This window comes from Dendrobates tinctorius, unplaced genomic scaffold, assembly GCF_039654945.1.
Source record: "Dendrobates tinctorius isolate UK_male_01 unplaced genomic scaffold, ASM3965494v1 ptg000046l, whole genome shotgun sequence".
NCBI lineage: Eukaryota > Metazoa > Chordata > Amphibia > Anura > Dendrobatidae > Dendrobates > Dendrobates tinctorius.
This window is the reverse complement of record NW_027361714.1, coordinates 46040572-46184750: the sequence shown is the minus strand read 5'-3', so window position 1 is coordinate 46184750 and position 144179 is coordinate 46040572. Positions and strand designations below refer to the sequence as shown.

The window sequence follows — 144179 nt, the reverse complement described above, 5'->3', positions numbered from 1 at the left end:
GAATTTGATTCGGTGAAATCTCGCACAACTGAACACATGGATACCTTTAGGAAGGAAACAGAAAAACGGAAGAGACAGAAATTTATTCGTGACACCCAGGACTATTTGCGACACATTGGGATTTTTCCTATCTTTACGTTACGAATACTCTTCAATTAACATAATCTGTCTGATGAAGGTCAATAAAGACCAAAACGTTACATTTTCTTTGGATTATGAAACTGAAATAAAATAACTTTGATCAGCAATATTGAGTGCCGGATAATCTATTTATATTGATATAAGGGAGTGGTAACCCTTTATCCAGGCACCACCTACAATATAAAGGAATGATGTGTCAGTTTCAATTGCAAACTACTAACACTGACCTACAAAGCCTTCCACAACCTTTCCCCTCCCTATATCTCTGAACTAATCTCCCAATATCTTCCCTCACGTAATCTTCGATCCTCCCAAGACCTCCTACTCTCCTCCACACTTATTTGTTCCTCATACAACCACCTCCAAGATTCCTCCCGAATATCCCCTATCCTCTGGAATGCCATGCCTCAACACGTCCGATTATTCAATACCCTCGGATCCTTCAAACGGAACCTGAAAACCCATCTTTTCAGGAAAGCTTACAGCCTGCAATGACCATTCTGCCGCCTCAACACCGCCTGAGCTGCCGCCTCATGACCACAAGAGCTGCTGCACCCCCGACCTTCGGTCTCTTCCCCACTATCCCGTAGAATATAAGTCCGCAAGGACAGGGACCCCTCCCCTCTGTACCAGTCTGTCATTGTAAATTTGTTTACTGTTAACTATATCTATAACTTTGTATGTAACCCCCTTCTCATGTACAGCACCATGGAATTAATGGCGCTATATAAATAAATAATAATTAACTGCACATCACCCTGCAGCAGAGCTCCCAACCATCCAGATTCAGCAGGACTGTCTCAATTTGAGGGCTGACATCAGAGATTTTGATCTGTTACCTTTCTCCTCTCCATCATCTTCTTCACTTTGTAGCTCCTCCTCCAGGGGTGGGACTGCTCTCTACATAAATTAAATCATTTTATTCACCCTCCTGTGTACAGGGATTCCCAGGACTCAAACACACATTGCTATGTTTGCAAGTTGTCACTCTATCTAGGAGCCACAACTCACAATGATGAAGATAGGGAATTTGGTAATCTTGACCTGTATGGCAGACAGTGAACACTAGGGTGACCGGATCTCATATGGGGGGGAAAAAATGTCAGAATTTTGTCCGTCTGGACCCCACAAAACGATTCCCCTTTCCAGATATTGAGATAGCCAAAATTTGAGCTCGATCAAACGACGTTAACCCGTGCCGCTCGTCGCTCAAAGTTTGAAAAAATCCAAATTGAGGTATTTTAAGATTTAGGTATTTTGCATAGTCTGTTAGACTATAAAGAATGTGACAACAACATTGCAGAAATAGCCCTGACCAAATTTTCGAACCATTTGTGGTATTTGAATGCAGAGTTGGTGGGATTATCGTTTTTTGATCCCACCATTACAGACAATGAAAAGTTGTTAATGGCTAATAAATTGCTCAGTAGCACAGATGAACCATCAGAGCACGCTAACCTACATGAGTTGATAATTTTACATAGTTATCTAATCTATTCTAGAGCTTTTGTTAAAGTAGTTTTTGAAACGTCAGAATATAATGCTCGGCATTTGCTTACAACTTGCAGGACATATTGCTTTTGTTCTTCATCTTTTGTCAGAAGGTCGTTAAAGTCGGTTACTTCCTACCTCTTTTAATTTTTCTTTCCTAACTCTTGGATTTACAACCCTAGCGTGCTCTGATGGTTCATCTGTGCTACTGAGCAATTTATTAGCCATTAACAACTTTTCATTGTCTGTAATGGTGGGATCAAAAAACGATAATCCCACCAACTCTGCATTCAAATACCACAAATGGTTCGAAAATTTGGTCAGGGCTATTTCTGCAATGTTGTTGTCACATTCTTTATAGTCTAACAGACTATGCAAAATACCTAAATCTTAAAATACCTCAATTTGGATTTTTTCAAACTTTGAGCGACAAGCGGCACGGGTTAGCGTCATTTGATCGAGCTCAAATTTTGGCTATCTCAATATCTGGAAAGGGGAATCGTTTTGTGGGGTCCAGACGGACAAAATTCCGACATCGATTTTTTGCGGTCACCCTAGAGAACACAGAAGCAAATCACATGTCCATAGAAATACATTGTATATTTAACAATGTATTTCTATGGTTCCTGTATACTGAGGTGAAGAAAAAAATTTTTTTGTTACTTTAAAAGTAGTAAAAATAATTTAAAAAATGTATATTGTTTTCTCCAAGTCTTTCCAGATCTAAAGCCCACAACCCTAACATTACAGGAAAGTGCATAAGCTACTGAGCCACAAGCTCTGATGACATCATGGGGAGAATTCTGTGTACTTGATCTGTATTGCAGACTGACTCAACAGGTAGATTGTACTGATAGAAATACACTGCTATGTACAATGTATGTGTTTGTATTCCAGTGAGAAAATCAGATTTTTTCATCATATAAAATTACTAAAAAATAATAGAAAAAACTTGATAATCAAAAAATGTCATTTTAATGTGTTTTTTTTAAACAATAAACATCACAAATTAGCAAATAATACAGACATATTTGGTGTCCCTGTAATAGTAACGACCTGGTCAACACAGCAATCAGATTATTTACGGGGATTGGTAAATGACATAAAAAATAGCCTGATTGATATGTTTTCTCTATTAAACCAATAAAAAATGTACGGTAATAAAACTGTAATGCTGATGTCGTGTTCACATGTAGCATAAATGCTGAGTACTTTCTGCTGCTTTTTTGACCGCACCACACAACACAATAACAATCTTCTCTGATTATTGTGTGTTTGCTGCATTTCTTTTATGCATTTTCTCATTTATTTAATGCAATTTTGGGGCAGATATGAAGCAAAGTTTTTAATTTTTTTTAATAGTACAGAAAAGCTTTGATTCTGAGTTTAAAAATGCAACAGCATTTTTTTACATGCCTATAAAGAAAAAATGTTCCAAAACCACAGAGTTTGGCAGCTTTTTCAGACGACAGGGGGAGGAGATTTCATGGAATCATGTCCTCTTTGCTTGGAAATTTAGACCTCATTCACATGTACTTTAGAGTAAATGCTGCATATTTTCTGCACAAAAATTCAGCTATGTTTAACTGCCAATCAGAGTGGATGTACTGTATATACTCGTGTATAAGCTGAGATTTTCAGCCCATTTTTGGGGGCTGAAAGTCCCCCTCTCGGCTTATACGAGAATCATATGGTGGGGGAGGGGGGTCGGGGGTGTCAGGCCATACTTTCCCACCCTGGCGTGGTCTCTGCAGCCCCCTGCTTCTCCCGGTCTCAGGCTCCTTCCTTCAGCGGTCACGTGGTACCTCTCATTAAAATCATGAATTTGCACATATTTATGACTTTAATGAGCGGTACCATGTGACCGCTGAAGGAAGGGAGACCGGGAGAAGCAGGGGGGCTGCAGAGACCGTGCCAGGAGGGGGTAAGTATATGCAATATTCACTTGTCCCCGCTCCATCGCTGTGCGCTGCTCTGTCCTCCGCGTCCTCTGTCTGTGATGTTCAGGTCAGAGGGCGCGGTGACGTAGTTAGTGTGCGCCGCGCCCTCTGCCTGAACGTCACTGACAGAGGACCCGGCAGACACAGCGACGCGCAGCTATGGAGCGGGGATCGGTAAACATCGTCAGTGCCGGGGTCCTGAGCCAGTGGTGACACCGGCACCTGTCCCCACCTGCTCAGGACACCAGCATCGGGCCCCAAGCGACGAGAGGTGAGTATGTCATTTTTTATTAGCAGCGGCAGCAGCAGCATATGGGGCATAATCTATGGAAAATCTTATGGGGGCATAAACTATGGAGCAGCATATGGGGGCATAATCTATGGAGCAGCATATGGGGGCATAATCTATGGAGCAGCATATGGGGACATAAAGTATGGAGAATCTTATGGGGGCATAATTATTGAGCAGCTTTTTGGGTCATAATTATGGAGCAGCATATGAGGGCATAAACTGGAGCAGCATATGGGGGCATAATCTATGGAGCATTTTATGGGGAATAATTATGGCGCGGAATATGGGGGCATAAACTATGGAGCACCTTATGGGGGCATAACCTATGGAGAATCTTATGGGGCAGCAAATGGGGCATAATCTATGGAGCATCTTATGGGGCAGCATATGGGGGCATAATCTATGGGGCATTTTATGGGGCATAATCTATGGAGCATCTTATGGGGCAGCATATGGGGCATAATCTATGGAATATCTTATGGGGCCATAGCCTTTATGGGACAGCATATGGGGCATATTATTCTATGGAGCATCTTATGGGGCAGCATATGGGGCCTATTCTATGGAGCATTTTATGGGGTATAATCTATGGAGCATCTTATGGGACAGCATATGGGGCATAATCTATGGACCATCTTATGGGGCATAATCTATGGAACATCTTATGGGGCCATAACCTTTATGGAGCAGCATATGGGGCATATTATTCTATGGAGCATCTTATGGGGCCATTATTAACCTTATTAACCTTTGTGCAGCATTATTTGGGTTGCATTTTCTGTGGAGCATCTTATGGGGCCATCATGAACTGTATGGAGCATTATATGGGGCTCCTGATTCAATATGGATATTCAAAAACATTTAACCTACTGATGTCTCAATTAATTTTACTTTTATTGGTATCTATTTTTATTTTTGAAATGTACCAGTAGCTGCTGCTGCATTTTCCATCCTAGGCTTATACGCGAGTCAATAAGTTTTCCCAGTTTTTTGTGGCAAATTTAGGGGGGTCGGCTTATACACGGGTCAACTTATACACGAGTATATACGGTAATTTCATGAAAACTGCACCCCCTTTGATCTAAAGACGAGACTGATCTGATGCAATTTTGGTGCTTTTTTTCTTGTCTTGTAAGTGGAGCCTAAAAAAACGCATGTACTGAAGTTACGTTTTTAAGCACCAAAATCAAAGCTTTTCTGTACTATAAAAAACACATTAAAAATGTGGCTTCACATCAGCTCCAGAAACGCATCAAATACGGTGTAGAAGATTGTTATTGTGTAGTTTGGTGCGGACACCTGCAGAAAACAAAAGCAAAGTATTTCAGTAACATGAATACAGCAAAAGCCGGATATCATGTGGTGAAACTACATAAAGATGAGAAAGTTCTGGCGGCGTTGAGTGAATGAATGAATGAAGAAAAATTAAATCCACAGGTCCCAACTAGCTATGAGCAGGACGCACTGATGAGGTCCTGCCAGCCCAGGCTAATTAAAAGCTGCACCGGGGACGCCGAAAGGTTAGAGATTCACCACCTCTCATCACGCAGCCAGGTACCACTGACCCGCATGGTAGACCAGAGTCCCGTATATAGATCCGTTCGTCTCTTGTCCCAACTGCCCTGGATACAGCAGACAGTCCAGGATTTGGGTCTACGTCCTGCAGTCTTGGGCGTATGCTGAATTTTCCTCAGTACCACCGCCTTACTGACATCTCCTCCTGCCAAGGTAGAAACAAATGGTAAATAGGCATGGATTGGGGTGTGGCCATGGGTGTGGCCAACATTTGCAGCAGAGCGCTACGCTACATTTTCTGCGACCTGTAACATTTTTATTTCCATTGTTTTTCGGTTTGAGGCTTTTTGTTTAAGCGTTAAGAACAAACGTGCTTATTTGGGGCTCATACTGTACAGTAAGATGTTTTGATTGCTTTTTATTGCATTTCTTTAGGGATTTGAAGTGTCAGAAAAAAACACAATTCTGGCATTTTGATTATTTTTCTATTTATGGCATTTCCCAAATAGAAAAATTCAGTTTATATTTTGACATGCTGGTCTTTTACGGGTTAATAGAAAAAATCCCAGGAACATTTTGAGTAGATAAATATCAGGCCATCATAGACCATAAATGCATCTATGAAAATAGAAGCCACTCCTCATGAAGCCTAAACCAAAAAGCGGAGAACAAGCTGGAGTTTTTTAAACTTAAAAGATTCACTTTATTCATACAGAAAACATTAAATCCCCCATACGGGTTAAAAAAGAACAAGCAAGTGTTAAGTAGCACCGAAGGGCTAACATCTAGGCAGACGGGTGTTTGAATTGGGTGAATCAGAGGGAAGGTCTACACAAAGCTATCCATGTATGCCATTGTGGTTGTCAAACCTCCTCCATAAATAAACTCCACCATACTTTAGTAATGTCATCAGTACAAAAGAAAATTCTTACCCATGCTGCTAAAGCCATCCCCAGTACACATGCAAGCACAAATAGGTCCTCAACACGCGTTTCGCTTGGTGATACCTCGCTTTCTTACGGGAAAATGATAAAAATATGTTCACTGCAGGACCTTTTGAACATATGACCATGTCACATTATCAAGAGCCTGCAAATAGGATTGGACTCTTGGTGCATGCGCAAATCGCCAACCACGCCCACCCATCGCCATCAGCACATATATCAGGTAGTGAAGGCATCTGAAGCTGAGACTCCCGGAGTTGCTTGACTCAGTGCAAAGATGATCTTTTACAGGAGAGGTAATGCCATATATATAATTTTTTGAATGAACATATATGTATTTGTTCCTGGGAAAGCTGTGCACTTGAGATAGCTAGTCCCAGGGATAGATACTAAGATCTTCAAATGCTGAGGAGGCGTTGGGGGCAGAGGCAGTTAATCAGCGCTGCTCTGCTCACCAGGGCTGCCACTAGGAATTTCGGGGCCCCATACTGGCAACATTTTCGGTTACCCTTCAGACGCCACCCAGGCTCCACACCAGCTCCGCCTCCAACCCTCAAACCTTCCACAGTCCCAACACCCGCTCATAGAAAAACTCCACATCTGCACCACGTCCTCACCTCACACATTATCAGTTCCCATCTAACACCAGATCATATACATAGCCAGCAGCTTTTGTTTTGGTGAAAAGATTTTTTAAGCCGCCACCACGACAAGAAAACTCTTTTGGCCAGGCCCTGCCCTACTCTACTCTACTCTACTCTACTTTAACCTAATAAATTAATCTACCGTATTAAAATATACAATACTCTTTTTAGGCATATTTTTATTTAAGGAAATGTGTATATACTGTCAATGCACAGGTAACACACTGACTCACCGGTGAAGTCTCTAGTTGAAGTCTTTCATCTTCATTCAGCGCAGACTGCCATTACTTCTTCCAGCCAGGACCTGTCTCTGCAGAAAATAACGCAATTATCTAGAGTACATTCACCAATTTTTCCCCAATTCTACACTATGACAGATGAAGGGAAAAAAAGCGACAGTTTCGCCCTGCACAGTAACAGGACCTCTCTCTCACTGACAACTGTATCCTCAAAAATAAAATACATCACAGCAGTAATAATATCCCTTAATCAGCCCTACAGTAATAATGTCCCACATCCTGCTCCCATATGTACCCCATTCTGGGCCCCACATATCTCATTTCTGGCCACACGTGTTCTCCAATTCTGCCCACACGTGTTCTCCCATTCTGCCCCCATGTCTCTACATTCTGCCACTGTGTCTCTCCATTCTGCTCCCGTGTCTTTCTATTCTGCTCCATGTTTCTCCATTTTGCCCCTGTGTCTCTCCATATTGCCCCCGTGTTTCTCCATGCTGCCCCCATGTCTCTCCATACTGCCCCTATTGCTCACCATAATGCCCCAGTGTCTCTCCATTCTGCCTCTATAGTGCTGCTTTACAAAAAAACAATGTTTCTCCTTACCTGGCCAAAGTCCAGCGGCGTCCTTTCCCTGATTCTTCTGGCATGGATGTGCCGGCGTATGGCAGTGACATTATATGACGGCAACGTGAGCGCTGACGTCAGTTGCTGGCCTGTTATTGGCTGGTGGCTGTTAACTGTTGCTGTGCTGGAAGCCCTTCCTGCATGGAGGTATAAATTTTAACTAAACGTGTGTCAAAGGACGAACGTTCAGTCACATAACAGACAGAATCCTGCCCCTGGGGCCCGGTGAGCAGAAGAGAGAGGCCTGCTCTGGGCTCTGTCTGCTCACCGGCCCCATACACCAGTAAGGACAGTAATTCCCTGATGGCGGCCCTGCTGCTCACCAGCCTTTACAGCAATCCGAGCGTAGCAGTCATATCACTGTGGCTGCAGAGCTCAGCATACAATAATTACACAATTCAGCAGTCAGTAACACACATGATAGGTAGGATTAGATACACGGCTCAGCAGATTGTATTACACATGATTGCATTAGATACATTACCCTGCTATCACGGGTTTACTGCGACAGAGGAGCTAGAAGACCACAGCATCTGATTTTCCTTCTCCTGCACTGGTTAGAAGCACTTCACCTCCATATTAAATGGTGAAGGTTTCTTTTATCAGTGGTTAATCTGCGCATTTGAGAGCTCTTGAAACCTTTCTGTTACGGTTCTGCAGCACAGGGTTAAAGTAGAAGGGGGAAAACTGACCCTGCACTACGACTAGGCTGATACCCTACGATGAAGTGGGCGACCCATTCCTATGAATAGACCCACCGACGATCCTAGGTTAGTCTCAAGTGAAGACCTATAGAAAGGGGGAAGGGGGTCCATGAAAGATCTAAGGACTGGGTACAAAAACGGGTCACCTCCTAATGGAAAACAAAGAGAAGGCTCCAGAAACAAACTGAAAACAGAACCTAAGACTAGCAGAACCAGAGGTCCCAGCACTGCACTAATTAAAAACACAGCAGGCAAAGCAAAGCTCCAAGCCTGAACTAAAGCAGATTAACACTGCTGTCCAGCAAGGAGTGGGAGACAGATGCAGGTTTTATAAAGTGTGATACAATCACCTGACCCACGACAAACCCAGCACCAGAGGAAAAAGACCGGGAGCCAGAACACTACAAGAAAATGGCTGATAGTCACAAACTAAACAGATTCTAACACTTTCTTGCATTAAGGCTCTCAGCTGTTCACTGTTAGCCACTCCCCTCTCCTATATATTCTGGGTCCTGGCAAGCACTCTTTGCCAGAGCTAGCTTCATGTTGCATGGTTAGGAGATGTTGGTTTGTGGTTGTTTGAGAAGGTATTTGGTGGATTCATCTGAGACTGTTTCAAGGTTTTGGGTGTGTACTAATCCCCTTATTCTCCTACTTTGGTTTTTCCCCATCCTCCACAACCCGGTGTATAGCTCTGTTGTTTGTGTATGATTGGTATTTTCTTTTATCCCTGCTTGTATTACTTTGTTAGTCTGGTTGTTGTATTACGGTACACTACTACTCCTCTCTTCACTGTGTGGAGGAGAGTACAGACTGGGCGGATTCAGGAGCTAAGGCAATGTACGTGGCCCCAGCGTCTTCACCATGAGAAGTAATGCAGAGAACAGGGCAAGCTAGGGCGCCCCTAGAGTTAGGGTCAGGGAAGGAGCCCCTGGTCCAGGGATACCTGACAACAGAATTGTGACACCTGCAGACTACAGTATATCACAAAAGTGAGTACAACCGTCACATGTTTGTAAATAACTCAGGAGTTAAGGCAAGGGTGGTGGCCTCGGCATCTTCACCTTTGAAAGTATCCCAGTGAATAGGGCAAGCTAGGGCACATCCTATTGTCATGAACAGGGAAGAAGCTTCTGGTTCCGGGTCACCTGACAGCCGAGTCGTGACAGTCTGCTTGTCTTCAGGAAACTGTGCGCTTTCTTGTGCACCATCTTTAGAAGAGGCCTCCTTCTGGGACAACAGTGATGCAGACCAATTTGATGCAGTGTGTGCATATTGTCTGAGCACTGACAGACTGACACCCCACCCCTCTAACCTCTGCAGCAATGCTGGCAGCACTCATACATCTATTTTGAAAAGACAACCTCTGGATATGACACTGAACACATGCACTCAACTTCTTCCATGGCGAGGTCTGTTCCGAGTGGAACCAGTCTTGTTTAACTGCTGTATGGTCTTGCCTACCATGCCGCAGGTCTGTTTCAGGGTACTGGCAATCTTCTTATAGCCTAGGTCAGTGGTGGCTAACCTATGGCACGTGTGCCAGAGGGGGAACGCAAAGCCCTCCTGGTGGGCATGTGCGCCATCTCCTCAGGACTAATGCCGCCACTACTCTTCTCAGCTCGGGTCACAGGAAGCAGGAGCCAGCGGCTGCGGCTAAAGCCTGTGCCCATTGCTAAAGAGAAATGAATTTTCACTGCCTTGGCAGTGAATATTCATTTCTCTTAGAGCGCGCACAATGTCAGCAGCAGTTGCAGGCTTCCAGCAGCTGCCGGGCTATCACGGGTGCCAGCTCATTAAGGTAATGAATTGGAAAAAAAACCTAAAGCAATGGATTGAAATACCAGACAAGGGATATTCCAATAAAATTATCTTTATTTTATAAGAATGGCAAAACAGTAGTACTGCATAGAGAACATGTGCACGTTTTTAAGATTATAAGATAATGTATAAAAAAAAGTATAAAAGTGGTATATATAAATCCAATATTATGTGTGGCGGACCAAAGGAGAAAATATCTACCGTTTATGATCGCAAAGAAAGCCCCAAAGAAGAGGGGGTGAAATATATACAGTGGGGCAAAAAAGTATTTAGTCAGTCAGCAATAGTGCAAGTTCCACCACTTAAAAAGATGAGAGGCGTCTGTAATTTACATCATAGGTAGACCTCAACTATGGGAGACAAACTGAGAAAAAAAAATCCAGAAAATCACATTGTCTGTTTTTTTTTCATTTTATTTGCATATTATGGTGGAAAATAAGTATTTGGTCAGAAACAAGCAATCAAGATTTCTGGCTCTCACAGACCTGTAACTTCTTCTTTAAGAGTCTCCTCTTTCCTCCACTCATTACCTGTAGTAATGGCACCTGTTTAAACTTGTTATCAGTATAAAAAGACACCTGTGCACACCCTCAAACAGTCTGACTCCAAACTCCACTATGGTGAAGACCAAAGAGCTGTCAAAGGACACCAGAAACAAAATTGTAGCCCTGCACCAGGCTGGGAAGACGGAATCTGCAATAGCCAACCAGCTTGGAGTGAAGAAATCAACTGTGGGAGCAATAATTAGAAAATGGAAGACATACAAGACCACTGATAATCTCCCTCGATCTGGTGCTCCACGCAAAATCCTACCCCGTGGGGTCAGAATGATCACAAGAACGGTGAGCAAAAATCCCAGAACCACGCGGGGGGACCTAGTGAATGAACTGCAGAGAGCTGGGACCAATGTAACAAGGCCTACCATAAGTAACACACTACGCCACCATGGACTCAGATCCTGCAGTGCCAGACGTGTCCCACTGCTTAAGCCTGTACATGTCCGGGCCCGTCTGAAGTTTGCTAGAGAGCATTTGGATGATCCAGAGGAGTTTTGGGAGAATGTCCTATGGTCTGATGAAACCAAACTGGAACTGTTTGGTAGAAACACAACTTGTCGTGTTTGGAGGAAAAAGAATACTGAGTTGCATCCATCAAACACCATACCTACTGTAAAGCATGGTGGTGGAAACATCATGCTTTGGGGCTGTTTCTCTGCAAAGGGGCCAGGACGACTGATCCGGGTACATGAAAGAATGAATGGGGCCATTTATCGTGAGATTTTGAGTGCAAACCTCCTTCCATCAGCAAGGGCATTGAAGATGAAACGTGGCTGGGTCTTTCAACATGACAATGATCCAAAGCACACCGCCAGGGCAACGAAGGAGTGGCTTCGTAAGAAGCATTTCAAGGTCCTGGAGTGGCCTAGCCAGTCTCCAGATCTCAACCCTATAGAAAACCTTTGGAGGGAGTTGAAAGTCCGTGTTGCCAAGCGAAAAGCCAAAAACATCACTGCTCTAGAGGAGATCTGCATGGAGGAATGGGCCAACATACCAACAACAGTGTGTGGCAACCTTGTGAAGACTTACAGAAAACGTTTGACCTCTGTCATTGCCAACAAAGGATATATCACAAAGTATTGAGATGAAATTTTGTTTCTGACCAAATACTTATTTTCCACCATAATATGCAAATAAAATGAAAAAAAAACAGACAATGTGATTTTCTGGATTTTTTTTTCTCAGTTTGTCTCCCATAGTTGAGGTCTACCTATGATGTAAATTACAGACGCCTCTCATCTTTTTAAGTGGTGGAACTTGCACTATTTCTGACTGACTAAATACTTTTTTTCCCCACTGTATATGACAGCCACAAGCAAAATGTGAATCATATCATCTGGAAAAAATAGATATATCAAAAATAGTAAGAAAGGAGACTGCCAATAAAAGTCATAAAAAAAGTGAGGAAACATCACGCCCCAGAAAGGTGACGATAAAAGTGTAAAGTGCCAAAACAATTAAAACCAATGCTGCACATAAAGTGCTTTGAGTGCAAAAAGTGACAATGCAAATCAAGAAAAGGGGCAATATACCTTTAGGGTCCGCCAGGTCCTAATGACGCACACACCCAGACGTGCGTTTTGGAAATAAATTCCTTCGTCAGAGAGGTGAATATTCATTACCTTAATGAGCAAGGACACATGATCGCTCGGCCGCAGATGCTGCTGCCACAGGAACAAGATGCTGCGAGGATGCGCAAGGAAGGTAAGTAGGATGTTTTTTTTTATGCTTTTCTCATGGGGCCATACATACAAGGATAGGGATGAGGAACCATGCATACCAGGACAAGGATGAGGAGCCATCCAGACAAGGATAGGGATGAAGGACCATGCATACAAGGATGGGATAAGGAGCCATGCATACAAGGAAGGGGATAAGGAGCCATGCATACAAGGAAGAGGATAAGGAGCCCTGTATACAAGGATGGGGATAAGGAGCCATGCATACAAGAATAGGGATAAGGATTCATGCATTCAAGGATGGGGATTAACAAGCCATGCAGACAAGGATGGAGATAAGGAGCCATGCATAAAAGGATATTGATGAGTAACCATGCATACCAGAATAGAGATTAAGGGACAATGCATACCAGGCTTATAATAGAGTCCATAAGTTTTCCCAGTTTTTCATGGCAAAATTAGGGGCTTCGGCTTATGCTCGGGTCGGCTTATACACGAGTATATACAGTATTTATTTTTTGTGAGGCCATCATACTGTATGCTGCACTATGTGGGGCCATTATACAGTGTGGAGCATCACATGGGGCAATTATACAGTATGGAGCATCACGTGGGGCCGTTATACAGTATGGAGCATCATGTGGGCCATTAGACAGTATGGAGCATCGTGTGGGACCATTATACAGTATGGAGCATCGTGTGAGGCCATTATACAGTATGGAGCTCGGGGCGGCTTATACATGACTATAATGTATACAGTATTTTTTTATGTTAGGCCATTATACTGTATGTTGCACTATGTGGGCACATTACACAGTATGAAACACTATGTGGGGCCATTATAATGTAATGAACATTATGTGCTCAACATACAGGCCATTAACACCCAGAAACTTCTGAAGAACTTGCAGTCTTCATTGGCCCCTATCTCCTCCCTTTCATGTCCTGATTCTGCATTGAAGCATTACAATGAAACACTTCAAAGTGCCCTGGATGAATTTGCACCCCCTATAAATAGAACACCACAACGCAGACGGCGACAACCCTGGCACACGGTGCAAACACGTTTCCTGCAGCGGTGCTCCAGGTGCGCCGAACGTCTGTGGAGAAAATCCAATCTACACAAAGATTTCATCCATTTTAAGTTTATGCTTAGAACATACAACACTGCCCTTCACCTCTCCAAACAAACCTATTTCAACACCCTCATCATCTCACTGTCCAATAACCCGAAACGTCTCTTTGACACTTTTCATTCTCTACTCAATCCAAGAGTACAGGCCCCAACCACGGAGCTCCGAGCTGACGATCTGGCCAATTACTTCAAAGAAAAAATTGACCAGATCCGACAGGAAATTATCTCCAAATCCCCTCATACCATGCACTGTCCTCCCTCCCCCACTGCATCTAACTCACTCTCTGATTTTGAACCAGTCACAGAAGAAGAAGTAAGCAGGCTCCTTGCATCTTCTCGCCCAACTACTTGCACCAGTGACCCATTTCCGTCACATCTCCTCCAGTCCCTTTCCCCTGCTGTCACCCCTCACCTAACTAAAATATTTAACCTCTCTCTCTCTTCTGGTATTTTTCCCTCCTCATTTAAGCATGCCATCATACATCCACTACTTAAAAAACCATCCCTCGACCAAAACTGTGCCGCTAACTATAGACCTGTCTCTAATCTTCCCTTCATCTCTAAACTCCTGGAACGCCTGGTCCACTCCCGTCTTATCCGCTATCTCTCAGAAAACTCTGTTCTCGACCCTCTCCAATCCGGTTTCCGCTCTTTACACTCCACTGAAACTGCCCTCACTAAAGTCTCTAATGATCTGCTAACAGCTAAATCAAATGGTCATTACTCTATGCTAATTCTCTTGGATCTCTCTGCAGCATTCGACACTGTGGATCATCAGCTCCTCCTCACTATGCTCCATTCCATTGGCCTCAAGGACACCGTTCTCTCCTGGTTCTCCTCCTATCTCTCCGACCGCTCCTTTACTGTTTCTTTTGCCGGTTCCTCCTCCTCTCACCTTCCCCTTACTGTTGGGGTTCCTCAAGGATCGGTTCTAGGCCCCCTCCTCTTCTCCTTGTACACTGCCCCTATTGGTCAAACAATCAGTAGATTTGGTTTCCAGTACCATCTCTATGCTGATGACACCCAATTATACGCTTCTTCTCCTGACATCACGCCAGCCTTTCTAGAAAACACTGGCGATTGTCTAAATGCTGTGTCTAATATCATGTCCTCACTATATCTGAAACTGAACCTGTCAAAGACTGAACTCCTAGTGTTTCCTCCCGCTACTAATGTACCTACACCCGACATTGCCATTTCCGTCTGTGGTTCCACTATTACTCCCCAGCAACATGCCCGCTGTCTTGGGGTCATACTTGATTCCGAGCTTTCCTTTGCCCCCCACATTCGATCACTGGCTCGCTCTTGTCATCTGCACCTCAAAAACATTTCTAGAATTCGACCTTTTCTTACTTTTGACTCTGCAAAAACTCTTACTGTTTCTCTTATTCATTCTCGTCTCGACTATTGTAACTCTCTTCTAATCGGTCTCCCTCTTACAAAACTCTCCCCTCTCCAATCTGTCTTGAATGCTGCAGCCAGGATCATATTCCTCACCAATCGTTACACCGATGCCTCTACCTTGTGCCAGTCATTACACTGGCTACCCATCCACTCCAGAATTCAGTATAAACTTATTACCCTCACCCACAAAGCCCTCCATGGCTCAGCACCACCCTACATCTCCTCCCTTGTTTCAGTATACCACCCTACCCGCGCCCTTCGTTCTGCTGATGACCTGAGGTTAGTATCCTCAATAGTCAGAACCTCCCACTCCCGTCTCCAAGACTTTACACGTGCCGCGCCAATTCTTTGGAATGCACTTCCCAGGTCAATACGATTAGTCTCCAATCCCCACAATTTTAAGCGTGTCCTGAAAACGCATTTATTCAGACTGGCCTATCGCCTCAACACATTAACCTAACCTATCCCTGTGTGGCAGAGCCAAAAGTTTTACCATAACCAGGTTCCCAGCATCATGTTCCCACATGCTTTATGCATCCATTAGCCCTCTGTGTCTGTACTGTTACACACTTAACATTATGGCTGGTCCATACAATCAGAGCAACTGTTACCACCCACCTTTCGTGTCTACCTCTTTCCTCATAGACTGTAAGCTTGCGAGCAGGGCCCTCACTCCTCTTGGTATTTGTTATAATCTACTGTATGTGATTGTTATGCTGTAATGTCTATTGTCTGTACAAATCCCCTCTGAAATGTAAAGTGCTGCGGAATATGTCGGCGCTATAAAAATAAAATTTATTATTATTATTATTATTATGTGAGACCATTATACTGTATGGAGCACTATGTGGGGCCATTTTATAGTATGGAGCATCATGTGGGGCCATTATACTACATGGAGCAATATGTAGGGCCCATTACACTTTATGCAGGACTATGTGGTGGCCATTTCACTGTATGGATGACTATGTGGAGCCATTATACTTTATGGAGATCGATGTGGAGCCACTGTACTGTATGGAGGACTTTATGTGCCCGTTATACTGTATGGAGGGCTGTGTGGTGATTACAGTTGGAGAATCATATTGTGATGGGATCACCATTCTTTGTTGAGGGAACTGAGGGAGGAGGGTACAGTAGGGTCATCATACTGTGCGTATGGAGTTCACTGTGGGAGTATCATACTGTGTTTGGGAGCACTTTTGTTTGCATCATAATTTACTATCTGTTTTATTCAAGGTTTTTTTATCCTTTGTCATTGCATATTTAAATTAGGCTATTGGGCCATATGCTTTTTACTGCTGTTATATAACATATTATATTATTCCACTATAATTCCAAAAGCTAATCATTTTATTTGATAAGCAAAAACTTCCTATATTGTAGACTTTTTTTTAACAAATATCAAGGTTGGCCTGCAACTTTCTGAAAGATTTTAACTTTGGCCCTCTGTGTATTTGAGCTTGATATCCCTGTCTTAAAGGGTTTGCTCTCATCATGATAAAGGATTACAATTGCAAAAAAGTTGTAAAAACAGCCAACTTTGCAATTTTGATTAAAAATCCTCTCCATTCTCAAGAACAGACCTTCACTACAATTGGTGCCTAGTATCTTAGGCTTGGAGTGCAGCGCTTACAAGATCTTTGATATTGACTATAGAGCGCTAATGTACGAGTTGTCTTTCTAATCTAAAACCTCAGTATTCAGGGCACTTTGCGAAAAATAAGTGGGTTTTGGGTTGCAGTTTGGGCACTCTGTCTCTAAAAGGTTCGCCATCACTGGCCTAGGTCATTTTTATGTAGAGGAACAATTCTTTTTTCAGATCCTCAGAGAGTTCTTTGCCAAGAGGTGCCATGTTGAACTTCCAGTGACTAGTATGAGGGAGTGAGAGGGATAACACCAACTCTAAAGGGGGTTTTACACATAGCGATATCGCTAGCGATATCGCTATAACGTCACCGATTTTGTGATGTTATAGCGATATCGCTAGCGATATCGCTATGTGTGATACTTACCTCCGACCGGCTCCCCCGCTGTCCATCGCTGATCGCACGAGAATGTCCGGCTCCATTTCTCGTCGTCAGCTTCCTGCTGTGATGACGAGCGACGCGTGGAGGCGGGCGGGAGGACGGCAGGATCGCTGTGTGTGAAAGGTGAGTATCGTCCGCTGTATCGCTGCTGCATCGCTGTGAGGTCTGCCTGTGTGACAGCTCACTAGCGATCATTTAGCGATGCACCAGCGATCCTGACCGGGTCGGATCGCTGGTCGGATCGCTGGTGTATCGCTAAATGTAAACGGCCCTTAACACATCTGCTCCCAATTCACACCTGAGACCTTATAATACTAATGAATCACATGACACCGGGAAGCAGGACTGGTTTTAGGCAAAGTGGCGCCCTGGGCAAAAGTTTAAAGTGGGGCCCCAAATGTTCACATATTGCACCATCACAAAGAAACATTTCGGTTGAATGTGCTGAGTTCAGGCTGTTAAACGAGTGTGAATAACAATATTGAAGTCGTTCAAGGCTTGTTCCCGAGTTTCTTTACTCCGGCTGAGGAACAATGATGGGGACAGATAATGGTCAGTGCTCATAGCAAGTGAGCAATTCTGCTACATACAGGTGATCTGATCATCGCCTGTATGTAGCAGAGCCAATTGGATTATGGCAGCTTCCATGGAGACTATTGAAGCATGCCAAAAAGTAAAAAAATAAAAAAGTTTTTAAAGATTTAAAAAAAAAAAATACAAGTTCAAATCACCCCCCCATTCAAAATAAAGCAATAAAAAAATCTAAAGTACACATATTTGGTATCAATTAATTAATCCAATTGATAAACAGCGTAATGAGAAAAAAAGCCAAAACGGCAGAATTACGCTTTTTTGGTCACCGCAACATTGCATTAAAATGCAATAACAGGCAATCAAAAGATCGTATCTGCACCAAAATGGTATCATTAAAAATGTCAGCTCAGTACGCAAAAAATAAGCCCTCACCCAGCCTGAGATCACGAAAAATGGAGATGCTACGGGTACTGGAAAATAGCGCAATTTTTTTTAACAGACTTTGGAATTTTTTTTCACCACTTAAATAAAAAAGAATCTAGACATGTTTGGTGTCTATGAACTCGTAATGACCTGGAGAATCATAATGGAAGGTCAGTTTTAGCATTTAGTGAACATGGTAAAAAAAACAACTGTAGGATTGCACTTTTTTTGCAATTTCACCACACTTGAAATTCTTTTTCCATTTACCAGTATGCAATATGTTAAAACCAATGGTGTCGTTCAAAAGTACAACTCGTTCTGTAAAAAACAAGCCATCACATGGCCATTTTCACCAAAAAATAAAAAAGTTATGGCTCTGGGAAGAAGGGGAGCAAAATACGAAAACGGAAAAACGGAAAACGGCCAAGGGGTTAAAGGTGACAGAGGGAAATTGTATCTCAGAGCAAAGCACACAAATTTGTATTATTTAATTTTTTAAGTATCGAAAAAATTGCTAATTTGTGAAAAAAGATTTGGAATTATGATATTCAAACTGGTGTAGTATTTTCTTTATTCATTTTTTACTTCCTAGGAGGTGTCATTTTTATTTCCTTGTGTGCAATGTGTCACGGCATGACACTAACACAGAACATAGGAGATACAGGCCATAGCCATTGGCTATGACTAAGAACATTTTTGTTTGAAATGTGTAATCCCCTGGATTTACAATTTTAACAGTATGTTTCTAAAAGCATTAGAAGAAAGATGAAGTTTTAACGTCTTTTCAACAATCTGATTTGGATGTTTGTTGCTAGAACTTTTTTGTTTGTTTAAGGCTAGTTTCACACTAGCGTTTTTGAGCGCAGCGACGGCCTGCGCACGGCCGCCGCTAAGCCCTGCCCCCTGCCGCGCCTCCGCCGGGAGCTCCGCCTACCGGCGCATGACGCTGCATGCGCCCTGCGTCCCCTATCTTTATCACTGGGGGCGCAGGCTGTGCGCAGTATGCGTTTGGCGGCGCATGCGCCTTTTTGACGGTGCGCCGGCGCAACCAAACTGCAGCAGGTTGCGTTTGGCGCAGGTCGGCGCACCGTCAAAAGGACGCATGCGCCGCCAAACGCATACTGCGCACAGCCTGCGCCCCCAGTGATAAAGATAGGGGACGCAGGGCGCATGCAGCTACCGGCGGAGGCGCAACAGGGGGCGGGGCTTAGCGGCGGCCGTGCGCAGGCCGTCGCTGCGCTCAAAAACGCTAGTGTGAAACTAGCCTAACACAGACGCTTTTTCCGAGCACCATCCTGGAGTCCACGCCCAAAGCCACGGGAATTCATCTAATGGTGAGCTGAATACCTTTTTTTTTCTTCTATATTGATATATCCAAAAGCAGTGTCTGCCCCGTTATGAAGTCACAAGGTATCTAGAAGAGCACACCATAAGAAAAACATCTGATGACACACTCCTTTAGTCACCAGCAAATCACAAGCTGCAGTGATGCTGTAACTTCAAAACAAAGCAACTTCAGTAGCTGCCGAAGATCTCTCGACTGAGCTGAGAGCGGAGTACTGTTTATAACTTCTAATCAATTCTTACGTGAAAAAAATACAAATTAAATTATTTTTTAGCCCATAAATAAGTGTAGGAATGAGTACTAGAAGCCTACTAACTAGTGATGAGCGAACGCGCTTGGATAAAGTGTTATCTGAGCATGTTCAGGTGCTAACAGTGTCTTCGGCGTGTTCGGATACTATGTTCTTGTCCCTGTGGCTGTATGTCTCGCGGCTGATAGACAGCCGTAACACATGCAGGGATTGCATGTTTCACAATAAACTGCATTAATTTTGTTTGCCCTGTTCACACTGCATTGCTGCGGAGCTTTTTTGTGATAGGGCCAGAAACATCACAGACTAAGGACCTGATTCATCAAAGCTTTTCTGCTGAAATTCTGAAAAGTTGCAAAAATTCTGCGACTTTTTGCATCTTCAAACAGCTCTACAAGATGGGTGGAGATGGTGTGTGACAACCTACACTTATCAAATTCATGATGACAGGTGTTCCTTATGCCACAAATCTAACTCTACCAGCTCCCTCATCAAGATCGGCATGAAAGCAAGTCTTCATTAATCAGGGCTAAGTTTCTATTCCCGTCTAAAAAGTTGGACATTTTCAGAACCCCCACCACCCATACAAACAGGAGTTTGTTTGAAACATATTTGGTATTGCCACAGCCATAAAAGTCCGAACTATGAAAATATACCGTTAACATCATAATGAATTAAAAGCAGAAACCGTACCTCCACAAAAATTGAAAGCGATGAAAATATCTTATGTACCCCAAAATTTTAGTAAAATACAGTTCACTACTTAAAAAAACAAGCCCTCACACAATAGTAGAAGCCAAAAGTTATAGATCTCAGAAAGTGGCAATATTTATTTTTTACAAACTTTCAAAATTTGAAAAAAATTAAAACAAAACAAAAACCATGAAGTTTAGTAACGCCGTATTTGTTCTACCCGGAGAACCATGTTGCCAAATTATTAATTTTCAGAACACCATTGATTCCATGGTGCTGTACATGAGGAGACATTGCATACAAAACACAAATATAAAATACAGAACTAACAATGAAAGACAGGTACAGAAAGCAGAGGGCACTGCCCTTCAGCCTAACCATCTACAGAGCTGTAGAAATAAAGTCCAAAAACATTGCATTTTGTTTTTTCAACATTTTACCTCACTTGGATTTTTCTAAATTTTTCTTCTAATAACAGAACAGTGCTAAAAAAAATTGTCATTCAAAAGTACAACTTGTCCCGCAAGAAACAAGAAATCATACAATTAAATTGGAGCTAACATAAAAAGGTTAAGATTCTTGGAGGAAAGAAAGAGAGGGAATGAAAGAACAAGAGGAAAAAAATAAAAGGTGAAAAAAGAAAAGACAGAAAAGAGAGCGAAAAGTGGGAGAAAAAAGAGGGAGAGGGAAAAGAGGGCAAGAAAAGAAGGATTTTGGTACTCTGCATAAAATCTCTTTCTTGGAGCCTTCATTGGGGGACACAGGTAACCATGAGGAGTATGCTGTATTGCTAGGAGGCTGACACTAGACAAAAAAAATAAAATAGCTCCTCCTCAGCAGTATACACCCACTGACAGGCACAAAGCACCTCAGTGCTAAAGTAGTAGGAGAAGCAACCAAAAACTCAGCTTATGCACCAACGCAACAACAAAGGCACTTAGGCCCAAAAACGGTACAAACAGTTAGGGAGCGTGCTGTGTCCCCCAATGAAGGCTCCAAGAAAGAGATTTTATGGTGAGTACCAAAAATCCCTATTTCTTTATTGCTTCATTGGGGGACACAGGTAACTATGGGACATCCCAAAGCAGTCCCAAGGCTGGGAACAGAAAGAATGTAAGGAAAACGGACTTAGGTCGGTCGGTGCATAACCGCCACCTGCAGCACCTTCCTACCCAGGCCTGCATCAGACGAAGCATGGGTATGAACCATGAAAAACCTCGCAAAGGTGTGCAAAGAGGACCAGGTCGCGGCCTTGCAAATCTGTAAGGCCAACGCCTGGTGACAAATAGCCCAGGAGGCCCCCACGGCCCGGGTGGAGTGAGCCCTCACTCCCAAAGGAGGCTGTTTGTTCTGAACGCGGTATGCCTCCAAAATTTACAAACGAATCCAATGAGCAATAGTGGACTTAGAGGCTGGGAGCCCCTTACGACGACCTTCAGAGATGACAAATAGGGAATTGGATTGACAAAAGGAAGCAGTCCTTGAAAGGTAGACTCGAATAGCTCTGACCAAATCCAGCTTGTGGAGGGACTTCTCCAGGGGATGGACCGGAGAGGGACATAGAGCAGGAAGGACAATGTCTTCATTGATGTGAAATGAAGAGACCACCTTAGGTCAGAAAGAAGGAACGGATCTGAGGACCACCTTGTCCTGATGTAAAATCAGGAACGAGAACGACAGGATAATGCCGCTAACTCGAAAACCCTCCTGATGGACGTAAAGGCGACTAAGAAGAAAACTTTCCATGACAGCAGAGAAAATGAAATATCTTGAATGGGCTCAAAGGGGGCACACTGGAGGGTGCCAAGAATGAGATTAAGATCCCATGGGTCTATTGGAGGACGATAAGGAGGTGCCAGGTGGGAGACACCTTGAAGAAAGGTCTTTACCTGGGAAGGGGAAGCCAGATCTCTCTGGAAAAGAATTGACAGAGCAGAAACCTGTCCCTTAAGAGTACTGAGCGATAGACCCGAGTCAAGACCCGCTTGAAGAAAACCAAGGATGGAAGGAATGGAAAAGGACATAGGAAACAAATTGTTCTCCTCACACCACCGGAAGAAGGCCTTCCAATATTTGTGGTAGATACGCGAGTATGCTGGTTTTCTCGCCCTAATCATGGTCTGAATGACCAGGTGGGAAAAAACAGCCTCCCTCAGGACTGCGGCCTCAACGGCCATGCCGTTAAACTCAGAGACTTAGAACTCTGGTAGAAGAGGGGGCCTTGTGAGAGATCTGGACGATCTGAAAGCCTCCAGGGAGCGTCCATTAGGATGTTCACCAGCTCTGCATACCTGGCCTGTCTTGGACAATCCGGAGCTATCAGGATTACGGGGATCCCTTCTGCCTTTATCTTTTTCATGACCCTCAGAATCAAATGGAGAGGCAGAAAAAGATAAGGTAGTTGGAATTGATACCACGGGATTACCAAAACATAGCAACCGATAGTCCCGGGAACCTTGTGGTTCATGCGAGATGCCATCAGGTCGACATCTGGGGTGCCCCATCGCTTGTAAATCTGGCTGAAGACAGCGGGGCTGAGAGACTACTCACCTGATGCGAGACCATGACGGCTCAGAAAATCGGCAGTCAAATTTTCCACCCCCAGAATGTGAACTGCTGATATGGCAGGGAGGTGACGTTCCGCCCATCGCAGAATCCTTGTCACCTCTGTCATAACCTGCTTTCTGCGAGTCCCGCCTTGATGGCTTATATAAGTCACTGCCGTGCCATTGTCCAATTGAATGCAGACCGGCTTGCTTGCGAGGAGGGACTGCCAGTGGAGAAGGGCAAGAGAGATCGACCTGATCTACCAAAGATTGATAGGGAGAGCTGCTTCCTGAGCGTTTCAGCGACCCTGCGCTGTGTGATGAAGGAAGACCGCTTCCCAACCAAGGAGACTGGTGTTGGTGGTGATAACCTGCCACCAGAGAGGGAGGAAGGACCTCGCGCAGGACTAAGGCAGGTAGCGTTCACCAGATTAGGGATTGCCTCACCTTGAGAGGCAGAAGGATGGGTCAGTCCAGGGTGACGGTTCTCTTGTCCCAAGCAGACAAGAGTGCCAGCTGAAGAGGACAGGTGTGGAACTGGGTAAAAGGCATGGCTTCCATGGAGGCAATCATCTTCCCCAGAACTCTCAGGCAAGACCGCAATGGGAGAGGAGCTGGTTGCTTTAGAGAGCGGATTCCCTGGCAGAGAGATGAAAACTTCTACTTTGGAAGGAAGACACAGGCTTGGACCGTGTCGAACCTCATACCCAGAAACATCAGGTACTGAGCTGGGGTTAAGGGGGACTTCTCTCTGTTGACTATCCAGTCGAGATGGACCAGAGTGTCCAGACTGATCTGAAGACTCTACTCGCAGTCTCTGCAGGATGGCCCCTTGATCAGTAGATCATCCAAGTAAGGAATTATGAGAATTCCCTTGGAGCAAAGGATGGCCGTGACTGCTGCCATGACCTTCGTGAACACTCTGGGGCAGAGGCCAGGCCGAAAGGAAGAGCCGTGAACTGACAAATGATCCTCCTGGATTGCGAACTGAAGGAATCTCTGATGCTGGACACAAACAGGAATGTGAAGATAAGCATCCTGAATGTCTACAGAACAAAGAAATTCTCTGTAATGGTCAACGTGTGACTGGACACACCGCCTCCAGCAGGGCGAATTTATATGACACACGCGACCCTGGATACACCGCCTCCAGTAGGGCGAATTTAAATAATAAGACGTGCAGCCGGATACATCGCCTCCAGCAGGCGAATTTCAGAAATACACATGAAACTGGATACACCGCCTCCAGCAGGGCAAATTTAAATAATAAGGGGAAACACCAGGGAAACAATTACAATGGTGGGCCCTGCGATAGGGAACGGGGACGTGGAGACCTCCTGCACTCCTGAGTCAGTGTCTCTACACTCCTACCGATCCCTAGGCCGGTTCCGCACCGGGCGCCGCTCAGGATACCTTTAAACCCTAGCTCGCCCTGCACCTACCCCTTTCTAGTGAAATGGCCGGTGCAGAGACTAATCCCACCACTGCACTGAAACACACATAAAGGAAAGGCACAAACAGGGAAACACCACTTAGCTTTGCTCTGTTGCTCTTGCTCCCAGCAACAGAGTCCACCACCAGAATGCAGTTTTCCTCCTGAAAAGCTGCCACCAAGCTCTGTCAAAGCTGCAAGGAAATCCCCTCTGACTCCATCCACACCAGGACTCTGACTGTGCTGCAAGGAACTCTCTCTAGCTCCTTTCTCCACCAAGTATGGTTGGAAATGAACACTATCACCAACACCAGTGAGAGCACATGGCACACCTTTATAGTTAAGCCAGAGGAATCACACCTGTTAGTGATTCCCGTGTAATAACGCTAACCACCACCGGGGGCAAGCTAGAACAAAAAACACCACTGTGTAATAATCCTAATGGCCACCGGGGGGCAAAACAAACTTAAGCACAGCTTAAGGAAAAAAAAAGGTTACATGTGCTTTTAACTGTCATCATCCAACCTGGATCATGTCATTCTCCCGTTCCATGGAGGCGATCACTGAGCGTAGGGACTCCATCCGAACGTGGCAGTTCAACTGTCTGAGGTCCAAAATCGGATGGAGCGATCTGTCTTTCTTCGGGACTACGTAAAGATCGGAGTAGAACCCTGAAAACCGTTTGTTCCAGGGAACTGGTACGATTACTCCTGTGCGTAGAAGGGAGGAGATGGCCTGAAGAGCTCCTGGGGCCTGAGACGAGAGTCTTGACGGGCGAGACAGAAAGAAACGTCTTCCTGGGGGGGAAGAAAAATCAATTTTGTAACTGGACATAACTATCTCTCTGACCCAGGTATAAATTGCATCACACAATTTTATTAAACAATTCAACACGGACATGGAATAGCACAGACTCCATAAAAACATTTAAAAACATATACACATAGAAAAACCAGTCATGTCATGAAATAATGACGTGATAACCCACCCACATCAAAAAATCACACAAAAATTGAGCAAATGAACACATAGAATATCTAATGAAACATGGTACATGAATAGAGCAGATCCAAACAGAATCTAAATTGCACGATAAAAGATATCTATGAGGGATAGAGACTATTCACAGCACCATAAAATAGTAAACTAAATCCATATGGGACTATGAAATTAACATATGTGCGCCCCTGGTATAATTAATGAAAACATGCAAGCCGCATGTTACCAAGGACATGCAGTCAATAGATGATGTGAATGCAAAAAGCCCATATGGGACAAAGGAGCTAGTGGCTGAGCACCCCTGATAAGGTTAATGAATGCATACAAACCACGAATTGCTAAAAAAAAGCAGACAAGAAGATCAATTGAACCAAAATTCCATGAATATGCTGATGCATGAGAAAGGATTAAAGTGCTTGGTGCCTCTGCGGGATAAGATGGTGGGAGGGGCAAACCCCACGCGTATCGACACAAACAAGTGGCTTTCTTAAGGGAGGGATAGATCAATTGATCTTCTTGTCTGCTTTTTTTGGCAATTCGTGGTTTGTATGCATTCATTAACCTTATCAGGGGTGCTCAGCCACTAGCTCCTTTGTCCCATATGGGCTTTTTGCATTCACATCATCTATTGACTGCATGTCCTTGGTAACATGCGGCTTGCATGTTTTCATTAATTATACCAGGGGCGCACATGTTAATTTCATAGTCCCATATGGATTTAGTTTACTATTTTATGGTGCTGTGAATAGTCTCTATCACTCATAGATATCTTTTATTGTGCAATTTAGATTCCGTTTGGATCTGCTCTATTCATGTACCATGTCTCGATTAGATACTCTATGTGTTCATTTGCTCAATTTTTGTGGGATTTTTTGATGTGGGTGGGTTATCACGTCATTATTTCATGACATGACTGGTTTTTCTATGTGTATATGTTTTTAAATGTTTTTATGGAATCTGTGCTATTCCATGTCCGTGCTGAATTGCTTAATAAAATTGCGTGATACAATTTATACATGTGGTGTTCCCATTTGCATAGGCAAGTCGCTTTTCCTCTTACTGTTCCATGTCACAATTTTGACTTGCTTTTGGTGAACCCCTCACATTTGATCACATTTGATTCTATTTAGCGGTGCCCTCCAGTTTCTGCTTCTTTGTATCTCTCTGACCCAGGCGTCATCGACCACCGACAACCATGCGTCCCTGAAGAGAAGAAGCTGGCCTTCCACCCTGGAGATATTCCTGGGTAGGGGCGGCCTGTCACTTAGAAGACAGCCTGTGAGAGCGGGACCCAGAGGGCTTAGTGGAGCGACCCTTTGGCCTCCAGTGAGGTGCAGGTTTGAAGGATGGTTTCTTCCTTTCCCCTGGGGCGGAAGAGCAGTCCTGCTGAAAGTCTGTGAAGATGTGATGGGTCGAAAGGAACGAAAAGGCAGGTGCCTTTCCTAATGAAAGGATGTTTACGCCTGGACTGAGGAAGAGAGGTAATTCTCCCCTCTGGTAGCATCCGAAAATATCTGATCCAGTTTGGACCTGAAAAGCCTAGAACTCTGAAAGGCCAGGTTAGTGAGAGACTTTTTTGAGGGTGGATCTGCATTCCGCGCCTTCAACCAGAGGATGCGGCATATAGCAATGATGTTTGCTGTATGCCCTGGTGGAACAACGGCTCCATCCAAAGAGTCAGTCAGAAGATATTTTCTGGAGTGGGCAATCTGGTCTGCCAAATCTGTCTTCTAGTCTGGAGGAGCTACCGCTAGGATGCCCTGGCGAAACATTTTTGCCCAGAGATGGACTTTGCCACCAAGGTGGAAGCAAACCTGGGGCAGAGACAGGCGCCAGTGTCCTCAAGAGACGCACCATCAGGCAGAGACCGAACTTTCTTGGAAGACAAGCGAGAAACCCGCGGGTCTACATTAGGGTACTCTGCCCATTTACCAAGAAGGTCTGGGCTAAAGAGGTAAAGGATGTCTAGCTGCTTCCTTCCTGGAAAGCGCTTTTCGGGATGTTCCCAATGTTTAGCCATAGTCACTTCAATTCTCTGTGATTGAGAAAAATCTGGGAAGGACGGTTTACCTGTTTCAAGAAAACAGCCTGCTCCTGAGCTGGGACCTCGTCCTCTTTTAGGTTAAGAGTTTGGGTAATAGCCAAAATGAGGCTATCTACCATATCGTGCATTTTTGAGGCCTGGTCCGAATCAGACTCAGCCTGGGAATCAACATCGGACCCAAAAGCCGCCTCCAAATAGGGTGAATGGAGAGAGGAGGGCATCCTGGATGATGCAGAGGGGCCCGGGCAACTGCGTGAGGAGCCAGAAAGAGCCCACTTCCAAGGCTTTATACCCGGTCTGTCCCTGCGAAGGTCGTGGTCAGGTGCGTGTGAATCACCGTGAGAGGCGTTCGGAGTACTAATGGTGACAGATAGATGTGGAAGACGTTCTTGGACCTGTACCAGGGACTGCGATACTGTAGTTATGTCAGAGACTGACTGTGACATGGCAACAGCCCACTCCGGAGGGAGGGGTGTGCTCTCATCCCAGGCATTAGAGTGCTCCTGTGGGGCAGACATGGTGGAAGGGCTGCAGGACGGACAGAAAGGGGAAGGCTGACCTGAAGTCCACTTTCTTTTGCAGCGCGAGCAGGCTGGGCTTAGATGGAGGAAAAGAAGCCCCTGCAGAGTTTGGTATAAGTCGAGCCTTGGTGATACTGCTGAAAAGGGCTATATAGTGGGACAGAGGCAAGGAAAGAGGGAGAGGGCAAAACCTATTCGATGCCAGCGATGGACAGCAGATGACAGTGCCGCAGATAGAGGCTGCGAGTTCTGATGCCAAATGCGCAGGAGAAGGCAGAAAAGGGCAGTTTCTCAGACAGGACATGCGATCTGCTGAGGCACAAGCACGCTGTGGAGCGGTAGGCATGGCTAAGGTGCCGAGTACCCCACAGCCCTGGGAGGGCGACCCATTTTGGCGTCACAAACAGGATTAACGGAGCCTGGTGTCCCCGGGTCCTGTGTGCCAGAGACTGTGTTGTGTGCCACAGACTGTCGGCGCCATCGCCGCCATTACCCCGCGGCTTGGCGCGTGCGGGAAACGAAAGGGGCGGGCCGTCGTGAGCGGAGCCAGCCGAAAAGCACAGAAAAAGTAAAGTGCTGCACGGGAAGAGGCCAGCGCGCGGGAAGTGAGAAGCGGAGGCCTGCAGTCCCGGCGTTCCCCGATCATCCAGCCTGCAGAGCGGCAGCCGGTAAGCCAGCGCAGCCCAGGGCCTGGCCAAACGTTAACTGGGGGGGAAGAGAATGTCTGAAGCAAGAGCAGATGCAGCGGCAGACGCCACTGCAAACCCCACAGCGCCACAAGCTGCAGGGCCCAGCGCAGCTGCGGCTCCCATAGCGCGGCTGCATCCAGCAGCCAGCGCTGCCTCAACAAGAATCAGCGCCCACCGCAGCAGTCCCCATAATGCCGCTGTCCATGCCCTATATAGCGGGAGCGGCCTGGCTACCGCAGGATTCAGGGGAGTCACATACCCTGAGTGAATTTAAAGAGATACTGTGCAGTTTGTTTGAGGTGTATCCTCTGTCTGAAAACCAAAAAGTGAACATCCTTATTGGGCAGCTAACTGGTGCAGCGCAAAGAGAAGTAAAAGCCTGGCAGGACACTGATAAAGAGACTGTTAAAAAGATTCTGGCCAAGCTAAAAAGCACCTTTGACACTTGAACTGCAGCTAAAATAAAGATGAGATTCTTTGGGTGTAAGCAGAGAGAGCAGGACAGTATACAGGACTATGCTCTTAACCTGCAGGAGGCGCTGCGAGCCATCAAGCAGATTGATCCAGACAGTGTGAAAGATGGAGACAGACTGTTAAAGGAGCAATTTATTGAGGGACTCCTATCCAGTACCCACAGAGCACAGCTGCGCATCATAGCCCTACAAAACCCTGACCTAGACTTTGCAGACTTCAAAGACAGGGCTATTCGGGTGCTGCATGAACCAAATGTCAGCCGTCCAGCGCCCCCTAGGCGCCCAGCGATCACATACCACCAAGAAGCAGCATCTTTGCCTCTCAGCCCTGTGGAGGGAGAGACAACGATCGCTATGACCTGGACGGACGTCCCATCTGTCGTCGCTGCTGCAAGGCAGGCCACATTGCAAGGTTCTGTTATTTAAACGAGCAACCCCTGGGGCAGAGGGCCAACCCCCAGGAGCAGGACCACAAGGCCCAAGCAACTGGCGAGCCAAGTATGTTGGAGGGCGACCGGTCCTCCCAGTGGTGATTGATGGCATCCCCATGGACGCTTTGCTGGACACTGGCTCTCAGGTGACAACTATGCCATATATCCTTTACAAGCGGTACTGGGCTGACTCTGAACTTACTCGCGGCCCAAGTGATGAACTGACAGTAGTTGCCAGCAATGGTCAGTCTTTGCCGCAAGTAGGATGTAAAGAGATTACTATTAAAGTGGGGCGAGTAGAGTTAAAATCTCAAGGTCTGATAGTTTTAGACATTGATCGACGAGAATGTAATCCAATGATGACCTTAGGTACTAATGTGATTGAAAATTGTCTTGCCGAGGTTATTGTTTTGTTGCAACAGGTGGCTGAGACTGCTGGTTCCAGTGAACGTCGAGTCCTGCAGAAGGAGATCAAGGCCCTGATGCAAAGACAGCAGGTAGAACTCTCTGGCAGAGAAATTGGCAGCGTCAGAGTGAGTGATTCTTTCCCCATTGCGATACCCCCCAGATGTGAAATGTTGATTTGGTGTCGGGCAGCCATAGGCCTCAGAGGAAAAGATTACCAAGCATTGGTAGAGCCAGTGTACTCTGATAGCCGGCCCACTGTCCTGACAGCCAGAGGGGTAGTTGATGTCCGCAAAGGGAGAGTACCTGTACGCCTCTTGAATTGTGGGGAGGAAGAGGCCATAATACCTCGGTATGCCACAGTTGCTAAGCTGCTGTCAGTAACAACGCAATACAAGCAGCAGAGCCCTTGGTCTCATCCCACCAGGTGGAGCACAATGGCTCTGTAAAGCAACTGGAGTGGTGTCAGCAGCTGCAGGTGGGACCTGACTCCACCCCTTCATACCAAAAGAATAGGGTATACCGAGTGACTCAGGAGTATGAGTGGGTATTCAGTTAATACCCTCTAGACTTTGGGAAGGCAAAAGGGGTTCAACACCATATCCCCACTGGAGATCATCCACCCATTAAAGAAAGGTACCGGCCTATACCCCCAACACAATATCAATGTGCCAAAAGTATGTTGCGGGAAATGAAGGAGGCTGTGGTGATCAGAGACAGTTGTAGCCCCTGGGCAGCCCCAATAGTCTTTGTGAAAAAGAAAGATGGTACCATGAGAATGTGTGTTGATTACCGAAAAATTAACAGCATTACACATAAGGATGCCTACCGATTACCCAGAATTGAAGAGTCATTAGCCGCACTTAAAACTGCTAACTATTTTTCCACCTTAGATCTCACTAGTGGGTATTGGCAGATTTCCGTGGCAGAGGTAGACAAGGAGAAAACAGCGTTTACCACACCAATGGGTCTCTGCGAGTTCAACTACATGCCATTCGGGCTCTGCACCGCCCCGGGATATTTCAACGGCTAATGGAGTGCTGTCTTGGACACAAGAACTTCGAGACAGTTCTGTTATAGCTTGATGATGTCATTGTTTTCTCCAAGACTTATGAAAACCATCTGAAGCACCTGGCTGAGGTGTTTGAAGCTCTGCTCAACTTTGGCCTGAAAGTGAAGCCTTCCAAATGCCACCTCCTGAAGCCCAAGGTACAGTACCTCGGTCATGTAGTGAGTGCAGAAGGTGTGGCACCGGATCCAGACAAAGTCACTGTCATCCGGGACTGGCAGAAGCCCAGCAACCTCCATGAGGTACGTCAATTCCTCGGGTTGGTAGGCTACTACCGAAGGTTCATCAAAGGCTTCACTGAGATAGCCACGCCTATGCAAAATCTTCTGGTGGGCCAGCCCAAGAAAGCCAGGAAGAAGAGTCCTACATTTGAATGGAATGAGGAACTGGAGAGGTCCTTCACTCAACTGAAATTGGCTCTCACAGGAGATGAAGTTCTGGCCTACCCAGATTATGACCAACCATTTGTTCTGTATACTGATGCCAGCAACGAGGGACTGGGAGCAGTACTGTCACAGGTACAGAATGGCAAAGAGTGATCTCCTACGCCAGCAGGAAGCTTCATCCCACTGAAAGGAACCCTGACAAATACAGTTCCTTCAAGCTGGAGTTCCTCGCCATGGTCTGGGCTGTGACTGAACGATTCAAGCATTACCTTGCTTCAGCCAAGTTTACCATCTTCACGGACAACAACCCGTCGACTCACTTGGAAACTGCAAAACTAGGTGCACTGGAGCAGCGATGGATGGCCCGGCTGTCTAACTAGGAATTTACCATCAAGTATTGAGCGGGGCACAAGAATGCCAATGCTGATGCGCTGTCCAGAATGCCTAATCTGCCAGATGCAGGAGAAGACCCTGAGGCACTCGAAGAAATAGAGTTACATGCCTTCCACCGGCCAATTGCGGCCCAACGTGCCCAAGGAGTGAGAAACAGACGGTCTGTCGAGAAAGAGGCAACCCTAAATCCATTACCTCATCATGACTGGGCAGAAACACAAGATAGCGACCCCGCAGTCCGTCTGGTAAAGGAGCTACTGTCACAAGCTGACTCATGCCCAGGTCCAGATGCTCCTGAAGAAACCCAGCAGTTGTGGAAGGAAAGAGGCAGGCTGTTCCTCTATGAGGGAAAGCTGTGCCGGAGGAGTATCAATGCCCGCACTCATGAGTTGGTCTGGCAAGTGGTAGTCCCAAAGAGGGAGGCATCAATGGTCTTGGAAGCATACCACAATGGAGCTGGACACTTCGGATGGAAGAAGTTGGAGGCCTTGCTCCGGGAGAGATTCTACTGAGCTGGTATGAGGAAAGCCATTGAAAATTGGTGCCGAGAGTGTGGACAATGCAACCTGCGCAGAAAGGACTGTAACAGCCAACGAGCTCCTTTGCAGCCAATAATAACCAAACAACCACTTGAGTTGGTAGCCCTGGACCATGTGAAGCTGGTTCCAAGCTGTTCAGGCTACATTTATTCTCTTACCATCGTTGACCACTACTCGAGATTCCTGGTAGTCATGCCTGTCAAGCAGCCAGGACAGCAGCCAGAGCATTCCAACAGCACTTTTGTCGACCACACTGATATCCCAAGCGAGTGCTTACAGATCAAGGTCCAGCCTTTGAGGCAGAAGTGTTCCAGGAATTCTGTAACTTGTATGGTTGCAAGAAGATCAGGACAATACCGTACCATCCACAGACCAATGGCATGTGTGAAAAGATGAATCAGGTGGTGATTGATCTACTGAAGACCTTGCCTGTGGAAGAGAGGAATCTGTGGCCAAAGAAGTTGCCAGATCTGGTAGATCTCTACAATCACATTCCTGTGAATTCCACCAACTGCACTCCAGCCTACCTAATGAGAGCGAGGCCTGGCAAGCTGCCTATTGATTTGGATATGGGAGTCCTTACACCTGAAGTGACATCACCAGATGCTGACTGGGATACAGAGCGGCAGCAGCAGTACTGTAGAGTACAAGAGTGCGTAGAAAAGAGTCTAGCTCAAGCGAGACAAAAACAGGAAAAGAACTACAATCAACATGCACCTCCAGTTCCCTTGTCACCAGGAGAACAAGTCCTAAAGAGGAAAAGAAGGATGCATAAATTGGATGACCAATGGGAAGCTGAACCCTACACCGTCCTATCATCAAACTTTGACAACACCAAAGTGTGCCTTATCAGTAAGGATGGAGGAAAAAACTCATCAGCAGTATCGAGGGATCATCTGAAATTGTGCCCTGACCAACTAAAGGACAGAATGGAAGAGCAAAACAACTTTCAGCCCATAGAGGAAGAAGAACAAAAGGTCAGCACTGTACTCGGAGAATTCCCTGCAAATTAGACTAGAGCGAATCAAGCCATAGTGGTGACAGTTATGACCTTTCCCCAACTGGTAGTGCAAGAAGAAGTGACTCAAGACCACCCTGAAAACCAGCAAGTACAGGTAGCGGATGCCACACCAGCAGTGGAACAAGAGAATTCTCACCCTGCCAGTGGTGAATCTGTCATGCCCACAGTGAGCCAAAGTGGTCCTAGGAAATCTAGTATCCCTATGCTACGCAGAACCAACAGTAATGTAGCCAGTACAACACACACTACACCAGTAGTAGTTAGCACAAGGCATTCAATAAGGTCCCCAACACCAGTGCTACGTAGGTCTGTCCGTAGTACCCAAGGTATTCCACCCTTAAGGTTACGCATATAGATAAGTTTTGTAATTGTTAATCTGTAACTATGCAACGTTTCAAGTTTTGTGCCTACTGAGACTCTGTAAGACTTTTTGGATATTTTATTTTGTTTCAATGGACAGCTGGACCACAGGACTATGTGTGGTCAAAACTCTACTTGTAAATAGTTCACCAACTTGCTCAGGAATTGCACCATGGACATTGACGCATGGACTAATCGTCATCAGGACTATTTTTGAGCTTTGGTTTTTGTATTTTTCATTTTTTTTTAAATCTTGTTATATTTATAATTGTTTATATGTTTACATGTTTTTTCTTCAGTCTGGGAGTACTGAATTGCACTAGGGGGGAATGTGGCGCCCCCAGGAGTATGGTCGCCACAGTGGCATTGCCTTCCTCCTAGGGAGTGTGATGTAATGCTTGGAAGCAATAAAGGGTCTCTCTGGCAGTTAACCACAACACACAACACAGTTCCATTCCAGGTCAGCAGAGGGAGCTCTGAACCAAAACTGGGAAGGAGCTACTCTCTGGGGGCCAGGAAGGGAAAATGAGGAATTGGTGTGAGGAGGGCAACGTGTGTGGACATGAGGAGAAGAGCTGGGAGACTGAGCAGAGAGTTCAGGCTCATTCCCAGCTATAGCGCATGATCTGGAGCCCGGTCTCCAAGGCTGTACGGACACTGATGGTCCTGCAACAGAAACCGGAGGAATAGGAAGCTGTAAATGCTCTATTCCCACATAAGATTTGGAGGCACAACAGCGACGTGTGAGCCAGAAGAGAAAGGCTGCAGCTGTCTGCCATACGAGGGAGTTATAGAGAGAATAAGCAGGTGGAACTTCAGTGTAACACAGTACTGCAAGTACCCAAAACTAAGCGCTAGGAAGGAGACTACACAACCCATCTGCCTAGAGAGATTCCTAAGTTGCTTCCAGGCTAGCCAGCTCCTGTGCCATCTGTAATCTGAACCCTCGACTGCATTTGCCAAGCAAAGTAAAGGTAAAGAAACTGCACCCTGTTGTGTTCTTGCCGTCTTCCTGCAACCCCGTCAGCACTGCTACATCTCGGTGCCAGACACTACACCCTCTTCCTCAACACCTATCCTCACTGCCCTGGGTCTACAGCCCTACCTGTGGAGGGCCACAACATCACTGCTGCATCACACCATCTGTTCCAGAGGGTCTGTCTGCAGCGTCGGATTAACATCTTCATTGCCGAACACCACAGGTGGCGTCACAAATCATCCACTCATAAACTTTATTCCATCACTTAATCCCTTTTACATGGGCGCCCAGGGCCGCGGACCGGGTCACCGCTGCTGTGACATTCCCCTCTGAGAGACCAGCCCGGTCCCGAGTACCCCACAGCCCTGGGGGGGGGGCGACCCATAAGAGAGAGAGAAAAGAGAGGGACTGAGAAAAGAGAGAAAAAAGAGAGGGAGCGAGAAAAGACAAAGATAAGAGGGAGAAAAGAGAGGGAAACGACAATACAGAAAAGATAGGGAGAAAAGAGGGACAGAGAAAAGAAAAACGAGAATACAGAAAAGAGAGGGAGAAAAGAGGGCCAGAGAATACAGAAAAGAGAGGGAGAAAAGAGGGACAGAGAATACAGAAAAGAGAGGGACTGAGAAAAGAGGGACAGAGAATACAGAAAAGAGAGGGACTGAGAAAAGAGGGACAGAGAATACAGAAAAGAGAGGGACTGAGAAAAGAGGGACAGAGAATACAGAAAAGAGAGGGACTGAGAAAAGAGGGAGAGAATACAGAAAAGAGAGGGACTGAGAAAAGAGGGACAGAGAATACAGAAAAGAGAGGGACTGAGAAAAGAGGGACAGAGAATACAGAAAAGAGAGGGACTGAGAAAAGAGGGACAGAGAATACAGAAAAGAGAGGGACTGAGAAAAGAGGGAGAGAATACAGAAAAGAGAGGGACTGAGAAAAGAGGGACAGAGAATGCAGAAAAGAGAGGGACTGAGAAAAGAGGGACAGAGAATACAGAAAAGAGAGGGACTGAGAAAAGAGGGACAGAGAATACAGAAAAGAGAGGGACTAAGAGGGACAGAGAATACAGAAAAGAGAGGGACTGAGAAAAGAGGGAGAGAATACAGAAAAGAGAGGGACTGAGAAAAGAGGGACAGAGAATACAGAAAAGAGAGGGACTGAGAAAAGAGGGACAGAGAATACAGAAAAGAGAGGGACTGAGAAAAGAGGGACAGAGAATACAGAAAAGAGAGGGACTGAGAAAAGAGGGACAGAGAATACAGAAAAGAGAGGGACTGAGAAAAGAGGGAGAGAATACAGAAAAGAGAGGGACTGAGAAAAGAGGGACAGAGAATACAGAAAAGAGAGGGACTGAGTTAAGAGGGACAGAGAATACAGAAAAGAGAGGGACTGAGAAAAGAGGGACAGAGAATACAGAAAAGAGAGGGACTGAGAAAAGAGGGAGAGAATACAGAAAAGAGAGGGACTGAGAAAAAAGGGACAGAGAATACAGAAAAGAGAGGGACTGAGAATACAGAAAAGAGAGGGACTGAGAAAAGAGGGACAGAGAATACAGAAAAGAGAGGGACTGAGAAAAGAGGGAGAGAATACAGAAAAGAGAGGGACTGAGAAAAGAGGGACAGAGAATACAGAAAAGAGAGGGACTGAGAAAAGAGGGACAGAGAATACAGAAAAGAGAGGGACTGAGAAAAGAGGGACAGAGAATACAGAAAAGAGAGGGACTGAGAAAAGAGGGACAGAGAATACAGAAAAGAGAGGGACTGAGAAAAGAGGGAGAGAATACAGAAAAGAGAGGGACTGAGAAAAAAGGGACAGAGAATACAGAAAAGAGAGGGACTGAGAAAAGAGGGACAGAGAATACAGAAAAGAGAGGGACTGAGTTAAGAGGGACAGAGAATACAGAAAAGAGAGGGACTGAGAAAAGAGGGACAGAGAATACAGAAAAGAGAGGGACTGAGAAAAGAGGGACAGAGAATACAGAAAAGAGAGGGACTGAGAAAAGAGGGACAGAGAATACAGAAAAGAGAGGGACTGAGAAAAGAGGGACAGAGAATACAGAAAAGAGAGGGACTGAGAAAAGAGGGACAGAGAATACAGAAAAGAGAGGGACTGAGAAAAGAGGGACAGAGAATACAGAAAAGAGAGGGACTGAGAAAAGAGGGACAGAGAATGCAGAAAAGAGAGGGACTGAGAAAAGAGGGACAGAGAATACAGAAAAGAGAGGGACTGAGAAAAGAGGGACAGAGAATACAGAAAAGAGAGGGACTGAGAAAAGAGGTACAGAGAATACAGAAAAGAGAGGGACTGAGAAAAGAGGGAGAGAATACAGAAAAGAGAGGGACTGAGAAAAGAGGGACAGAGAATGCAGAAAAGAGAGGGACTGAGAATACAGAAAAGAGAGGGACTGAGAAAAGAGGGACAGAGAATACAGAAAAGAGAGGGACTGAGAAAAGAGGGACAGAGAATACAGAAAAGAGAGGGACTGAGAAAAGAGGGAGAGAATACAGAAAAGAGAGGGACTGAGAAAAGAGGGACAGAGAATACAGAAGAGAGGGACTGAGAAAAGAGGGACAGAGAATACAGAAAAGAGAGGGACTGAGAAAAGAGGGACAGAGAATACAGAAAAGAGAGGGACTGAGAAAAGAGGGACAGAGAATACAGAAAAGAGAGGGACTGAGAAAAGAGGGAGAGAATACAGAAAAGAGAGGGACTGAGAAAAGAGGGACAGAGAATACAGAAAAGAGAGGGACTGAGTTAAGAGGGACAGAGAATACAGAAAAGAGAGGGACTGAGAAAAGAGGGACAGAGAATACAGAAAAGAGAGGGACTGAGAAAAGAGGGAGAGAATACAGAAAAGAGAGGGACTGAGAAAAAAGGGACAGAGAATACAGAAAAGAGAGGGACTGAGAAAAGAGGGACAGAGAATACAGAAAAGAGAGGGACTGAGAAAAGAGGGACAGAGAATACAGAAAAGAGAGGGACTGAGAAAAGAGGGAGAGAATACAGAAAAGAGAGGGACTGAGAAAAGAGGGACAGAGAATACAGAAAAGAGAGGGACTGAGAAAAGAGGGACAGAGAATACAGAAAAGAGAGGGACTGAGAAAAGAGGGACAGAGAATACAGAAAAGAGAGGGACTGAGAAAAGAGGGACAGAGAATACAGAAAAGAGAGGGACTGAGAAAAGAGGGACAGAGAATGCAGAAAAGAGAGGGACTGAGAAAAGAGGGACAGAGAATACAGAAAAGAGAGGGACTGAGAAAAGAGGGACAGAGAATACAGAAAAGAGAGGGACTGAGAAAAGAGGGACAGAGAATACAGAAAAGAGAGGGACTGAGAAAAGAGGGACAGAGAATACAGAAAAGAGAGGGACTGAGAAAAGAGGGACAGAGAATACAGAAAAGAGAGGGACTGAGAAAAGAGGGACAGAGAATACAGAAAAGAGAGGGACTGAGAAAAGAGGGACAGAGAATACAGAAAAGAGAGGGACTGAGAAAAGAGGGACAGAGAATACAGAAAAGAGAGGGACTGAGAAAAGAGGGACAGAGAATACAGAAAAGAGAGGGACTGAGAAAAGAGGGACAGAGAATACAGAAAAGAGAGGGACTGAGAAAAGAGGGACAGAGAATACAGAAAAGAGAGGGACTGAGAAAAGAGGGACAGAGAATACAGAAAAGAGAGGGACTGAGAAAAGAGGGACAGAGAATGCAGAAAAGAGAGGGACTGAGAAAAGAGGGACAGAGAATACAGAAAAGAGAGGGACTGAGAAGAGGGACAGAGAATACAGAAAAGAGAGGGACTGAGAAAAGAGGGACAGAGAATACAGAAAAGAGAGGGACTGAGAAAAGAGGGACAGAGAATACAGAAAAGAGAGGGACTGAGAAAAGAGGGACAGAGAATACAGAAAAGAGAGGGACTGAGAAAAGAGGGAGAGAATACAGAAAAGAGAGGGACTGAGAAAAGAGGGACAGAGAATACAGAAAAGAGAGGGACTGAGTTAAGAGGGACAGAGAATACAGAAAAGAGAGGGACTGAGAAAAGAGGGACAGAGAATACAGAAAAGAGAGGGACTGAGAAAAGAGGGACAGAGAATACAGAAAAGAGAGGGACTGAGAAAAGAGGGACAGAGAACACAGAAAAGAGAGGGACTGAGAAAAGAGGGACAGAGAATACAGAAAAGAGAGGGACTGAGAAAAGAGGGACAGAGAATACAGAAAAGAGAGGGACTGAGAAAAGAGGGACAGAGAATGCAGAAAAGAGAGGGACTGAGAAAAGAGGGACAGAGAATACAGAAAAGAGAGGGACTGAGAAAAGAGGGACAGAGAATACAGAAAAGAGAGGGACTGAGAAAAGAGGGACAGAGAATACAGAAAAGAGAGGGACTGAGAAAAGAGGTAGAGAATACAGAAAAGAGAGGGACTGAGAAAAGAGGGACAGAGAATGCAGAAAAGAGAGGGACTGAGAAAAGAGGGACAGAGAATACAGAAAAGAGAGGGACTGAGAAAAGAGGGACAGAGAATACAGAAAAGAGAGGGACTGAGAAAAGAGGGACAGAGAATACAGAAAAGAGAGGGACTGAGAAAAGAGGGACAGAGAATACAGAAAAGAGAGGGACTGAGAAAAGAGGGACAGAGAATACAGAAAAGAGAGGGACTGAGAAAAGAGGGAGAGAAAACAGAAAAGAGAGGGACTGAGAAAAGAGGGACAGAGAATACAGAAAAGAGAGGGACTGAGAAAAGAGGGACAGAGAATACAGAAAAGAGAGGGACTGAGAAAAGAGGGACAGAGAATACAGAAAAGAGAGGGACTGAGAAAAAAGGGACAGAGAATACAGAAAAGAGAGGGACTGAGAAAAGAGGGAGAGAATACAGAAAAGAGAGGGACTGAGAAAAGAGGGACAGAGAATACAGAAAAGAGAGGGACTGAGAAAAGAGGGACAGAGAATACAGAAAAGAGAGGGACTGAGAAAAGAGGGACAGAGAATACAGAAAAGAGAGGGACTGAGAAAAGAGGGACAGAGAATACAGAAAAGAGAGGGACTGAGAAAAGAGGGACAGAGAATACAGAAAAGAGAGGGACTGAGAAAAGAGGGACAGAGAATACAGAAAAGAGAGGGACTGAGAAAAGAGGGACAGAGAATACAGAAAAGAGACAGAGAAGAGAGAGAAAACGGAAGCAGAACCAAAAGACACATGGAGAGAGGAAAAGGGGAAAGAGAAAGGCCGAAATGGAGAACCCCCAAAACTCCGAACATAACTAGCAACATCCGAATACATAACTAAACCATCCCAGCAGTGACGTGTACAACACGTGACTTCCAGCCACTGTAGCACGTGGTTAGTTACGCTAGTAGCGCTGCGCTGTATTCACTCTCCATGTTGTGGGTTGGCCTACGGCTCGTTGTACGTCGTGAACGCAGTGACGTCACCAGTTTCCAGCTTCCGGTGCTGACACTTCCTGTCCTTCCGGACGTGTACGTCACACGGAGGAGGAATGGTGAATAACAGAGAGCGTATGTCTGTGTGAGCTGCGGCTGTTCTGTCAGGTGCGTTACACTGTGTGCACCGTGCCGTATAGCGGAGAAGTCGCTTACTGTGTGTATGGCAGCATGGCGCACGCTCCCGCCGGCAGCTGTGTACAGGACCCATGAGCCTGCACCATGCTGTGGCGACCCCCGTGCACCGTACAGTATAGCAGCAGGCCTGTCAGTGTTGGGCTTGTGCTGGCTGTTTCCATACATTAGCTTCTATGGGTTAACTACATGTGGCACTCTAGTTGTTGGGAAACTACAATTCCCAGCATGCCCTCATGGCTGCTGGAGAGCATGCTGGGAGCTGTAGTTTCGTTTACATAGGACTGCTGCTATTTTTAACACGTTTCAGAAATTTGATGACTGACACATTCAGCGCTTTTTAAAGGGATGAAATGAGACCCCTGAACCTCCTGGGGGGAAACAGGTGACAAAACTAGCAATGTTGTATCCAGGGTAAGCCACAGTAATAGTGGGCAGGTTTCTAAACGTCCGCTATCCCCCTGTCTTCGGGATGGGGTTATCCGGTGACTGCTGCAGCCAATCATCGACTGTATAGTTCCCCTAACATACCCATCTGAGGAGGCCATGACGGAGGAGCGCTGGGCCAAGGAGGTGAGGGGCTCGGCTTTGGGGCTTTTCTTAGTTTTTCTTCAGCTTGCCTGTATGAGGGCTTTTGCTTTTTGTGGCATGAGGCGGTAGTTTTATGCTACGGGTCGGTATGATTACAGTGATAACTAGTTTATAACTTATTTTTATGTTTTCACTACTTTGGCGCAAGAAAATTATTTGTTTTAAAAAAAAACCTCATTTTTTTCATCATGTTGTGAGCGCCATATCTCTTTAACTCTTTTATATCTGTAGCTCTATGAGGGATTTTTTTTTTTTTTTTTTTTTTTTACATAGCAGGTAGTGATGAGCGGACATCGTGTTATCCGAGCATGCTCGGGTGCTATCCGAGTGTCTTCGCTGTGCCCGAATACTATGTTCATGTCTGCGCACCTGCATGTCTTGCTGCTGATCGACAGCCACAACACATAGAGGGATTGTGTGTGTTAGGTAATACCTGCACGTGTTGTGGCTGTCGATCAGCAGCGAGACATGCAGGTGCGCAGACATGAACATAGTATTCGGGCACGCCGAAGACACTCAGCACTCGAGCATGGCAGATAACACCTAATCCAAGTATGTTCGCTCATCTGGAGTACAGGTGTAGGATGTATAAGATCTTTTGATCATGTTTCATTTGCACTTTTAAGCTGCAGGATAAAGAAAATGGCAATTTTGAAGTTTTTTCTTTTTGCAAGCTTCTGATTTTTTTTCACCACTTAAATGCAAAAAATGCCGCGCAAATTTAGAATTGCCAAAAATAACGATGTAAGAATTGCCTCTTTAACCTTTTCATCGCACTTGGAGTTGTTTTTCCTATTTTTTATACTGTAGAAGATGTCACCTTTTGTGTCCAGTTGTTGACTACCATGATCACATTGTGGTGGTCAAAATTTGAAGGAAGTCTGTCAGTAGAGAGTGACTGTTCACACCAAGTACAGGCGCTCGGTGCACCGTTGGTGGGCTTTATGCTCTGCGCCCAAAGCGATGCCAGGTCCTGATCCTGTGTGGATACCCTTACAAGGAGACATGTCTCACAGGTTTCTCTGGGGGTATACATTACCCTGTGAGCACCACCCCCTTGTAAAGATGATAAAAATTAGCACTAAATAAAGTCCATATCTCTGGAACCATGTGGTGGGTTAAAAGAGAAAAAAAAGAATACTTTTGGGAGCAGTGGGAATAAAATAAGGATAAAGGTCCATTTTTGACCTGATGACAGGTCCACTTTAAATAAAAAAAAAAAAAAAAATGGAATAAATTGAAGCATGCCAAATCCTGGATCACATCCTCTTTAGAAGTGATTGTTTCTTCTATGGGCGAATGTAGTGTGATATATGGCATACTGTTCTGACCAGTGTAGTCCTATAATGGATATGTTTGTGTTTATGACTTTTCATGGGTTTGACATGTCATTTGCAAAAGTCAACAATAAAGTCTTTATTATAACTCGAGTTTTTTTTTTATTAATTATGAACCTTTTATCTAATTATCAGGTCTCTCCACTTCGTAAAATCTCTGTTTATTAAAAGGGTTCTGCCAACCCCTCTGCAGTCACCTGTAATTCTATGGTGAGAACTGTACAGTAGGGGTTATTTTTTTTTTTTTTTTTTTGGTGTGTGCGTGCAGAGCCCCTGCATGGAACATAAAGTATTACACTGCTCTTTTTCAATTCAGTGAACTGTCTATAATGCAGGAAAAGTATTCTATGTGACTGCCCCCCACTTTTCCCTTTTTCATTAGCTCCAAGTTCCTTAATGAAAAAACTGGTACCCAAGTAAGTTTTCCCAGTTTTTTGTGGCAAAATTAGGGGGGTCGGCTTATACTCGGGTCGGCTTATACTCGAGTATATACGGTAGTATGTTTTCAAATCCAGTAGTGGGATCATTTGACACCAATTTGGTTATCGGACACTAATCAGTTTGCTGTATGTGTTCCTTTTCAGTTTTCAGCTAACTTTAAGTTTAGAAAATGGGCCGATCAAACTCTAGGTCCCATTCTTCAAGATCACGATCTCCATCATCTTCGAGATCAAGGTCACACTCAAGGAAGAAACGATATAGGTAAGCAGTTGAGCAATACCGTCGGAAGGACTAGTAACACAAACCAACACTGTGTCTAATTCATGCTACTCTTGGGCTGGGAAGCATGAATCTCTTGTCAGGGTCTCTTTCCACACAGTTTCTCTTCTAAGCACGCTCGTACGACACTTGGCTAGTATTCCATATATTTTTCCTGAATCCATTATTTAACTGTAGGAAACTGCTGTACACTGTGCTTTCCTATACAGAGGGCAAAGACAAAAAACATATACCATACACTTCAAGTTTTTATTTTATATAGGATAGAAGCTCAGGCATTCATTCAGATTGTGACTTCTGTCCTGGGCGTAACATTGGTCACAAACACAGTATGTGCTTTGCCTTAGTTTCAGGAGCAACTATAGGAGATAATATATAGAGACAATAGCTGTTTATTGTAGGTTTTACATAAAATGCATATTACAGACTGTGGAAGGGAGAAGGCTGCAAATTGTGCTATTAATATATAAAAACAATTCTAAAGCATGTTTTACATGGTAACTTTGATTGTCAAGCAACTCTCCACAAGTTGACACTTTCCTCACGTGTAGAAGCTGCACTTTCATGAAAGTGAGAAGATGCTTCTGATTCCCTTGTTCCCCATTCACTTCTTTTGCTATGCAACAGTATTTAATATTTAATCTGCATGATTTCGTGGATGGGATAATCCCATTTTAGACATTTGTTATATCCACTGGCCCAGCATCCATGAATGGGGGCTTCTCTCTGAACTCTATCCTGCTGAATAAAGGGGGCCCCTGACTGCCATATCCAGGTAGATTATTAAATATGAGGGATGGCTACACATGTTCATTGCTCTCTCCACTCACTTCTATGGGAGAAAGTGTGCACATCTGTTCCCCAGCCTGATTCAAACAAATGGAGAGAACCTGCAAAAGCATGGCCAAATCTTCAATCATTGTACAAATCTAGAATCATAGAATCGTAGAGTTGGAAGGGACCTCCTGGGCCATCTGGTCCAACCCCCTGCTCAAAGCAGGAATGTTTTCGAATAGTTTCATAAGAAGTCTTATATACTTGTCTAAAGAAAGTAAAAAAGTAGAGTATGATTCTATGTAGGTATTGTTTGTCTAATGCCTGTCCCTGCCATTGTGTTAGATATGAGACATGAATGTACTATACAGTTTTGTCTTTATTTTATATGCTGTCATTTCATGCATTCTGTAGCTGTTTCTTCTAATAAAACACTATTTAGATATTGCCTATAATTTGTGCAAGTAACCAATCTAGTTGGACAGTAAAATATTAAAATTTATATAAATATTTTTATATATCAGAACCAAGGTCTACTTGGGCATACCAAGCAATGATGTCACTTTCAGTGACTTTTCATGAAAACGGTAATTGAATTAATATATAATTTTAGTTCTGAAGACTTTGGTCTTTTTTAAAGCTGCATAATATTGAGAACTGTAGATGTATCTTTGCTTTTTTTTGCCTGCTAACACTGAAAGCACAAGTGACTTAAAATGTTTTAAACATATTTTAATTTTAAGTTCCAGATCTAGATCAAGAACATACTCTCGATCTCGCAGTAGAGAACGGGTGTACAATAGAGATTTCCGCAGAGATTATAGAAATAATAGAGGAATGAGGCGCCCCTACGGCTTCAGGGGAAGAGCAAGAGGCTACTACCAAGGTGGAGGTGGTAGGTACCATCGTGGTGGGTATCGGCCAATGTGGAACCGTAGGTACTCTCGAAGTCCTCGCCGTGGACGGTCTCGCTCTAGGAGTCCAAAGAGGCGCTCTGCATCATCTCAAAGATCCAGAAGCCGATCACCAAGATCCTACAAGTCTTCTCAGTCACAGAGATCTTCTTCATCCCGTTCTTCATCGCGCTACAGCAAATCTCCTGAGAGAAAATCTCGAGCTTCCCGTGAGAAGACTAAGCAAAAAACTGAAGATGCTGGAAAATCAAAAAGTCCCTCAAACGAAAAATCTGGTGACGAGCACAAAGATGCTTTTGACCCTTCTGAGCCTTTAGATGAACTTGGAAAAGAACTGGATTTGCATGGCGAAAGCTGGGCAGGGCTTTCTGCCTATGATAACAGTCCAAGATCCCCTTGTAGTCCTTCTCCTGTAGCCTCTCCACCCAGTGAAAGCTCTTCACAATCTGATGGCCCTATTCTTAGTGTGGTTCACTCTGGTAAAGACACTATGTCTCAAAATTCACATTCCGTTGCCCATAGCCCAGAACGGTCTGGGTCTGGTTCTGGTGGTAATGGTTCAACTAGGTATAGTCCTTCACAAAATAGCCCAATTCATATCCCCATTCAGAAGAGTCCAGCAAAGACTGTGGTGTCTCAGAACACATCTCATGATGAAGGCCGCCCTCACTATGCTGCTTTCTCTGAGACTGCAGAGCAAGAGACTCCTAAGGGTTCAAAGTTTCCTAAAAGGTAAGGACGTTGGCTCCCAATTTTGATCAATACCAAAAAGCTCATCACAGTATTAAACTGTCAGATAAAATTGTCATAACTTGTCATATAGTAACAGTATTCCTTGAACTATTTACAGTCTGTTAATGGTATTTTATTACATAGTGCCTTATATGCAGCATTGTTCGCTACATATTGGAATTTCTTGTTATTTTTGTCATTTATAGCACCCTGTCTTTATTACATAGCATGCTCTTTTGTTATTTATAAACTGAAATGACTGCTGGCGGAACATGGTAAAGCTTGTTTTCTGATGTAGCAGCTGATAGAACAGCATCTGACAAAGAGACCAGTCTATCAGTAATCATTTTTATTACTGACAGGAGAGGACTCGATGTAGTGAATAGTGTGCTGTGAATAACGAAAATTCACTATGTACGGGACAGTGCTATAGATAACAAGACATTATACTGTGCAATAATGGGACAGCATTGTAAATTCCACAGGATGCTACGTAATAAGGAACTGCCCCATGCATAACTGAAGCAGATTATATGTAATAAGGGAGGTCCTTTCCTGGGATAATGTCTTCCAGCTTGGTCGCCTCCTTGGTATAGTAACCCCCATCCTGGTCTCTTTCCAGATATAATGTCCCCTTTTTTGTATAACATGCTCCATCCTGGTCCGTCTCCTGGTATAATGTGCCCCGTCCTGGGCCGTCTCCTGGTATAATGTGCCCCGTCCTGGGCCGTTTAGTGGTGTACTAAAATACTACTCTCCTTGTCCCAATTCCCATACCATGTGGGGTCCTATTCTACAGCTGGCACAGGAGCATTGTGCCTACAGTTGCGGGCACTACAACGTCAGCTGCTGGCCTCTGGCCAGTTGCGTATATTGCAGAGCAGGCGTGTCTGATGGTGCACATCCAGCTGAAATAGTCACTGGTGCCAGCGGCCCCCCTTCACCTTGGGGCCCCAATGGGGCTGCATCGTTGGTATGTTCGCCTCTGGCTTACATTATTAATCCAAATTATTATGCTCTCTTCTAAGCTATGTAATCCCATGTGAAGTGCTTTTTTTTTCTTATTTAAATTGGCTTACTGTAGAATTGATGCTAATTTCATCCAATCTGCAATTTGCATTTATAACATCCATTAATTTTACTCTTCCAGATATACGGATGAAGAGCACAGGCTATTTCCAATTGAAAAGGTTAATAATAAAGAGAAAGAAAGCCAGAAGGAAAAGACCCTGGATAAGACTAAAAAGGAAACGGGGAGAAATTGGGACGATCGTGATATGTTAGATTATCTTTTGGAAAAAGAGTCTAAGTCTCAGTTTTTGTCAGTTTCAGAAAGCGAAGACCAAGAGGAGGCGGAGGATTATAGGCAGTTTAGAAAGTCCGTGTTAGCAGATCAAGGCAAAGGTTTTTCTTCATCTCAGTGGAATGCTGAGGAAGAAGGGACAAAGTACAAGTCCAAAGTTGTAGTGAAGGGTAGTAAGGAAGGTGAAAAGATCAAGGAGGGTAAAGGGCATAAAGGGACCACCAAAGAGCGACATAAAGGTGATGATAAAGCTGGTGAAAGGTCATCTAGTAAAAAGGAACGGAAGTCACCTGATCCAGTCCTGCTTGATAAGATGAAAGACCCCTTCAGTTGCCATATCCCTTTACACCCAACTGAGGAGGCAAAAGAAAAAGTAGTGTTCAGGGAGGAAAGTCCACTTAGGATCACAATGAGAGCCACCGATTCTCATCATCCTGAGGTCAAACTTCGGATACCTGCTGTTCCTCTCGATGATGTCAGGTAAGGAGATGGTATTACAGAAGATATAAGTAATAGATTCATGTAATCTGATCTAAATATTATTTTCTATTATCATAAAGGCCATCGACACTGGCTAATGATCGTATTCTAGCCAGTACTCTTGTCCATTCAGTCAAGAGACAGAAAGACTTCCGATCCATCTTTGACCACATGAAGGTTTCCTTCTCCAACAAAACCTCTCCTGAGTCTTTTACCTACCATGTGGTGTCTTTAGTGCAGTTTGTCAAAGGTAAGCAATGACTGTGATCTGAAAATTTGTGTCGATGTTCCTGCTGTTTAAAGATGCATTTGTCCAGTACCTCATAGACTTCATGTGTCCCATGTGAATGCACTCTCTTTAATAACTGAGAACGATTATGATCATTCAGATCATCAGTTCCTGTGTGTTTTCCACGTAACACTTTTATAAGCACCATCTAGGCATCATCGTGAACTTTTTTTCTCTACGTTTTCTGCATTATTTCAAATATATTACAATTATTCTTCGACAGTTGGATTGCTTTAAAGCCCACCATACACATAAGATGGCTGTCTACCAAGTAATGCTTTGGGTGAGGACTCCTGTGTTCTCTTGACTCTAGGAGAACAAAAGGATTCACAGTCCAAATCAGACATGCCAGATTATATAACGGTCTGTCCATCCGTCCCCAAAGTTAAGCCAAATATTAGCATAGCAATAGGTCAGGGAACTGATCATCCAATTTCAGATTTTTTTTTGCAATATTTAGGCTCAAAAGTATATAAACTTTATTAAACATAGAAGAAAATACAGTCAAGAAATGTACATCTTACAGTATCATATTAAATGATAAAAAGTAGTATGGACAGGCCACGATCAGCATAGGCTTGAAGTATTACGGACAATTAAATATCAAGGGACTGAAACATACTGTACATTAATATGGTTGAAGACATCTCAGTATGTGATATAGGTGGGTTCTAGATAGAGTACAATGACTATGGAGACATGAACTACAATTCAGTGTTTAAGGGTGACATTTTATTTGATTGTTGGCAGAGTGGGAGGAGAACATCCATGGAGTCCATGTTTTCTCATTGTACCCCTGTGTCAGCCATAATTACTGAAAGAATTTCACTTAACATTATGTAATTAACATGTGAGCTGGCATGAGAAAGAAAACATGGGGATCACCACTTAGACAGATACATTTGGGCCTAGAGAAGAATAAATAGGCATAGAATTATATGCTCCATTAGTCTCATGAACAAGTTTATTTCCAAAGAAACAAACTGCTGGAATTTATAAGAGAATTGGAGCATATGATCTGGGAGATGACATTAATTGCTTCATCCCAGAATGTAGACACTTTTCAATAAGACCTACACATGTGGATCCTCAAAAACGTGAAGATGAGGGCGCAGGGGACAAAGTATTTATTCAGTTAGGAAGAAGTACATTCCATGGAGAATTCTTAGGGATGTCTCAACCAAAGACACCTGCCAACCTTCCTTGTTAAGCACAGCACATTTGCCATTTTCTGGCAGTAGATTGAATTGGATGTCCTCCTCCCATTTGAACAAAAATTATAGTTTGATATTTGAGGATGGTTTATTTTAGCTATATTAGTTGTGCTATTCTGAATATTTATATCTGGACAAGGTAAGTTTCTGTGGACTCATGACACTGTAGTGTTACGGTCATAGCTGCAGGATGAATACTCTTGCTGCACTGTACTGTTGAATAAGACCATGGTCCAGAATTGACTTTTTTTTTTTTTTGTGGAAGATGTTATTGCATATAGTTGTAATGAGTTGCCTACTTTGGTCCAGCCTATACCCACTTTAGTATGTTTAGCCCAACACATGTACGAGTTTAGAGATGACCACCTAGAACTTTACCACTTGACTAATCTTGCATGGTGTACATAAATCATGGAGGGCATTGGTTGAAGAGAACCTGTCTGCACGATTTTTTAATGTAAAGTAAATACATGGCTATATTGGCGCGGTAAGGCTATGTGCCCACGCTAGAGTTTTTAAACGCTCAGGAAACTGATCCCCTTCCCAGAAAACGCGCGTCTTTTTTCCACTCGAATCTTGCGCGTTTTGTGCAAAAAAGCCGTGCGTTTTTGATGCGTTTTTTGACACGCGTTTTCTGGGAACATTGGGGAAGGCTAAAAACGCTCAGCAATGCGGAAATTAATGAGCATGCTGCGTTTTTAGCCGCTAAGCGATTCCTGAGCGGTTAAAAACGCATGCATTGGCACAAAAAGCCAAAAAAGCATGCAAATTAATGTGATGCTTCTTTTAAGCGTTTCTGCAGCATCTGAGCCGGCACAAACGCTGCGGAAACGCTTAAAAAACCGCAACGTGGGCACACAGCCTAGCACAGATTAAATTGATACTTTTGGTGAAGAAATCCGTTTTGTTCTCCTTTAACCCCTTCCTGACATTTGACGTAACTGTACATTTCCACAAAAAGACGTACAGTTATGTCATGACAATCATGTGGGTACTTAAGCTATGCCTGCACGACTGCTGCCAGGAGCTTGGCTTAAGTAATAGCTGAGCTCCAGAGGTCACAGCCAGAGGCACTGCCGTGGTTGTTTATCCCCCTAAATGCCGCATTCAATAACAATCATAGCATTTAGAAGGCTAGGAGAGGGAGCTCCCTCTCACACATGATCGGCACTCCCGTGATGTAATTGCTGGCTTCCGATGGTAGTCATAGCAACCAGAGGTCAAATAATGACCTCCGTGTCTGCTAGCTTCGGTGGCTTGTTAAACCAGGAGCATAGTTTAAAATGGTGTTCTGTCAGAACTCTAATGCATTGCGGTACATGTGTATTGCAATGCATTACAACAGTGATCAAAGTAGTAAAAATAACTTAAGTAAAAATTAGTGTGTGTGTATATGTGTGTATATATATATATATATATATATATATATATATATATATATATATATATATATATATATATATTTTCCAAAGAAAAAAGGTCGCACTCTGCGAGATAATAGTGAAGATTTATTGACACATAATTACATGTCACGTCGGGGATGTGATAACAAGAGTGTCAAATGGCTGACAACGGCCGTTTCGCGCTACTCGAGCGCTTCCACGGACTATTATCTCGCAGAGTGCGACCTTTTTTCTTTGGAAACCACAAGTGATTTGTTATGAGGTCAAGCACCCGGGAATCCTCCATGTGAGCTCACCGCCTGCTGCAAGCCACGGATCCTAGCACGGTAACAGCGGTGCCGCCCGCTTCTTCTTTTATATATATATATATATATATATATATATATATATATATATATATATATATATATATATATATATATATATATAATATACAGTCATATGTTAAAGTTTGGGCACCACTATTAATGTTAACCATTTTTCTTTATAACAATTTTGGTTTTTGCAACAGCTATTTCAGTTTCATATATCTAATTACTGATGGACTCAGTTATATTTCTGGATTCAAATGAGGTTTATTGTACTAACAGAAAATGTGCAATTTGCATTTAAACAAAATTTGACCTGTGCAAAAACCAAAATTGTTATAAAGAAAAAAGGTTAACATTAATAGGGGTGCTCAAACTTTAACATATGACTGTATATATATATATATATATATATATATATATATATATATATATATATGTGTGTGTATACAGTACAGACCAAAATTTTGGACACACCTCATTCAAAGAGTTTTCTTTATTTTCATGACTATGAAAATTGTAGGTTCACTCTGAAGGCATCAAAACTATAAATTTGTGGAATTATATAATTAACAAAAAGTGTGAAACAACTGAAAATATGTCTTATATTCTAGGTTCTTCAAAGTAGCCACCTTTTGCTTTGATTACTGCTTTGCACACTCTTGGCATTCTCTTGATGAGCTTCAAGAGGTAGTCACCGGAAATGGTCTTCCATCAGTCTTGAAGGAGTTCCCAGAGATGCTTAGCACTTGTTGGCCCTTTTGCCTTCACTTTGCGGTCCAGCTCACCCCAAACCATCTCGATTGGGTTCAGGTCTAGTGACTGTGGAGGCCAGGTCATCTGGCGTAGCACCCTATCACTCTCTTTCTTGGTCAAATAGCCCTTACACAGCCTGGAGGTGTGTTTGGGGTCATTGTCCTGTTGAAAAATAAATGATGGTCCAACTAATCGCAAACCGGATGGAATAGCATGCCGCTGCAAGATGCTGTGGTAGCCTTGCTGGTTCAGTATGCCTTCAGTTTTGAATAAATCCCCAACAGTGTCACTAGCAAAGCACCCCCCACAACATCACACCACCTCCTCCATGCTTCACAGTGTGAACCCGGCATGTTATGTCAATCCGTTCACCTTTTGTGCGTCGCACAAAGACACGGTGGTTGGAACCAAAGAGCTCAAATTTGAACTCATCAGACCAAAGCACAGATTTCCACTGGTCTAATGTCCATTCCTTGTGTTCTCTAGCCCAAACAAGTCTCTTCTGCTTGTTGCCTGTCCTTAGCAGTGGTTTCCTAGCAGCTATTTTACCATGAAGGCCTGCTGCACAAAGTCTCCTCTTAACAGTTGTTGTAGAGATGTGTCTGCTGCTAGAACTCTGTGTGGCATTGACCTGGTCTCTAATCTGAGCTTCTGTTAACCTGCGATTTCTGAGGCTGGTGACTGGGATGAACTTATCCTCTGCAGCAGAGGTGACTTTTGCTCTTCCTTTCCTGGGGCGGTCCTCATGTGAGCCAGTTTCTTTGTAGTGCTTGATGGTTTTTGCCGCTGCACTTGGGGACACTTTCAAAGTTTTCCCAATTTTTCGGACTGACTGACCTTCATTTCTTAAAGTAACGATGGCCACTCGTTTTTCTTTACTAAGCTGCTTTTTTCTTGCCATAATACAAATTCTAACAGTCTATTCAGTAGGACTATCAGCTGTGTATCCACCAGACTTCTGCACAACACAACTGATGGTCCCAACCCCATTTATAAGGTAAGAAACCTGACAGGGCACACTTGTGAAGTGAAAACCATTTCCGTTGACTACCTCTTGAAGCTCATCAAGAGAATGCCAAGAGTGTGCAAAGCAGTAATCAAAGCAAAAGGTGGCTACTTTGAAGAACCTAGAATATAAGACATATTTTCAGTTGTTTCACACTTTTTTGTTAATTATATAATTCCACATGTGTAAATTCATAGTTTTGATGCCTTCAGAGTGAATCTACGATTTTCATAGTCATAAAAGTAAAGAAAACTCTTTGAATGAGAAGGTGTGTCCAAACTTTTGGTCTGTACTTATATAATCTCTCCTGTATATACCTGTATGTCATCTTTTCCTGTATATACTTGCATGTCATCTCGCCTGTATGTAGTATATGCCTGTATGTCATCTCCTCCTGTATATACAGGGTGGGCCATTTATATGGATACACCTAAATAAAATGGGAATGGTTGGTGATATCAACTTCCTGTTTGTGGCACATTAGTATATGGGAGGGGGAAACTTTTCATGATGGCTGGTGGCCATTTTGAAGTCAGCCATTTTGGATCCAACTTAATTTTTTCCAATGGGAAGAGGGTCATGTGACACATCAAACTTATTGATAATTTCACAAGAAAAACATTGCTGTTTGGTTTTAACGTAACTTTATTCTTTATTGAGTTATTTACAAGTTTATGACCACTTATAAAATGTGTTCAAAGTGCTGCCCGTAGTGTTGGATTGTCAATGCTAACCTTCTTTTCCCACTGTTGACAAACTGATAGCAACACCGCAGAAGAAATGCTAGTCTAAGGGGGTAAGATTCCTTGTAGGAATGTTCGGACCTGACACCCATAATGTGGTGGTGCACCATCTTGCTGGAAAAACTCAGGGATCGTCAGTGCATAAAGAGGGCAACACATCATCATGTAGCAGTTTCAGATATCCAGTGGCATTGAGGTTTCCATGAAGAATGGCCCCACTATCTCTTTTTTCCCCATATACCACACCATACCATCAATTATGGGTGTCAGGTCCAAGCATTCCTACATGAACAGGTTCCTGGAAAGTGGATTGGTCGTCGTGGGCCAGTTGAATGGCTACCATGGCTCCCGATCTGACCCCCTTTTATATTTGGGGTCATCTGAAGGCAAATGTCTATGCTGTGAAGATACGAGATGTGCAGCATCTGAAACCACGGATGTTGGAAGACTGTGCTAGCATTTCTTCTGCAGTGTTGCTATCAGTGTGTCAAGAGTGGGAGAAAAGGGTTGACCACACTATGAATGGTATAAAAAATAGAAAAACTATTTCTAAATTGCAATTTTTTGCTAATTCTGCCTTACAAAAATTGGAATAGAGTGATTTAAAATATTGTGTGAAAAATTGTACTAATAAAAACTCCCAACTCATCCAACCTAAAACAAGCCCTCACAAGTCTCTATTGGCACAAAAATAACAATTATAGCTCTCAAAATATGGTCATGCAAATAATAATTTTTTTTTTTTTTTTTTTTTTTCAAAAATGTGTTTTTAGTGTCTTATAATAGCAAAATCTAAAAAAAATTATATACAGTGGGTACGGAAAGTATTCAGACCCCTTTACATTTTTCACTCTGTTTCATTGCAGCCATTTGGTAAATTCAAAATGTTAATTTTTTTTTTCTCATTAATGTACACTCTGCACCCCATCTTGACTGAAAAAAACAGAAATGTAGAAATTTTTGCAAATTTATTAAAAAAGAAAAACTAAAACATTACATGGTCTTAAGTATTCAGACTAGAGTTGAGCGACTTTGGTCGGATCGGGTTTCGTGAAACCCGAATGAAACAAAATAAGTTTCAGATGAAACTCGTCCGACTAGAGCAAAACAAAGTCGGAGTTTCGTCCGAAACCCGACCCCAATGCAAGTCAATGGGAAATAAAAGTCGGACGAAACTCCGACTTTTTTTGCTCTAGTCGGACGAGTTTCATCTGAAACTTATTTTGTTTCATTCGGGTTTCACGAAACCCGATCCGACCAAAGTCGCTCAACTCTAATTCAGACCCTTTGCTCAGTATTGAGTAGAAGCACCTTTTTGAGTTAGTACAGCCATGAGTCTTCTTGGGAATGATGCAACAAGTTTTTCACGCCTGCATTTAGGGATCCTCGGCCATTCTTCCTTGCAGATCCTCTCCAGTTCCGTCAGGTTGGATGGTGAACATTGGTGGACAGCCATTTTCAGGTCTCTCCAGAGATGCTCAATTGGGTTTAGGTCAGGGCTCAAACTGGGCCAGTCAAGAATGGTCACAGAGTTGTTCTGAAGCCACTCCTTTGTTATTTTAGCTGTGTGCTTAGGGTCATTGTCTTGTTGGAAGATGAACATTCATTCGGTCAATTTCTGAGGTCCAAAGCACTCTGGAAGAGGTTTTCATCCAGGATATCTCTGTACTTGGCCGCATTCATGTTTCCTTCAATTGCAACCGGTCTTCCTGTCCCATAGCATGATGCTGACACCACCAGTTTTCACTGTTGGGATTGTATTGGGCAGGTGATGAGCAGTGCCTGTTTTTTTCCACACATACTGCTTAGAATTATCGCCAAAAAGTTCTATCTTCGTCTCATCAGATCAGAGAATCTTATTTCTCATAGTCTGGGAGTCCTTCATGTGTTTTCTTTTTTTATAGCAAACTCTTTGCAGGCTTTCATATGTCTGGCACTGAGGAGAGGCTTGCGTCGGACCACTCTGCCATAAAGGCCTGACTGGTGGAGGGCTGCAGTGATAGTTGACTTTGTGGAACTTGCTCTCATCTCCCTATTGCATCTGTGGATCTCAGCCACAGTGATCTTGAGGTTCTTCTTTACCTCTCTCACCAAGACTCTTCTCCCACGATTGCTCCGTTTGGCTGGATGGCCAGGTCTAGGAAGACTTCTGGTGATCCCAAACTTCTTCCATTTAAGGATTATGGAGGCCACTGTGCTCTTAGGAACCTTGAGTATTGCAGAAGTTATTTTGTAACCTTGGCCAGATGTGTGCCTTGCCACAATTCTGTCTTTGAGCTCCTGAGCCAGTTCCTTTGACCTCATGATTCTCATTTGGCCTGACATGCACTGTGAGCTGTGAGGTCTTGTATAGACAGATGTGTGCCTTTACAAATCAAGTCCTATCAGTTTAATTAAACACAGCTGGACTCCAATGAAGGAGTAGAACCATCTCAAGGATCACAAGGAAATGGACAGCATGTGACTTAAATATGAGTATCTGAGCTTAGGGTCTGAATAATTATGACCATGTGATATTTCAGTTTTTCTTTTTTAATAAATATGCAAAAATTTCTACATTTCTGATTTTTTTTTTTCATTCAAGATGGGGTGCTGAGTGTACATTAATGATAAAAAATGAACTTTTTTGAATTTAACAAATGGCTGCAATGAAACAGTGAAAAATTTAAATGGGTTTGAATACTTTCCGTACTCGCTGTATATCTGGAATCGCTGAAAATCGTAGTGACTCAACGAATAAATCGGTCTTTTTTTTTTTTTTTTTTTTTTTTAAGTGAAACCTTATTTTTATTGAAATTTTCAGAAAATACATTAACATACCAGACTGTAGAGGAAAATCAGATGCTCGTAATCAGACTGTGCAGATAATACCGACTTTTGTGAATTAAGCTGTCTTAATATAAAAAACAAAAATTAAAATTAAATTTAAACTTTCATCAACTATTTGAATATGTGAATTAGCTGACATTGAGCTTTATTGAACGCCATCATGAAAAGACTGTTATTCTATAATAAAAAATCAGTCATCAGTTCAACTGTGTAGGCACATCAGGGGCTCTGCAAGCGCGACGTGGCGTCCATTATCTGTTGCAGCGAATTTTGTGCTCCAAAACTAAAACAGTGCTCCTTTCCAGCTATGGCATTCACCCAAACAGTAATTTTCCACCACATATGGTTGTCCAGTTTCTCCTGTTACCCTTATGAAAATATAAAATTTGGGGCAAAAGCAACATTTTTCTGGGGAAAAATTTTAAATGTTTTTGTTCCACTCTGCTTTAATTCCTGTGAAGCACTTGTGGGTTAATAAATTTCTGCAGCGTCCAACCCACAGCGTCCAGATGTTACAGATAGTTGATGGGATTTCAAGAAATCTGTCCGCTATGCGTCCACAGATGCATCTTTCCAGACCGCAGCATGTCTATCTTGGGGAGACGCAAGTCTTCGCAACATAAATTTCACCCATAAAATGTATTGGACACTGAATCCTCACGGTTCAGTGAACACATGCGGCTTCACATGCGTTCAGAAGCCAGCAGCACTCTGGACCCAGCTGCCAATTCCTAATCTTGTGCACATATCCTCAGAGTTGCAGTTTTTAAAACGGTGTCACTTTTGGGTATTTTCTGTCACATAGTCTCTCAAAGTCACGTCAAGTGTGATATAGTCCCTAAGGAAAAAAAAGATGGTGTAAATTTTTGAAAAAATGCAAAATTGCTGATAAACTTTCAGACCTTTTAACTTCCTAAAGTTTAATAAATGATGCTGATGTAAAGTAGACATTTGGTAAATGTGATTAATAATTACTTTTAGTGGTATGACCATCTGTTTTAAGGGCATTAGAATAAAAAAGAAATGACTTTTTGTGTCACAAAAAAACAATCTCAGAATCACTGGGATATGTTTAAACATTTCAGAGTTATTACCACATAAAGTGCCACTGGTCACAGAGGTGAATACGGGCCTGGGGTTGAAGGGTTACTCAGCATTTGAAGTTTTGTGCTAATTAGATTTCGATGCACAAGGGCCAAACTGTGCACTGGGTTTTTTTCATCCGTGTCTGTGATTCCTCACACCCTCCGCCTACCCATGATCTTTGAATGACAGGTCACTACTGAGATTTCAGATGATGCAGATTGTTCATAGACCAGAGACAGTTTGAGGGTCAGGGAATCATAGCCATGGAGAAAGACCCAGTGCATAGTCCAGTTGAGCACCGAAATCTAATCAGCAGAAAAATTCAAATGGTGATTAAAGAAGAAAAACAAAGCAGATTTCTTCATCAAAAGTACCAATTTAATTTGTCTTTCAGCGCCATTACTGTCATGTCTTTACATTACATTGCAAATTCACCCTAACAGGTTTTCGGCAAATGGTAAGCAACTTTTGTTAGGTGTAGACAAATGGCACTCTGATATGCTGGGTTCTGTAAACTTGCAGTTCAGTGCCATGTGCTCTACATCCCTCCAGTCCATAGAGTACTTAGAAGCACAAATGGGTTGGCTAAAGAAGGTTGGTTGTCTCAAAATGTCAATTACTTTTTCCAATGGGTCATTTGCCCATCTGCTTTGGTTTTGTGATGTATGTCCTTGTGCACCACCCATGACCTTGAGCTGGTACTGGCCAGTGTTGATTTCTTTTTCATTATGACTAGGTCCTGGAAAAATTTTTGAAACCCATGTAACACAATAAAATATACTGTTGCTGGGACAAAAATCTGAATTGCTAGATCCCAAAATTCTTGGGTTTGCCGGAATTAAGCTTGAGGCTCTACCTTGTAGTGCCCCGTTCCAGGTGTTTTGCTTGATTTTGAGACTTGTTCTGGATGCTGGGCGGTAAGTGGACATAGCTGTATATTGATTTATTTAACAGGATGATGTTTCATATTGCATTAACTATGATTTTTGCTGACTTCCCATTCATTCTATGATGTCACATCTGATATCTGTATTATTGAGATGAGTGATGTCATCACGTTCACTTTGCATGCTGCAAAACGATTCATTCCTAATAGCTAGTCCATTTACATGCATTTTTACTGATCGATTGCATGAAGAAATAGTATGTGGTCATCATGTTGACACCAAGATGAATGTTTTACCAATGGAGCATATGGTTGCATTTTATAAACTATGCCATTTATCGGGGACAATAGCTGCACAGGAAGTACTGTATGACCTATCTTCCTTTCCTATCCCATTTTTGTATGTTAAAAATTCTAATAAAGATTGTTTGAAAAAGGAAGTACTGTATGTTTATGTTGAATAGACCTGTTTATATGGAAGGAAGATATGTATATGTGCGTGTGTATAATATTATATGGTATATAGTCATACCTTATGTCTATAAGAGATCATAGTTTAGCAACTCCCCCTGCGGAATCTGCTTTCCAAGCCATCTTACTGTATTGATTCTTTCCTTCCATTCCTCAAGATGATCCATCAGTTTTCAGCTTTCTTTAATAATTCTCCAAAGCAGGGATCCATGTTTCTATATACCGTATTTTTCGGACTATAAGACACATTGGACCATAAGACCTAGGTGTCAATTCTGTACTCTGTATCCTTTATCCTGATAAATATGGTCCCCTCATCCCTATGCTAATATGCATGGCTCCCTCATCCCTATCCTGGTATGCATGGCTCCCTCATCCCTATTCTGGTATGCATGGCTTCCGCTTCCCTATCCTGGTATGCATGGCTTCCGCTTCCCTATCCTGGTATGCATGGCTCCCTCATCCCTATCATGGTATACATGGCTCCCTCATCCCTATCATGGTATGCATGGCTCCCTCATCCCTATCATGGTATGCATGGCTCCCTCATCCCTATCATGGTATGCATGGCTCCCTCATCCCTATCATGGTATGCATGGCTCCCTCATCCCTATCATGGTATGCATGGCTCCCTCATCCCTATCATGGTATGCATGGCTCCCTCATCCCTATCATGGTTTGCATGGCTCCCTCATCCCTATCCTGTTGTTCATGGCCCCCTTATCCCCATCCTGGTATGCATGGCTCTCATCCCCATCCTGGTGTGCATGCCTCCTCATCCCTAGCCTGGTATGCACGGCCCCCTTATCTCTAGCCTGCTATGCATGACCCCCTCATGCCTAGCCTGGTAGGAATGGTCCCCTTCATCCTTATCCTGGCAGAAATGATCGCCCTCATCCCTATACTGGTATGCAGGGTCCCAGTCTAGTCCTAGTTTGCATGGCCCATCCCTATCCTGGTATGCATGGCTCCTCATCCCTATCCTGTTATGCAGGCTCCCCATATCGTCCTAGTATGCAGTGCCCCATCCTTAGCTTGGTATGATTGGCTCCCATCCAAGTCCTGGTATGCATGGCCTCAGCCTTATTCTGGTATGATAGGACGTCACCCCAGTGTCACCTGGAGCCTTCCTGCAGCTGCCGGCAGTCACGTGTGCCATGGGAGTGGAGAGAGGTGAATATTCATTTCTCTTTTAAGTAGCAGCACATGTGACTGCCTGCAGCTGCACGAGGGCTCCAGCTCACTGATCTGCGTGCAAACAGTGCCAGCGTGCAGAGTATTCCGGCAGCTGCCCTTCGGCTTGCAAGCAGCGCATAACATCCCTGCCATGCGCTGCTTACAAGCATAAAGCAGTTGCTGGCAATGAGTAGGACACTGCGAGGGAGCATCGGGAAGGTAAATATAATTTTTTTTTTTTCTGATGGGGCCATGCATACCTGGATGGTGGTGGGGGCCAATCATACCAGGATGCCCAAGAGAAATGAATATTCATTGCCCTCCATGCCAATGCACGTGGAATGCAGTGAATATTCATTTCTCTTTAGCAGCGGGCACATGAGTTAGCCTCACCAGCCGGCTCCTGCCTCTCTGACCCGCTGCTCCGCCGAAACAGATTCTCCACCACAGCCAGAGCCGGTACATCTGGACTGTAAGACGCAACTCCCATTGTCTTCCACATTTTTGGAGGAAAAAAATGCGTCTTAGTGCAAAATATACGGTAAATCCTTTATATAAAAAACTTACAATCTAGTCCAGATAACATCCTATCATAGTTGAATAAGAGCAGTATGTTTTGTTTTCATTTGTTGAACTTATGAACTGTTAGCTTGTTTTAGAATAATTAGTTTGGTCACTTTTTCTTTAGTTTAACGAATTGACATCATTTTGTGGCACTTATTAATATACAGATATTATAGGATTTCCATCTGAAGCTTATTACAACATTTCCCATGGGCAGTACTACATTTCTGTCTGTAAAATGGTTGTAGGTGGAGGAGCATGTGACCAGACATGTCAGTCGGCCTCCTCCAATTGTAAAACACCTCTCACAATGGAGAGATAGGTGAATGCAGCCAAGATCATATTCCTCACCAATGGTTACGCAGATGCCTCTACCTTGTGCCAGTCATTACACTGGTTACCCATCCACTCCAGAATCCAGTACAAACTTATTACCCTCACAAAGCACTCCATGGCTCAGCACCACCCTACATCTCCTCCCTCGTCTCAGCGTACCACCCTACCCGTGCCCTCTCTTCTGCTAATGACCTTAGGTTAACATCCTCAATAATCAGAACCTCTCACTCCCTTCTCCAAGACTTTTCACGTGCTGCGCCAATTCTTTGGAATGCACTACCCAGGTTACGATTAATCTCCAATCCCCACAGTTTTAAGTGTGCCCTAAAAACACATTTGTTCAGACTGGCCTATCGCCTCAACGCATTAACCTAAGTATCCCTGTGTGGTTCATTCATAATATTTTACCATAAAGAGGTTCCTCTCATCATGTTCTCATATGCTTTATGCACTTCATAGCCCTCTGTGTATGTACTGTTACATACTTAGGCTGATAACCGGTTCATGCGGCATCACAGGAACACCCCATTCTTACCACTGTGGCCGGTCCGAACAACGAATGCAATTGTTACCATCCACCTTTCGTGTCTCCGCTTTTTCCTTATAGAAATTGTAAGCTTGCGAGCAGGGCCCTCATTCCTCTTGGTATCTGTTTTGATCTGTGTTTATTGTTATGCTGTAATGTCTTTTGTTATGCTGTAATGTCTTTTGTCTGTACAAGTCCCCTCTAAAATGTAAAGTGCTGCGGAATATGTTGGATCTATAGAAATAAAACAATTATTAATGCTGATTGACAGGTCTGGTCACATGTCTTTTCACAATTAGCCATGTTTTGGACAGGAGTGCTCTGCAGTCTGGATGGCTGTACTTACTAAGTGCAGGAGGAGATCCTGTAATACTTACTAAAATATAAGTGTTGCAAAATTGTATCCGCAACACATTTGTTAAAATAAAGTGGAAGAACTCTTTTAAGAACCCTTAGAGAAAGTACTTAACTTTAAAGCTGCCCATACACATTAGATTAAAAGGCTGGTCCAGTGAAATGGAGTTATCACATGTCCAAGTCAATGGAGGTGCAACCACCGAGTCTTGAATTGGTTGCAATAATGGAACACTTGTTTCCCGCTAAGGCTAAGTGCACACGTACCGGAACTCTCGCGGAAATTACCGCGAGAATTCCGGAATTCCAGTCTGCGGGAAAATCGCATTTTAAATTCCCGCGATTTTCCCGCGGAAAAACTAGCATTTTGCAAGCGTATTTAGCTTGCAAAATGCTAGCGTTTTCCAAGCGATCTGGAGCATCGCTTGGATAACTGATTGACAGGTTGGTCACACTCGTCAAACATAGTGTTTGATGAGTGTGACCAACTTTTTACTACTGAGGCCGCCTATGCAGCATCAGTAGTAAAAGATAGAATGTAAAAAAAAAAAAAAAATGGTGTTATTCTTACCCTCCGACGTCCCGTGCATCCGTTCCCAGTAATCCTTTGCGAAAATGCCCGCGATGACGTCCGTTCTCGCGGGATCGCGATGTCTCGCGGTAATTCGCGATGACCGCGAGAACGGACGTCATCGCGGGCATTTTCGCAAAGCACTACTGGGAACGAGAGCGTGGAGAGAGGCGGGAAGGCTGCGCGGGATGTCGGAGGGTGAGAATAACAATATTTTTTATTTTTAAATTCTTTTTTTTACAGGGATATGGTACCCAAAGCCCGGAGGACAGTCTCCTCTCCTCCGGACCGTGGGTACCATCCGCAATTGTTCTGCTTACTTTCCGCATGGTGTGCACAGCCACATGCGGGAAGTAAGCGGAACAATGCATTCCTATGGGTGCGGGATCGCCGCGATTCCGCAAATTAATGAGCATGCTGCGTTTTATACCGCGAAGCGATTCCGCCGCGGTAAAAACCGCAGCATTAGCACAGCATTGCGGAATCCCATAGGAATGCATGGGATGCTTATTTTTCGCGTTTTCGCGTTAAAATCGCGCGGTTAAATCCGCCGCGGAAACGCGAAAAAAACGCCACGTGTGAACTCAGCCTAAGTGCACACGTACCGGAACTCTCGCGGAAATTACCCCGAGAATTCCGGAATTCCAGTCCGCGGGAAAATCGCATTTTAAATTCCCGCGATTTTCCCGCGGAAAAACTAGCATTTTGCAAGCATATTTAGCTTGCAAAATGCTAGCGTTCTCCAAGCGATCTGTAGCATCGCTTGGAGAACTGATTGACAGGTTGGTCACACTCGTCAAACAGTGTTTGACAAGTGTGACCAACTTTTTTACTACTGAGGCTGCCTATGCGGCATCAGTAGTAAAAGATAGAATGAAAAAAAAAATAAAAAATACTGTTATTCTTACCTTCCGACGTCCCGCGCAGGCGTTCCCAGTAATCCTTTGCGAAAATGCCCGCGATGACGTCCGTTCTCGCGGTAATTCGCGATGACGTCGCGCGACTTCGAGATCCCGCGAGATCGGACGCCATCGCGGGCATTTTCGCAAAGGATTACTGAGAACGGGAGCGTGGAGAGAAGCGGGAAGGCTGCGGGGGACGCCGGAAGGTAAGAATAACAATATTTTTTATTTTAAATTCTATTTTTTACAGGGATATGGTACCCAAAGCCCGGAGGACAGTCTCTTCTCCTCCGGACCGTGGGTACCATCCGCAATTGTTCTGCTTACTTTCCGCATGGTGTGCACAGCCACATGCGGGAAGGAAGCGGAACAATGCATTATTCCTATGGGTGCGGGATCGCCGCGATTCCGCAAAATAATGAGCATGCTGCGTTTTTTACCGCGAAGCGATTCCGCCGCGGTAAAAACCGCAGCATTAGCACAGCATTGCGGAATCCCATAGGAATGCATGGGATGCTTATTTTTCGCGTTTTCGCGTCAAAATCGCGCGGTTAAAACTGCCGCGGAAACGCTAAAAAAAGCCACGTGTGAACTCAGCCTTAAAATGGAATAGCAGTGCGCCTGCTCAACATCTGTACTATTCATCCTGTATGTGACTGTCAAGCGCTGTGCTCAGCTTTTCCGGCTGTCCATATTTAAAACGAATAGAGCAGCGGTCAAGGTTGTGCATTGCTTCTCCATTCTAAAAGGGACAAAAGTTGATTATTCTGGCACTCAGTGGGGTCTCAGCAGTCAGATCCCCAATAAATGTTATCACCATGTTCTGTTGATGGGTACTAGCTGCTATTTCAATAGACAATGCTTTTAATATTGGCTAGTACCTAATATGTACAGTAGGTGGTCCTCCTGATTTGCACTGTAAGGGGCATAAGAAGATGGATGTTAACATGCCTTATGCATTGGCTCACAAATGTTTTAATAATCTGAATTATTCTAGACATGTACATTTGATTAAGATGATTGTAAATATGTAAGGAAAGGTTGCCAGAAACCGCTGTCCTGTGTGTAAGGCTGTGTGCCCATGGTGCATTTTTGAAGTGTTTTCGCCGCGTTTTTGCCGCTGCGGAAACGCTTAAACGCAATGTCATGCAATCCTATGGGATTCCGCAGTTGCTGTGTCCATGCTGCGAATTTTTTCGCTGCAGAATTGCATAGCGGTAAAATCCGCAGCATGTCCATTAATTCTGCGGATGCCGCCAAAGGATTGCATTGAAACACTTACTTTTACGCATGTGGCTATGCCCACCTTGCGTAAAGTGAGCGCTTCAGGTGCGGATGGTACCCAGGGTCTGGAGGAGAGGAAACTCTCTTCCATGCCCTGCGTACCATATTCCTGTAAAAAAAAATAGAATTAAAAATGGGGATATACTCACCCTCTGTCGGCTCCCGGAGTCTTCCTGCCCCTCAGCGACGCTGTCAGCAACTTCCGTTCCCAAGGATACATTGAGCGAATGACCTCTGATGACGTAGCGGTCTCGCGAGACCGCTACATCATCAGAGGTTATTCGTGCAATGCATCCCTGGGAGCGGAAGTTGCTGCCAGCGCTGATGAGGACTGGGATCGCCGCTGAGGAGATCGGGGGCCACCAGGAGGTGAGTATATCCTTATTTTTTTATATTATTTTTATCATTCTATCTTTTACTATTATTGCTGCCTAGGCCACATCAATAGTAAAAAGTTGGTCACACTTGTCAAGCACTATGCTTGACAAGTGTGACCGACCTGTCAATCACTTTTCCAAGCGATGCTTCAAATCGCTTGGAAAAGCGCTAGCATTCTGCAAGCTAAAAACGTTTGTGTTTTGCGGGAAAACGCAAACGAATTCCGCATGCGTTTTACCCCCCGGCGGGGAGTTGCGGAAATGCTGCGGACAATTCAGAAGCATTTCTGCAACATGGGCACATAGCCTTAGACTTCTGTAGCCTTACTTAGTTGGTGCTACTGGTGCATGTGTAAGCTACTGTATGCATATAGCGAGATGAGTGATACGATGAGTGATACTATTCCGTGGTGGCACAGATAACTTTGTTGTAGGTTAGTGTCCAGTTGTTCACATTCTTGATGTAATTCATTTTTTGAATGTTTGGTTGATTTCTAATTTTGCCTACAGTTACATTTTGCAAGCTTTATTTAAGTGTATAAACTATTTAAATATGGAAAGTTTAATTTTTTTATATTGTAATAAAACCTATAAAGGGAGCCTGTCGGCTGATTCATGCTGCCTTAACCACGAGCAGCAGGAATTTGAGCTACCCTGCACAATTGAAGCTGGATATGCTTTCCTCTGAAATGCTTTGACGTTTGAAGATCTCTCCGGGGAACATAGGGAGACACATGGATGTCCGTCATAGCCCCTGGTTGGATTCTATCTGCACTGCTCTAGTTGATGGACAGATATCTCCCGTGAGTGCACATTGAAAGTGACCTGTGAATCACCTGGAGCAGTGCTGGCAAGAGTCAGCTGGGGGCAGCGCTGAGCCTAGTGTCATCCTTCCTTGTTTCATTTGCCAAGATCTCAATCTGAGCATGGGCCGCCCCCGGCGTCCATTTTCCCGGAGGCCACCGCATCTCTGGAAAAGATCTCGTTGCCTAGATCTCAATCTGAGCATGTGCCGCCTCCAGTGGCCATTTTCACAGATGCCACCGCATCACAGCAATGGATTTGTGGAGCCTCTGGGCTTTCACAAAATGCCAGCGGAGCCCTCCACACCACAGAGCACCACCGCCGGACCTGGTGCACCAGCCGCACCATCCTAGGAAAGGGAGTGTGATCATCGCCTGGCAGTGTCGGCCCGGGATCGCAGCAGAATTCTCCGACTCCTGCTGCCATCACACTATTTGTAAGTATATTCCTACTATAAGACGCACCCCCATTTTCCCCAAAAATTTTTTGGGAAAAAGTGCATCTTATAGTCCGAATAACATGGCTGTAATTAGGAACTCAGGCCTGGTAGATGCTAACTGGTTTGGGCAGTGTGCATATTCTTACAGGTTCCCTTTAAATAAAAAATGATCTACTAAACAACATCACAGATTAGTATGATATTACTGTATACAGCTCTGGCAAAAATTAAGAGACCACTTCCAAATGTTCAGTTTGTCTGATTTTTCTCTCTATAGGTATATTTTTGAGTGAAATGTAAATTGTTCTTCAGACAACATATCTCCGAATTTTCAAGCAATAAATTGTTTTTTTTTTCTGAAAAGGAGAAATGGTCAAAATTTAAAACAAAAAATAAAAACCAGTGCTTTCAGACATCAAATAATGCAAAGAAAACAAGTTCATAATAATTTAGAAACCACAATACTAATGTTTTAACTCAGGAATAGTTCTGAAATCAATATTTTGTGGAATTACCATGATTTTTAATCACAGCTTTCATGTGTCTTGACATGCTTTCCACCAGTCTCGCACTCTGCTTCTGGCTCAAAGATGTAAGCAGTTCTTCTTTGTTTGATGGGTGGTGACTATCCATCATCCTCTTGATTACATTCCAGAGGTTTTCAATGGGGTTCAGGTCTGGAGAATGGCCTGCCCATGAGAGGGTTTTGATTTGGTGGTCTTTTTTTTTTTTTTTTTTTTTTTTTTTTTTTTTTTTTTTTAAATCTTCCTTTTTTTTTTTTTTTTTGCCAGAGTTGTATTTAAATTAGTTGCATTCTTCTCTTCTAAAGCTACTTTCACATCTGCGCTTGGGCATCCCATATGTTTCACTCACTATTCACAGAAAAAATAGAACAACATGTAGCATATTTTCTCTGTTGAAACATAATCGTCCCTAGTAGTATACAACGGAGTTTTTTTTTTCAGCATTTTTATGCAAATAAGCTTGTTTTACAATACAAGCAAAAGCTATGAGATTTCAGAAATCTCTCAGAAATTGTTTTTTTCATGTCTGAATTTGAGCGCTGCATTGTTCTTGAAATCTGCAGCATGTCAATTTTTTCACCCATGGAAAGCAATGATAAAGTGCCTATAATTACTACAAAGATGTTTTGCTGTGTTTTTTTTTTTCTGCTTCAGTTTTTCGTGAATAAAGCTTTATTTATTAAACATGTACAGTAGACAAATTAAATGTGTAATCTGCAGACAAAAAAAACTCAATAAAACCTCAGTTTTTTACTGCCAAAACAGCAGGTTTTGTCTAGTCGGCATGTGACTGCAGGTATGCAGATTGCAAACGTGTCACCTGACTGCCTACTTGCATGAAGCAATATAGCGGAATCGTGACTGTGTGAGAACTGCATACTGTCACCATTCAGCAGTCTGTGACTGTAAATTGTTCTTCTTCAACTGGAAATCCACTTTAAGTGTCAGACTACATTCTGTGCTTCTCATCCTACACTCGCATTTAGGTGTGCCAAACAATAAGGAATGTTTAATACTATTTGCAAATTTATTTCATTGTTTGTTTTTATTTCATTTCCATTTTTGTTAGGTGCTCTGAAACAATTAAAAAAAAAAAATCATTGTAAAAATCATTGTAATCGTGGACCTAGCTTTTGATATGGCTTATAGACATTGTCCAGTGAAAACAATGTATTACCTATACACAGGATAGAAGATGACTTGCTTATTGGTGAGAATCTGATTGCGGGGATCTACACTGCTCGGTGTAACTGGGAATTTTTATTCCCAGCGGAGAACTTTTGTCCGTGAATGCTCAACAGTTGCTCCATTCATTCTTATGGAACTGCCGAGAAAAGCTGGGTGCAGTGCTTGCCAAATGGGTAGTTAATGGAGTTGTGGTTGAGCATGTGCAGTGCCGCTCCATTCTAATGAGAATAAAAGTGCCCCGTTCTGCCAATTGGTGCAGTTCCCAGCAGCCGGACCTCCACAGTCAGTAAATTTTCACTTGTCCTGTGGATATGTGGTAACTTGTTTTGAAGGGATAACATCTTTAAAGGAATGAACAAAAATAATTAAAAGAAATGTGACAATAAAAATAAAAAAGGCTACATTAACTTTTAATTGGCAAATCATGCTTGTCTTGATTAGAGAGGTAATCATTATTGTATGTTAAGATGGCTGCTGTTTGTTACATAGAAGAATGGTTAGAGGACAGGTGAGCATGTGCAGTGGGAAAATATGATTCTAGTGCATATTCTGATCTGATGCTGGAGTTACCAGGATTCTGAGGTAAGAAGAAGCTGCTCACACTGCTGTCCACCCTCTGTATGTGATATTGGAGATCACAAGGGTGCTGAGGTAAGAAGAGGCTGCTCACACTGCTGTCCACCTACTGTATGTGATGTTATACTGGAGATAACAGATTACTGAGGTAAGATGATGCTCACACTGCTGTCTATCTTGCCAGCTGATCTAATACTGGAGATAGTGGTGGTGCTGAGGTGAGAAGAGGCTGCTTACACTGCTGTCCTCCCTGTGTATGTTCTCTGTTCAGCAGGTCTGCCTGATCTAATACTGGAGATAACAAGGGTGCTGAGGTAAGAAGAGACTGCTCACACCCTGTGTATGTGATCCTATACTGGAGATAACAGGGGTGATGAGATAAGGACACTGATGTCCATCTGCGTTTCTGAATGCTGAGCAACTGCTGTGATCTGGAGATAGCTTAATAGCACCTGATAAAGCTTATCTCCAGGTCACAGTATGAAAGCTCCCTACTGCACATGCACCTGTTCTGTTAACGTTCTAGGACAGGTTTCTGTCAGAGTAAGAAAAAAACGAACATCTATTTTAATTCTATAGTAATTACCTTACTAGAAATAAAAACTAATGTAATTTGCTAATTAAAGGTGTGTAGGAATTTATAGTGATGTTCTTTTATATATTTTGTATTCCTACAGGACTCCTTTAAGGGGAACCTGTCACATCCAGAAATGCTATTTAGCTGCAGATATAAGGTTAATCATGCCTGGCAGGCGTACTGGAGCACATATATATTCTCACTACACCTGCCCGCTTTTAGTCATTGGGACGGTGCAGAGAGCTGTTAGTCACTGCTCACTATACTCTGAGCGCACTGTTCTCACTCTGTGGGACATTGACAACCAGCTGGGCGCAAATGCCATACAAATACGCTGCAGAGCAGACATTAAATCAGTGTGCCGGTGAGTGAATTCAACACCTTCATTGGGTAGAGAGATGTGGCTGTAACAGCCCCTGCACTGCCCTGATGACTTGAAGTGAGCGGCTGAAGGGAGAATACAACTTCATTTTCTCCCTGAAGTCGCTGCTGCTGTAAGTCAGCTAAACAGGATTTAAATGCCATTTTCCCTTACGTCCCTCCGGACAGCACCATGGAGGACGTCCTTCCTTGCCCTATAGTGGGACAGGATCAGAGAGAGGTTAAAAGGCACCTCCCACCTCCACCCTCCAGTGTTTTTCCTGTCCCGGCAGGGGACGGTTGTATGAGAGGTTGCTCTTAGAGCGAAGATAGCCTGTGGACATTTATTGCTTTCCATTCCCCTGGCAGGTGGTCTGTGGCTGATTCCTCTCTGGGAGAGGTCCCTCAGCCGTCATTCGTTGTACCAGACGGGATTGGGGGTCTCAGCCCTCTCTTCCCCGCTGTCAAGTGGACCGTGGCTGACACCTCTTAGAGAAGTTCCTCAGCCAGCCTGCATGATGGGCTCAGGGGGATCGTGCGGTGCGTCCAATCCTTCCCCCTGCCAAGGGGCCCAGGGCCGACACTTCCCGGTGGGGAGTCCCTCTGCCCCAGAGACCAGTCGAGCGGACGTGCTCCTGGGTTGAGCCGCTCCTCCCGGTGGGAGGCTCTCGGCTCGGACGCCGGCCGGCAAAACATGGTTAATTCCGGAAAGCATGCGGTGGAGAAGGCCGCCGCGCCTCCGGCAACGTCAGCATAAGGTCGGCGTGCGTTCCACGGCAGAACGCGGAAGTGCAGAACGAGACAGGCAACAGCCTAGTTTCTTGGATCTCGTGGGGAAATCACTGGCAGTAATACAACATTCCTGACCGAACGCCAATTCCCTCCATGGTAGGCTCTCGGCGTTACCAGCTCCCCCTGTCTTTCTAGCAGGTGTGGAGCCAGCACAGGTGAGTGCACGCTGGAATGTTGTGTTCAGAGCCTGGCCTCTGGGTTAATACTAGCCTCATGCCTTGGTGCCAAAGCTGGGCCTAGAGCCTCATGTGCTGAGATATGCTCCACATATAAGCAGCTAGGCCTTGGACCTCTAGGCTATAGTAAGGCCATTTGTCCAAGCCACATCTCATAATGGGACCTCAGTTAGTTGCAGACCAGGTCTGCACAGAGCCTTATGGCTGGACACATGGTGGAATGCAACACAGGGTCTCCAGGGAGTCTGCTCTCCACCTGAGTCTCATTAATTAGCTCCTTCAGGTGGAGCTGGTCTGACAATTGAGATATACTATTCAGAGCGAAGGTTTATCCGGATCTCTGATTGCTCTCTTGGAGGTAGCTGGGGACCTGGCCTCTTGTTTGGCACCTTCAAGCAGGGCCGTAATCTGTGCATCATATTACATCATGGGGGCATCGTTTTGTCTCTGTGCATCGTATCGCCGCTGAACATCGTATCGCTGTGCACGACATACGGCCGCTGTGCACGACATACGGCCGCTGTGCACGACATACGGCCGCTGTGCACGACATACGGCCGCTGTGCACGACATACGGCCGCTGTGCACGACATACGGCCGCTGTGCACGACATACGGCCGCTGTGCACGACATACGGCCGCTGTGCACGACATACGGCCGCTGTGCACGACATGCTGCTGCCGTGCACGATATGTTGCCGCCGTGCACCATACGACCGCCGTGCGCCATACTGCCTCTGTGCATCATTGTGCCTCATATTGCATCACTGTGCATCAAATTGCATCACTGTGCATCATATTGTATCATTGTGCATCATATTGCATCACTGTGCATCAAATTGCATCACTGTGCATCAAATTGCATCACTGTGCATCATATTGTATCACTGTGCATCATATTGCATCACTGTGCATCAAATTGCATCACTGTGCATCAAATTGCATCACTGTGCATCATATTGCATCACTGTGCATCAAATTGCATCACTGTGCATCATATTGCATCACTGTGCATCATATTGCATCACTGTGCATCATATTGTATCATTGTGCATCAAATTGTATCATTGTGCATCATATTGTATCACTGTGCATCATATTGTATCATTGTGCATCATATTGCATCACTGTGCATCAAATTGCATCACTGTGCATCATATTGTATCATTGTGCATCATATTGCATCACTGTGCATCAAATTGCATCACTGTGCATCATATTGTATCATTGTGCATCATATTGCATCACCGTGCATCAAATTGCATCACTGTGCATCATATTGCATCACTGTGCATCATATTGCATCACTGTGCATCATATTGCATCACTGTGCATCATATTGTATCATTGTGCATCATATTGTATCATTGTGCATCATATTGTATCATTGTGCATCAAATTGTATCACTGTGCATCAAATTGCATCACTGTGCATCATATTGCATCACTGCATCATATTGCATCACTGTGCATCATATTGTATCATTGTGCATCATATTGTATCATTGTGCATCATATTGTATCATTGTGCATCATATTGTATCATTGTGCATCATATTGTATCATTGTGCATCATATTGTATCATTGTGCATCATATTGTATCATTGTGCATCATATTGTATCATTGTGCATCAAATTGCATCATTGTGCATCAAATTGCATCATTGTGCATCAAATTGCATCATTGTGCATCATATTGCATCACTGTGCATCATATTGCATCACTGTGCATCATATTGCATCACTGTGCATCATATTGCATCACTGTGCATCATATTGCATCACTGTGCATCATATTGCATCACTGTGCATCATATTGTATCACTGTGCATCAAATTGCATCACTGTGCATCAAATTGCATCACTGTGCATCAAATTGCATCACTGTGCATCATATTGTATCATTGTGCATCATATTGTATCATTGTGCATCATATTGTATCATTGTGCATCATATTGTATCATTGTGCATCATATTGCATCATTGCGCTTCAGGTTGCATCATTGTGCTTCATAGTACCTCTGTGCATCATATGGCGTCATAGTACTTTGGTACATCATACGTCATCATATGGCTTCATAGTGCCCTTTGTACATCATGTGGCTTCATAGTTCCCTTGTGCATCAGACTGCATCAGGGGGCTGCATAGTGCCTCTGTTCACCATGCGACATCATGGGACCTCTGTGCAGCGTATTCCACTATGTGGCTTCATAGTGCCTTTGTGCTGCAACATAGAGCTCTATAGTGTCTGTGCGTCATACTGCATCATATAGCTTCATAGTCCCTGGGTGCATCATATTGCATCATAAGCCTTCACAGTGGCTCTATGCATCATATTGCTTCATAGCGCTTCTGTACAGCATAAGGCTTTTGTGCATCATATGGCGTCATAAGGCTTTGGTACCCCTGCGCCTCAGGGGGTCGTTTATGGGTCCTAATACCTCTGTGCTTCATAATACCTCGGGTGCTGTGGCTTTGGGCCTCTGGCTTAGACCTTCTGTCCTAGGCATTTTTGTGGGCCACACCTTGTATGGTTGTCTCAGGCCCCAACTCTGGTCTTTGTGTTTCGGGCCTAGACCCAGTTTCGGTTGCTTCATTCTTGGCAGCTGGACTTAGCCAGACGAACAGTTATGCTTGAATTGGCCTAGTAACTTAGCATTTCTTCTATTTGGAACAGAACTCTAAAGCGAGTTACTGTCTTGAGGGCTAAAGGCAGGTCCCTCTCATAGTCAACTTTTAAAGCGAGACATACGTCTTTGGGGTTCATCCTTTAAGTGGACATAGCCTGGGTGCAGAAAATCCCATAAGGTGGGAGGAAACAATTCTTCCCGACTCCACATAGAGCAGTCGGACTGGTTTCCTTGATAGAGACCCGTTAGGCAGATTCTTGTCCTATAAATCAGTTCTATTATGTTTACCAGGGGTGGCATCACTACTTTTTGTACCTGGTGGCGGTTCAGCAGCCCTGCATCAGGTGGCAGAGGATCCCATACTCGCTGCTCTAACGGGAGTCAGGGCTCCTAAGGTAAAGAAGCGGTATCCATGACTCTGGCAGTCGAGAACCCATAGCCCATCTGCCTCGCAGTAGTCAATCCCCTCTGCGATGGGAGGAAACCTACTTCCCTCTAGTTAAAGAGTGTGGTTCCTCGCACCATAGCAGTCAGGGGTATAAATATCTCTAAGAAGATTGCCTTTTAGGATATAACATATGAATAAGTTTACACATTTACAGTGTCTGGGCTAATGACTTGTATAGAAGCACACACTTACTCTCCTCAGTTCCAAAGTCCAGACTCCCGTGTCTAACATCAGTAAAACAGGCGTGAGGATCCACATTTCCCTTTCAATGCTTCTAACGAAAAGCCAATGTTGGTAAGTGGCAGGAGAGGTTACCTGCCAGATGGAGTATTTCCTTAGTCTTAAATAATAGCCAACCCTTTCTTGAGGTTTAGACATGTAAAGGATTCAGAATACACAGGACCTCCTGGATGAGTAGGGTACATACGTCCCAATACTCCGCTATTTTCCATGTACTGTTATTGCTCTGATCGGCCAGCGGAGCAGGGTCTCTGGCCTGCAGGTTTCCTTGTAGTATGGTAAGGTGGTCTCTAGCCAAGATTTAAGCCGGGCCCAGGAGGACCGACGAAGGAACTATCCTGTGTTATAAGCAAATACAGCGAATAAACGGTCTGTACAGTCCTCTTTGTATTATGGCTGTGGTTATCACCATACCTTTTGCTGGACAATAAGGTTTTAATCCTATTTCTGTGACTGCGGTGTTCATAAGTATCTATCACAATAACTGTAATTCACTGCGGTTCATTAGTGGTATTGGGGTGCAACAGGTTGTTCCACTGCAAATCTTGTAGCCACATTCATACTGAAATTGGCCATTATAGACATATATCAGACACTCACTGCGGTGATTACCTTTGTAGATCCCTTTCGATATCTATATTTCTTCTCATCTTATAGATAATGTCTGGATCTAGCCTGGTTCTTACCTAGAACTTTGATCTGGGGGCTTCTGTACCCACCCTGAGACCTTTGCTTTGGTATTCTCCATGGTGCTGTCCGGAGGGACGTAAGGGAAAAAGGGAATTAGACCTACCGGTAATTCTGTTTCCTGTAGTCCCTCAGGACAGCACCCTTAGTTCCCTCCCTTATGTTTGTCTTTAGGCTTGCATGGAATCGATCGGCAGATTGTTAATCCATCAGGTCATCGTGGCTCGAGATGGGGATGGAGCCGCTAAAGGGTCTTACGGACGCGTTTGTAAGGGCGTGTTTAGACCATTTCCATCCATCCTCGGTGGTACTTTGAAAAAACACTGGAGGGTGGAGGTGGGAGGTGCCTTTTAACCTCTCTCTGATCCTGTCCCACTATAGGGCAAGGAAGGACGTCCTCCATGGTGCTGTCCTGAGGGACTACAGGAAACAGAATTACCGGTAGGTCTAATTCCCTTTTTCCTGCAGATTGCCCATATATTTGCAGATAAATAGCATTTCTGGGTGTGACAGGTTCCTTTAAGGATTCGTTTGTTTGCTGATTTGTATATCATTAAATAGAAATGTTATTATGGATGCTTACACTTAATAATCGACCATAACATTGTCAATTTGGAATTCGCTGTCATTGGAAATTGTGAATGTGGAGGTTAATAACGACTGAACAATGAAGGACTGATGTATATCCCATAGAAGAGATGTATTATCTTTTATGTAATATCTTTTTTCCTCTTTTCTGTCTTCTAATAGGATTCAACCTATTAATATATGTTGACATTCTACAAGTCCCACTTTAAGATCTGTGGCTTTCTGTTTAAAGGGAGTTAAACTAATGAGGCAGTTTTTCTCCTCTACAACCAACAGAGCATTATTTCAAGGGTGACGGAAAGACCCTCACTGAGAGATTTGCAGGGTATCAGACAGTCGCTGATGAGCATGCCAGCCGTCCAAAGAGCCCAGAAATACACAGGTCAGGGGTACTATTATACTGTCATCATGCATGCTATCTGTCCATATTAAATAATGCAGTATTCTTTTGTTTATAACTAACATAAATTCCATTGGGTTGCTTTCTCTTTGTGATGGTTATCTTTTTGGGTTAGTATGCCAATGGCCATGTATCTTTCTGGTCTTATGAAGTTCCACATTATACTATATTTCAGTTCTATGCTGGAAACAAATGTTGGATTACCATGTATAGGTTAACTTCAAATATATTGCAGTATATTATTTGTGATTTTTGATAAGTGTTTTGTCAGTGTAAATCTAGTTCTCACAGTCTGAAAAAAAAAAAAAAAAGTATAGTTGTGGCCAAAAGTATTGACACCCCTGCAATTCTGTCAGATTACTCACTTTCTTCCTGAAAATGATTGCAAACACAAATTCTTTGGTATTATCTTCATTTAATTTGTCTTAAATGAAATAACACAAAGAATTGTCCTAAAGCCAAATTGGATATAATTCCACACCAAACATAAAAAAGAGAGTGGACAAAAGTATTGGCACTGTTCCAAAAATCATGTGATGCTTCTCTAATTTGTGTAATTAACAGCACCTGTAACTTACCTGTGGCACCTAACAGGTGTTGGCAATAACTAAATCACACTTGCGGCCAGTTGACATGGATTAAAGTTGACTCAACCTCTGTCCTGTGTCCTTGTGTGTACCACATTGAGCATGGAGAAAAGAAAGAAGACCAAAGAGCTGTCTGAGGACTTGAGAAACCAAATTGTGAGAAAGCATGAGCAATCTCAAGGCTACAAGTCCATCTCCAAAGACCTGAATGTTCCTGTGTCTACCGTGCGCAGTGTCATCAAGAAGTTTAAAGCCCATGGCACTGTGGCTAACCTCCCTAGATGTGGACGTAAAAGAAAAATTGACAAGAGATTTCAACGCAAGATTGTGCGGATGTTGGATAAAGAACCTCGACTAACATCCAAACATGTTCAAGCTGCCCTGCAGTCCGAGGGTACAACAGTGTCAACCCGTACTATCCGTCGGCGTCTGAATGTAAAGGGACTGTATGGTAGGAGACCCAGGAAGACCCCACTTCTTACCTCGAGACATAAAAAAGCCAGGCTGGAGTTTGCCAAAACTTACCTGAAAAAGCCTAAAACGTGTTGGAAGAATGTTCTCTGGTCAGATGAGACAAAAGTAGAGCTTTTTGGGCAAAGGCATCAACATAGAGTTTACAGGAGAAAAAAGAGGCATTCAAAGTAGAGAACACGGTCCCTACAGTCAAACATGGCGGAGGTTCCCTGATGTTTTGGGGTTGCTTTGCTGCCTCTGGCACTGGACTGCTTGACCGTGTGCATGGCATTATGAAGTCAGAAGACTACCAACAAATTTTGCAGCATAATGTAGGGTCCAGTGTGAGAAAGCTGGGTCTCCCTCAGAGGTCATGGGTCTTCCAGCAGGATAATGACCCAAAACACACTTCAAAAAGCACTAGAAAATGGTTTGAGAGAAAGCACTGGAGACTTCTAAGGTGGCCAGCAATGAGTCCAGACCTGAATCCCATAGAACACCTGTGGAGCGATCTAAAAATGGCAGTTTGGAGAAGGCACCCTTCAAATATCAGGGACCTGGAGCAGTTTGCCAAAGAAGAATGGTCTAAAATTCCAGCAGAGCATTGTAAGAAACTCATTGATGGTTACCGGAAGTGGTTGGTCGTAATTATTTTGGCTAAAGGTTGTGCAACCAAGAATTAGGCTGAGGGTGCCAATACTTTTGTCTAGCCCATTTTTGGAGTTTTGTGTGAAATGATCAATGTTTTGCTTTTTGCTTCATTCTTTTGTGGTTTTTTCATTTAAGACAAATTAAATGAAGATAATAATACCAAAGAATTTGTGTTTACAATCATTTTCAGGAAGAATCTGAGTATTATCTGACAGAATTGCAGGGGTGTCAATACTTTTGGCCACAACTGTATGGATGTGTAAAATATATATCTATATCTGTGGTTTTCCAATTACATTGAGAGCTACAATATTGTAACACTGTACACTGCTAAATTGAATGTATGGTGCTCCAAATATCAGAATTTAAACATTGTGGACTCCAGGCCAATAATTTGTTGCCTAGCTAAATCACATATGGCATTGCCTAGACTGGATACAGTGGTAGAACAGCACTAGCTACTGATGGATTTCCTGTTTGCCCACATAAACTAGATTTGTATTTCATTCACTGCAAACTAATTTCTTAAAACAAACAAAAAAAATGAATAAAAAAAGTGTGAAAAAGTGAACATAATGTGTTATCCAGGCATGCTCTGATATGTTCTAGATCTCGTGGCTGCATGTTTTGCGGCTGTTAGACTTTCACAGCACATGGGATTGCCTGTGGGGATTTTCCTTAAATATTTGGTTTTATTCCTGTGAAGCACTTGAAGGGTTAATAAACTTCTTGAATGTGGGTTTGAGCACTTTAAGGGCAATTCAAACAAACCATTATTCAATAACCTCAAAGAAGCTACAAAGACAAAATAAAAGAATGTTAGGTGAAGTATTGGGAATCGCTCCCCAAAGTGGTGAAAAAACAAGTTGTAGAATGAAGCATTAAATACTAGGATTCAAATATTCAAGTATTTTTTGGACCATAAAACGCACGAGACCATAAGACGCACCCCAAATTTTCAGAAGGAAAACAAGGAAAAGAAATTGTGTCAAATGAGGGCCTGTCTTTCTGTCTGAATTCAGCTTACCCGGGGGGGAATCAGTAGCACTGGTGGAGCGTGGTCACAGGAGATGTTCAGTGGTCCGGCGATATAAATCCCATCCCAGGCAGGTGCGGTGGCTTCCGGGAAATCCCATTCCAGGTTGGGGCGGCAGTTGAGCTCGTGGCTCCGCCGGCATCTTGTGAAAGCCCAGAGGACCTGCGTATCCATTGCTGCGATGCGGTGGCCTCTGGGAAAATGGCCACCGGGGGCGTTGCCGAGATCTCAATCTGAGCATGCGGCCATTTCCCCGGAGGCCACTGCTTTGCAGCGGGCTTTCACAAAATGCCGGCGGAGCCCCCCGCACCACAGAGCACCACCACCGCATCTGCTGCACCAGACACACCAGCCTGGGAAGGGAGTGTGATCATCGCCCAGCTGCGTTGGACCGGGACCACCGCAGAATCGCCCGACTCCTGCTGCCGCCACGGTATTTGTAAGTATATTCCGACTATAAGACGAACCTCCATTTCCCCCAAAAAAAATTTTGGGAAAAAGTGTGTCTTATAGTCAAAAAAAAAAATACAGTAAGTGCTGATGAGGAGGAGAGGTCTTCCAGTGAAGAGCTTTCAAACACCTTGTCGCTGTAAGGATGTTTAGCATCAGTCTGGCTGAATTCTTCCCAATCCCTTTAGGTGAAACATTTAGCAGATATGTTTCTGGATAAAGACCCACCTCCAAATAGAGAACCCTGCTTATATCAAGACTCTCACTTCATCCCAAAATCCCGTTATCCCAGAACAAGACCTGAAGATATGATACGGAGTGCCCACCTCAGAGCCACAGCGCCAGTACAAGTTTGAGGGTTGAGCATTCAATCTGTGGAGGAGATCAGGGGTGTGATACCAGAACATCAATTTTTTGTACTGGTTTTCTTTATGAAGAGTGCAAATGGAAGATTTGGCCGCTTTTTCCCAAATGATCTTAGAACTCTGGGGTCATAACCCCCTCCCCAGGATAGACTCCCATCTGCTCATATAGGAATGCTTTAGCTGTAGGCCCTCCTGTGAATAATTTAGAATCCTATAAATTTCCGAGATTAATCCTTCGGTCGATGGCTCCCATTTGCAAATCCTCTCAAAATCAGTTGGCAGAGACACCTTTGGCAGACCCTAAAGCAAAGAAGCAAGATGCTTAATCTGCAGATACTGAAAAAACTGTTAGAATTGTCAAATTTGGACTTCATAATATCAAACAAAAGAAGCTCCATTGTGTCTTCATGTACTAGGTCTGCAAATCTGAATAATTCTGCATATATCCACGGGTGAACCATTATGGAATCCATACTATTTGGTATCAGAGGTTGATATATGAAAGAAAGCCTTGGCGAATTAGATGTGGCCAGACTGAACTTCATACATGAAAGCCAGACCTCCCTCATTATCTGCATATAGGGCCCAACAAAGATATTAGAATTTCAGTTGGCTTAAATGTCCATAGTAATGAATTTGGATGTATTGGGGCTATCCATAGTTTTTCTAGTTCTGTCCTTTTATTGTAAGCCCATAATGAAGCCCATGAGGTAATCCTACGTAAATGAGCTGCCCAGTAATATTTAATAATGTCAGGAATGGAGAAGCCCCCTTGTGATTCATGAGACAAGGACATGCTTGGAGATCTGATGACTCTTACCATTCCAAATGAACCTCATTATGGCTGCCTGTAAGGACTTAAGTTCACCCATGGGGACCTTGACCGGTAGAGTTTCAAAGTAATGGAGCAACTTGGGAATGAGAGACATTTTAATTGAGGTTATACGGCCTATTAATGAGCGCAAGAGTGGCATCCTCCTATCGATCAGTCCCCTCAAATCCCTCAGAAGTGATGGAAAGTTGCAAAGGTATAAACTGCTATAAGAAGAAAAAAGAAAAGTTAACCCCCAAGTACTTGATAGCTTCAGTCTTACATCTAAATTTAAAGTTTGATTTTAAATGGTCCAGTACATCAGGAGGAATATTCAATGGAAGGGCTTCTGTTTTTGAAGTTTAATTTATATCCCGACAAATCCCCATACTTTTTTAAAGCATCCGTAAGATTAGATAATGTAATATGGTGCTTAGTAAGGGTAAGGAGGACTTTGTCTGCAAATAAAAAAATCTTATATACCGTACTTTGTTCTTAACTTTGACTCCTGATATGTGAGGATTTTGTGGTATCATTGCTACCAGTGGTTCTATGCACATAACTTACAGTAGAGGCGATAGAGAGCATCCCTGACGTGTGCCTTTTAAGATATTTAAATGAGGGGGAGATATGGTATGGAAGTTTAATTGAGGCCGAAGGGGAACTGTACAGTGCTCTTATAACTGTCAAAAAGGAACCCGAGATACCAAAAATCTTCAACATCTCAGACAGGAATGACCAATTCAGGTGGTCGCTAATACATTTTTAACCCTTCTAGCTTCCTAACACAAAAAAAGTAAAAAAAAAATGTGAAGTAGACGTAAATGTTTTAACTATTTTGTGTGACATAGTTCTGGTTTAAGGGCATAAAAATTAAACGTTTCAAAATTTGCTAAGTGTTCGTCACACTTCCGATTCTTTTCACAATAAGCGCACAAAATATTATGCGAAATTTACCACTATTGTGAAGTACAATATGTCATGAAAAAAACAATTTCAGAATCACTGGGATCCATTGAAGTGTTCCTGAGGTATCACATAAATTGACAGTGGTCAGAATTGGAATAATTGGCCTGGTTAGGAAGGTGAAAACAGGCTTGGGGGTGAAGGGGTTAAAGGTAGTGGCTTTAGTTAATATCGGGGAAAATCTGGTGACCGGTTTCTGTTATGGAAATGTGATTTAAGTAGAGATTTCTAAGGAGGATTTTTTTCTTCATTGCATCTCTTCACTTGTAGGAGGATAGATCTGTCACCCAATATCCAGAGAAAACATGCATGTATGCAGAATGAAGATAAGGTCTTTGTAGTGAAGGAAGAGCCGTCCAAGGTTTGTTACTTTTCCCTTTGAAGTTTTCTTTGGAGCTTTTATTATACCTATTCAGGAGTAATTTCTAAAGGGATGTGAAACATAATTGGATGAGTTATACTTTTGTGGCAGAAGAATGTCATCTAAATGCTCATATCTTATGTGCCTACGTGGAGAAAGAATTTACTAAATTCAGAGTAAAAAGTGCTTGTGTATTATGTTAAACTCCGTCATTGTTTAATGGGTTTACCTTGTCTAATAATACTGTTGACCATAGAATAGGTCAGTATCATATTTGTTGTGTTCTGGCACCCAATTAACTTTTTAAGCAGGTGCCAGATGTAAACCGTGTGGAGGCCATTGCCAAAAACTGTATCTGGGCTCTTATTCATTTCGCAAGAGTCCTGTTAATTTAATCTCTTTGCCTCATAATATAATAGTAAATTACATTACCATCAAGGGTGCACATGTATGGAGCAGGTTCTGCCACTAACAGCAGCGACTTGAGCTAGCTCTGATCTCTGCTGTATTACTTTGTCACTGTCAATCACTGATGGTGGCATTTAAATGTTGGGTTGCTGGAGTGCTTGTCAATTTCACAATATAGTTCAACACTTGTACTGTATTGCTGTATACGGTACAAGTGATCAAGTGATTGCAGGTCCTAGTTTGTGCCTGTAAAAGTTACACATAGACTACAGAAATCTATTTTCCAGTGTAAGTCTATGAAGCCTATGGACGTGAAATGTTGCTAGGTAACTTACCGCACCATGAAGGCCATACAAACAAATGCAAAAAACAATGGCAGAATTTCTTTTTTTTTAACCATTTCACCCCTTGTAATTTTTTTTCCCTTTACTCAATACCTCATATAGTAAAGTGAGTGGTGCTATTCATAACTACAACTCAAGCCACAAAAACTAGTCCTCAAGTGGCTGTGATAGAAACTATAGGGAAAAAACTAAGATTCTTTAATGAAGGGGAAAAACAAAAGCGCAAAAAAGATAAATCGCCTTGTTAGGATAAGTTACTTTGCCACTTAGATGAGCTGAAACATAACGAATGGCTAATTTAACTGTAAGAATATTTGGATGCTTGTGCCTCCTGCAGTATCTGACTTTAATTCATCAATTGGACTATACACTAATGGTCTAGTATACTGTTAAGGCCCAAGTTCAGTGCAATGGGATAAGTTTGCAGAAATTTTTTAGTTTGTCCCCTTTTGCTCCAAAGGATGTACTCTTATCTATATTTGTTCAATGATATTACATCATTTCTCTAAGAAACAAGTCTAAGGGCTCATGCAGACGTCCCTACAAATCGGCCCGATCTTGGATCGCAATACAGGGACTGGCTGCTAGTGTCACGCTCTAGTCAGGAGATCCGCAGCCAGGCTGCGCATTGTGGTCCGAATCAACAGATGTCTGGCTGTGGAGATCAGTATCTCCGAACCGGGGCCTGGAGGCTCCACACTTAAAACCGGAACATTTTAAAGGATGACTTAAAGAGAATCTGTCAGCTGGTTTTTGTTACCTCATCTGAGAGCACAGTTAAAATCTGTGTTTTAACCCCTACCTCATGCTGTCCTCAGATTACATAGCAAAATCCCCCTGACAGATTTCCTTTAAAATTGTAGGCACACTTTGGGGATGCCAGCTTGTGGAGCCTCACGCAGATTGGTGGTTTCATGTAAATTTATAATACACTAACCAAATCCTCTACATTTCTAGGTTTATGCTGTTTACAATATACCGAGACATTTCACTCTGAAGTAAACTTGCTATAAGAAAAGCTTGATCTTCTGAGGGTTTTTTTTTTTAATTACAATGCCCAAGACCGGTGTTTTTGCAGTGTTTGGCCAGTGTATCAGTTTTTTTTCCATCAGTTTTCTCATGTGGAAAAAAAACAAAACAAAAAATGATTGGAGTTTTCAGTCTTCTCTTATCAGTCAATGAAAACCGGACAGCACAACTATGGTATTCGAGGGCTGTTTACCGTATTTTCCGCTTTGTAAGACGCACTTTTTTTCCCCAAAATTTGGGGGGAAAACAGGGGTGCGTCTTACAAAGCGGACATGCCTTACCTAGGCTGTGATCGGGGGCGTCCGGCGGTTGCTGGCCGCTGCTGCGGGTGTGTCCGGTGCCGCGTTGTGTGCCTGTCGATGCCCTGGGCTCTGCCAACATTGTGCGACAGGCCAGAGCCCCGGCATTTCCTCAGTTCCCTGTGTGCCGGTAAAAAGATGGCCGCCGGCGCGTGCGCAGATGGGATCTCGGGACCCAGTTCTCGAGAGATGAGATTTGAAATCTCATCTCTCGAGAGGTGGGTCCCGAGATCCCATCTGCGCACGCGCCGGCGGCCATTTTCCCTGGGTTCCCTGTGTGCGCGCGGTGGTGCCTGCAAAAAAATGGCCGCCGCGCGTGCGCAGATGGGATCTTGGGACCCAGCTCTCGAGAGATGAGATTTCAGATCTCATCTCTCGAGAACTGGTCCCGAGATCCCATCTGCGCACGCGCCGGCGGCCATTTTTTTTTTACCGGCACTTCAGCGCACATATACAGGGAACCGAGGAAATGCTGGGGCTCTGGATTGTCGAACAATGTCGGCAGAGCCCCGGGCATCGATGGGCACACAACGCCGCACCGGAGCACCCGCAGCACCGGCCTCCAACCGCCGGACAAGTGGAGAAACCTGACACCAGCACAAGACTCTGCAGCAGCAACAGCACACATCGGAGCCCCCCCTCATCCCTGAATGCGGCCTGCAGCATCACTCCACGCCTGCCTCCTCCAGCAGCGAGCCTGGGACCCCTCTACACCGCAGCCACCAACCCCGGTAAGCAATAAGATGCAAGGATTATAAGAGGCACCACCATTTTATTAAAAAATATTTTTTTCTTATTTTTCTCCTCAAAAATTGTGGTGCGTCTTATAATCCGGAGCGTCTTATAAAGCGAAAAATACGGTATTTTTCTCCTTCGCCTCATTGGGCGACACAGATACTGTGGTGTATGCTTCTGCCGCTTGGAGGCTGACGCTAATTGAAAGAAAGAGGTTAGCTCCTCCTCTGTCGTATACACCCTCTCCCCTATTGCGGGCGGAACTCAGTTTTTTGCTTAGTGTCTTTGGAGGCACACGTGTCTAGGTTTCTCCAGACTTCTTTTTTCCATGAAGATAAGACAGGGGCAACGGATCCTATTGAAAGGGTCCGCTCTCCCCAAACCGTCAGCGGGTGAGCACGTGTTGAGTATCGTCTCCACGTATCCTTTCCCGCACCGAGGGACATCTCTGGGCCTTTTTCCCCAGACTTCTATTTTTGTTTTTTATTTTATGAAGATAAGACAGGGGCAACGGATCCTATTGAAAGGGTCCAATTTCTCCAAACCAACAACTGGAGAGCACGTGCGAGTGTCCCTCCACGTATCCTCTCCCGCGACGTGGGACATGATGCCGGACTTAGCCCTGTCCACCCCTAGGTATAGAAACCATGGGCTTGTACAGAGGCACAAGACTAGTCTGTGCGGCCCCCACTGCTCCACCAACGCTAGACGGCGGTGCTGCAAGGCGGCGGAGGGTCCCTCTCCTCACCCACTGAAGGGGTTAGATGGAGCTAGGGTGCCTGCACCATCCAGAAATTAACCCCATCCCCTCTACCTGGTGTGCTAGATCCAGAGTCAGGTATGGAGGGCTGGGGAGAGCGTTTTGGGGAATCCACTGAAGCTCCACGCATCTTAGGGAGTGTAAGGCAATCCTCCTTCCCTCTCCTCCCTCCTGCCCCCTTCCGCCAGGCGGGGGCGCCAGGTTCCGGCGGCAGGGATTGCAGGGGGAAAAGGCAGAAGCCGCCAGCTAGGTCGGACGCCGAACTAATTGAGCCCCCCCCGGCTTCATCGCAGGGTAGGCCGCGACCGGGAGAGGAATGTCCCGGCCTACCCAGAGGAAAGAAACGCTGGGCAGCGCAGCGGCAGGAACACGTGGGGACACAGGACGGGGTAAGTGTGACCCCCGACCCTAGAGGCGCGCTACGGGCGATTAAAGATTTTTTTTTCCCTCCTCCTCCCTTCCCCTCAACCCTCATATAAATTAGGCCTGGCAGCAATATGACCGAAAAGGGTAAATCGCACACGTTCCTTTATGCCGCATGCATTTCTAGTGGGGTTAGGTTTCCACGAGCACAGAGCCAGAAGCCTGTGACTCCGAATGCGCCCAGGAGCCCTCCCCTGCGACTGTAGCCAATGTGTCCCCGGAGGGGGTCCTATCTCTGTCACAGTCCATGGTGTCGCTTACGAGAGCAATAGAGTCCCTTCAAGCCCCAGATAGGGGCAAGGACAACGGCTCGCCGGCCATAGAGGGAACCTCCACCTCACAAAAGCCTCCGGCCTGCAGGGGCTGCTCTCACTCCAGGCTGATCCGGAGGAAACAAATCCACACGGTGTCGCCCAGTCCATCCGGTGCCTTGGCATCCGTAAGCTCTGCTTCTCGCTCCCAGTCACCAGTGGTTGATAGCGAGCTGACCTCAGATTGCGACTCAGACGAGCCCCTTGACCAGGACACTCCAGGATCACGTGAAGCAGTGGACGGCCTCATAGAAGCCGTCAATCAGACCCTGGGGATTGAGGATGATCCCGCAGCGGCTACGGGGCATAAAGTGGCATTTAAGCGAGTGAAGCGCCCGCACACAATTTTTTCCTCTCACCCGGAGTTTGAGGACATAGTGCAGCGGCACATAGAACGTCCCGACAGGCGTTTCTCGGGTCAAAAGGCACTCGAAACAAGATATCTGTTTGCTCCGGACCTCCGTAAAAAATGGATAGAATCCCTGTTGGGGATCCTCCGGTTTCGCGCCTAGCCACTAAGACCCTGCTATCCGTCCCTAGTGTTTCCTCAATTAAGGATCCCACGGATCGCCTTATAGAGAGCTTAGCTCGCTCAGTATATGAGGCGTCAGGGTCAGTGCTCGCTCCCTCATTCGCAGCAACTTGGGTAGCCAAGGCTATATCATCGTGGTCAGAAACATTAAACAAGGTCGCGCAGGAGCAGGATCTACCTGCAGAGATTTCTGAGGTCGCAGGTCAGATGGCGATGGCCGGAGACTATGTAATCAATGCGGTTTGGGATGCGGACAATTGCTCGGCACTTGCTGCCGCTAATGCAATTTCTATCAGAAGAGCCCTATGGTTAAGGACATGGCGGAGAGTGGTCTCCATCCGGAGAGTGGTCTCTACATCCCGAAGTTTTTCATTAGATTTGTCAACTGTGGGAAGCTCCGGGTGTGGACCTGATGGCTTCCAGAGTGAATGCCAAGGTGCCCACATATGTCGCTCAGGCCAGGGACCCGCAGGCATTCGCTGTGGACCCGTGTGTTCTGCCATGGAACCAGTTTCGCCTCCCATATCTATTTCCCCCACTGCCTCTACTTCCGAGAGTCATCAAAAAGATCAAGACGGAAGGAGTGCCGGCGATCCTGCTGGCCCCTCGAGCGTGGGACGCAGATCTAATGCAGCTGCTCGCCGACGTTCCTTGGCGCCTGCCAGAGCGCCCAGATCTACTGTCTCAAGGGCCGATTTGCCACCCGAACTCAGGGACCCTGTGTTTGACTGCATGGCCATTGAATCTTAGATTCTAACCCAGGCAGGGTTCGGGAGCGAGGTGGTCGCTATAATGATTGGCGCCCAGAAGCCTGCTTCAGCACGAATTTGCCACCACACCTGGAAGGTGTTCTTTGCTTGGTGTTGACACCGCAGTGTTTCCCCGCTGGGATTCTCGATCCCCAACATCTTGGCTTTTCTCCAGTCGGGCTTAGAGAGCCCAGATAGCTCAGTCAGTAGAGCATTAGACTCGGGCTTTGCCCCAGGTTCCCTCAGGAGACAAATATCGGCCTTATCCGTCCTGTTCCAGCGCAGAATTGCTACTAATTTGCAGGTGTGAAGACTTTTCATTCAGGGAGTCTCCCACTTGGTACCTCCCTAGAAAGCGCCTATGGACGCCTGGGACCTTAACATGGTCCTAAGTGTTCTGCAGGAAGCTCCATTTGAACCGCTTCATAATATCTCTTTGAGGTACCTTACCTGGAAACTGGTGTTCCTAGTGGCCATCACTTCCATCAGGCGGGTTTCAGAGCTGGCGGCCCTATCCTGCCGAGCTCCGTTCCTCACTTTCCTTAGGGATAAGGTGGTCCTCAGACCAGCCCCTCCTTTTCTGCCGAAAGTAGTGTCCTCTTTTCACATTAATGAAGATGTTGTTTTGCCTTCATTTTGTCCAGCACCGGTGCGCCATGTGGAAAAGGCTCTTCACACGTTAGACCTTGTAAAAGCCCTCAGGAGGTACGTGTCGCGGACGGCACCCTTTCGTCAGACGGACACGCTGTTCGTGCTCCCCGAAGGGCGCAGGAAGGGACTCGCCGCCTCAAAATCGACCATAGCCAGATGGATTCGTTGGACGATTCAGGAGTCCTACCGCATTAGAGGCACGCCAATTCCAGCAGGGATCGGAGCGCACTCTACCCGGGCAGGGGGCGCCTTTTGGGTGCTTCGGCACCAGACTTCGACAGAAGTCCCGCAGTATCTGTGTCCCCCAATGAGGCGAAGGAGAAACATGGATTTTTGTGATAACTCACTGTAAAATCCTTTTCTCCGAGACGCTCATTGGGGGACACAGCACCCACCCTATTAGCCAGTTGGCTCTGTTTCTGTTTAGTTAATACGCATTTATTTATGTGATTATAAAGGTGGTCCTTTTCTAGACATGTTGTACCTGTATTTAGGCTGATTTTGTTGTCCTCCTACTGCTTTGGCACCAAACTGAGTTCCGCCTGCAATAGGGGCGAGGGTGTATACGACGGAGGAGGAGCTAACCTCTTTCTTTCACTTCGTGTCAGCCTCCAAGTGGCAGAAGCATACACCACAGTATCTGTGTCCCCCAATGAGCGTCTCGGAGAAAAGTATTTTACTGTGAGTTATCCCAAAAATCCATGCTTTGCTTTGTTTTAAGGACTTGCACTTGACAAATTTTGATGTTTGCTTAGTGGCTTTTTGTGTGTATTTTCATCAATGTTTTGACAGTTTGTCAGTTTTTACAATCCTTTTCATCAGTGATTTTTTTTTTCATATGCAAATATAAATAAATTGCAAATCTGCTTCTATACATTTCGATGTTAAAAACAGTTAGCACATGAACTGCACTCGGATGATTGTGTGCTGTCATTGATTTTTTTCACAGACCCATAGTCTGTGTCATGATCCCAGTGCAGGTTTTGACCTGCACATCAGGGGGTTAATGTCTTGAGCTCAGTGCAGGCTTTGACCTGCACGCCTGGAGTTAATTATTGTGGCCTCTCTTTGGTTCAGGGAGACCTTCATATAGCCCTGGGAAACTCAAATCCCCGTCAGTTATACTTTTGCCTTTGGCAGAGTGTGTTGACCCCTGTATGCCTGTGCCTGTTTGTTGTCTTCTAGCTTGCTTATATGGTTCTGACCTGGTTCTGTCCCCCGTTGTGAGTTTGCCTGTTAACTCTGTACTGCGCTACCCTCTCTGTGTATGACTCCTTGCCTGTGACCTGACTATTCTTTGCTCGCCTCTCTTGTACTTTGCAGCTATCTCCGTGTATGACTCATTGGCTACGTCCTGACTCCCCATTCTGTCCTCTGCTTTTGTCGTGCTTTGACCCCAGCCTGTCTGTGCCCCTTGTTAACTTCGTCCCGTAGTTACCCTGCTAGGAGTTTTCCTGCAGCTCCTAGCTCTGAGGTTTAGGCCACGGCCCCAGCAGTCACGTACTTGGTCCTGCTGGTCTGAAGCACGCACCTTCTTTGCTGCTGCCCGCTCCATAGGTATCGCTGAGCACAGTTTGTCTTACTCAGGACACGCGCACTGGTTCAGTGAGCAAGTGCAGTGCAGTGTTCCTGACAATATGGGTTATTTTGAACCCTGACTAGAAACAACATTGGATCCATTGGTCCACCAAAATAAACAGATATGTGAACAGCACCATGGATTAATAGATAAGAGTTTTATCTGTGAAAAAACACGGACAGACCTCGTATGTGAAGAACTGACATCTGAATGAGCCCTTACTCTGCAGTAGAAAAACTGGTGTCTTAAACAGTTGTCCTCCCCTGGGGAAAAAAAAGCAACTTATCTATCATGCTCTGAAGTAGATGCATCTTACCGGTGCACTGCCACTTTTTTTTCCAAAGTTGCTCAGGTCGTCCCCAAAAGTACATGAGCGCCAATCTCCAGTTGCAGCACTGATCATGATGCCTTATCACCATTGATGTGCCTTTAGTGGTTGAGCATGTGGCCTTCAATTTATTGCTTTGTTCTTATCGAACATCAATATAGCTCCAGAGAAGTCGTCAATTTCAGTTGTCATAATTGAACTCCCATTCTATGTTTCCCTTTTTCAGGAATCTTATATGACTTTGCCTTGTCTTTAGATTGAAAAGAAAGTAAAGAGTATCTCAACTGATCTGCGGGGTGATTCAGATCGTCGTAGGATAGAGCACCGCAAAGAGCGAGGGGACTCCAAGGGTTCCCGGGAATCTAGTGGTTCTCGCAAGAAGGAAAAGGCCCACAAAGAGCACAAGGAAATGAAAGTGTTCAAGGATGAGAAGTAAGCAATATGCATATCCATCTTGTAGCAAGCTGTGAATGCTTTGTGAATTCATTCTCTCTATATTGGCTTAACGTAAACAATCACAATTGTTTGTTTTACAGCAAAAATGTATTTGTCTTTTACACGACTAATGGTGGATGAGGACAAAAACTTTGGAATAGCAAGCTAACTGAAAAAAATGACAAATTATTGTGTCCTATTGTCCAGGCAACATCAGGAAGTTGGACTTCAGTGCAGTGCATTTCTAGAACTCGTTTGTGTAAGAACTTTGGTTCTTTCTGCTTGATTCCACTTTTTCCACTCATAACACCGCAGTTTGCTGTTGAATCTTCAGTGTCAATGAAGGAAAAAAACATATTGTGTTTGAATGCCACAGAGAATATTGAAGTGATCAAGAATTTCCACCATTGTTTACTGTTTGTGCCTGGAGACAGATAATTTTGGGTGATCTTTCTATTACATTTAAGACCACAGTTTATTAGAGCAGTAGGATGTTATTTGTCCTTTGTGTGTATATTGTTATTGTTCATTATGGTGGGTAGTTTTACTTTATGTCCAGTTTAATAATGGCTCCACTATATGATTAGCCACTTAATTGTATGTAGATCTTTTAACATTATATAATGGGATTTTGCATTCCATACACAAAAAACGATAAAGATAGGCAACACAAATTATAAGGGGGATATTAGAAATAAATTGATTCCATGGACTCTAAAATGTTTAGGATCAGAATGATGCCAGATTAAAAGGTTTTCCAGTCGGTATAGTCAAATAATGGCCTGTAATTGACATCATAGGTAGACCACAACTATGAGAGTCAAAATGAGAAAACAAATCCAGAAAATCATCTTGTCTGAGTTTGCAAGATTTATTTTGCAAATTATGGTGGAAAATAAGTATTTGGTCATTAACAAAAGTTCATCTCAATATTTTGTTATATATCCTTTGTTGGCAATGACAGAGGTCAAACATTTTCTGTAAGTCTTCACAAGGTTGGCACACACTGTTGGTGGTATGTTGGCCCATTTCTCCATGCAGATCTCCTCTAAAGCAGTGTTGTTTTGGTCCTGTCACTGGGCAACATGGATTTTCAAGTCCCTCCAAAGGTTTTCTATGGGGTTGAGATCTGGAGACTGGCTTGGCCACTCCAGGACCTTCATATGCTTCTTACGAAGCCATTCCTTCGTTACCCTGGCAGTGTTCTTGGGATCATTATCATGCTGAAAGACCCATCCACGTTTCATCTTCAATGCCCATGCTGATTGAAGGAGTTCTGCACTCAAATTTTCACGATACATGGCCCAACTCATTCTTTCATGTACACTGATTAGTCGCCCTGGTCCCTTTGCAGAGAAGCAGCCCCAAAACATGATGTTGCCACCCCCTTGCTTCACAGTAGGTATGGTGTTCTTTTGATGCAACTCAGCATTCTGTCTCCTCCAAACACAACAAGTTTTGTTTCTACCAAACAGTTCTACTTTGGTTTCATCAGACCATATGATATTCTCCCAATAGTCTTCTGGATAATCCAGATGCTCGCTAGCAAACTTCAGACGAGTCCAGACATGCACTGGCTTAAGCATGGGGACATGTCTGGCACTGCAGGATCTGAGTCCCTTGCGGCGTAGTGTGTTACTGATGGTAGCCTTTGTTACGATGGTCCCAGCTCTATGCAGGTCATTCACTAGGTCCCCCCCGTTTGGTTCTGGGATTTTTGCTCACCGTTCTTGTGATCATTTTGACCCCACAGGGTGAGATCTTGCATGGAGCCTCAGATTGAGGGAGATTATCAGTGGTCTTGTATGACTTCCTTTTTCTTATTATTGCTCCCACAGTTGATTTTACAATACCAAGCTGCTTGCCTATTGCAGATTCAAGTCTTCCCAGCCTGGCTCAGGGCTTCAATTTTGTTTCTGGTGTCCTTTGACAGCTCTTTGATCTTTATCATAGTGGAGTTTGGAGTGTGACTGTTTGAGGTTGTGAACAGGTGTTTTTTATACTGATAGCAAGTTCATACAGGTGCCATTACTACAGGTAATGAGTGGAGGACAGAGGAGCCTCTTAAAGAAGCAGCTACAGGTCTATGAGAGCCAGAAATCTTGCATGTTTTCAGGTGACCAAATACTTATTTTCCTCCATAATTTGCAAAATAAATCTTGCCAAATCAGACAAGGTGATTTTCTGGATTTGTTTTCTCATTTTGATACTCATAGTTGTGGTCTACCTATGATGTCAATTACAGGCCTCTCTCATCTTTTTAAGTGGGAGAATTTGCACAATTGGTGGCTGACTAAATAGTTTTTTTCCCCATTGTGTCTATGCCCACTTATCTATATGAAGAGACTCTCATATGAATGGGGCCTTGTAGCCCTGGCGCAGTGGGAACACTGCTGTGCAGGAGAAAAATTGTAAAAGGAGCAGTGGAGCTCAACTGGACCATCCCTGATGAGCAGCAATTAGTATGTCCTATACACGCGCACACACGATACAGTTCAGTTCTTTTATAACTTTTTTTTTTTTTTTACTCAGTAGTGCGTGTTAGCTGTGAGAGAAGGTCAGATGTGAGTAAAGTATCTGACAGCTAGCAGAGCTATTGAAAATGGTGATAAATTTAACTGCAGAGTATAGGAAAATGTTTCTTAATGTTTTACGATTCAATAGTTGTTTTTACATAGGACTCATCAGCTCCTTTTAGATTTTTTTTTTTTGTGGTCAGACTTCCTAAAGGTATATTCCATTATAATAATATTGATGGTTTATTGTTGGGTACCCCGCTGTTCAGCTGACTGAAGGGGACGTACCGTAGTTTCATCTTTATTTGCTAGCAACAACACTGTACTTTTGGTAGCACTTGCTGTATTTTTTTATCCGCTGTGACTGCTATTGCATTGTACTTTTCACTCACTGTGAGTGAGCTGCAATACCGGGTGCAACTACTACTGAATGTAGGGTGCTGGCCCCTTCAGCAAGCAAATTGGCAGGGTGCTGCTGTTTTAGTCCCAAGTGATCCTAGGAAAAGACCATCAGTATTGTAGTGCCATAATCCTCCTAAACGGTTATTTTTGTAGTCACCAAATAAAGCATAAACTAGGTCCTTTGTGCACTTATGGTGATTTCACACTGTGGAGGTCACTGGTAATTTTCACCTGTATAATCTTGCCATGGAACTTATTTTATCATCTGCACTACCGCCAGTTAGTTACTTCTCCTGTTAAGTCGCTGTTTGTGAGTACTGTTAGGTAGCAGACTATATATTGCAATGTATGGTGGTGTAGTTACTCAAGGATAAGTTCTTACATTGTAAAGTAACCATCCGTGTATTCAATGAGGCCACAATGTACAGTTCTGTGGGCAGGCTAGGCTATACCAAGAGTGATTGGGGCTACAGCATTCAGAATTCCTGTAAGAGGTACAATTGTTAGGCTATGTGCCCACGATGCAGAAATGCTGCGGAATTGTCCGCAGCATTTCCGCAACTCCCCGCCGTGGGTAAAACGCATGAGGAATTTGCATGTGTTTTGCAAGCGTTTTTAGCTTGCAGAATGCTAGTGCTTTTCCAAGCGATTTGAAGCATCTCTTGGAAAAGTGATTGACAGGTTGGTCACACTTGTCACGCATAGTGCTTGCCAAGTGTGACCAACTTTTTACTATTGATGCTGCCTATGCAGCATGAATAGTAAAAGATAGAATGTTAAAAATAATTAAAAAAAAATAGGTATATACTTACCCTCTGTCGGTCCCCGGAGTCCTCCCGGCCCTTATTGGCGCTGCCAGCAACTTCCGTTCCCAGGGATGCATTGCGCGAATGACCTCTGATGACGTAGAGGTCTCGCGTGACCGTTATGTCATCAGTCATTCGCGCAATGCATCCCAGGGAGCGGAAGTTGCTGGCAGGTACCGCGTGCACCGCTGAGGACTCCGGGGGCTGATAGAGGGTAAGTATATCCCTATTTTTTATGTTAATTTTATTTTTTACAGGAATATGGTACCCAGGGCATGGAGGAGAGTCTCCTCTCCTCCGAACCCTGGGTACCAGCCGCACATGAAGCGCTCACTTTACACATGTGGGCATAGCCATATGCGTAAAGTGAGCGTTTCCTTTGGCGGCGGAATGCGATTCCGCAGCATTGGCACAGCAACTGCGGAGTCCCATATGGTTGCATGGGATGCATTTTTTAAGCGTTTCCGCAGCGGCGTTAACGCTTAAAAAACGCAACGTGGTCACACAGCCTTAAAGTTGATGTCTGTCCTGTATGTATGTGTTGTTGGTATTCTTCTAAGCGTTCTCTGTGTGTTATGTGTGGTTTTTGTTTTATACAGCAAAAGAAGAAAAGATCATGACCCGTCTCCTTCTCTGTCTGATGATGACAAAGACAATAAGAAGGAAAGCAGAGATGAGGAATTCAAAGGCCCAATGGAGTCCAAAGAATACCCAGGTTTTCCAGGCATCAGTAGGCCCAGGGGCACATTTGTAAGTTTTAATGAACTATATAGTGAGTAGTAGTTAAGCTTATGTCAATCCATAGACATCAGTATACATTACTACTTTCTGATCACAAGTAGAGAGAGAGAATGTCTTGCTCAGACTATGACCGTTCTCTACAATACAGTACTATGGATTCTGAATTCTGACATAGAAGCTTTGAAAAGTAGCAAAATGTTGGCACAATGCGGGGTTGGGCTATAAATTTGCAACTTCCTCAGCTTTGACAATGTGTGCGCTGCTGGGCAGGGCGTGGCAACCCTCACTAAATTTCATGATGACGGACAACATTCCTTAAGGGCCTGTCACACTAAAGGCCCCTTTACATTTAGTGATGCCCCAGCGATCCGACTCGGTCAGGATCGCTGGTGCATCGCTAAATGATCGCTAGTGAGCTGTCACACAGGCAGACCAAACAGCGATGCAGCAGGGACGCAGTGCACGATACTCACCTTTCACACACAGCGATCCTGACGTCCTCCCGCCCGCCTCCACGCGTTGCTCGTCGGCGCCAGCAGGAAGCCCAGCAGGAAGCGCCCGACGAGAAATGGAGCCGGACATTCTCGCGCGATCAGCGATGGACAGCGGGGGAGCTGGTCGGAGGTAAGTATCACACATAGCGATATCGCTAGCGATATTGCTATAACGTCACAAAAGCGGTGACGTTATAGTGATATCGCTAGCAATATCGCTATGTGTAAAACCCCCTTAAGCGATATCGCTAGCAATATCGCTATAACGTTACTGTTTTTTTGTGACATAGCGATATTGCTATGTCTGATACTTACCTCCGACCGCTCCCCCGCTGGTTATCGCTGATCGCGCGAGAACATCCTGGACCGCTTCTCGTCGTCTTCTTCCTGCTGGGCTTCCTACTGTGACGAAGAGCGACGCGTGGATGCGGGCGGGAGGACGTCAGGATCGCCTCGTCTGACAGGTAAGTAGTGACCCCTGCGATGTCGCTGGTGAGATCTGCCTGTGTGGCAGGTCACTAGCGACCACTTAGTGATGCACCAGCATTCCTGACCGCGTCATATCGCTGGTCGGGATCACTGGTACATCGCTAAGTGTGACAGTACCTTTATACCACAAATCTTCAATCTCCGACATTTGTCAGATACTTGTGATTCATTAAGAGGCATGCGCCTCTTAATGAATCAGGAGTGTCTGATTGCAGCCTGCCCCCTCATCAAGACAGGCGTGAAAATTGCTGATCTTGATGAATCGTGACCTCTCTATGTTAAGATTTTCAGCAAGTTAGCAGAGTGCTTCTCTAATTCCTAGATCTAATATTCTGCTCTTTTTACTAATGTAAAGTAGATGGAACATTGCAAACTTGCTTTTTCCAAGTCTTAAACAGTAACTTTTGTTTGACTTTGTGTTTCATTAATCAATAGTACACATGAAAATAGGAAACTTTGTAATATGTCTTATCAGAAAAATCTGCTTCTGTCTCTGCCAAAATTGTCCATTTTTTTAAATTCTCAATTCACAGTTAAAATCTGTGTTCAGTGAAGACAGATTTTTACGTTAACGGGGTATTCCCATCTTCAAGATCCTATCCCATTATGCAGTAGGTAAAATAATATTAGCAAATGCCTCCAATTAGAAATATAGTATAGTTTTGATTCGCTATGTCTTTTTCCTCATGTGCAGGCATTGCAGGACTTTAGGTATCCATGGTTACGACCACTGATATAGTGACAGCTAGTTGCTAGTGGTTATAACCATTGATACCTAAGGTCCTGCAATGCCTGCATATGAGGAAAGAGACCTAGCAATTAGAAAAACTATATACTATATTTCTAATTGGAGGTATTTGCTAATATCATTATTATTCCATCTATTACATAATGGGATAGGATCTTAAAGTGGGAATACCCCTTTAAAGATATAGAAAGTGACAGTTGCTACTGATAAGATTCTAGATACACTGATAGGGAAAGTAGGAAGGCGTTAAGGGGGTTTTACACATAGCGATATCGCTAAAGCATCACCGATTTGGTGACGTAGCAGCGATATCGCTATGTGTGATACTTACCTCCGACCGGCTCCCCCGCTGTCTGTCGATCGCGCAGCTCCATTTCTCATCGGGCGCTTCCTGCTGGCGCCGACGAGCGATGTGTGGAGGCGGGCGGGAGGACGTCAGGATCGCCGCATCTGAAAGGTAAGTATCGTCCGCTGTATCGCTGCTGCATCGCTGTGAGATCTGCCTGTGAGGCAGCTCAATAGCAACCATTTAGCGATGCACCAGCGATCCTGACCGGGTCGTATCGTGGTTGGGATTGCTGGTGCATCGCTAAATGTAAAACGGCCTTTAGAGGCATAGCTCCTCCCACCTTCCCCACACTCCTATTTACATAGATGCCAGATGCTGCTCATAACATCTTATGTAGATGGGAGTGTGGGGGAAGGTGAGGAGCTCTGCCTCTAACTCCTTCCTCCTTTTCCCTCCAGTCTACATAGAATCTTATCAGAAGCAACTGTCACCTCCTATTTTAAATGTAAAAATCTGTCTTCACTGAATACAGATTTTACCTAATGAATTGAGAATTTTGAAAATGAAAGCTTCATTTTGGTGGAGAAAGAAGCCGATTCATCTGATAAAATATACTACAAAGTTAATAATTTTCATGTGTACAATTGATTCATTAAATAAAAACTAAAATGACTTACTATTTAAGGCTGCTGGCATACACATTAGATGACTGTCATCAGAACGAAGGTTTGGACAATTATTTGGACAGCTACCATCTTCAGCAGTCCCAAAGAATAAATTCAGAAGTGGTTTATATGCTTGCCAATTGCTCCTTTCAAATGAGGCACTTCAGAGACCCATTTCTCAGGAACATTAGGGTACACTGAGTGATCAGCAAGTTATCACTTATTTTGTGGACAGGTGATGGCATTCTAAGTTGAGTCAAATCCCAAAAGGAGACCTGTCACCAAGACGAAAGTTTCCAGTTTTTGCTTCTATTTTATTCCTGCTGCTGTCAAATATTTTGTTTCAAGATGTGCTGTTTTGAGGACACACCAGGAGATGGGCCATATCGAAGACCGTAGATTCAGTGGTTAGTCAAGGAAACTTAGCGCACATTGTGTTTCCCTTTGGTGTTGGAAAAATTCCAGCTTTGCCAGCAACTCTGATATCAACTAGTAGGACACAGCTGCATCCATCTGCTGGTCAGAGAACTTTGGTCAGAATTGATCTTCATGGAAGAATTGCAGCCAAAAACCCTCCCTTCTACACTGAAAGAAGGTCAAGCGACCCGGCCAAACTGGCAGAAGATGCTCTGAGCTGATGAGTCTAAATGTGAAATATTTGGTTGTAACAGAAGGCAGTTGGGATGATGAGTGGTATGATAGAGTGTCTGCTATCAACAGTGAAGCATTTTGTTAATTGGTAAACCATTAACACTTCTATTTTTAAAAAAAATGTTGCAGCATTTTTGTACACCTGCCTAAAACTTTTGCACAGTACTATATTTTTTTGTTACTGTCTTTGGAGCTTTCAATTTTTACAGATGTAACCCTTGAGATTTGTACCTTGCATAAAGCGTGAAAGCCACCTCTCCTTCAGCATGTGCTGACACTAACATAGGTGGAATTTGCTATTTGTTCCTTTTCGCTAATAAAATAATTTTTCAGTATATTTATCATTTTTACCAAAGGACAGGGCATGTGTAGATGTGAGTTTCAGAATTTCCACACTGTATAGAAACTAGTGAAACCATTGCAGTGTTAAGCACTGTCTTACGTTTACAGTACAAGGCTATTATGTGATACTGAAGCCTAAAGGGCTCAATACGCACTAGATGACCATCACGCTCCCGACTCCTCCATACACAGAAGCAGTCGCTCTGACGCTGCTTATATCGAGAATAGAAAACACCTCAGTCCCAAATCAGACATGCCAGATCCTTCACTCCCCCAACATACGAAGTCAGTATGAGATTTTAGTACTTATTGCAGCCAGGACCCCATAATGAATCTCACAATTTATCTTATGTGCCCTGTGTGACACCTTTTTGTACACATTTGGGTAATAATTGGATGTCTTCTTTCCAAAGTCATTCTCCATTTCTAGAGTTCTATGACTATATATTTTCATTTTTATTTTTTTTTCGTAAGTGGACCACCATCTTTGCAATGATCATGTTGCATCATTCATGCTATCCGTTATATTGCACTTTTAATTTGTGTTGGTTGTAGACTATTTGATTGCTTTACTCATTTTTTGAGGAGAAAACTGATTCCCATATAATATTTGGGTTATGGGTGTTTGCGTTTTCGGAGTCTCTCATTTCTCTAAAATCAGGACACATAGGATGAGTGTAAGGAGTGTGTTGAAAACACTCTAGGCTGTGTCTGTAAAGCGGTATTCCCATCTCCAAGATCCTATCCCAATATGTAGTAGGTATAATAATAATAAAAATAGCAAATACCTTTAATTAGAAATCTAGAATAGTTCTTCTGATTCCCTATGCTGCTTACCCCATGTGCATGGCATTGAAGTAGCTTAGGTATCCATAGTTACGACCATTCATATAGTGACAGCTCTGTGGTTGTAACCATGGATATATAACCAAGCTGGCCTACATGGGGAATGCGGCATAGCGAATCTTAAAAACTATACTAAACTTCTAATAGAAGGTATTTACTATTTTTTTTTTTTTTTTTTTTTTATTATTGCTTCTACGTATTAGGATAGTATCTTGGAAATGAAATATCCCTTTAATACAAGTCCTACGTTTGTCATTTACCATAGACCTTAATGCACCCTTTCTCGCTGTTTGCCCTGTGTTTAGAGGAGAAAAAAGGATACATGGTCCAGAAGTAGTACCCCCAATGGTCAGGTGACATTTAGGCCACATCCTATGGAAACGGTTGTTAACTTCAGTTCTCAAGAACCTGTACCAAGTCTTTTTTTTCAGGATTTCCTTAGCACCTATTGTCAAAAACTGCTGCAGGTCTGTTTTCTTGAGATTTTTTCATGAATTGGCCTGTTGGGGTTACTTAAAGGGGAACTGTTGCCATGATAATACAGTTCAATCTGCACACACCATGTTATAGAGCAGGGGAAGCTGAGAAGAGTTTGGTAAGAAAAGATTCACCATAACTTGTGTTTTCAGCATTTAAAGCTCTGCTGTTTCTATGATTTTTGGACCAGTGGGGGTTATATCATTGCCTGACAAAAATCTCTCTATGCACACTTATACAAAGGAAACTGTCAGTCACTGATAGGACCGCCCATTGGACCAAAAATCCCAGTAACAGCAGAGGATTAAGTGATAAAACACAGGTTATACTGAAACTTTTCTTACAAAACTACGGTATATCATTCTGCTCCGCTCCCCCTGCCCTAAACATGGTGCCCCTCAGAATAAAATGCGTTATCATGGTGACAGGTTCCCTTTAAGAGCTAGACCTCAGAAAGAATGACCTGTGGGTATACTATAAAAGATAGTCAACAGTATACCTCCTCAATGCCAAGCTAAGTGAGTAGCCCATTGCAGACTGCTGTTGTCATCATCTGTCTGGACCCTACGGAGGTTTATCTTGTGTTATAGCTGCCAAAGTTACTTACAGAATTTTCTCTTCTGTATTTGGACCCTGAAATTGTCCTTGTTGTTTTGTTGAGTACTTTGCATTTGTGATATGACTTTTGTTTACAGGGACTGTCGTCACCACTGACCCACGACTGAATTAATGTCCTTACATGCAGTAGTCACTAAATGCCGAAGAGTGTGATATTTGGCAGTAACTTACATGTTACAAGCAGTTTCTGTCGCACACAAATTGTGCACGTAATCGTCTTGTTCGCTATGTTCGAAAGGAACACTTCACCAATTAAACCAATTGTTTAGCAGTTTCGAATTAGAGGCAGAGGCCGTGCTCGAGGGGTGTTTGCTGGAACGAGTACTGCTCCTGTGAATACAGCACCAAGTTTTCAAAAGCGATCTAAAGAGGAGGAGTGGGATCCAGAATATACTCCTAAAAGCAAGAAATACTTCCTGGTGGGTTTTCAAGGTTTTACATATGCATGAACAAACTGCCCACTATGCGACATATATTTATAAGCCTTAGGCCCGTTTCACACATCGTTTGTTTCCCTCTCATATGTGAGTAACAATCTGTTTTTTTTTTTCCTAGTGTGCTAAACTTATTTTTGATCTGTGTCTGTTTTTACAATTATTGTTGCATGCATTTTTCACATCTGGGGAAAAAAAAAAAACTCTTAGCTTGTCCTACTGATTAAACAGTAAGATACAGACGGATGACATCCGTATGTTATATGTTTTTTCACAGGGCCGTTGACTTGCATTGTCGCGTTTGATCCGCAAAATGAATCAAAATAAGATATGTCTTAGTTTTCTATTTTGAGAACAAATGGTAGGTAATAAAGAAAAAAAGTGGAAAGGCACGTTCATTGTAGTGGGTACGTGATCTATCCACACAAAGCACACGTATCAAAAATCTGATGTGTGAAACAGGACTTACAGATTATATTGGAAAGTAGGTAGTGTGAAGAAAGTGACGGGGTCTCTATAGCTGTCTACATTCCTTGGCTACCAGCAATCTGTAGCTGCCATTAATACAACTGTTAGTTTTATTATTTTATATTCTGGTTTTATCTCTAATTTTCTGTATGTTGCTTCTGAATATTTATTTTAATATATTTAATCAGATATCAGGGCTTTGTTTGTATTTTATGGTGATTCAGTCCCCTGTTCCTCCAGATACCGAGATGTCCAGTTTGTATGCAGCTTTTTTGGATTTAAAAAAAAGTCACTATATAACTAAGTACCACTTAAACACCTAGGAGAAATCATCTGAAATCTTTACGAACAGTGTGGAACTCCTGAGAAAAGATCTAAAATCAGAATATGCATTTAGATGATAAAATACTAAATCCTATACTTTTACAGTATATCACAGTACACCCCTCACATTTTTTATGGGACAACACTGAAGAGATGACACTTTCATACAATGTGAAGTAGTCAGTGTTCAGCTTGTATAAATTGTGTAAATTTGGTGTGCCCGCTAAATAACTTAATGGTCAATACAAAAAACATGATGGGCACTACATTAGATATGCACGATGAAGATGACCAGGTGCTACTCTGCGCCAAGAAGTAGAGGTGTATAAGGAAAAGAACAGAAGCGCAGGAACCAGTGCACACTCAGCCAAAATGAAAAATACAAAAAGCTTTATTGAACATAAATGCCTGCCAGATAAAAACACAATTAAAAAAACAACATGCAAAGGCAGATCAGACCTGACATATTAGGTAGATATATATTTGACAATCGTGGGTACAAATAATAGTGGTTAACATACCACTGAGTGGACACCGCACATAACAACATGGGCAAGGAAATAGATCTAATCAAAATTGTATATCGTGCATCACATGTATAAACACCGGTGCACCGTGTGGAAAAGGCTCTTCACACGTTAGACCTGGTAAGAGCCCTCCGGAGGTGCGTGTCGAGGACGGCACCCTTTCGTCAGACGGACACGCTGTTCGTGCTCCCCGAAGGGCGCAGGAAGGGACTCGCTGCCTCAAAATCGACCATAGCCAGATGGATTTGTTTGACGATTCAGGAGTAATACCGCATTATAGGCACGCCGATTCCAGCAGGGATCAGAGCGCACTCTACCCGGGCAGTGGGCGCCTTTTGGGCGCTTCGGCACCAGGCTTTCACGGAACAGGTTTGCAAGGCAGCGACCTGGTTGAGCCTGCACACATTTGCCAAACATAATATCCATGCTCAGGCCTCGACGGATGCGAGCCTGGGTAGAAGGATTCTCCAAGCAACGGTGGTGTACCTGTTCAACAAGAGGTGCATGTAGCTTGGATCGGTAAGTCAATCTCCCACCAGGGGACTGCTTTAGGACGTTCCACAGTATCTGTGTCCCCCCAATGAGGCGAAGGAGAAACATGGATTTTTGTGATAACTCGCCGTAAAATCCTTTTCTCTGAGACGCTCATTGGGGGACACAGCACCCACCCTATTAGCCAGTTGGCTCTGTTTCTGTTTAGTTAATACGCATTTATGTGATATAAGGGTGGTCCTTTTCTGGACATGTTGTACCTGTATTAAGGCTGATTTTGTTGTCCTCCTACTGCTTTGACACCAAACTGAGGTCCGCCCGCAATAGGGACAAGGGTGTATACGACGGAGGAGGAGCTAACCTTTTTTTTTTTTCACTTAGTGTCAGCATCCTAGCGGCAGAAGCATGCACCCACAGTATCTGTGTCCCCCAATGAGCGTCTCGGAGAAAAGGATTTTACGTTGAATTATCACAAAAATCCATGTTTCTTTATTCTTTGGGTCACTGCAATTACAGCGATACCTCATTTATATAGTTTTTTTATGTTTTGGCTTTTTTACACAATAAAAACTTTTATAGAAAAAATAATAATTTTAGCATTGCTTTACTCTGAGAGCTATAACTTTATTTTTCAGCTGATGAAGCTGTATGGTGGCTTGTTTTTTTGTGGGACAAGATGGCGTTTTCAATTTTACGATTTTTATTTACATTCATATTTTTATTGTGTTTTATTCCACTTTTTCCAAACTGTATGATGATAAAGCATAATGCGCTAATTTTTTTTTTTTTTTCGGCGTTTACTGACGGGGTTAACTAGTGTGACACTTTTAGATCGGATTTTTACGGACGTGTACTTTTTTTAATTTTTTTACATAAAATGTATTTTTATTGGATTTATTATTTTTTTTCATTTTATTTTTTTAAAAAAAGTTATAGTCCCTTTATGGGACTTTCCCTTTTTTTTTATTTTTTTTTACTTTGATTGTAGGTATAATACTTTGCAATGCTCCAGCATTGCAGTGCATTATACCTATGCTGAAAGCTTATGACACCACGCTGTGAGTATGGTCTCAGATGCTTTCCTTAGGGTACCGTTACACCTAGCGATGGACCAGCGATCCCGACCAGCGATATGACGCGGTCAGGATCGCTGGTGCATCGCTAGGTGGTCGCTAGTGAGCTGCCACTCAGGCAGATCTCACCAGCGACATCGCTGGGGACGGGGGTCGCTACTTACCTGTCAGACGGGGCGATCCTGCATCCTCCCGCCCGGCTCCACGCGTCGCTCGTCGTCACAGCAGGAAGTGACCGACGAGGAATGATCCAGCAGCTTCTCGCGCGATTAGCGATAACCAGCGGGGGAGCCGGTCGGAGGTAAGTATCACATGCAGCGATATCGCTAGCAATATCGCTGCAACGTCACAAAATCGGTGACTTTACAGCGATATTGCTAGCGATATCGCAGTGTGTAACGGGGGCTTAAGCTTGTTGACCCAGGGGTCATCATGACTAGTCATATCGACCCAGGGGTCATCATGACGATCCCGGGTCACCACAGCAATGATCATTCCCTGCAATGACGTCGCAGGGACGCTGATCTGAAGGCAGAGGAAGCTCCCATCCCTCTGACTTCCTCCTGAACGCTGCGATCACGCTTGATCGCAGCAATTAGGGGGTTAACAGCCAGGGGAGGCGCAGACGCCGCTCCTGGCTGTTAGTGAAGAAGCTCAGCCACTTGCAGCGCTTAGCTCCTGCAATGACCGGGTGGGAGGTGCTGATATTTCAGTATCTCCTGCACGGTCATGCTGTTATCAATCGGTCAGATCACAGCGATCAGGTTGCAGGGACTGATTGCATGGGTCTCTGCACCCGTTGCTGTGCCTCTCAGCTGTCACAGACAGCTGTCGGCACTGAATTACCACTTCGTGTTTACACGCAGCCGTAGTTTAAATGCATGACGGACACAGTCCGTCCTGGTGCAGGAACTTGCACTGTCAGTCAATGGACGCTATGGGGTTAAAGGCGTGAGGGGTTAGTTTGTCAGTCCTCAGACCATAAAACTCTGCACACTGCATCAAATTAGTCTGTTGGAGGTTGTCCTAGAAGACCTCTTGTAAAGATGATGTACCCGAAAGCCCACAAACACTTTACTGAAGACAAGCAGACTAAGAACATGGCTTACTGTAACCATGTCCTGTGGGGTCTGATGAGACCAAGATAAACTTTTTCGGTTCAGATGGTGTCAGGCCTGGTACAGCCAAGTGAGGAGTACAAAGACAAGTGTGTATTGCCTACAGTCAAATGTGGAGGAAGTGTCACGTTTTGCGGCTGCATGAGTGCTGCTGGTTGGGGGGAGCCACAGTTCATTAAGGGAATCATAAATGCCAATATGTACTGTGACCTACTAAAGCTGAGCATGATCTCCTTTTGGAAACTGGGCCGCAGGGCAGTATTCCAACATATAACGACCCCAAACACACTTCCAGGACGACCAATGAATTGATAAAGTAAATGAGGGTAAAGGTGCTGGACTGGTTAAGCATGTCTCCAGACCTCCACTCTATTAAGCATCTGTGCGGTATGCTCAAATGGAAGGTGGACAAACACAAGGTCTCCAACATCCACCAGCTCCGTTGGCCATTTTCAGTTGGTGTACACTCACTTTTGTTGCCATCGGTTTAGACATTAATGGCTGTGTGTTGAGTTACTTAGAGGGCACACAAAATTTACACGGTTATACAAGCTGTACACTGACTGCTTTACATTGTCTCAAAGTGTCATATCTTCAGTGTTGTCCCATGAAAAGATATATTTACAAAAATGTGAAGGGTGTATTCACTTTTGTGAGATACTGTACATTTAAAGAAAATCCTAATTAGCAGCCTTTTTTTCTTTACTGTAGTCTAGTCTTAAATGTCTGCCTGTTTACATCAGACTGGCCTTTATAGCATAGCATAGCATGGGGCGTATACTAATCTAGTGATGAAGTCCTGGGTAAATCCATGCATTTCCGGTCATGTTGACTTTTGAGCATGTGTTTTAGATGTCCTTTATTAATGTCAGTCTCTTGGCATTCTCCTTGTCGGTGATGCTGGCTCTTTTTCTCTCCAGTGGGTCAGTCGTTGACTTTTCATGGTTATTTATTTATCATTTGAGTGGCAGTAAAGAGTAATTTTTAATCCCTTCAAGAGGATTTGTGCCCAGGTCAAAAATGTCCAGTTTTGGTTACTATTTTATTCATACTGCTTCCCTGAGTGTAAGTTGTTTTTAACTTTTTTTTTTTTTAAATTTGTTATCCAGTTCAAGTGATATGGGCCTTTTTATTTACTCCAAATGTCCGTGGTTTATACAAGGGGATGTGTATTTAGGCTGCTCTGCATTATCCTGTGACCCACTCCCCCTTGGTAAAGACTAGGGATGAGCAATATTGCCCGATATCGTATCGGAATTCCGATTTCCGATATTGAAAAAATATCGGAATTTCCGATATCAATGCAAGTCAATGGGAGAAAAAAATCGGAATTACAAAATGACCACTACAGTGCTATATAATGGATAAAATGGAGGGGAAACACCTCAGGATAATGGGGAAGGAGTTTGCTGAGGCAGAGGAGCAAAAAAATCGCTAGAAAAATGCACAGTGCGAAAGCTGTAGCAGGAAAACTGGTCGCCATCTTAACAGCGGTGTTTTTTCTTTGGGTTAGGATTAGTTGGGGTAGGGTTAGGGGTTATGGTTAGTAGGGTAAGGGTTAGGGTAACGGTTAGGGATAGTTAGGGTTAGTGATTTTACATTATTAAATTAAAACTGCCGATTGTGGTGTCAATATGCCCTTTGACTGATATGTGTCCGCGCTTTGCAGGAAGTCTCCAGGAGCACCACGTGGAGGAACGGATACACTCCCTTTAAACCATGCTTAGTCTTCTTCTGCTGATTATATTACTGTTATTCAGTAATTCTGCATATTGATATTCTGCTTTTGGTTCATGTACATCTGCTCCTACTGCTTCCTAAACCTCTGTCTATGGTTATCCTGCTATTGGCTGGTCGCAGAATGTCCCAAACCCAGAGGAAATACGCAGAAGTAACAATAGGCACAGGACCTTGAGAGAACCAGCTGGTGAGTCTGGAACCCGTATAGGCAGCAGAAATCAGCATAAGAGCCAGTGGAACTAACGGGCCCCAGCTGACGTTACCGGAGATGGAACTCGGATACCACAAAGGAGGGACCTAAGCCATTGACTCTACTGAGAGCCAGCTGACGTTACTGGAACCCAGATAAGCAGCAGAAGGTAAAAGTGCCAGTGGCTGTTCTGGGCAACAGCTGACATTACTGTAGCCCGGATACCACAATGTAGTAGTGACATAAGCCAAAAGCACTGCCGAGAAGCCCAAAAAAACCCCACAAAGACATCTCCATCTGTCGTCTTGTCTTGGGTCTTCTGCATCTGTATTCCTATCTTGGGTCTTCTGTATCTGTCTTCCTGTCTTGGGTCTTCTACGGGAGTAATGTCTTCTCAGCAGAAGGTGCAAGAGCCACATTTGCCCCCGCAACCCGTACGCAGTCTTTACTCCGCAGTCGCAGCAGGGGAGGAGGAGGGCCTACTGGCACTGTCGAGACCAGCCTTGAGCGCCAGTTCCCGGAGTCCACGTAGGGGGCTCCTACACTGCCGACACCACGGATAACAGCAAACTGAGCCGAAATGATGTACGGCGGGGGCGTGGAACAGTGCGGCGGACACAACCGTGTAACGGCGAGCGTTGTCGAAACACGGTTTGGAGCAGGAGGTACCCGTGCCCTTGGGCACTCCCGAGAACCAGCTGGCGATGCTGGAACTCGGTTTACCCCTCGGGGGAGGCACCTGTGTCCGCACTTCACTGCCAGGAAACAGCCGGCGTGGCTGGATCCCGCTTCTTGTGCTTCTGCCTATAGGTGTTTGGCATCTGTCGTCCTTTTTTTCCACTTTGGTCTAACGAGGTACAGCTGGTGTTACTGTTGCCCAGAAACACGGCATGCTGTGAAATCAGCAGTCACGGAAATGGGCACTTGCTGGCGGTACTAGAGCCCAGAAACACGGCATGCTGTGAAAGTGGCAGTCACAGAAATGGGCACTAGCTGGCGGTACTAGAGCCCAGAAACACGGCATGCTGTGAAATCGGCAGTCACGGAAATGGGCACTAGCTGGCGGCACTAGAGCCCATGGAAAACAGTATGAGGTGAAAGAGTCAGTCACAGAACCAGGTGCTAGATGTTGGTAGTAGAGGCCAGAGCACTGACATAACAGATGACGCTGTGTGCAACATAGGCACATGACAGAGCATGCATACTGCTACCAACCATGCATGTAACCTGTCTACTCTGGCCCAGGGCAGCAAAAGTCACCAGAAATCCAGGCCTGGTTCATTTTTAGGAATGTAAGCCGGTCCACATTTGCAGCTGATAGTCTGGTACGTTGGTCTGTTAGTACATTGCCAGCTGCACTAAAGACACGTTCAGAAATCACACTGGCACCAGGGCAAGCCAGGACCTCCAAGGCAGACTGGCTAAGCTCGGGCCATGTATCCAACTTGGAGACCCAAAACTTGAAGGGGGCAGATCCATCCTGAAGCACACTGACAGGGGTGGAGAGGTATTGTGCCACCATGTCACGGTAACGTTGCCTCCTAGTGCGTTGCACTGTCTGTGCTGATGGTGCCCGAACTGTTTGCGGGTTCAGAAACCATTGGAACAGGTTGGGTATACTTAACCTGTCAGTAGCAGATGTACTGCTTCTGCTACCAGCTTCTGAACAGATTCCGCTGGGCCCAGGACGCACTGAGGTGCCTGCTAGTGCACGTGCATCACTGCTATGCGGTGGAAAAGAGTACATGAGTGAATTAACCAGTGCATCTTGGTACTCCTGCATTTTACGCGCCCGGTTCAACGGTGTAATTAGGCTTTGAAGGCTGTCCCGGTAACGTGGATCTAAGAGGGTGGCCACCCAGTAGTCATTTGTGTGGAGAATACAAGCCACGCGTGGGTCGTTTCTCAGGCACTGCAGCATGAAGTCACTCATGTGCTGAAGGCTGCCAACTGGCAATGCATCGCTGTCACCAGCTGGAGGAATGCGCTGGCTGCTCTGCATCACCCCATCCACGCTCTATCTGGTGACTACTAGTAGAGCGCTGTGTACTTTCCTCCTCTGGCTCATCCTCCTCGCTTGCTGTGTCCTGCCTGGACCTTTGTGAGGCACCCACAGAGCTTTGTACCAATTGGGCCGATGAAGATTGCCTGGTTGGTGCAAGTGTCTCATCATACTCCTCCTCCAGAGAAACCTCATCCCTTAGTCCTTTAAGTGATGATTCTATAAGGCATATAAGAGGAATAGTCAGGCTGAGTAGGGCAGCATCCGCGCTCACCATCAGAGTGGAGTCGACAAAGCACTTCAAAATGGTGCATATGTCCTTCATGGATGCCCACTCTGTGGTTGTAAAGTGGGAGGGCTGAGATGTGTGTCGCCTACTTTGTGCCTGCTGCAGCTACAACTCAATAATTGCAGGTTGCTGCTCACACAACCTCCACAGCATATGCAAAGTCGAATTCCACCTGGTGGGGAGGTCAACAATGATGCGGTGCTCGGGCAGGCCCAATCTACGCTACATGGCTGAAAGGCGCGATGCAGCCATGCTTGAACGCTGCAAATGAGAGCACTCGTATCTGACTGTGCAGCAGCACCTCAAGGTCAGGATAGTTCCAAAGGAAACTCTGCACCACCAAGTTTAGGACATGGGCAAGGCATGGAATGTGAGTCAGACCACCTAGGCCCAGAGCCGCGACCAGGTTTCGGCCGTTGTCACACACCACCATACCTGGCTGGAGGTTGAGCGGCGCAAGCCACATGTCGCTCTGCTCCTTGAGCGTGTTCCACAGCTCGGTTGCGGTGTGGCTAACATCACCCAGATAAACCAATTTCAACATGGCCTGTTGATGTTTGGCCGATGCAGTGCTGAAATCGGTTGTTGTGGTACGTCTGGGTGCAGGCGAGTCTGACAAGGAGTATGAGGAGGAGTCAATTTGTACGGAGGAGAGGCCTGCAATTCGTGGAGTTGGCAGGACCCGCGCACTTGCACTGTCTACTTCAGTTCCAGGCTCAACTACATTTACCCAATCGGCGGTGATGGAAATGTAGCGTCCCTGTCCATGCTGACTGGTCCACGTGTCGTTGGTCAGGTGGACCTTGCTACTAACTGCATTTTGTAGCGCATGCTTAATTTTACGCTCCACATGCTGTTGCAGGGCGGGGACGGCTTGCCTGCTGAAGTAGAAGCGGCTGGGAACGCTGTATTGTGGGACTGCAAACCCCAACATATCGATAAAGGCTGGCTTGCTCACCAGCCAGAATGGTAGCATTTCCACTGCAAGCAGTTTGGCAATGTGAGAATTCTTGCCCTGTGCTCGTGGGTGGTTTTCCGAGTACGGGCGCCTTTTCTCCCACACCTGTGTGACAGATGGCTGCACACTGGACTGGGAGTGTGAGGATGCCAGCGATTGGGATGCTGATGCTGACTAAGTACAGACAGTGTGCCGCCGTACAACACTGCCTGCAGATGCACCCTGGCATTCTGGCGAGGAAGCAGGAGCAGCTGTTTGCGAGATGGAATAAGAGGTGGCCGCTGTGGCTGAAGAGGTGGAAGGTGGGGATCCAGCTGCAGGTGGCGAATCATCTTGGGTGTGATGCTGCCACTCCTCAGGGTGCCTCTTCCTGACATGCGTCAACATATTGGTGGTATTAAGGTTGCTGATGTTCTTCCCTCTCTGCACAGTTTGTCGACAAAGCTTGCATCTGACTACTGTAACGTCATCTGTAACTTGGTCGAAAAAGGCCCATGCACCATAACTCTTGGGTGCACCCCTTGTGTTCTTTAAAAGAGCCCTGCTCCTAACTGGTGCTGAAGTTGAGGGAGCCGACAACCAATTTTTCCCTCTTCCTCTCCCACGTGGACGGCCACGCTGAGTCACACCTGCAAGCTCTTCCTCTGAGCTATCCTCACTTGCTTGCTGCCCCTCAGCATGCCATGATGGGTCAAGGACATCGTCATCCAATACACTTTCGTCAGCAGAAACTGGCAGCTGAGTTTCATCATCATCTACCTGGGGTCTGGTCACTGTGGGCACTGGCCCACCCTCCACTTCTTCCTCAGACGGACACAGTGCTTGCGCATCTGTGCACACTACCTCTTCTTCAGCTGCAGGAATGCTGTCTGGATGGCACACAGATTCCAAGCCAACAGATTCTGAGAAGAGGATTAAGGTTGGCTCCTGGCCCTCTAAATGTCTGGGCTATTTAGTGGGCGGTGAAGCAGCAGATGGGTGCTGCTCTTCAGTTGCCTGACCCGATGTGGTGGAGAGGTCCTGGGAGGATGCTGTGCTCATTGAGGTGGATTCCTCAGCTGCCATCCAACCAACAACGGTTTCTACTTGATCCTCTCTTATCAGCCTATGGCCCTGTGCTCCTAACAAGCTGCACATAAATGACTGCTGCCGGTTGAAAGTAGGTGCTGAGTGACTTGGGCCTGCTGCTTGCTCTGGTTGTGCACCATGTCTAGCTGCTGATGCACCTCTTCCGCGGCCGCCGCGGGGACGTCCCTTACTCCCTGCCTTCATCTCTATCGATGGATTCAGACCGGCAAGAAAGTAATTATTAGGAATTAGTGTGCTTATTCCTGTAGGACTACAAACAGGTATAAGAAACACTAATGGCACTGTATGATGACGTTGTGTCTGCTACACTTTTTTTGAAACTAGTGTGGCCTACACAAAGAGTAACGTGTGTTTGTGGTATTGATGTACACGTTACGGTCGTATGTCACAGCGCAGTAAATGACACTGCTGTGGTACCAAAAAAAAGGATTCTCCGGGACTGGGCCAGGTGCTGTGTGGCACCAGCCACAGAGGTTGTTTGGGTCCCTCACAGCACAATCCCTATATAGTGTTTAACTTTTAGGAAAAAATAGGGGATTTAAGGGATAAAAAGAAAAGGCAGTGAGACACACACCACACAGTGCTGCAGCAAGAGGAGCTGCAGCAGCTGCTGCAGTGAATGTGCTCTGCACTGTCTCACTAAGCACCTCACTGAGAGCCTGCACAGCACAAAAAATGAAACTGAGTGGGGTCAGTGAGGAAAAAGACTGCTTCTGTAACACACGGGCTGTTACAGTCGCTGAAAAACAATTTCTATCGCTATTAGATCCGAGATCTCTCCCTATCTCCAACAGCAACCTATCCCTACCAAGCTTAGGGGAGTTACACAATGTTGTCAGCAATTCTTCAGCTCTTGTTTGGCTCCACGGAGCGCTCAGAGGCTGAAGGATTATGGGATTTCCGATGTGAAAAAAATATCGGAATCGGAATTCCGATATTGCAAATATCGGGCCGATTTCCGATATTTCAATATCGGAAAGCTCATCCCTAGTAAAGACCATAAAAATCAGCACTAAATAAAAAGGCCCATATCTCCACCACTGTATGGCAGATTGAAGAGAAAAAAAAAAAAGCAATAAATGGAATTCTCATAGTAACAGCAAAACAAAATAAGTGCCCACTTTTGACTTGGGGATATCTCTTTTTCAAGAGGAATGCTATTTGAATAACTATTTTACAAGCAAGCAGGTTTTTTTTTTCTGTTTCCTACCTAGTTGTATGTAGTAAATTTTGCTAAAAATGGAATATATAGCCTCCAGTAAGGCCTGTTTCACACTTCAGTTTTCTCTTGTCAGTTAAAATCCGCCAAAATGGCGGAAAGCGGATCCGTTGGTAACTGAAGTTAACGGATGCCAGCGGACCGTTTTTTTGACGGATCCACTGGCTGAAGAATTTTAAAGGAACCGCAGTCCGGGGACGAGAGAGAATTTTTTTTACCGTTCGCCAGAAATGATTTCAGGGTTAAATTTCTGGCTGAGATCATTCCTCCGGGCATGCGCAGTACAAAAATGCGGATCCTTCAGCCAAAAAAAGTTACAAGCTCCGTCCGGGCATCTGGGCGGACGCCAAAAAATTGGCGGATCCGCAAAAAACCGGATCTGACGGATGGCCATCCGTCAGCATCCTCCAGTAATGCAGGTCAATGGGAAAAAAAACGTATCCGCCATACAAAATGGCGGATCCGTTTTTTTAGGAAAACGACGGATCTTGACTGATGGAAAAAAACTGAAGTGTGAAACAGGCCTAAGCATGTAGGAATACTAATGTGATTGTGAATTCACAAATGTGAAACAACCAAAGCATGCAAAGCTAAGGATGTAAACTAAGCAATCAAACTATATTTGTCTAGCATGATGATCGAGATGATGGAGTGGATTACTGGGCAAGAAGAGCGAGGGGACGTGGCAACTTCCAGCGTGGAAGAGGAAGATTCCCTTTCAAAAAGTCTGGGAGTAGTCCGAAATGGACACATGACAAGTACCAGGGAGATGGCCTTCTAGATGAGGAAGATGAAACGATGGAAGACGGGCGCAAAGATGAAAAGGTATCAGATCCATTGGCAAATTGGGAGACAACGGAGATTAGCACATCCAGTAAAATAGGAATAACTTTAACTATTTCTGAACTGCCTATACATTATAAACCTCCAGGCAGTTTCCACTTTTCTCTGCAATGTTCTTCTAAAATGTCACTGCATAGTAAGCAGCTTGCAGGACATTGGGGAGCTGGCTGTCAGACGCAGCCAGAGTACAGGCATGGAAGGTAAACATGATTTTGATTTACTGTGTTTGGCTTTCTGATTGCTGTGTGTACAAAAAGTTTTGTGTATACAGATTAGGAAGCCACTGACCATACTTTCTCCTCTGAACCTAGTGGATCATGTAATGGCTAGGTTTAGAGAAAGGGAGCAGGAGCTGCTGAGTCCTAGAATACCCAGTAGGATCTGGTATACAGGATTGGAGGCTGAATTTATCTTGTAACTGGGGCTAATACAGCAGCCCAGTTACAGGGACAATCCACAATGAAAACAATGTTCTAATGTTCAAATGCTCGGTGCATGAAATAAATGAAAAAATAAAAGAAAATTTAAAAAAACAAATCACCAGTTTGAATAGCTGTTTATATCCCTACACACGTCGGGAACAAAATATGTTCAATATATGTAACAATTTTTTAAAAAAATGTTTAATGGATCTAAATGTGATACGCACATTTTCAATTTTTCTTTACATTTTCCCATGATATTAACAAAAATAAATAGAAATGACACAAAATACCAGTCCCATGTATCATGAAAAAAAAAAAAAAATTTGAATATCCAAACAAAAATTTTTTTTCTTAACAGCCATTAAAAGCGCACGTACAGGTGCATCTCACAAAATTAGAATATCATCAAAAAGTTAGTTTATTTCAGTTCTTGAATACAAAAAGTGAAACTCATATAGAGTCATTACAAACAGAGTGATCTATTTCAAGTGTTTATTTCTGTTAATGTTGATGATTATGGCTTACAGCCAATAAAAACCCAAAAGTCATTATCGCAGGAAATTAGAATACTGTATAACACCCGCTTGAAAAAATGATTTTAAAATCCGAAATGTTGGCCTACTGAAATGTATGTTCAGTAAATGCACTCAATACTTGGTCGGGGGTCCTTTGGCATAAATTACTGCATCCATGCGGCGTGGCATGGAGGCGATCAGCCTGTTGCACTGCTGAGGTGTTAAGGAAGCCCAGGTTACTTTGATAGCAGCCTTCAGCTCGTCTGCATTGTTTGGTCTGGTGTTTCTCATCTTCCTCTTGACAATACCCCATAGATTCTCCATTCGGTTAAGGTCAGACGGATTTGCTGGCCAAACAAACAGTGATACTGTTGTTTTTAAACCAGATATTGGTACTTTTGGCAGTGTGGACAGGTGCCAAATCCTGCTGGAAAATTAAATTTCCATCTCCAAAAAGCTTGTTGGCAGAGGGAAGCATGAAGTGCTTTAAAATTTCCTGGCAGACTGCTGCTCTGACTTTGATCTTGATAAAACACAGTAGATCTACACCAGCAGATGACATGGCTCCCCAAACCATCACTGATTGAGGATACTTTACACTAGACCTTCAAAATCAAGGTCCCAGAGTCTGGAGGAAGAGTGGCGAGGCACACAATCCAAGCTGCTTGAGGTCTAGTGTGAAGTTTCCACAATCAGTGATGGCTTGGGGAGCCATGTCACCTGCTGGTGTAGGTCCACTGTGTTTTATCAAGACCAAAGTCAGCGCAGCCGTCTACCATTAAATTTTAGAGCACTTCGTGCTTCCCTCTGCCGGCAAGCTTTTTGGAGATTTAATTCTCCAGCACGATTTGGCACCTCTCCACACTGCCAAAAGTACCAATACCTGGTTTAAAAACAACAGTATCACTGTGTTTGACTGGCCAGCAAACTCGTCTGACCTTAACCCCATAGATAATCTATGGGGTATTGTCAAGAGGAAGATGAGACACCAGACACAACAATGCAGACGAGCTGATGGTTGCTATCAAAGCAACCTGGGCTTCCATAACATCTCAGTAGTGCCACAGGCTGATCGCCTCCATGCCACGCCGCATGGATGCAGTAATTGATGCCAAAGGGGCCCCGACCAAGTATTGTGTGCATTTACTGAACAAACATTTCAGTAGGCCAACATTTCGGATTTTAAAATCATTTATTCAAGCGGGTGTTATACAGTATTCTAATTTACTGAGATAATGACTTTTGGGTTTTTACTGGCTGAAAGCCATAATCATCAACATTAACAGAAACACGTGAAATGGATCACTTTGTAATCACTCTATATAATGAGTTTCACTTTTTGTATTGGAGAACTGAAATAAATTAACTTTTTGATGATATTCTAATTTTGTGAGATGCACCTGTATGATTAAAAACGTACCTGGTCAGGAATGACGTAAAATGGCCTGGTCCTGAACTGCTTAATAAAAGCCTATGCTGCATTATTTTGGTAAAAATGATTTTTTTTTTTTTTTTTATTGAAGATGTGCTTTCATGTGAAATTGTTTAAAGCATTGCCTTTGCTTTTTGGTTGTGACTTTGTCATATTAAAAATTAATCTGATGCCATTTTGTCACCATGTTAACCTTTTTTTTTTTTTTTCCCCATTTGCAGGAATAATGCATCTGAAGAACCAATGATAAAAGATTATTTTTTTTGTATTTTATTTGCTGCATTTCACTAGTCACCGACATAAGAACTGTATTTTAATTCAGTTGCTAATTAACAAATGAAACGTTGTTTTAAATTATCTAACATTTTCATATGGAATACATCTATGCCAAGAAGAGACTGGAAAATGTGATCGCTCTTCAACCACAATTTTTATGAATTGGCTTTTAAGTGTTTCTGTTCATCCCATGTGTCTGCCATAATTGTATGGTGAAGATTGTGAAATGTTTTTTTTTCTTTCTTTTTCCTTTGTGATGGGTACAAATTTGCTTTGGACACAGACTATATGCAGCTGCAACAGAGATTCGCAAATATACCTTGAACTCATGGATCTTTTCTGGTATGATTTTGTCTGGATTTACATTTTATTGACATACTTCATATTAAAAGGTTTGTGTGAAAAAAAACAAACATGGCTAAAAAAAAAACACTGTGTGGTTTTATTTTGTTCCAAAACTTTTTTCTGAGCTACAGTTTGTAGAACTCTTAGAACATTTTACATGCTTGTTTTAACCCCTTTACCCCTAAGGGTGGTTTGCACGTTCATGACCGGGCCCATTTTTACAATTCTGACCACCGTCCCTATATGAGGTAATAACTCTAAAATGCGCTTCCATGGATCCCAGTGATTCTGACGTTGTTTTCTCGTGACATATTGTACTTCATGTTAGTGGTAAAATTTAATTGATATAACTTGGATTTATTTGTGAAAAAAATGGAAATTTGGCGCAATTTTCCAACTTTGAATTTTTATGCTCTTAAATCACAGAGATATGGCAGACAAAAAAACTTAATAAATAACATTTCACATATATTTACTTTATATCAGCACAATTTTGGAACCAAAAATTTTTTTTGTTAGGAAGTTATAAGGGTTAAAAGTTGACCAGCGATTTCTCATTTTTGCAACACCATTTTATTTTTACGGACCACATCACATTTGAAGTCACTTTGAGGGGTCTATATGATAGAAAATACCCAAAAGTGACACCATTCTAAAAACTGCACCCCTCAAGGTGCTCAAAACCACATTCAAGAAGTTTATTAACCCTTCAGATATTTCACAGGAATTTTTTGAATGTGTAAAAAAAAAAAAAAAATTAACTTTTTTCCACAAAAAAATTACTTCAGGTCCAATTTTTTTTATTTACCAAGGGTAACAGGAGAAATTGGACTGCAAAAGTTATTATGCAATTTGTCCTGAGTACGCTGATACGTGATATGTGGGGGGGGAACCACTTTTTCGGCACATGGCAGAGCTCAGAAGGGAAGGAGCGCTGTTTGACTTTTTCAATGCAAAAGATCGGATGCCATGTCACGTTTGGAGAGTCCCTGATGTGCCTAAACAGTGGAAACCCCCCACAAGTGACCCCATTTTGGAAACTAGACCCCCCAAGGAACTTATCTAGATATGTGGTGAGAACTTTGAACCCACGAGGGCTTCACAGAAGTTTATAACGTACAGCCGTACATTTAAAAAATCATATTTTTTCCACAAAAATGATCTTCTCACCCCCAATTTTTTACTTTCCCAAGGGTAACAGGACCCTAAAAGTTATTGTGCAATTTGTCCTGAGTACGCTGATACCCCATATGTGGGTGTAAATGACTATTTGGGCACATGGCAGAGCTCAGAAGGGAAGCAGCGCCATTTGACTTTTATGGCTGGAATTGAGATTGGACGCCATGTCGCATTTGGAAAGTCTCTGATGTGCCAAAACAGTGGAAACCCCCACAAATGACACCATTTTGGAAACTAGACCCCCCAAGGAACTTATCTAGATGTGTGGTGAGAACTTTGAACCTCCCAGGGCTTCACAGAAGTAAAATGTGATTTTCACCCCCAATTTTTATCTTCCCAAGGGTAACAGGACCCCAAACCTTATTGTGCAATTTGTCCTGAGTACACTGATACCCCACATGTGGGGGTAAACCACTATTTGGGCGCATGGCAGAGCTCGGAAGGGAAGCAGTGCCATTTGACTTTTTTGTCTGGAATTGGAATCGGACACCATGCCGCGTTTGGAAAGCCCCTGATGTGCAGAAACAGTGTAAACTCCCCACAAATGACACCATTTTGGAAACTAGACCCTCCAAGGAACTTATCTAGATGTGTGGTGAGCACTTTGAACCCCCAGGGGCTTTACAGACGTTTTTAACGCCCGGGGGTGAAAAGAACAAAATCATATTATTTCCACAAACATGATCTTTTAGTCTCCAATTTTTTTATTTCCCCAAGCGTAACAGGAATGGGACAGTTTTATAGGGCAGGTCGTTACGGACGCGGCGATACTAAATATGTGTACTTTCATTGTAAAAATTGAATTTATTGGGGAATTATTTTTTTATTTTTTAAATTTATTTAGCGATTTAGTTTTTTTTTTAAATTATTTTTACTTTTTTTTTTTTTTTTTTTTACTTTATTACATTGTCCCGGGGGGGGGTGGGGGACTTCACTGTAATATGCCAGATCGCTGATCTGACAGGTTGCACAGAACTCTGTCAGATCAGCGATGTGACAGGCGCTGCTGCAGGCTTTCTCGGAGCCTGCGCTCTGCTGGCACTAAGAAAGACGCCTCCCTGCAGGTCCCCGCTGCCATATTGGATCCGGGGACCTGCAGGGAAGGAGGCCCTCGGGGAAGCACGGAGGGAGCCCCCTCCCTGTCGATGCTTCCCTAAACCCCCGGTACACTGCGATCATGTTTGATCGCAGTGTGCCAGGGGTTAACGTGCGGGGGGTGGTCCGTGACCCCCCACACACAGTGCCGGGTGTCAGCTGTGATAATCAGCTGACACCCGGCCGCGATCAGCTGCGCTCCCCCCATGAGCGCTGCTGATCGCTATGACATACTATCCCGTCCTTGGGAATCAAGTCCCAGGGCACATGGACGGGATAGTGCGTCATATGTCAGAAAGGGGTTAAGAACACAAGTAGCTTTTCTGCAAAAAAAAAATGTGTAAAAGTAAACCACACTGCTGTGTAGTTATGTCTATATCTTATGCATTACAAAGGGATATAATCATGGGGACAAGGGAAACAAAGGGATTGCAGAATGTGAATAACATTTTAATCAATAATAGTTCTACTTTAACCCCTTTACCCTTAAGGGTGGTTTGCATGTTAATGACCAAGCCAATTTTTACAATTCTGACCACTGTCCCTTTATGAGGTAATAACTTTGGAACGCTTCTATGGATCCCGGTGATTCTGACATTTTCTCATGACATATTGTCCTTCATGATAGTGGTAAAATTTCTTTGATATGACTTGCATTTATTTGTGAAAAAAAACAGAAATTTGGTGAAAATTTTGCAATTTTCCAACTTTGAATTTTCATGCCTTTAAATCAGGGATGTGTCACATAATAAATTACTTAATAAGTAACATTTCCCACATGTTTACTTTACATCAGCACAGTTTTGGAATCAAAATTTTTTTGTTAGGAAGTTATAAGGGTTAAAAGTTAAACAGCGATTTCTCATTTTTACAACACCATTTTTTTTTTTTTTTTTTTTTTAGGGACCACATCACCTTTGAAGTTACTATGAGGGGTCTATATGATAGAAAATACCCAAAAGTGACACCATTCAAAAAACTGCACCCCTGAAGGTGCTCAAAACCACATTCAAGAAGTTTATTAACACTTCAGGTGCTTCACAGGAATTTTTGGAATGTTTAAGAAAAATGAACATTGAACTTTTTTCACAAAAAATTTACTTCAAATCCATTTTTTTTCTTATTTTACCAAGGTTAACAGGAGCAATTGGACTGTAAAAGTTGTTGTGCAATTTGTCCTGAATTTGTCCTGAGTATGGGGATACCTAATATTTACAGGTAAACCACTGGGCACATGGCAGAGCTCAGAAGGGAAGGAGCGCCATTTGACTTTTTGATGCAAAATTGGCTGGAATTGAGATCTAACACCATGTCGCGTTTGGAGAGTCCCTGATGTGCCTAAACAGTGGAAACCCCCCACAAGTGACACCACTTTGGAAAGTAGACGCCCTAAGGAACGTATATAGATGTGTGGTGAGCACTTTGAACCCCCAAGTGCTTCACAGAAGTTTATAACATAGAGCCGTAAAAATAAAAAAATCATTTTTTTTCTCAAATGATGTTTTTGACCCCAATTTTTTATTTTCCCAAGGGTAACAGGAGAAATTGGACCTCAAAAGTTGTTGTGCAATTTGTCCTAATGATATTTGGGAAAAAATTACTGTTTGGGCACACATGTCGGGGCTCGGGAGGGAAGTAGTGACGTTTTGGAATGCAGACTTTGATGGAATGGTCTGCGGGTGTCATGTCGCATTTGGAGAGCCCCTGATGGGCCTAAATAGTGGAAACCACCCCCCACAAGTGACCCCATTTTGGAAACTAGACCCCCAAAAGTCCAATTTGTCCTGAGTATGCTGATACCCCATATGTGGGAGAAAAAAAAGAATTAGTCTTACCGGTAATTCGGTTTCTAGGAACCTTCCACGACAGCAGCATCGGAGGATGTCTCCCTGCCCTAATGGGGAACAGGAAATGCAAAAGAGGTTAAATACCCCTCCCCTTCCTACAACCTCCAGTGTTTTTTCTGGACACACTATCATATATAGTTGCCACCATAGTGCAGGAATCATCCAATAAGAACATCAGATAGGGAGGGAAATTAATGCTGTTGTGGAAGGTTCCTAGAAACCGAATTACCGGTAGGACAAATTCTATTTTCTCCAGTCACCTTCCATAACAGCAGCATTGGAGTAATACCAACAACTAATTTCTTTAGGGAGGGACAACAGCCTGCAGAACTCGTCTGCCAAAGGTTAAATCCCTATTGAAATTTAGTCTATAGTGTCTGGTGAACAAAATTTAGTCTATAGTGTGTGATGAACGTGTGGATAGACGACCAGGTAGTGGCTCTGCATATCTGCTCAGAAGATGCGTTCCCTCTTTCTGCCCATGATGTGGAAACTGCACGGGTGGAATGAGCCTTCAGCGATGCAGATGGAGGAAGATTCTGCGATGAATATGCCAGTTAGCTTGCTTGATCCAATTAGCAATCATATATTTTGCTGCCTTCTTGCCTTTATTTCATCCTGCCAACTGAATGAATTGGCTTGGTCAATTCTCCACTCTTCAGTTTGTTGGAGGTAATTGAGAACTACCCTGCGGACGTCAAGAGTATGAAAGGTTTCTTCCTTCGTGTTGGAAGGATTTGGGCAGAATGAGGGTAGCACGATATGACCTCTGTGAAAGTCCGAGACCACCTTAGGCATAAAGGAGGGATCTAACCAAAGGATAATGCTGTCTGACGTGATAAATAAGGTTCCTGTACTGACAGGGCCTGCAATTTTCCTGTGCCCCTAGCGGTATTGCCACTAGAAGGATGGTTTTGAGGATCAGGTTCTTTAAGCTTATGGATGGTAAGGGTTCAAATGGATCCCGTGTTAAACTGTTAAGGACTAGATTCAAATCCCAAGAGGGAACCTGACTGAAGCCTAGGACGAATTCTAGCTGCAGAGGTCATAAAGCATTTAACCCAGCGGTGGCCAGCTAAGTCTTGATCAAAGAAGGAGCTAAGAGCCGATACCTGAACCATTGTACTGGGTGTAAGCCCTAGCTCCAACCCCTTCTGGAGAAATTTGTGCAATATAGGGATGGCAGGGATCAGGACTACTTGGGAGGCACCAAGATGAGAACCTCTTTCAAACTTTGCCATAGATGGCGTTAGTCACTGGCTTTCTGCTCTTCTGGAGGGTTTGGATTACTCCATCCGAGAGTCCTTTAGACTTTAAGATTTTGGCTTCAGTAGCCAGGCCGCAAAGTTCAATTTGCTTAGGTCCGGATGCAGCAGAGGACCCTGATGCAGTAGGTCGATCTTCTGGGGCAGAAGCAAAGGACCTTCCTGAGCCATGTCCAGCAATGCACTGTACCAGCTTTTCCCTGGCCACATGGGAGCAATTAGGATCGTGGTGACTCGATCCATCCAAATCTTCAGTGTTTTCGCCAGCATCGGTATTGGTGGGAAGGCGTATGCCAGGCTGAAGGTCCATGGATGGGAGAAGGCATCTATTCCTCGTGCTCCAATTGCAGGACAGTGGGAAAAGAATGTTTTCACCTTTTGCGTATTGACCGTTTGCAAACAGGCCCACATCTGGACTCCTCCATCTCGAAGTCAGAGACAAGAAGACTGCTGGATCCAGGCACCATTCTCCTGGATGGACATCTTTCCTGCTGAGGAAGTCTGCTTGGGTATTGTCCGATCCCTTCAGATGAATTGCTGATATGGACTACAGATGTCTTTCTGCCCATGAAAAAATCCTTGCCGCGATCAATTTTAGACTGGCGTATTTTGTGCCTCCTTGATGACAGAGGTAGGCCACTGTGATCATGTCTGAATAGACACATACATGGTGATCTTGGATAAGAGCTGATGCATCTTTCAATGCCTTCTCCACCACTTTCAACTCTCACAGATTTGAGGAGCTGGAGCTGATGTCTGGGGGCCACAACCCCTGGAAGAAAGATCCCTCTACAACTGCACCCCAGCCCCTTTGACTGGTGTCTGAAATGAGTCTTTAGGGAAAGCTGATCTCAGCTGATCCCCCTCTGGAGGTTTTGATAGTCTAGCCACCATGACCGGGCAGATTTTACATGACCGGGAAGTGGAATTCTCTTGTTCAGTGTATTCTGATGCACTTTCGCATACATGAGTACAAGGGACTGTAGGACACATGTATGGACTTGAGCCCAGGAGACCATCTGTATGCACGCAGTCAGAGATCCTAGGATGGACATCAAAGCCCTTAAGGTTGGAGGCCTCTGGTCCCTGAACCTCGAGATCTTCTGGACAAGGTCGAGCTGATGATCCCTGGGTAAGAAGGATGTTCTCTTCTCTGAGTCCAAAGAACTCCTAGGAATTTCTTCCTTGTGGAAGGATGAAGATATAATTTCTCCAAATTCGGGATCCAACCTATGGATTTCAGAAATTCCAGGGTTTTTGCCACATCCAGGTTCAGCCGAGCTACGGATGGCGCAACGATAAGGAAGTCGTCTAGATATGGGATAACACAAACTCCCTGGCGTCGGAAGAAGATTACTGCCTCTGCCATCATCTTGGTAAATACCCTTGGTGTTGATGAGATGCCGAAGGGCAGTACATTGAACTGGAAATGGCTGACTTGGTGTCCGTTGGAAACTGCGGATCTGAGGAACCTTCTGTGGTCTGGATGGATCCGGCACATGATAATATGCATCCTTCAGATCTATTGTAGCCATCACCCAGTTCTGTCCAATTAGTGGGATTGCTGACCTGATTCCCATTTGAATTGTCTGTATCTGATTACCTGGTTCATGGGTTTCAGGTTTATGGTAACCCTGTGTTTCCCTGAGGGTATTGTTATCAGAAACAGACGAGAATAGTGGCCTTTGCTTATCTCCTGTTGTGGCACTCGAGAAATCACTTCTGATTGAAGCAGACCCTGCTGATCTGATGGCAGGGATCCTCGGAGATGTGGATATTGCAGAGAGCTAATTCTTAGGCAATGAGGGGGCGACTCTAGCTCTAACCTCAGACCGCCTTGATCGGTATGGAGAACCCATTGGTTTGTGGAGATGGATTGCCACTTGGCGAGGGAATGAGAGTCGACCCACCGACCTGAGGGCAGTCATTGTTAATCCGGGGTTTGTTGGGGGTGGGGAACCAGATTGTTTTTGGCCTTGTCACCATTGGGATAACTCCATCACCCTGTTTTGCCATTCCCCTTGAACTCACGCTGGGAGGGCTGGTCACCTGGGGGGGACGTAAAAAACGTTTCCTAGAATTTTTTTGCTCGGGAAGAGATTTCTTTTTATCCGTAGCTTTGTCTAGGATATCGTCAAGGTCAGGGCCGAACACATAGTGATGCTGAAAGGGAATAGCGTAGTGTTTAGATTTGGAGGTAAATTCGCCCCCCCATGACTTCAGCCACAGTGCTCTCCTAGATGAATTGGAAAGGACTGTGGATCTTGCCGCCACCCGGACAGACTCAGCCGAGGCATTAGCCAAAAACCTCGTTGACTTTTGGAGGAAGGGAAGAGAATCAAGTATCTCCTCTCTAGTCAGGTGGTCTTCGAACGTGCGGAGCCACACAAATAGAGCTCTGGCAATGCACGTGGCGGTCACTTTTGTTGTAAGCAGATTGGTGGAGGTGTCCCATGATTTCCTTAGTAAGCTCTCGATCTTCCGGTCCATCGGATCTTTGAGCTGGGAAGAATCATCAAAGGGAAGGGCTGTCTTTTTGACTACCCTAGGCACCTGCACATCTACTTTAGGGTTTTCCCATAGGGAAATATCACCGTCCAGGGGAAAGCGATTTTTTTACTCTGAGGGGACACTAAGACCTTTTTCAGGGAAGCCCCATTCATGTAGAATAAGGTTTTACACATTTTCATGTACGGGAAACCCTTTTGATCTTTGGGTTTTAGCCCCCTGAACATTTCATCCTGTACAGTGTATCTCACTTCCTCCTCCTTGACCTCCATGGTGCCTCTCACCTTACTCAGGGCCACCATCAGGGCATTACTGCCCTGACTGGTGTATGGGACCCGGTGGGCAGAGGGGGCCTGCATCGGACCCGGTCTCCTCACCGGGCCCCTACCGGCAGGTAAACCGGGCCCTTAGCATGGCGCTGCGGCAGCTAAACACTATTGACATTCGGGCCCGCCGGCCAGCACGTCAATAGTTAACAGTCGCCAGCCAATCGGAGGCTGGCAGCTGTCGTCAGCCGCAGCGTGCATATCACCAGCGTCTGACGTCACTGTCAGTCACCGGCTAGAGCACGCTTCTGCTTCAGCAGCATGGAGGGACTGAGCCTCGCCCGCCGCTGGAGTGCGGCCAGGTAAGAACTTGTTTTTTTTAATTTTTTTTCAGCGGCGATCCAGGTGGCACGGGGCAGAATGCTGGAGACTGGGGCAGAATGCTGGAGACTGGGGCAGAATGCAGGACATGGGGCAGAATGCTGGACATGGGGCAGAATGCTGGACATGGGGCAGAATGCTGAACATGGGGCAGAATACTGGATGCTGGGGGCAGAATGCTGGACATGGGGCAGAATGCTGGAGACTGTGGAAGATTGGTGGATATGGGGCAGAATGCTAGAGTGTGGGGGCAGAATGCTGGAGAGTGGGGGCAGAATACGGGACGCTGGGGGCAGAATGCTGGACGCTGGGGGCAGAATGCTGGACGCTGGAGCAGAATGCTGGAGACTGGGGGCAGAATGCTGGAGACTGGGGGCAGAATGCTGGACATGGGGCATGATTGGAGACACTGGGCAGAATGGAGATACGAGGCATGATTGGAGACAGATGGGGCAGGGTTGGAGACAGATCGCACAGAATCATAGGGCAGGATGGATACGATGGAGATCATTTGGGGAAGAATGGATACTCATGAGGGCGGGATGGGAGAACATATGGCTAAAGCCAGGAATGAGACACACGGGGGTCAGGATGGGGGATATTATTACCATAGGGGCTAATTAAGGGATATTATTACTGCAGTGATGTATTTAATTTTTTGAGGATATTGTTTTAAAAGAGGGGGCGATCCTGTTACTGTGCAGAGTGACACTGTCACCTTTTTTTCGTCATGTAATGTAATGTAGAAGTTGGGGAAAAAATAAGTAATGTGTTCTGCAAGCGGAGCTCTAGATAACTGTGTTATTTCCTGCAGAGATGAGTCCTGGCTGGAAGACATGATGGCGATCTGTGCTGGATCTGTGCTTTACCTAGAGACATCACTGGTGAGTTAGTGTGTTACCTATACACTGACACTATACATTGTATACTATATACAGTGGTCCTGTGTATAATGTCACCAGTGATGACTGTATTACCTGTACATTATATGAAGAGCTCCTGTGTATAATGTCATTGATCACTATATTACCTGTACACAGACACTGCATACTAAATACAGATCTCCTGTGTATAATGCCACGTATGGTGATAGTATTATGTTTTTTATTAATGATCAGTATTGTAGTATTCAGTCACTTTGTCGTGGTAATATGTGGTCTGGTCATGGTGCGGTGGTATTTGTTCCTTGTATGTGATATTATTCGGTCACTATGGTAGTAATATGTGGTCTGTTCATGGTGTGGCGGTATTTGTTCCTTGTATGTGGTATTATAGGTCACTATGTGGTGGTAATATGTGGTCTGGACATGGTGTAGCGGTATTTGTTTCTTGTATGTGATATTATTGGTCATTTTAAAAATTGAAAAATAAATAAAAATATACCTAAATTGTATTGCATATTTTAACAAATATTTAATAGGTTACAGTAGAGTAGAGCCCGGCCAAAAGTGTCTACCCTGTTATGGGGGCGGCTTAAAAAAAATCTTTTGTCCAAAGCAAAAGCTGCCAGCTATATGTGTGATCTGGTGATAGGAACTGTTAATGTGTGATAGGTGAGAAGTGGAGTTTTTCCAAGAGAGAGCGGTTGGACTGTGGACAGTTTGAGGGGTGGAGGCGGGGCTGGGTGGAGCCTGGGTGGAGTCTCAAGGGGGCCCTGAAAATTTTGCCAGTATGGGGCCCCGAAATTCCTAGTGGCAGCCCTGACCATACTAACTAGCTCTTATCTTTGGAAGAAAAGTAATACTTTTTGTTACCGGGGTGGAAGTGGAACCCCAATTCTCCAAAATATCCTCTGAACCCGAGGTATGGATTTCGCCCAAGTCTGTTTCTACCGGTGCCATCTTCCTTTTCTTAGGAGGAAGGGGTCGTGGCATTGGGGCCTGGGAAAAGGTAGCCATGGAGGATTGAACCTTCTGTTTAACAAGGGTCTTGATGCTATCCAGGAGGGAGGGCTGTTCAGTACGAAACACCTCGTCCGTGCAGGGCTGGCAAAGCTTTTTCTTGTATGCAGAGGGAAGCCTGGAAGCACGTACCCTACACTTGCGGCTTGGTGCCTTATCCTTCTTAAGGGCAGAGACCTTTTCTCCCTAACAAGAGAGAAAAGGTATACTAAGTAACTTGTAGTTTATGACGTCTGGATAGCAAGCGACCATCACCCACTACTTACGGCAGGAGGGTGAACGTTGGGCTCTGCAGACGCTGATAGGGAGGGTTTGTCGCCATCCATCTTCAGTCTGTCCAGTCACAGGGGAACATAGTCAATGCGTCTTACCTCGTGGCTCCCTCGACCAGGATTTAAATAAACCATGGTCTCCAGCTGATTCTGTATTGCTCCCCCAAGGTCCAACGGAGGGAAGTCAAAGGTATGCCCCAAGTGTGCCGACCGGAGGGCGTCGGCATCTGCCGGCCGCGCATGCCTTCCAGCGTGGAATGCACAGGAAATAAACCGGAAGTTTGGCCTGACGCCACTTCCAGTGCACGCAAACTCCGGATTCAGCAGGCACAGAGGGAGGAGGACGTCCGCACACCACCGCCCTGCTTTACCCCCCGAGGGAGCGCAGGAGGGGCGGGAGAGGTCCCGAGTTGCACGGATTGTGAAGATGGCAGCAGCAGCCCATAGAGGAGGAGAGCAGAGCCCCGACCTCAGCTGCCCGGCATGATAGGTGAGATGTAGGGTGCTCCAGATCGCCGGCCACGGAGGCACCATTAGGACCTCTTCATGCCCCATAGGGGACAGGAAAAACACTGGAGGTTGTAGGAAAGGGAGGGATATTTAACCTCTTTTGTATTTCCTGTCACCCATTAGGACGGGGAGACGTCCTTTGATGCTGCTGTCGAGGAAGGTGACTGGAGAAAACTACTGTTTGTTTCTAATAGATGCGCCTTTTCTGGGCATCTGCAAGCTGCTATTTTTAGGCTGGAGGTGCCTATATCAACGGCCCCTTACCAGCCTGAGAATACCAGCCCCCAGCGTTGAGCTTTAGCAAGGCTGGTCGTCAAAAATAGGGGGGACCCCACACCGTTTAAAATTATTTATTTAAATAATTTAAAAAAACAGCGTGGGGACCCCTCTATACCTAATAACCAACGTTGCTGAAACTGACAGCTGAGGATTGCAGTGCCCAGCTGTGAGTTTTGCCTGGCTGGTTATAGAAAATACAGGGGTACCCTTGCCTTTTTTTCATTTATAGTGCAGGCGGCGGATGATGTTTACACCGATCAGCCGTTCCTGCTGTCACTGTTGTTAGCAGCAGCAGGGGTAGGCTGATGGGAGTAATAGTCCCATCAGCCGCCTGCTGTCTATCATCACTTAAATGGAACTCTCATCATTCTTCCCTGCTCGCGCCGGCAGAGCAGGGGAGAATGATGAGAGCCGTTTTCAGCACCCAGCACCGGGGAACAGCGCTTACAGCAACACTTCTTCCCTGTTGCCCGTCCGTGTGGTACTGATTAGGCCTGTTTCACACTTCCGTTTTTGTGTCCGCCAAACGGATCCGTTTCCGTTTTTTTGACGGAAACGGATGCCAACGGATCCGTTTTTAAAAAAACGGATCCGTTTTTTTGACGGATCCGCGGTAACCGTAATGGAAGTCTATGGGACAAAAAAAAACGGATCCTGCAAAAAATGGCGGATCCGTTTTTTTACGGAAAACAACGGATTTTGACGGATTTGAAAAAACAGAAGTGTGAAACAGGCCTAAGGCACACGGTTGCCACACGTATTACACACATGGGACACTGACATCTCCCATACCGGAAATATCAGGACGTGTGAAAGAGGCCTTATAGCGGGCTCTTATGTTTGGCTGCTGTCACATGCTAAAAGACGCATTTATTGCAAAAAATTGTTTTTGCATCACCACATTTTGAGAGCTATAGTTTTTTCATAATTCGGCCCACAGAGTCATGTGAGGTCTTGTTTTTTGCGGGACGAGCAGACGTTTTTATTGATACAATTTTCCAGCACATGACATTTTTTTATCACTTGCTATTCCGATTTTTGGGAGACTGAGCAAAACCAAGCAATTCATGACTTTTTTTTTGGGGGGGCGCTTATACCGTGCCATGCGTGGTAAAATTCATAAGGCAGTTTTATTCTTCGGGTCAGTACGATTACAGCGATACCTCATTTATATCTTTTTATGTTTTGGCGCTTTTATATAATTAAAACTTTTATATAATAAAATAATTTTATAGAAAAAATAATTATGTTTGCATCGCTTTATTCTGAGAGCTATAACTTTATTTTTCTGCTGATGGAGCTGTATGGCGGCTCGTTTTTTGTGAGACAAGATGACATTTTCAGCAGTACCATGTTTGGTGGTATGATGATAAATCATTGTTTTATGCCTTTTTTTATGGTGTTCACTAAATGGGTTAACTAGTGGGACAGTTTTATAGGTTGGGTCGTTGCGGACGTGGCGATAACAAATATGTATACTTTTATTATTTAGATTTTTTCATTCAAATTTATTTAGAGATATAATATTGATTTTTTTATTATTTTTTTATTTTTTTTTTTTTAATATTTTTACAATTTAAACTTTGTTTTTACTTTTTCCAAACTTTTTTTTTTTTACATAGTCCCAACTATGAAGCAGCATCTAAATACCATTGTAGCTGTCAGCGCTGCACTGACACAGGGAGACTTGCTGATCATCCACTGCGCATGCTCAGCAAGTTTCCTAGCTCTGGGGAGCCAGATATTGTCATGACGACATCCGTTCACCATGGCAACGATCGGGACCCCGATCCAAAGGCAGAGGGGCTGTCAGTCCTGTGCCGGCTTCCGGAATGCTGTGATCTTGTTTGATCGCAGTATTTCGGGGTTTAAGTGCTGGGAGCGGTCTGTGACTGCTTCTGGCACTTAGTGCCGGGTGTCATCTGTCAGAATTAGCTGATACCTGGCCGCAATCAGCCGCGCACCTCCCGTGAGTGCGGCTGATCGCTTAGACGTAATGATCCATCCATGGTCAAATGTGCCAGGTCACATGGACAGATCATTACATCTGATGTCAGAAACAGGGTTAAACAGAGTGTGTACCCTTGCATTAAACAATGCTCTATGTCCTGGAAAATTAGGTTGTCACAATATTAAAGGGAAATTGCAGCAGGTTTTTGCTATGTAATCTGAGGGCAGCATGATGCAAGGCCTGAGAGTAGGAATCCAGTGATGGGTCACTTATTATGCTGTTTCAATAAGATCAGTGTTTTAACAGCAGAAGATTATCACTATAGAACTAAATGTCTCATGTCCTCTAGTCAAATGTTCTGTGTAACCCCACCCCCACCACTGATTGGCAGCATTCTGAAAATGTACAGTGTACACACAAGTATTCTAATCAGTGGTGCGGGCGGGGTGATATACGGCTCCATATTTCAAAAACAGCTACATCTCTAGCAGAGCAAACTGGTTTTTAGAGCTGCTGCACCCAGTAAAATACATAGATGGTATGGTATCTATCCCTACATCATGCTTTACTCAGATGAGGTAGCAAAAACCTCGTGACAGATTCCCTTTAATGAGCCATAGTTTTGCATTCAAACATGTTATCATTTGCACATGTTATGGTTAATCACTATGTCTCAACATAAAACGGGCAGATCAAATTGTCAATCTGCCATGAATATTATTGGCTGCCGGTGTATAATGAGTCCACTTGCTATTAGAGAGGGTGAGCATGAACATGTCATTCCCAGGCATAAATCTTACTGATTTTCAGCATAACGGCGGCATTCTGTCAATCTGATCTGTAGTATAAATGTTTATCCTGAAGGGCATGCTAAGAGCACACTATCAATCACTGGTGATGAGCACGGACATACTTGCTTTTACTCTTTTGCTGTGGTCTGTGTCCACATGGAGATTATGTATTAACCATATTGTTTGCATGCTTTAGGTCACTGCTCACAAGCTCTGATACCAGCATTATGCTACACATGGTATGGATTGTAGACACTCCTTCAGTATATAGGACAACATGCAGGGTTTCTCTCACTTCAATCAAGTGATCCCTGTATTACATGCCAGGTCATGCTTCTCCTATTAAGGAAGATTGTGGATTACATCCACACTGCCAGACAATTTAGTATGCAAAATATGGTTAAAAGATAATGGTGGCTTATTCTATGCGTTTCAAAATTCTATAAGACCTCTTCTTCAGGAACTACCATAACGACAGTGCTGTTATGTTGTTACGTTGCTTATATACATTCAAAATTCAAAAAACGGCACCAAGGAATCACCTGACATAAAAAACAGTAAATGCTTGTACGAATATCAATTGATACTATTAATCTGTAAATATCCCTTAGTTACAGAATCATTTGAAAAGAAGGACAGAAAACATTTTTTTTTAAATGTGTGTGCATATCACGGGAAGAGGAAAAAGCAGGAAGAGAACCTACTAAAGGATGTGTTTATGATCATCAGTTTCCAAGCTGTATGCACCACGGGTCAAGACAAAGATTGACTGAAAAAAAGCTTTTTCAAGGAATGGCATTGAGATTGATATATTGAAGTCCCACCATTATGCTACACATGGTATAGATTGTAGACAATCCCTCAGTATATAGGACAACATGCAGGGTTTCTATCACTTCAGTCAAGTGATCCCTGTATTACAGTTGTGGCCAAAAGTATTGACACCCCTGCAATTTTGTCAGATAATACTCAGTTTCTTCCTGAAAATGATTGAAAACACAAATTCTTTGGTATTATTATCTTCATTTAATTTGTCTTAAATGAAAAAACACAAAAAGAATTGTCCTAAAGCCAAACTGGATATAATTCCACACCAAACATAAAAAAGAGGGTGGACAAAAGTATTGGCACGGTTCGAAAAATCATGTGATGCTTCTCTAATTTGTGTAATTAACAGCACCTGTAACCTGTGGCACCTAACAGGTGTTGGCAATAACTAAATCACACTTGCAGCCAGTTGACATGGATTAAAGTGGACTCAACCTCTGTCCTGTGTCCTTGTGTGTACCACATTGAGCATGGAGAAAAGAAAGAAGACCAAAGAACTGTCTTCGGACTTGAGAAACCAAATTGTGAGGAAGCATGAGCAATCTCAAGGCTACAAGTCCATCTCCAAAAGGTTTAGGAGTCTCAGCTCCTTAACATGTGCCACCCTGTTTTTAAAGGGACCAAAAGTAATTGGACAGATTAATAACATTTTCATTTCTAGTACTTGGTTGAAAACCCTTTGTTGGCAATGACTGCCTGAGGACTTGAACTCATGGACATCACCAGACGCTGCGTTTCCTCCTTTTTGTAGCTCTGCCAGGCCTTCACTGCGGTGGTTTTCAGTTGCTGTTTGTTTGTGGGCCTTTCTGTCTGAAGTTTAGTCTTTAACAAGTGAAATGCATGCTCAATTGGGTTGAGATCAGGTGACTGACTTGGCCATTCAAGAATATTCCACTTCTTTGCTTTAATAAACTCCTGGGTTGCATTGGCTTTATGTTTTGGGTCATTGTCCATCTGTAGTATGAAACGACGACCAATCAGTTTGGCTGCATTTGGCTGGATCTGAGCACACAGTATGGCTCTGAATACCTCAGAATTCATTCGGCTGCTTCTGTCCTGTGTGGCATCATCAATAAACACTAGTGACCCAGTGCCACTGGCAGCCATGCATGCCCAAGCCATCACACTGCTTCCGCCGTGTTTTACAGATGATGTGGTATGCTTTGGATCATGAGCTGTACCACGCCTTTGCCATACTTTTCTCTTTCCATCATTCTTGTAGAGGTTGATCTTGGTTTCATCTGTCCAAAGAATGTTCTTCCAGAACTGTGCAGCTTTTTTAGATGTTTTTTTTAGCAAAGTCCAGTCTAGCCTTTTGATTCTTGATGCTTATGAGTGGCTTGCACCGTGCAGTGAACCCTCTGTATTTACTTTCATGCAGTCTTCTCTTTATGGTAGATTTGGATATTGATACGCCTACCTCCTGGAGAGTGTTGTTCACTTGGTTGGCTGTTTTGAAGGGGTTTCTCTTCACCATGGAGATTATTCTGCGATCATCCACCACTGTTGTCTTCCGTGGGCGCCCAGGTCTTTTTGCATTGATGAGTTCACCAGTGCTTTCTTTCTCAGGATGTACCAAACTGTAGATTTTGCCACTCCTAATGTTGTTGCAATTTCTCGGATGGGTTTTTTTTTTCTGTTTTTGCAGCTTAAGGATGGCTTGTTTCACCTGCATGGAGAGCTCCTTTGACCGCATGTTTCCTTCACAGCAAAACCTTCCAAATGTAAGCACCACACCTCAAATCAACTCCAGGCCTTTTATCTGCTTAATTGAGAATGACATAATGAAGGGATTGCCCACACCTGTCCATGAAATAGCCTTGGAGTCAAATGGGCCTTGGGCCCTTTAAAAACAGGGTGGCACATGTTAAGGAGCTGAAACTCCTAAACCCTTCATCCAATTTTAATATGGATACCCTCAAATGAAAGCTGAAAGTCTGAACTTCAACTGCATCTGAACTGTTTTGTTTAAAATTCATTGTGGTAATGTCTAGAACCAAAATTAGAAAAATGTTGTCTCTGTCCAAGTATATATGGACCTAACTGTAGAATATAGGTAAAGCAAATCTGACAGTATACTTTCTGCAATTGTAAGGAAAACTAAGGACATGTGCTAAGTGAATGAAGAGCTGGGTAAGACCGCAACAAAAAGTCCCATAATGTAAAGAATCAGCATGCACACAGAACCAGGGAGAAGCAGTCCAGCAAACACAAGGGTGAAATGCACATGGTGCTCAAACGTAGAAGTCCAGCGTGATACAGGAGTGGCAAAAACAGGAGGTTGCTATATGTTACTATAGGGCTTAATGTCCCGCTAAAGTCCAGCAATGCCGCCCAAACAGACACAGACCTTAAAGGAGATGACTAAGTCAGGATTCATTACTAGCCACAGCAGTTCCAAGGATGATCAGCTCCACATCAGAAGTCCAGACTGTAGTTGAGCACAGCAGGGCAGTAAGCAGCAGAGCATAGAGAGGCAAAGCACCGAGTAACGAGAAGCAACCATAGCAGAGTCCACTAGCAGATGGGCAGGAGCTCAGGACCAAGACAGCAACATAATACTCAGGCACAGGAGAGCACATGACCCAGACTTAAATAATCAGGACAGACAGGAAGTTCCATGACATGGTGAGATACAAGACTTCATCTTGGATCAGGGTGAATAGGCACACAGGAAAGTCCGGAAACCTTACATTACTCCCATCTCAGAAGAGGCCTCAGGACGATCCAGGACCAGGCTTGTCAGGATATTTCTGATGGAACAGAGTAATTTTTTGAGGAGCACAGATATTGCCCTCCAGCTACCAAGAGTTCTCTGATGGATATCCTTGCCATTTGATGAGGTGCTGCAGTTGATTCCTGCAGATCCTAGAGTCCAGTATCTTCTCCACAACAAACTGTTCTTGTCCGCCACTAACACAGGCTGAGGAAGAGGTGTAATACGAACCTGAAAAGTATTTGGATACACTGGTTTTAACAGGGAGTCTTGAATCAGGATGTACCTTCAAGGTCCTTGACAACTTCAGACGACAGGCAACGAAACTCACGATCCCAGAGATGTTGAATGGGCCGATGAATTTTTGTCCCAGTTTCTGTGATGGAATGTACAATCTCAAGTTTTTAGTAGATAACCACACAGTCTCCTACCTTGAACATAGGTGCAGACCTCTGAAATCTATCGGCAGATTTCTTATACCTCTCATGTGCAGTAGACAACAATTCCTTCAGGGTTACCAGATTATGTCTCATCGCCTCCATCCTCTCATGAACTGCAGACACCGGTGCACCGATCGGGGATCTGGGAAAAATACTGGGATGATAACCCAGGTTGGGAAAGAAGGGTGTTACTTTAGTGGATGAACTCTGAGAGTTGTAACAAAATTCTGCTAGCGGAGGCAACTCCAACCAGTCATCCTGTGAATGGCTGATATAGCAACGAAGATAATGTTCCAGAGTCTGATTTGTCCGCTCCGCCTGTCCATTAGTCTGAGGATGATATGCGGAAGACAGACGGACATTAACACCAAGCGCAGAGCAGAATTCCTTCCAGAACCTGGACATAAATTGCACTCCCCGATTGGAGATGTTTCGTCCGGAATTCCATGCAGCCGCAACACATTCTAGATGACCAAATCTACCATCTCCTTGGCTGAGGGAAGACCAGTGCAAGCAGTGAAGGGGCAAGCTTTAGTAATGCGATCTATAACCACCAGAATAGATTTCTTTCCCCCAGAAGTGGGCAATTCAACTATAAAGTCCATTGAAATAGACCCACAAAGGCAAGAGGGGACGGGTAGTGGTTGAAGCAGTCCAGTAGGTGACAAACAAGGAGTCGTAAAGCGTGCACATATCTCACCCCTGACGAAGCCACTTAGGGTGGCGACACTCGTCGGGTCCTAGCTCTGCCTGGTTTTACTCCACATGGGTTCCCTTTGTAGATATTACTAATTTATGCCATTTTTTTTTTTCTACTCTCATGTGCTCTGTGTCTGCTCTACCACATTGTTTATTCATAGTGCCTAGTTCTTGATACTGTGGACTCTGCTTAATTATACTTTGCAGGCTGGCCATTAAGGCTGGGTTCACACGTAGCGGAACTCTCGGAAATTACCCCAGGAAAACCGCATTTTAAATTTGCGTGATTTTCCCGCGGAAAAACTAGCATTTTGCAAGCGTAATTAGCTTGCAAAATGCTAGCGTTTTCCAAGCGATCTGTAGCATTGCTTGGAGAACTGATAGACAGGTTGGTCACGCTGGTCAAACATAGTGTTTGACCAGTGTGACCAACTTTTTACTACTGAGGCCGCCTATGCGGCATCAGTAGTAAAAGATAAAATGTAAAAAATAATTGAAAAAAAAAATGGTGTTATTCTTACCTTCCGACGTCCCGCGCAGCCTTCCTGCCTCTCTCCACGCTCCCGTTCCCAGTAATCCTTTGCGAAAATGCCCGCGATGATGTACTTTCTCGCGGGATCACGACGTCTCGCGGTGATTCGAGATGACGTCGCGCGAATGACTGCGAGACTTCGCGATCCCGCGAGAACAGACGTCATTGCAGGCATTTTCGCAAAGGATTACTGGGAACGTGAGCGTGGAGAGAGGCGGGAAGGCTGCGCGGGACGTCGGAAGGTGAGAATAACAATATTTTTTATTTTAAATTCTATTTTTTACAGGGATATGGTATCCAAAGCCCGGAGGACAGTCTCCTCCGGACCATGGGTACCATCCGCAATTGTTCTGCTTACTTTTCACATGGTGGGCACAGCCACATGCGGAAAGTAAGCAGAACAATGCACTCCTATGGGTGCGGGATCGCCGCGATTCCGCAAAATTAATGAGCATGCTGCGTTTTTTACCACGAAGCTATTCCGCCGCGGTAAAAACTGCAGCATTAGCACAGCATTGCGGAATCCCATAGGAATGCATGGGATGCATATTTTTCGCGTTTTCGCGGCAAAATCGCGCGGTTAAAACCGCCGCGGAAACGCGAAAAAAACGCCACGTGTGAACTCAGCCTTAAGCCTATTTCTAAAACTTTGTGCACTATATATGGGGTTGGTAGCCATCCTTGGTAATATGTTTACATTCTGATTGCACTCCATGTGTGCTCTGCTGTGCAGTGATTTCTAACCATTACTATGGGTAGTATCATATAGGGCCCTTAATCCTGCTGCAGATCTCATTGGTCCATCTCGGAGATCTGGAAGCTTCCGGAAGGTCCCGGCTGCTATAAAAAGCGCGCATGGCCGTTCCGCCATGCTCTAGTATAGACTATACTGCTATGTGCGAATGGTGACGGATGTATGATTCTGGTGACTGACTTATTATGAAACCCCTTCCCTCTGATATTACGCATGTGGTTAGGGAGTTAGTTCAGTAGTCTTCGCCAGTCTGTGGCAAGCTTTAGGCCACTGTGCACACTGCACCTCTGCGCTAGCGTCCGACATAGCGCCTGCTTTGCAGCTGTATAGACAATGTAGAGTCACTGCACACGCTGGTTATGCTTATTGTGAAATAAGTTTATTGCTTCACGGTGAAGAAGCGACATCTAGCTTTGTAGCTGTGTTGTCTATCGGCAGTGTCCTGCGCTGCGCTGCAGTTGCAGCCCTTCATGGCGTTCGCAGTAGCAATGCCGCACACACGGAGCTCTAGACGGACGCAGCCCCTCTGTCTTAGTTCCTGCTCCGGTGACCTTATACCGTGTGTGCATTTACCTGAGGCCTGTGACTTTAACAGGCTCAGCCTTTTTGTATGTTTTTGTTGCGGCGCCTCTGTGTGTGAACAGAGCCCGCTCTGCGCACTTCAGGTGAAGTTGAACCGTGTGCATTATATCGCCATATTGCTCGTCTGCCATTACTCAGCAGCGGTTGTAACACCTACTGCACGGTGGACCCCGAATGGCGAACACACTGTATTATTATTTTTATCTAGTGCGTTCCGCTGTTCCTAACAGCTACAATTTGAGATGGACAAAACCTTTTCCAGGTAGATTTTGGTCGTGACCACTTTCCTAATCTTTAGAAGAGTGACTAGCAAATTAGGGGAAAAGCTCTTTCCCTCAGAAATGACCTTTCAAATTCCACACCATCAGGTGAAGCCCTGCAACCCGTGGATGGCAAACTGGCACCTGGGAGAAGAGATCAGAGAGGTCTGGTAGTATCCACGGCTCGGTGACCGACATGGTCCTTAGCCATGAAAACCATTTCCCTCTGGGCCAAAAGGGGGCAACCACAATAATCCTTGCCTTGTCTTCTCTGACCTTTCTCACTACCAGTGGCAATAGAGTTAAGGGAGGAAAGCATAAGCTAGCTCGACGTTCCACCTGATCAGGCATGCATCCACCGCCAGTGGCTTTTCCGTGGGGTTGAGAGAACAGAACTGCTTTACCTTTCTGTTCTTTTTGGTGGCAACAAGGTCTATGTCTGGACAACCCCACATCTGCACAATCTGCTCGAAGATGAAACAATTCAGGACCCATTCTCCCTGCCTGAATAGGTTGCGGGTCAAAAAGTCTGCTCTGTGATAGAAAATGGTTCTCTGCTACTTGTAGTAATCGATTGACCACCTCCATTAAGGGTCTTGACCGTGTTCTTCTTGGTGGTTACCTGATTATCGGAGAGGATCCTGACATGATGACCCTGTAGGGATATAAGGAGCCCTCTTATAGCTAGCTTCACTACCATCAGTTCTTTCAATGTTAGATGAGTTATCTAGCTGTTCTCTTCAAATTCCCTGGACCATGACCTCACCCAGATGAGCCCCTCCAACCAGTAGGGCTAACGTCAGTAGTGACTACCCAAGAAATTTGATTTACCCAGGGGACCCCTCTGGATAGATTAGCACAGTCTAACCACCACATCACAGACTTCAAAGAAGCTGGGGAAAAAGTAATTAGCCCATCCAGGTACCCCTTAATGGATCTGTCATGGTTTTTGTATGAAATTGAGCCTACCGGTCTATTGGGATGCAGGAGGTTAATGACCCTAACAGTGACATCGCCTTTCTAAGGGACATAGAAGGACTTTTTAGCTCTCTCATCCATGGCTGTATTTAGAGTTTATACTGCCCTAGGCACTTTTAGTGCTGCCTCCCCCATTGGTGAGTATGACTAAAACACCACCCTAGCTCCGCCTACTCATCTCAAACCTTCCAAAGTCCCACCGCCCGCTCTTGGAAAAACTCATCTTCTGCACCACATTCTCATCAATCTGATATTAACAGTTCCCAGCAGACACCAGATCACATATATAGCCAGCAGCTTTTGTTTTGGCCGAAAGAATTTTTAAGACACCACTACGACATGGTAGACTCTTTTGGCTGGGCCCTACTCTACTCTAACCTATTAAACATTTCTTAAAATATAAAATGCTATTTTTATGTATATTTTTATTTACTTTTCTTTAAGGGAATGAGTCACATTTTTTAGAATGACCATTAATACCACATACAAGGGACAAATACCATCACACCATGACCAGACGACATATTTCCACCACATAGTGACGGAATAATACCACATACAAGCAAAAAATACCTCCATACCATGACCAGATCACATTACCATCACATAGTGACCAGATAATACCACATATAGGGAGAAATACCGCCACACCATAACCAGATCACATACTACCACTACATAGTGACCAAATACTACAATACTGATCATTAATTAAAAAAAAACACTAATGCCTTTAAACACAGGAACTCTGTATATAGTGTCAGTGTACAGGTAATAGTGATCACTGGTGACATTATGCACAGGAGCTCTGTATACAGTGTCAGTGTACAGGTAATGCAGTGATCACCAGTGACATTATACACAGGAGCTTTGTATATAGTGTCAGTGTACAGGTAATACAGAGATCACCAGTGACATTACACACAGGAGCTCTGTATAGTGTCAGTGTACAGGTAATACAGTGATTACCGGTGACATTATATAGAGGAGCTCTGTATATAGTGTCAGTGTACAGGTAATAGAGTGTATAGTGTCAGTGTACAGGTAACACACTGACTCACCAGTGACATCTCTAGCTGAAGTCCTTCATCTTTGCTTTTCTTTTTCATGCAGAGCAGACCGTCATCATTTCTTCCAGCCAGGACTTATCTCTGCATAAAATAACACATAGTTACTTAGAGCACCCCTTCCAGAGCACATTCCTCACTTTTCCCTTTCTTCTACCCTACATATCTGAATACAGACGTGCACCCATCATTAAAATATAACTAGTTATTATTAATCCACCACTGCGCCCCCACCAACTATAAATAGCCATTTTCCACTCTTAATATATACATTAGCCCTTGTACTCTTTCCTCCAATTCATTAAGTCACTGCATCCTCAATGCCCTCCACTATGTGTCTCCTGCTCCCTCAATTCAAAATATTTACATGCCCCTTCCTCCCCAATTCATTGTCATGTCTTCTCTCTCTCCCACCCCCACCATCTATTCATTATCAACTGCTATACCCCCACATTCAATACATCATTTACTCCCACCACACTCAAATTTCATAATTATTTGCTCTCCCCCCAGGTCCTCATTTGCTTTCCCCGTCCACCACCTTCAATTCAGTTGCTGTTCCCGTCCCTCACTTCATCATTTGCAGTCCTCCTCACTTCATCACTTGCTGTCCTCCTCCCCCTCTCACTTCATCATTCGCAGTCCTACTTCCCCCCTCACTTCATTATGTGCAGTCCCCTTTCGTTCATGTGTAGTCCCCATTCCCCTCCATCATTTGCAGCCTCCCTCCATTATTTGAAGCCCCCACTCCATCTTTTGCAAATTACAGCCCCCCTCCATAATCATTTGCAGCCCCTCTTCATCATCTGCAGATCCGCCCTTTCATCATGTGCAGAACCCCCTTTCATCATATGCAGAACCCCCCCTTTCATCATGTGCAGAACCCCCCCTTTCATCATGTGCAGAACCCCCCTTTCATCATGTGCAGAACCCCCTTTCATCATGTGCAGATCCCCCCTTTCATTATGTGCAGAACCCCCCCTTTCATCATGTGCAGACCCCCCTTCATCATGTGCAGACCCCCCTTCATCATGTGCAGACCCCTCCCTTTCATGTGCAGAACCCCCCCAGCGCTGAGCTCATTTACATCCTCCCCCCAGGCCACCCATGCATGACTGGGCTCACGCCGCTCACCTGTCCAAAGCACGTGGTCCCACTCCCTGCATGTGTATGCTGTTTCCAATTACAAGGCTCCAGGCGCCGGTATTCTTCCAGTATGAGCGGTCACGTGGTACCGCTCATTAAGGTCATGAATATGGATGCCACGCCTATGTCAGTGGAGTGGCGTCCATATTCATGACCTTAATGAGCGGTACCACGTGACTGCTCACACAGGGAGAGGATCCAGTGCCGGAGACCATCGGAGCTGCAGGCACCACTGGAGGAGGTGAGTATAATGTCATCAAGGGGGAGAGGTGAGAGGGGGGGCGACCCCGGCCAAAAAAAAAACATTGCGCAGGTGCCGCCCCCCTGCAGAGTCCCGCCCTAGGCATGTGCCTTCGAGTGCCTAGTGGGAATTACGGCCCTGCTCTCATCACCTGATGTTGAATTTTATCTAATTTACTAGCTGGAAGAGTGGAAGACAACATTCTTGAATTTCTGATTCTAGAATTAGCTCTAGGAATGTCTGCACTTTAAGGGGCTCTAGGCACAATTTCTTAAAGTTCAATTGCCACCCCAAGCATTTCAAGTTGGCCATTATTCCTTTTAATTGCATCAAGCAATGATCAGCCGACTTATCTACAATAAGAAAATCGTCCAGGTAGGGAATAATCAAGGCATTGGTTTCACGAAGATGAGCCATGACCTCTGCAACCAGTTTTGTGAACACCCGAGGGGCAATGGCCAGACCAAAGGGGAGAGCTCTGAACTGAAAATGCCTAATTGTACCCTTCATGACTACTGCCACCCTGAGGAACCGCTGGCGTCCCACACGTGATAGTACGCATCCTTGAGATCCAATACTGCCATGAAACAGTTTTCAAAAATTAGCTTTATTGCTGATCTAATTGACTCCATTTTGAAGGGGCGTACTTTCAAGAATTGATTTATAATAGTTCTAAATGAGCCGACTGTCTTCAGAATCAGAAAGAGGGGGGAATAAAACCCTTTACCACTTTCTGGTCAGGGAATCTCTGCCAGGACCACCTTCCTCAACAGCTCCAGGACCTCTGCTTCCAGGGCTGGTTGTTCCGTGGAGGAAGACTGGGAAGGGGTTTTTCTGAATCTGTCCAGTGGGATCGAAAGAAACTCTAACTTCAGCCCTGATGTTATCAGGCTACGACTGAAGAGACGCCTGTAGAAAAGAACCTACAGACTGGGTAATTTCTTTTTATCGTCCCCTACCTTCTTCAGAAGCTTGTCTAGGACAGGCCCAGACAGGTACTCCCCCTAGCGCAAAGTTTAGACCTGGCCTGAATGTCCCTGGGCCAGCATTTCAGCCACAACGCTCTGCTGGCTGCTTTTGAGAGGGCCGTAGCTTTTGCTGCCAACCTGACCGATTCAGCTGAGACACCTGATAACAACACAGTGGCACCCTGTATCATTGGCAACAAATCCAGAATAGTCTATCTAGAAGTCCTGTTCTTCAGTTGAGTCTCTAACTGATCCAACCAAATCATCATAGACCTAGCCGTACATGTAGATGCTACCGCCGGCCATCTCCCAGGTGCCCTTAAGGAAGGTGTCCACCTTTTTATCCAGCGGGTCCTTTAAAGTGTCCATGTCCTCAAAGAGCAGAGTGGATTTTTTTTATGCCTTTGCTATGGCTGCATCAAGTTTCAGGGTGTGACGCTCAGGAACAGACAACGTCCGAGAGTGGACCCTCTGGATTGCGGATCTGGAGCCCCCGGGCCAAGCGCGCCAGGTGATTATCAACCCCTATACAGGGATCGTTAGGGGCAGGACTCCAGGGGTCAGAACCGTGACAGCCAGAACCAAGAGGGACGGTTCGAAGGAAAAGCAAGGCTACAGGCGGGACCGGGATGCTGGATGGAGTTTAGGGTACCTAAGCAGGGGGTACCGGGGAAGGAAGGGCAAAGGGAACCAGGCAGCAAATACCCCAAGGGGGCAGCAGGAGAGGGGCACAGAAGGCGAGGGAAGGCAGACGTGGAAGCCCCAAGGGCTGATATAGCAACGGACGAGCAGCGGACTGGAACCCTAGGAAAGGAAGGAGACAAGCACAGGGGCACGTACACCAGACGATAGACAGGGGAGACACAGAGTGGAATGCACGGAGAGGACGAGGCGGAGGCAGACAGGGAGGACGGCAGCAGAACCAGTGACAGAGACAAAGCAGGCAGGAACAGAGGAAAACACGAGACAAGAGAACTATAGCTGAACTATAGGCGGCCAGAACAGTGCAGGGAATACCACACAATCACCAGGCGTCTTCCATAAGGGGAAATACCTCATGCCAGGAAGTGGGTCACCAAGCCCTGCCCCTCAGCGACGCCCACTGCCAGGTAAAGAGAGAGGTCGGGTGCGCGCCCGCGGCCTAAGGGAGACGCACAGGACCACAGCAGAGCGGGAGACAGGATGGGAGAGCGTGCGGGTGGAGAAGCGCAGGTAAGAGGAGGCTGCGGCGGGTGCCGCCGCTGATGGGACTGCGGCGGGCACGACCGCCGATTTCACAGTACCCCTTCCTTACGTCCCCCCCTTCTGAGATTGGCCAAAAACTTTTTCAGGATAAGAGGGGCATTAACATTCTCTTGAGGCTCCCAGGACCTTTCCTCGGGACCAAATCCCTTCCAGTCGATAAGGAAAAGAGTCTTTCCCCTGACTCTTTTCATGGTCAAAATGTCCTTTACTTCAAAGATGTCATCCAACCCAATTGGGGAAGGAGAAGCAATGGGGGCTGGTTGAAACTGATTAAGAACCACAGGTTTCAGGAGCGAGACATGAAAGGCATTAGGGACCCGGAGTGAAGTCGGCAACCTCAGTTTATAAGCCACCTTGTTGATGCGTCCAAGCACTTCGAAAAGGCCCGATGTATCGGGGACTCAACTTGTAAAAAGGGACTTTCAGGCGGATATGCTTGGTTGAAAGCCAGACTTTGTCGCCAGGATGGTACGGAGGAAGGTCCTTCCGTCTTTTGTCCGCATGCTTCTTGATCTGGGCACTGGCCTTTACGAGTGCCTCCCTGGTCTCCTTCCAGACTTGCGAAAATTTCAAGGCAAGAGCATCTGCTGCAGGAACTCCTGACGACGTGGAAAAGGGCAGCGGAACACCAGGGTTCTGACCTGTGACCACAAGAAACGGCGACTTGGCGGTTGATTCACTGGGATAATTATTATGGGCGAATTCAGCCCAAGGTAGAAGTGAGACCCAATTGTCCTGATGGGCGTTGGAAAAGTGAAGTAGGTAGGTCGTCAGAACTTGATTAATCTGTTCTTGCTTGCCTGTTGGTCTGTGGATGATAAGCGGAGGAAAAGTCGAGAGATGTGCCCATAAGCCGATAGAGAGCCCTCCAGAATCGAGAAATAAACTGGACTCCACGATCAGACACAATCCGTTGAGGAAGACCATGCAGCCTGAAGATCTGGTGGATGAAGATCTCGGCCAACCTCGGAGCTGACGGCAATCCGGGCAAGGGGATGAAATGGGCCATCTTGGAGAAGCAGTCTGCCACGACTAGGATGGTAGTGCATCCAGCTGAGCGAGGCAGATCTGTCACGAAATCCATTGCGATTTGCTGCCAAGGGGCCTCCGGAACTGGTAGCGGGTGAAGAAGACCGGAAGGCAGGCTCCTCAGCACCTTGTTCTGAGCACAGATCGTGCAAGAGGCTACATAGTCCATCACGTCTTGGCGAAGGGAGGGCCACCAATAGTAACAGGAGAGAAGCAAGAGGGTCTTCTTGGTCCCAACGTGCCCAGCTACCTTGGAAGAATGCCCCCAGCGCAGCACTTCCGAGCATTTGTTCTGAGGGACAAAGGTTTTGCCAGGCGGAAGAGTAGAGAAATTCACAGGAGCCACGGTGATAACTTTGGCAGGCTCGTTAATATATGATGGGCCCTCATCCCCCTCAGGCAACTGCAAAGACCTAGAGAGTGCATCCGCTTTGATGTTCCTAGTCCCGGGTCGGAAATGAAGCTTGAAATCAAAACGAGAAAAATACAGGGCCCATCTGGCTTGTCTGGAATTGAGTCTTTGAGCGGACTGCAGATAGGCCAAATTCTTGTGGTCTGTGAAGATAGTAAAGGGGTGCACTGCCCCTTTGAGCAGTTACCTCCATTCTTCCAGAGCCATCTTGATGGCCAGCAACTCCCGGTCTCCAATGGAGTAATTGCACTCTGCAGGGGAAAAGGATTTAGAAAAAACCCCGCAGGGAACCAGACGCCCAGATGGTGCCTGCTGGGAAAGAACCGCCCCCCCGCTCCGGTGGAGGAGGCATCCACCTCTAAGACAAAAGGCCTAGGATCGGTGCAGATGCAAAGGAGCGTTTCAAAGCAAGGAAGGCGTCCTCGGCTTCAGGAGACCAGCTGTTAGACTTAGTTCCTTTAAGGGTCAGGGCCGTGATGGGCTTGGTCACTGTGGAAAAATGAGGAACAAACTGTCGGTAATAATTAGCGAATCCTAGGAAGCGCTGGATGGCTGTTATACCAACAGGACGAGGCCACTTGAGTACCGCAGAGAGCTTCTCTGGATCCATCTTCAGACTGGAATCTGTGATTATATATCCCAAGAAGGGTAACGAAGTTTGCTCAAAGAGGCACTTTTCAATTTTAGCATAGAGTTGATTCTCCCAAAGACGATGCAGGACCACGCGGTACACTTCTCCAATGAGAGGATAGGTCGGGCGAGAAGATGAGAAAATCATCTAAGTACACCACCATGCAGGAATACAGTAGATCCTGAAACACCTCGTTAACGAATTCCTGAAACACAGCCGGAGCATTGCAGAGACCAAACGGCATGACTAAATATTCATAATGACTGTCGCGGGTATTAAAGGCAGTCTTCCACTCGTCCCCTGCGCGGATCCGGATTAAATTGTAAGCTCCCCGCAGATCCAGTTTCGTGAAGATCCGAGCCCCCCTCAGCCAGTCAAAGAGTTCAGGGATTAGCGGAAGAGGATACCGATTCTTAACGGTGATATTGTTCAGGCCCTGGTAGTCAATACATGGCCGAAGTGATCCGTCTTTCTTCCGATCAAAGAAAAAACCCGCACCAGCAGGGGACGAAGATTTCGAATGAAACCTTTGGCCAAGTTTTCCTGTATGTATTCCGTCATGGCCGAGGTCTCTGCTGGGGATAGTGGATACGTTCTCCCTCTGGGAGGGGTAGCTCCAGGGATCAGGTCGATGGGGCAGTCATAGGCCCGATGCGGTGGCAGAGAATCAGCTTCCTTT

At 44.5% G+C, this 144179-nt stretch overlaps 1 protein-coding gene across 7 annotated transcripts; it reads left to right on the top strand.

Moving 5' to 3' along the window:
- Nucleotides 1-40073: 40073 nt before the first annotated feature.
- Nucleotides 40074-114700, top strand: BCLAF1 (BCL2 associated transcription factor 1). Of its 7 annotated transcripts, none has more exons than XM_073575870.1 (12): nt 40074-40231; nt 42771-42888; nt 44424-45326; nt 46477-47109; nt 47190-47359; nt 74498-74603; nt 80211-80301; nt 88706-88881; nt 93208-93358; nt 99241-99387; nt 111522-111716; nt 114328-114700. In XM_073575870.1, the coding sequence occupies exons 2-12, from the start codon at nt 42797-42799 to the stop codon at nt 114331-114333; spliced, it is 2670 nt and encodes an 889-aa protein (XP_073431971.1). In that variant the 5' UTR covers nt 40074-40231; nt 42771-42796; the 3' UTR covers nt 114334-114700. The 7 variants fall into 7 exon arrangements, 6 of the variants coding, with proteins under 6 accessions (XP_073431971.1, XP_073431970.1, XP_073431972.1 ...); XM_073575869.1 differs by having other exon boundaries at nt 99238-99387; XM_073575871.1 differs by lacking the exon at nt 99241-99387.
- Nucleotides 114701-144179: the final 29479 nt, after the last annotated feature.

Excerpts from the sequence above, each read along its gene's own strand:
- BCLAF1 (XM_073575869.1), top strand. The coding sequence starts at position 42,797 with ATGGGCCGATCAAACTCTAGGTCCCATTCTTCAAGATCACGATCTCCA. Across the intron at positions 47,360-74,497 it reads TTTAGTGCAGTTTGTCAAAG|AGCATTATTTCAAGGGTGAC; the intron begins GTAAGCAATGAC and ends TACAACCAACAG. Across the intron at positions 88,882-93,207 it reads AAAGTGTTCAAGGATGAGAA|CAAAAGAAGAAAAGATCATG; the intron begins GTAAGCAATATG and ends TGTTTTATACAG.